The sequence below is a fragment of the Scomber japonicus genome, chromosome 11 (genome assembly GCF_027409825.1).
Source record: "Scomber japonicus isolate fScoJap1 chromosome 11, fScoJap1.pri, whole genome shotgun sequence".
Taxonomy (NCBI): Eukaryota; Metazoa; Chordata; class Actinopteri; order Scombriformes; family Scombridae; genus Scomber; species Scomber japonicus.
In genome coordinates this window covers 28541510-28685688 of record NC_070588.1, presented here as the reverse complement: position 1 = coordinate 28685688, position 144179 = coordinate 28541510, and the positions used below count along the sequence as shown (strand labels likewise).

Genomic DNA, 144179 nt, shown 5'->3' with positions numbered 1-144179 from the left:
CTGTTCATATTCCACACCTTCACAGTTTTTACCCAGTCTAGGAATCTCCTCATTAAAAGTGTCTATACCACAGATGTGTTTAGAAAGCATCAATAGTCAATCTGACTGATCAATAAATGTGATTAAACCTTGATTCATGTTTCAGAGAGCAGAGAGAGTGTATTTTTTAGCTTTTACACCAAAAACAGCTCCTATCACACAATATCATGTCCTATTTTACCTAAGACATGAAAATATAACATAGCAATAATGATGGAAATGTATTTCATGTAAAGTGAAAATGAGCAGAACTTTATGGAAGTGTAAAAATCTTATTATAACTATTAACTATTCATTTCACTAAAACACATGTCAGTAGATACAGCTCAAATCTGACCCAGAAGCCTCAATGGACAAACATTTGTAGCACCTATAAAAAAATATAACATTTAAAATATCTTAATTTTTGTGCATTTTGGGCCACTTTCTGGTAAAGTCATTAAATTTCAGAATAAAAGATATTTTGGGTGTTTTTACAGCTGTCAAATGTAAAAATGGGTCAAAATTGACGCAAACAGTGTGTAAGGGTTAAAAAATGGTGGGCATCTTAACCCCTGGGCCCCGATGATATGTTTTGGCATTTATCCTCACTATGGCTTACCAACATCAGTTGTGGGTCGTACACTAGTGTGAAAATGTAAATATAAATATCTGATCTCCGTCATGGGCGTGGTTTAATCTGAACTGGGTTAGAAAAATAATAGATGCAGCAGGGAAGCCACACCTGTGCTGAATCAGAAGTCTAGATATTACAAGCTCAGCAAACCTGATAGACACCTCATTTCCAAACATCGTAACAGTACTAAAGCAGCACTACTGTGCTTTTTCTACAGATGTGGAATCTGACTTCTGTCTATAGAGTCACTGTTGCATGCAGGTTATTTCGTAGGTCATATATCTCATATTTTGGGAGATTTATAGGATTTTGAAACAATGGGATGAACATAGCCGTCTGATTTTAACTGTCATGACATATTGATAATAATGCTAGATAATAATAACTGCCGCAAAATTAAATTTGTCCACACTGCAGCGCCGGCCTTTATCTACAGGGAAGGTGTGAGTGTTATTGATTGTGAAGGGCAGCTTTTATGCATTATAACTCACAGAGCAGAATCTTATTAGAAGAAGATGATTGACATCAATCAATAACATGAATTATGAAAATGAATGCACTTGCAGATATTTCTCTCTCGCCCATCTCACCGCCTTGTCTTCACATTACAACGGACCGATTTTAATATGAAGCCTGTATCTCAATAAAATCAGCAGGATGCTTAAAAACTAATCAGATCATCTGCTCTGTCGGAGAACATCTGCCGTGAGGATGAACAATTTTCACCAGCCGACGCCTCAAACACAGAGCATAGACCTCGAGCAAGTGCCCCATACAGAGCGGAGTGATGCTAAGGCTATTTGTCCTCTGCTGCAGTGTGTGCTAGTGTGTGCGGTAGTGTGTGCCGGTGTGTGTTTGGTGGTAGTCGTACGCATATGGAAAGAGACTCCAGGGGCCATCCGAGCCTAACTTCCTGTGGGAATAACAGTCACGAAAAGGCGCCACGCAGACATCAGCCAGACGGTTCTGGGTGTGTTTGTTTGTGTCACTGTTACAGAGTAGAAACTGTGGACTGTGGAATTGGGACAAAGCAGCATGCCTGGGTAAAATGGCAAAATCACACCAAAACCAACCTTTTCTTACATGCACACACCCCAAAAAGAAGTTCAATTACTTCGTTAAAACCCTGAGAGAAACTATCCTCCTTTAAAAAACAGCCTTTAAGCATCAAACTCTGCACATTCATCACAGTTCACAGTGATGCTCAAACAGTTTTTTGAGTGGAGCTGCACTTAAAAAAGAAAAAAAAGTCTTTCTTCCACTACCCTATTTTGGTCCAGCTCTATTATCTAACATGAGAGGAAGAGAGAGAGAGAGAGGTGTTGGTGAGGTTATTACAAGCAATCGATGCAGTTCTCTGGATGTAGGGGGCGTGTTCGCTCAGCACCTGCCGTTCTGTCTCTCAAGGCTACCTGCCATCAACGCAAACACTCTACTAAAAATGTTCCGAGGGCGTTAAAACGTTTCTCCGATATTCAGCAGCTCCATCACACATGAAGAAATCGATACAGCGGCCGCAGGAGGGAGAGAATCAGACCGACATGAATATACAGTATGTTATCCTCACGCTCATTAATGAGCAGTCTGAAGCTGTGGTGAGTGTAGATGGTTGAAAGAGGTTGTAAACAGGCAGGTGCTGCGTGCCGTTGGGGAATACACAGATTATATCAATAATGAGAATAATAAGTAATGAGTGCCAAAGGTGGAGCAGAGTTTACAGGAAGGTGAAGTCGCCATGGTTAACTGTGGCGCCGCTCTAGCATTTATTCCACTTCCCTTTCCTCACGTCACTTCCCTTTCCCCCCCTAATCGCCTTATGTTTTTTTCCCCCCTTTCTGTTATCCTTAATGGTCCTTAAGTTCACCTGGTCCATTCAAGCCTTATTTAAAAGACTGCACTCCCTCTCACTCATTTTCTTTCACCTTTACACCCTTCACCTTATTCTTTAGTTTACATCTTATCCTATACACACGTTTAACTGACAATATCATTAACTTTATTGTTAAGACATGGGGGTAATTTGATTTATTGTGTACATTTAATCTTGCATTTGCTTCTTTCAGACTTCGAGACTTCTACTTGTAACTCCGCCAATGCAATTTCTCTGATTAATTGAAGTAAACCTCCTGTTAAGAGGACATAAAGTTTCATGGCTTTCCTTTCCATGCATCCTGACTGATGCCCTTCCTACTTTACACAAGCACTGCACTGCACAGAGATATGTCACTGTCTCTGAGACCTTTGCAAGAGCTTGATTTTCTGCCAGATTTTCCGCCCCAAGTTAAATAAATTAAACTTTGACCATCAAATATGTTGACCTTAAGAAACTGTCTTTAATGGCAATCTGACAAAGAGAAGGTGATATTTTACTGATGCCTAGGCCTGTTACAATAAGGTTTTCGACTTATCGTACAATAAAGTAATTATCAACATTATCATGTCTATATATGGACTTGAACAGTCTGTTTTTACAGAAGAGGAGCACCCACTCTCCAAATCCACCCCCATCCCCCTTACATTATTATACTATTATATCATCATTATATCAGTGGTATAAAATGATCTTCAAATGACAATAATATCGTTTATCGCAATTATTTCTGAGACGATATATCGTCCAACAAAAGTAGTAGTGATGCCAAAAAGAGCATTTGGTTTACCTGCATTGACATTCAGGAGGACACTGACACAAGGTTAATATTGTGCACATTGTGATTCAAATAGCAGGTGGAAATTCGCTGCATTCACTGCGGAGTGTGCGATGAGTATGAGTGTGTGTATTCATTAGTGTCCAGGTTGGTTCTCTCCTGTTATCAGCTCTATACAGAGGTCTAGATGGCACTGACACCCAGGGTCAAGATGAGATGGATCCACTGAGCTGGCCTGCTCCGCCCGGCGACACACAGTTCGATTATTTATGAGGGCCCCACCATTGGTTCAATAATTCATAGGACCCTCGCTCTGCCGTGGGTGAGTCACGGACAGAGCCTTTTACTGAGAGCGGAGGAGAAAGAGAGAGAATGAGGAATGTTTGTGGGGTTGCAAACTCAACAAGAACTTGCCACACCATTACTTTTGGAGGCCTGCTAAATTTAGCACGGCTTCCATGACTCAGGGGAGGAGCCGCACAAGAAGATGAAGAGGGAGTGAGGCAGCTTTTATAGATTCCAGTAAGTAACCCCCGGCAACCTGAAAGCATCTTACTGAAGCAGAGGGTTTCCCTGTGCAAACAAACACAGCAAGCAACACAGAGAAAACAGGCTTCAGTCATGTCATTTGGCCATATTATTAACCACACACACACACACACACACACACACACACACACACAGGAAGCTTAATAGAGTGTGTACAGACATTGAGTTCACATAACGTAGACCTTCCTTTTGTTAGTATCGCTGCAGTATAATGGCTGTTACTGTTAGCTCTCCTGAGGAGGAACAATGCATTGTTGTCGACCCCCTCGGCTAGATGGAAATGTTCACATATTAAAAGGAGGGAGGGGAGGGAACGCTTTAATACAGGATGTCGTAAAAAATGTCCTTTGTCGTATTTATCTGGAGCTTGATTACTTGGCAACCACAGAGGGCATTGTGGGGCACAGAGCCTCTGGATGCACGGTGATCGATAGAGTCATGGGTGGAGGTTGATGGAGGGCACAATGGACAAAAGGGACACAGTGACACACATACAGGAAAGTAGCTACAGGCTCGACACAGTGAACTATATTTAAACCACTAACTGGGTCTTTGTCCTCAGAGAAAGGTCGGCTAGGGTGAACCTGGCGGTTCTGTGCTGTTTAGGTGTTGTTCCACACATCACTCACTGTATAGAAAACAGCATTTTTAATACCTCAAAAGAGCAACATCATGAATATTAACATAATTGATGTTGGCCCAAAAATATAAGTACCAATGTAATTACATCCAAAGTGTATCTAAAACATGTTAAACAGCAGAAAGAAAGAGTATCATTTTTAATGAGATGTAAATGTTTAAAAAAGTAGAAAAAATCTATGGAATAATTGAAAAAAATTGTTTTTTATGTATTGTATACTATGAGTGCTCATTTGAATTACTGCATGTTTGAATATGTCAATTTATTAGGTGACATATTAATCATTTTGTTTACATTAAAACTAAATTACAATCAAAACTCAAATAAAATCAGGAAAGGCTCTCTGATAAAAGCTTTTCTTACTCTTATTTTATTTGAGTTTTAATTTTAAAATGTGGTTAGTCTGTTCTTTCTTTTTCTACACTGAAATGATTTTTACTCAAATTGTTTTTATTTGCTCTCTTTTATAATGCAATGATTTTATGATTTGTGCATTTTGCTGCTTTGTGAAACACTTTGTAACTTGGATTTTGAAAAGTGCTCTAAATAAATAAAGCTTGTTATTATGATTAAATGTTAGAAAATTGTGACAAATATCTGTCACAACATCCCAGTGCCCACTGTCTTCAAAATGGTTGTTTTCTTCAATCAGCAGTTTAAAATCTAAACAGGTTCAGTTTATGGCCACATAAAGAAAGAGAAACGCAGTAAATCACCGTATTTGAAAAGCTTGAAGCAGTAAATGTTTGATATAATATGGAAGCATGAGTAGTTGTGATAAATATAACTTCTGTGCATTTGCTTATTATTTTTTACAGCTGGTTTTACCTGCAGATTTAATAGTATGTGATTGTGTGGTGTATTTCATTTTTATTATGGTTTTATTTTATTGTAACTAAAGACAACGATATAACAATCTATTCTACCAGCTGAAGGATTGGTGGATGATGCTATAATCTCCTACTTACTTATTCTACAGTTTGTTTTGTGGTTATTTTTTCCACTCGAGGTATAAAACAGTCTTTTTACAGTAGGATACATGTGTGAACATTAACATACAGCCACAGAGCTGAAGAGATGGGGAGGCAGCAGGGGAAGTGGCCCACATTCCTCCACAAAAAAACGGATGCTTTATTTTCTCATGAGTCGCATGTGTGTGTGTGTGTGTGTGTGTGTGTGTGTGTGTGCATGTCTGTGTGTGTTTTTGTGTAAGCAACCCACATTCCAGAGCATGTTTGAATACCTCATGCATGCCACTAAGATTTTTTTTAATAATCAATTAATTTAGTTTTTTTCCCCTTTAATTAACCACTTTATTTATAACATATGAGGAAACTAATTAATAAAAATGCTGTTTATAATTTCCCAAATAATCCAAACGTCCATAAAGAGAGGCTGGAACAATTTGATGACAAATGACTTAAAAGGGACAATATGTAAGAATTACGTTTAAAAAAAGTAGTTTAAAACTAAAATTAAGTCTAAAATTATCAACAGAATGTGAATAAATAATAAAATGAGACTGAATGTGATGTTTTAATTTGGTTAATGGGCTACAAATTGCAAACTTTTCGGTGAAGTGGCTAGCTAGTGGTTCGCTAATTCTACACATAGGTTTATATGTGAGGGCAGGACCAACAAGCAAAGAGCTGAAATGTGCGGACACAGCCTGGTCAGGTCCAGCTCCCAATGCTAATAAGGTGCAACACTAGCTAATGTTAGCTTAGAAATGGAGTCCACTAACATCCAACCTTGAGATCGCTTTCTTTCAGGTAAGGACAGATAAGCTATTACTGCTAAGCATGTGAAATAAAGATATATTGCTTGCTTGCGCTGACAGAGTAGGGAGCGTCTCCACTAGTAACACGTAACAGCCACCAGAGTCATTAATGAGACTACATTTCTGAGTCTTACATACTGCACCTTTAAATGACTAATTGATTACCAAAATTGTTGTTATTTTTTAATCAACAAATCTATTAACTAACTAATTTCAGCACTTCTAACATACTCTATATACATCCATGCCAGGACTCATACTTCCTGACACTTTTTAAAGGCTAAACCGTAGCTATGATTAATACTGGAGCTGTGTTCAGCTTCATATTATGATGATGTTCTCTGTTCAGCAACAACCAGTATGCTGTAGTGTATGTATGTTTTTATTGATTGTGCCATACGGTGCACTGGAACAGGTGACCTGCCTGTAAAAGGGGAAATAAGTGGAAAACTAGGCCACATATAACCATTTGTGACGCATTGGCCTCATACATTATTAATTTTCCATCCATCCTTAATAGGTCTGATAGGAAAAAGGAAGCAAGCCCAGGACTCCATTAAACTGATATTTACATGTCAATTGTTTCATAAAGGGAACTGTATGACCTATATTCTCATAGTGTTTGTGAATGGGTAAGTGCATGCACAGTATGTGTGTACACTTACTTCCTCATGAGCTCTATATTAGCTGACTGAAAGCCCCATGTGCAGTAGGGAGTCTGCTATCATAATCAGCGCGCCTGCAGCCGCACAGTCCGCTGAATGAACCCAGCCCTCCTGATGGGGAACCATGAAATCCAATTTTCCTGTCAATCTATCAATCTCCATAGTATGCCATAGAGTCCCTCTCATACTGTAGCTACATCTCATGTTCACCATCTACATGCCTCTCATCAGCCTGTTTTGATTAGTCTCCTCCAGATGATACCACAGATCTAGTTAGTGCAGCGGATACACTGCAAGATTATGCAGCCAGTGGCTAAAATCACTTTCATCATCATTTCAACCACAACTACAAGCTGAACTGGCACCACGGCTGAAATATCACCACAGGGAAATATAAAAAGTGCATTTTTTGGTCTGTGTTAAACTGCACCCTTTCATCTGATAGCGCCAAATAGCAGAGCAGAGTGTCAAGAGGTACCAGCACACATCTGAATAAGTATTAGCCAAACAGGAAATTGCCCGGCTAAACCTGGCACAGCACAAACATGACTGAGTTTCATTCATCTGCGAAATGGACGCCTCTCTTAATATTCAACCATAATTAAACGCCTGAGTAGATACAGTAAACACAGGGTTGTTGACACATCGATGCCTCTGCAGATGGTGCACTAGACTGAACGCTCTCAATCACCAAAACTAGCAAGAAAAAAAGCAGGAGCAATGCTGGATGGAGATTAGCCTCTGAAACACAGAGGAGATCAATGTTATTCCTCTTTTCCAGAGAGGCATCTGCTTGTAAAGGCAGTGCTGTGTGGGAAGCAGAAATAAAAACATTAGCCATCAAAATTCAACTGCGGCAATCTTAACAGCAATGGTAGGAAGCTTAGGTGTACTTCAGAAACATAAGCATTTACACATCAATAGAAGAGTGGGGGGGGGGGGGGGGGGTGTTGCTCAGGCGTATTATAATGTTGAATATTCACACGGTGGATGAGGGCTTTTTTAATCTCAGCAGCAGTTGTTCTCAAGCAGAATGAAGGCAACAGACAAGAGCTGTGAACTGTTGGGAGGCAGTTATTTTGCACAAAGGTCCATTTCTGTATCAAACAACATTATGCAATGAAAGTGACATAACTGAGGGTCCAAGGAAAGAGCGTGGAGCCAACAAGGTCAGTACTCTTGGAATAACAGCATGTGGAAAAGCCATTAGAGGAGACCTTGGGCTATGTCTGGAACAAAAGGTACAGCCACCAATGAAGCTGTTGCCATAAAAAAGGTTGCTCTTAAACATGAGCAGAAAGAAGAGAAGACATTGCGGGGAAAGCAATGGTATACTATTATAGTTTTTTTTTTAAAGTCTGATATGAAAGGGAGCATTTATTTTGTTAAGCAAACAGGTGAAACATTGCATAAGAAAGAAACTTTTTGTATTTCAGAGCATAAAGGAAAAAGCATTTTAAATGATGTAACAGCTTTGTCCGGCAAAAATTCTTAAAGTGGGCTCCACCTTAACTGGAAAGCAATGCAATGTCATCTGATAACACATCACACATCAAATATGTGGAAGCTCGCATTCCTGGTACATTATGTTGTACGAACAGGGTATTACTACTCTTTATCTCCTGATCATCAAGACAATACAAGTTTGGGTGTGATGAGCCTTCATACGTGCAGGTCTTATACTTGGGTACTTATAATGGACTTTATGGATTGTCATCAATTGGTGCCTGGATCAACACATCTTCAACACCAACTCAGACCACTGTTTTTTAAAATATATAATGCCATTTTCGGTCAGACCACCCTGTAAGACAAACCCTAAAACAGACAACTTAACCTATGGAGATAGCTAGATTAGAATTTGATATTTGAGTGTATGATTTCTAAAATGCAGGGAGGTTAAAACTGATTTTCACCTGTATTTTATGTCCCTGCACATGCAAAAAAGATACAACCCCAAAAAGACCTTGATTTTGGATACCAAAAAGTCTACATTTACACCCTGAATAATGTGAGTCAAATGTGATCCATTACACCCAGGTAAGCTGAGGACCCACAAGACCACAACGACTTTAAAAGGTATTAAACAACCCCACAGAGTTTAAATACTTGGAACACCGCACCATAACACCAATCCAGTTGTCCTTGACTTACTGTGTTTTCAAACCTGCCTTGTTTAGTACAATTGGTTTGGTACAATTTGTTTGGGCAGGTCTGTACATACTGTAGCCATCATACCCAGGTATCGGACCAAACCAACAACAGTGGAGACCCTTTGAGAAAGTGGTTCAGTCCCCAACAAATTCAACTGTTATTTTGTGGTGGGAATGCGATTCAAACTCAATCCAACCCAACTACTAGATGTATTCTGCAAGTACTACTTCGGTATTTGAATAAAGGTTGAATGAATGAATGAATGAATACTAGAATGCAGATGAGAGAAATCAGCAGTTGCTAGCAGGTAGCCGGAAAGTGAAATCCAACCTGGATTAATGCAACAAAGTATATTGTATTTTGGCAGAGGAACTTCTTCAGGACCTTCTTCCTGTGTTTACACCCCACACCCAACTAACCAATGAACAGAATGGCATTGGATGGTATGGTGGCTCAGTGGTTAGCACTGTTGCCTCACAGTAAGAAGGTCTTGGGTTCAATACTTGGCTGGGGTCTTTCTGTGTGGAGTTTGCATGACTTTTCTCCAGGTGCTTTCCCCTTTTGTGAAAAACATGTATGTTAGATTAATTATCCTGTCAATGCCTGTGACCAAGGTACCAATATAGAACTGGAGTTGGTCCCCAGGCGCTGCATAGTGGCTGCCCACTGCTCCATGGGTTACATGTAGAGACTGAATCTCAGTGTACAACTGTATGTGGGACAAATAAAGTACCTTTATCTTAATGATGCATTTTGGTTCACTTGATTTTTTCAAGTGAATATAAACCGAAGTTCACCAAGTCATCAACTGATTCGCAACAGAGCAAACAAGAAAAGGTCTGGAAATACCCTCAGTCCTCCTGAATATTCAACAAAAAAATATTCAACAGAAAAAAGGAAGACCTTTCTATTAGCAGAACATTCTCGTAATAGAACAGCACTATTTCCATTTCTGCACCATGGGGAGGGGGGGTATTTTACCAACCAAACCGCTAAAGGCAAAATACATAAAGTACATCAAGAGTCAGAGCAGAGTGTTCAGCCTCATGAAGCAGACAGCGTCCCTCAGGATACTGCTGATCAACTAACCAACCTCTTTACTGAATACAGGCAATGCCGATTCAGCTGCTTTCAGGATAATCCTTCCACCAGTTAAAAATGTGCTCTGACCTGAATCCTAATACTCCAGCTGAAGGTTGTGGACATGAATGTACACACCAACACACAAGCAAAAGCCGTCTTCAGGCTGTCAGGTATGGTAGCACAAAGGTTTTCAGTCTCATTAACATTCTGCAACTGGCTTCACACACATACACACACAGACAGCAATCTCCTCTGAGACGAATATATTTAGTGGGTAAAATGCCACTGCCTCCGCTATATAGATGAAAAACCTGAGAGAACAATACCTCACTGTGTGGGTGATCTGAAAAAGCTGTTTTTTATAGTGTACAACAGACTCTAATGGTTAATTGCTTTAGGTTTAGCCATTTGGTTGGATTCAGTGAATGATTTCTGTTGTCACATGAGTTTTTTTTTTAAAGTGCTGCAGTCTGAATCTGTTGTGTCCATCAGCTAAATTGCTGTTTGGTGGTTCCACAGCTGAGAGCAGTCAGGTAGAGATAAGGCTTTCAGGTGATAAATAGCTTTATTAGTGGTAGCAGAGGTTAAAAATCTCACCAGACCTGTTAAACTGTGAGATCTTAACTGCTTTAAATATCACTCTTGCCAGGTGATTTTCAATATTTGAGTAGATGTCACAAACATACAGTATTTGATATTGAGATGGCAATGCTGGCAATGTATGGAAACATCATTAATCCCGTGGGTATTTGGTTATAAACCAAAGTATCAGACCTGATCATGGTACTAGAGAAAAGGTCAGAGAATTACCAAAGTTATACAATTAATCCTGCTAGGAGCATGAATGTATGTACCAAATTTCATAGTAATCCATCCAATAATTGTTGAGTCCATGGCTGGATCTAACATATGGGCAATCTGGGCAAGTGCCCAGGCGCCCTTGAGGAGAAAGGGGCCCTCAATGATGGGAGAACATTTTTTTATTGTCGGGCTCCACAGCAAAACAACACAAGTCTTTCTCTTGATGTTGATAATTATGGTCGCTGTTAGAAATCTAATATGTCCCAAGTTAAATATGGAGTTACGACAACATGGTTATACGATCAGAATAAAATAAAAATTGTAGCATGAGCTTTGGCATTGCTCAGGGTCCCCTGGCAGTATTAATACAGCCTTGGTTGAATCATATCACTTAAAATCACAGAATGTTAAACACATGATGTCACAAGGATCACCAAAGTTATTAGGATACTTTGTCTTAAAACCATTAATGTCCAATCCAATAGAGATCTTTCATTATGAACCAAAATGGTGGACCGAAAACAATCTCAAGCATGAGTAGACATTGTTATTTGATGTCTTGTTTTATGTCTTAGTGTGGTTATGTGATATCTTGAGGGTATGTGTTTATTTCTGATAGGTCTTTTTATTGAACAAATTCCATTGACTATGTTGAGCTAGCACGTGAAGTGAATCTTGGCATTCAAATAGCTTCTTGAAATAAAGAATTGTTAATATTTTTGCGGTAAAATATCTCCCACATCTGTAAAAACAGCTTCAAAAAATACTCAGGATACAATGTATGACACTCTTTTGTGAACCAAAGGTGTAAATCTGTAACAAATATGAAGACAAGGCATCAAAAACAATTGTAGCCAACAAATAGTCAATATCCATTTCTAAAACATATGGATGGAATTAGGGGAGTGTGATACTAATAAAATCTTTTTGGAAATTTTAAATTGTGAAACCAATAATAGATCACAAAATTGAAATTTACTGAAAATTCAGTTAAGAAACATGCAAATTCAAGATGCTAAAATCCTACAATGCAACTCACTGTCTTGTAAAATTGGCAAAAAATTTCCTACTGCTGTATAAATAATAACATACATCACAGTATATTGCTCAACCTTGTCCAAGCAGTGGTTCACATTAATGTTCCCCTCCTGACTCTGGTCATGCCTGAACAACCAGTACAGTCACTAATGCAGTAACAATAACATGATCCTTCACTGGGCTCCCACTCATTTGTACATATGATCAAACCAGACGCATGCTGGAACCCTTGTCTCTGCAGGTGTTACTAAAACTTTGCCCTGACACTGTTCTTAATGGGGTGTCTGCTCACTTTATCTCCAGCTGTTCCTGATGTTTCCTCTTTAATAGTGTATGTGCGAGTGAATGGGAGTGACAGCAATGGAAGGCTGGGAAGGAGGGAGAATTGTCAGGAATCGTTAGAGCATGTAGTGAAAAGAAAGAAGAGGGAAAAAGAAAGGTGCTGAAAATTGAGAGCAGGGTTATAAATGGTTGTTAGTGAGGAGAGAGGGAAGAAGTAGGATGTGGAGAGAGAGAGCGTGAACACAGCTGGGGTCCTGCATGTAGCTTTACTCATGGTTACACCAGATGATGGGAAGAGAGGTCACGCACTGAGGGAGCTTTTACCGTGCCACAGGCTGTCGGCGAGGTTCCGCTTTTGAAAAACGACTGCGTTGACTGAAAGCTGCTGCTGCTGCTGTTCGCTGAGGTAAGTTTAAGAGACCACCTACTCCATCTTTTGTATGACTTACTAGAAAACCCACCTCTCAAGTCTCTTAACACACAGAACTACAAAGCACAGTTTCCTAGCAGCAACGGAGTTATCCGGAATAGCCTGACATAAAGATTTTCTGGCGTACAGAATCAATATCAAGCGATCTACGTTATAAAACACTGGCGGTCACACTGTATTTGAAACCTGCCTTTTTATTTACCAGCACACTGATCATGAAGCACAATAGCAGGTTTTGTGCTCCTGTATGCTAATGTTATCAGACTAATAAACCTGAATGGATTATGCAGGCTAATCCGGATAATACTATGGGATGAAGGCCACATTAAAGGAGGTTGCACTTCTCACAGAACACACAGACATTAGGAATGAATACTGTAAGCAAGTAAAACACTGAAAATGACATGTAAACTGTTGAAATATTGGGTTTTAAACAATATAATGCTGTCTAGAATACAACAAATGACTTAAACAGCAGAACAGAGAAGATCAGTGGGCCTACTTGGAGGACAGGTCATGTTTATCATCTAATGTTAAGGTTAGGGTTTTTATTTACTGTATTTAGTGATCATATGAGCATATGAAATTCATGCATTCATATGTTAAATTAGATATTTTACACATGAAATGTCTAAAAACAGCATATGTGATTTGATCTGGTGAAAGGCTGCTTGACGTGATGAAGGGCACATGTGTCATTATGTGAATGCAACACATGTGAAATGGTGTTTCACATGTGATACATTAGCATGTGCTTCTTTGTGCAATAGGAGTTGCAATTATCTATGAGTTACAATTCACAATAGGCCCATACAACATCTCTCATTTCATTGTGAGCTAACAACAGTGATGGATGAGTATTGAAACAAGGCTCTGACTGAGCTTCATCTCTATTTGACACTCTAATGATAATAAGAGCGATCCTTTTGTTGCTAGAGGTAGAAAAATTGTGATGGAAAGACTCAGTCAGTGTGATCGGGTTTCACACCAATTAAACAATGCTCGCCATTAAAATGGAAATTCAGTGTGATTATCCAACTATAACAGATTGGTTGTAGTGAAATCCTTATATGTTATGTTTCATTTAGTTTTTGTTGTGCAGCACTGCAGATAAAGGTATATTTTACTATAGGTGTAATATTTTATATAAGCATCAATATGTATTTAGAAAAAAAAACACTACTTATATAGCTCTTATTTTGTAAATGAAATCTATAAAGCTGGAGACAGGAAGAAAAGCACTAATGGAATCTTGTTAAACTTGTCATAAGCTTTTCGATACAATATGTCTTCCCATTCTTCTTCATGATATTTGCCATCTTAGAGTAAAAGAAATCTATGTTGACATGGTTTTCAAGTTACCTTACAGACAGGATACAGTTTTTCTGTTACAATGATATTGTTTGATGAGATTTATTTCTGTGAAGAATTGGTTTGAAGAATATATTATTTTGGTATCAGCTGGCAGTTTTAAATCAATTGAATAATAGTTAATGACTTGATATATATTCTTTGTATTGTTATGTAAATTGTAAACTACTTTATTATTTATTATATATATTTCTTTTTTCATTTTTGATTGAATTGATGATTGATTTCTAACAAATTGTCCAAGGTCCTATCTGCTGATGACACACTGTTTGCATTCACATACAGACCCTGATGAAATAGCTAAAGAACTAATCAAAAAATTAATAAAGCTCCCATATTGTAGAGAGGAAGATTTGTATTTCTTTTTTTGATTATAAAGCACATACTGTGAAAATATCAAAACACTCTGAGTCAACAGAGAAATGTTCACAGCCTGTATTGAGAAAGTGTGCCTTGAAACAAGCCAATAGGACTTCTGTAAGGTTGTGATGTCACATCTATAAGCTCAGCGTTTACCTTAGAGGGGCTGCCTTGTCTTTATAAAATGCCCACAAGTAATTAGTCATTTTAACTTTGTTTTAATTACTTTGTACAGTCTCTTTTATTTTTCTCTCTCACCCTCTCTTTCTTTTCCATTCTTTTAATGTCTTTTCTCCTTCTTTTCTAATTAAATAAGGTATGCATACCATTTTGCATTCAAGCCCCTTCGAGGGTTTTTTGCACCTCTTCATCACATTTTCCTGTTGTTTCTGTCTATATCAATTTGTATCTTTTCATGTGTGCAAACAAATTAACATAAGAAAATCAATGGTAGAGGAGCAGCATGCGCCTGGGAGGGTAGAACAAGCACTATTTCTTTGTTCTTTCTTTTCTTGCATGCCATAGTGAAAGAAAACAAAAGAAAACACAAAGACTTACCTGCCTGCTTACATTTCCTCTATATGGTGCATCAGTCACCTTTTGATATCAAGTTTGTTTCAAGTCTGAATTATTTAAACGCTGTGCTATTATTCCAACAATTATACCAGTCACTTTTTCTAAGTGGTTTCAATATTGTATGTTCAGTATGTTCATTTTATGTTGAGAATTGGATACTTTTATATCTGTTGACATCATCTATATATTAAGCGGTCATATGAGGTAATCAACCCAAAGATTGAGAGACCCTGACTTAGAGATTAGATTTCTTTGTGGTGGAGAATGTGTCTCCATATCCTTCACAGAACTGCGTGTGTGTGTGTGTGTGTGTGTGTGTGTGTGTGCGTGTGTGTGTGTGTGTGTGTGTGTGTGTGTGTGTTCTGAGATCTCTTACAGCCAACCCGCCCTGCCAGCCATGTCAGACTGACAGAGCGTTGATGCTAAGCGCTTATATTAGCATTTTATCAAGTAACCTTGCTGCTTTCCAACCTGCCTCTTAAAAAAACTGTTTTCTTTTCCTCAGTAAAGACAGAATAAATCGCTCTGTAAGACCTAAACTGCACTGCTGGGATACATCACTCACACTCTGAGCAATATTTACGGTGTCCATATTTTTGATGGTGCTGAGTAAAAAGGCATAATTAACCGTTTCCCTCCCAGCAACAGCAGCAGCAGCAGCATTCCTAGGTAGTCTCTCAGAAGCAGTTCATTGTTGCCACAGCTGCGTGATTCTTAATTACTCCACTGGTAATTAGTGGTTGTCCATAATTGGGATAGGGACTCCAGACTGCATCCACCCACAATGCCCTTTGTTGATTGTCCTCTTTGGGAAAAGGGGGAGAATTGGCGATACACACACATACACATACACATAGTCAGAGTCAGTCAGTCATGTTGCCTTCATGTGGCTGTTCATGCAGCTGTTACTGATGTTCTAACAGGACACAAGGGGATGTGTTACAGTTTATCCTGCAGGCAGGACAGAGGAACAAAGGAAGTTCTCAAGAGACAAAAGGGGTTCAAAGTATGAGGGTTAATGCTGACTGACTCTCTAGAACACATTCCAATCCTCATCATTTCATTGTTATTCCCTCAAATTTCCAAACTATAAATCAGCAAATGAGTTGCCATCAACAACCTCGACGCTGGAGACATTTTTCTAGTGCGTCATCTGAGGCAGATATTTAGAATACTCCATTTCATATGAAGGTGTAATCACTGTGCTCTTCGATTCAAGGTGGCGTTCCTCTCATCAAGGCTGAGTGTCTGCTGATTGACGTCAACTGCAAAGTAGAAGGTTTTATTCATCTGGACTTTATCACACTTTGTACTCTTGTAAAATTGTTCATTTCTCTGCATGTAAAATAAAAGCAGACTGACATTTCTGAGAAGTCCAATTATGTGTATTTGAAGAGCCTCAACCTTCCAGGTCGGGGTATATTCAGAAGTGAAAGGCAACTGGATTTGCTTTAGATTCTTAAAGATATTTCACCCCTCATCAAAAAAGCTCCAAAACTAAATCTAAAAATAATGGAAAACAAATCCATCTGCCCGTGACTTTGCCCTTCTGGATATACATGATGTATATTGATTCAATTATTTGATCCAAGACAAGGCTTGCAGCCTTAAAAGACTATGAGTTGTTTAATTTAGTAGTAACAGCTGCTGGAACTAGCTGTACGATATAGTAGGTGGTATACCTGCTTATCCTGTGCAATGTTATGGAGAGCTGCAGCTTAACCCAGCTCAAACACTGAGACAGGTGGGCTACACCTGGACAATAGAGACTCAAGATATTAGTCTCCAGTTCACCCAACCTCCATGTGTTTAACTGTGGGGGGAACCCGGAGCACCTGGGGAATCTATCACAGACTAACCAGCCAACAGGGTTCAAACACAGGACCTTCTTGCTGTGATGTAGCAGGGTTAACCAACTGGTTTAAATCAACATCGAAATAACAATATGAATTTTAAGCATGAAAGCTCATTCTTAACCATGGAAACTGTACTTTGACAAGAAAATATTAACTTAACGTCCACTAACTAGCTTTTACCAAAGCTTTCAACAACATCTTATGGTCTACTGTACCTCAGTGAATGGAGTATGCTCCATTATCATGTTTTTATGTGCCTATATTAGATGATACATGAGCAAATTCTACCTATTAATGAAGATGGTGAGATGTAGATGAAAGCAAACAAGTGAAACTTGGCTTAAGATTGTATAATATGTTAAATGTACACACAATCACTCCTAAATGAGAAGCCAGTGGCTGCAGATTCCACATGGGCCCACAACGTGAGCTCAGGATGCCGGGATTCACAGCTGAACCCTCTGGAGGTGTTGTGGGCCTATCAGCGAAACACTGAGGAAGGAGGGCACCCACTAGACCCAGAGGATTCCATCACTTACTGGACCATCCCATAGAGTCCTGGCAGCATGCCTCAAGTGTGCAACCAATGGATAATAATTTCTAGTCCTACACAATTGATCTAGGATAATCGAATTTATGTCAAAACTCTTCAAATGTGCTAGTATGAAAACTTTTTTTAAATGATTTCATTAGTTACAATTAAATTTTGTATGGAACAACAATCACTACTTGAAACTGTGCCTGCTCAGAATGTAAAATGGCATCACTAATTTGTTTTTGAGAACATTTTCTGGTTTTGGTCCAAAAAACAGCAACAAATCATTATGTGTGTGCCTTTAAATCTGTTTGTTGGACGGAGTCAAGCAAAGACATAAATCTTTATGTGTAGTTAGATGATGCAGAAATCCATATTTACGCCAACGCTGTAGTCATTTTGTGTGGTCATTGTATGCTACTTTGTGCACTGTGCAAAATCATGCTCATAATATATGACCTTAATCCTTTAATGACTACAGTAATTACTATTACTTAGGCTCTGAATAATTGAAAGTCAATGGAATAAAAAAAAAAAACACCTGACCTCAGCCAATAAGTTAATGGAAGGTAATTATACTCTGTCCAGTCAAGCTGATCTTGCTCCAAAACAAAAGCAATACATTACGATGCCTGTTGCATGTAGACACATTAGTATTATAGTGCCCCGGGCCGTTAGCGTGCCTCCCAAGCATATCTGCTGGCTTAGCCTGACAGATCGACCTGTCTCATTAAATCTAGTGCTATTGACTCTTCTATGGCTTGTTGTGCTGTGTGTGTCTGGGCTAACAGGAAGTTCTACAAGTCTGCAGGTCCAGTGCTTGACCTTTTATCACATCAACCCGGTGATTTAATCTATGAAGAGCTTGGATGCGGAACAACAAGACAGCACTAAGGAGGAAAATCTACAGTATGCTGAGTCTCTAAGTTCAACATCAGTCTGTGTCACATTTAGCTACAAAGTGAAAGAAAATGGGCTGAGAGAACTCTGAATCTGCAGAAACATTTTCATCTCATACCTCAGACATGCATTGATTCTCTGTATAAGGCAAGGTCGACAATCGGCCATAGCGGTGATTTCATGCCCAAATTTCCCATTGCAACTATAACCCAAACCCCATCCTCCTATGTAGTTTTTGTAAGTAAAAGTTCTCTAATTTTAATTTTCCTATCCATATAACTGAAATTTAAAAAAAGTTTTAAAAAATGAAAACCAACCTTTGTAAACCGACCCACCATTTGCTACCATTTCCTCCTCAGCAGTTGGCTCCATTAACGCTTCAAAAGTTCAAACTTAACTATTTATAAGTGTAGAGTAAGTAGAGTGGATTAATACATTAATAAAGTAAAACAGGTTGTACCACACAAACTAGTTCTTACACTAGTAGGAAGTAGTTGTGCTCGACATTTACACCTGCTAACTTTAAGCTAGCTGAACCAATTGACAAAGCCAATGTTAGCTTGCTAATGTATGACCATTTAGAGTGAAACGATAAAAGAAAAAATGTAATGATAGTGTCATTTAAAAACAATGTAAACTGGGAAAATTTTAAATTACATTTCACAAAATTACACAACATATCATAAAATACAAAAGAAAATGCTAATAAGGTTAGACTGAATTTATAAACATTGGCAGTTAGTTTAGCTTGATCAGATTCCTTACATGAATAATGCCAAAACAGATTTCTCGTTCATGTATTTGTATGTATAGATAAAACAATATCATACCTGTGTTTACAAAGGATTGGTAGCTAAGTTCATATTTCTTTTTGCCTCTTTTAACTGTTCATTTTGGAAATTATGCTGCAGCTGGTAATGCTAGTTACCTTACTAGTGCTACAATACTACAATGCTTACTATAATGCTAGTGATTTTGTATTGGATTTAGTAGAACTTTTGACTTGCACATTAAGACATTTCTTAAGTTATAATGTTGCAATTGGATTACTGTAGTAGTTCAAAAGTTTGAAAATAGCGTACAAAGAACATAAGATGGATTTTACACACAAATGTAGTGAAGGATTTCACTGTTGCAACCCAATCTAGGTTGTTAAAACCCCACATTCCCAGAAACATGACCGTAATATCCTTGACAGTCGCTACAGGCCTGCTACCAACACCCAAATGTCTCTGATAATAAAATGACATTGCTTGATATGTTCATTTAAAACAACAGGAAGCCAAGAAAAGGCCTTGGTGAAATTCCTCTACACATGATAGAGGAGAAGTAGAACAATCACAATCAGTGTTTGCTTGCAAAATTAATCCATAAATCATGGATTTGATTCCTCTTAATGAGCCAATCACTTCTGCTGAAACACACACACACACACAAACACACACACCCAATATATTATGCAAGCCAAACTGCAAGGCGTTTCTCAAGATGCACTAACACTGTATGTGAGGTCTGGCAGTGCCTTTCTGAAAGCACCCATGACAATTCAAAGGGTTTTCCAGTCATGTGACCCCCATCTTGGAAAAAGACTCCAACTAAGTCAGTTTTCATCAACTATTCATGTGAAGCAAGCCTGTACTCCATTATACAGTATTTTTCATTCCTGGAAAACAAAGAAACTGCTGCTTGTGCAAATAATACTATTTTACGGTATTCATTAACATTATCTGATTGCGGCCTGGATGTAAGCCAGTTTTCCCATCAGCCCTAGAGGCGATTCCAGTCATGGCTTGGTTGCACCTGCTTACTGTAGCCCAGTCATCCCCAAAATGTTGCATTAAGTACTCCCAGGAGTACCCGAGAAACTCCAGGGAGTCCCCAAGGGAAATAAGGAACAACTATACTGTTCTTTCATTTACTAAGTGGCATGACATAGAGAGAACAGAGAGTACAGACAAACAGCTTTCTACTGCCGAATGGATTTACTCTCCCACAGCGAGTACAAATCATATACGCCCACTGAGAGCTTCTCAGCTGGGTTTGATTTGAACAACTCTGTTTGTAGTTTTTTGACATTAATACACACCAAAAACCACAGTTCTAACCTTCCATGTAGGTCTGTCACGATAACTACTTTTATTAGACGATATATTGTCTCCGAAATAATCGTGATAAACAATATTACTGTCATTTGAAAACCAGTCTTAGCTGCTAATACAGAATGTGGCAATATGATAATCAAAAAAGTCATGTCCATGTATCATATGAGAAGTTGATATGTAGACACGATGACGTGGATAATTACGGTATTGTGCGATAAGTCAATTACATGATTACTGTGACAGACCTCCATGTGAGTCTATAGGACCATTTGACACTGAAGACAGTGAGCAGGCTGTCAGTCAGTCCCTGAAGGTGAGGAGAGTTCAACATGACAGCTGTTTCCATCCTTATAGATTCAGGTAATGATGTTAAGTTATTTAGCTGGGATGTCAAGCCTCATCCTATAGCTTTAGTTTTAGAATGGCCTAAACAGACTAAACAATTAAGATTAATTCTGATCAGCATCTGTCTATTTGATTAGTCATCCGTAGAAATCTAATCAATGGCAATTTGGATAATCGAATAATCATTTAAGTCTTTGAAGAGGACAAAAATGACTGACATCTGCAAGTCAAATATCGCAAATTCATTATCTTCCTGGGTTTCACAGAATAGTCCTAACACAAGATGCATTTAGTAGCTATTCTTTAGCTTTCAATTATGTCACATGCTCTTCCTTGGCAGATAGAGTTTGGCCATTGTGTTCAAATGTCCATTCTTTCACTTTAAATACATCTACAGCTACGTAACGGCTTAAAGATTGAGACTGACAGTTCATTCTTCACCGAGGAAACAAAGTCATCTCACCATAAAATCCATTTAGTGGCAAAAAGCAATATATTACAAGGCTATATATATCTCTAATGTATCCCTAACATAATTATATGTATTATTTGTTTGTTTATCAGACGGTACAAGCAATCCTTTATATTGCTGTGAGCATTTGTCCTCTGTCCTCAACTGAATTATTTGAGGTAATCATCAATAATGACTCTATGATGAAAATAAAAAAAACACATCAAGACCACAAGCATTCCCAGCTTAGTTTCCATTATTTAAACATCATCAGCAAAAACATGAATAAACTGTGACAGGTTGTACAGGGATGTGAAAGGAGAGTCTGAATACTGCTACAGACATTTAGATGCATGAGGAGAAAACTGAGGATCACAAACATGCACAAAACCCTTGCAGGTGAACAGAAGCGCTGATTGGTGAAGCTCTACACTGGCTCCATCAACCATCAGCTGTTTTTTTGTTTTTAGAAGCAAATATCATAAGTGTTCTTGTTTGTGTGTTACTTACTCAGAGTTACTTTCAGAGCGCTGTCACCTCCATCACATCACAGAGAAGAAGTCTGCTTTCTGTCTGGACTCAGATTGAGACAGCAGGTTGAAGACTGGCTGCTCCTCACACTGAAGGATCTAATGTGAGTTACACGCCGAGATCCGAGCAGGCTGCACGGCTTCTGAATCTCACACACCGGCCGGTTCTTTTATTTTACCATCCTTCCCTCGTTGCTCTTATGAGGGATTTTACCGGAGGATCCCGGAATCACGACCTCTTTCCTTTGCGGTTTTCTCCTTGGGAACTGTGTTGCCTTCAGGTGCTGCTCGTAAAAATCATTAATCGCAAATTCAGATTTGGGTCGACGATCGTGAAAAACAATAAAATGAAGATGGAAGTCATAGCCTTATGACTTCCATCTTCATTTTATTGTTTTTCACGATTGTTTGCTTCTTTGTTTTTGTTTAATTTATCTATTAAATGTTCAATTTCTGTTTTTCGTTTTGTTTTGCCACTCAATCAAAAAAGCAAGTACTACATTGAGAGGTCTTAGCCAAAGTGCCAAATGTCCTATGACAACACTGAAATGAATAAATTGATGCTTTGGTTATTGTGTGGCCCTGGCTGGTCCAATCTATAATTTGGGTGGAAATCAAGCTTAGACACCTTTTGGGCTGCATCCTCTGGCCTATGAAGAGGATACATTACACCCCTATGTTTGTAAACCAAGTTGATGTTAAAAACAAAAGTGCAGAGAGCTATAACACAAATCGTCCATGTTTATGATAATCCTGTCCATTCTCTCATTACTTTTGCTACTGTGTGTAGAACTGTGTTGTTTGCATAGATTACCCACAGGTTGCTCAGAACCTAACATCAATAAGGAACCTTGAAAATGTTAGCATTTAAATAAAGTTGTGGCATGGTCTCTTTTTTTTTTTTTTTTTTTTTGCTTATAAAGGTAACCCATTAATAACATAGATAGACATAGATTCTAGGTTTGAATGATTTAAAAAATGGAATTGGAAATATTGTGGTAGCCTATAAATGTCTAAATATGAATACAAGAACTTTTCATCACTACTGTTGTGTTTGGACAATGTTAATGTCTTGTAGTGACAGGTAAAGTTTGTCTTGCTCAAAACGTGTTCATATCATGACTTTGGTATTTCCGACAGCACTTGAAGGCAGCGTTAGCCATAGGACAATCGCTCTCACTCTGCTCCTGATTGGCCCAGATGAAAAAAAGCTGGCTGTGGCCACACTCAGCCCATATGTCCCCCTCCTCACCCCCCCTCAAGACTGAAAAGGCATAGAGCCCAGATCATGGCATCGTTCTCTCTTCATCATTCAGCATGAGTCAGGTCATAAATATACTGTACACACCCATAAATACACATCTTATAAGGAGAAGTGGAAATATTGATCAGCCTTTGATAAGAGCTTTTAAAATAAGGGCTGGGGAAGAGAGAAGCATTGATGTTATGTGTCAAGATGGAAAAAATCAAGTGAAGCTTACCAGCAATTTACCCAAATACTCCTCATTATATGAATATCCACATAAAGTACAGTCCACTTGACATTTTTAGCACATTTCTGTCAAACTTGGATTAATCCTGTGACTAAACCATGTGGTAATGATGCAGTATGTTAAACTAAGTCTCTCTGGTCAGATTGAATAAATGATATTTTGAACTCATTTTACTAACAAGGTTCAGCATGCAGATCATTTTAAGAGAAGCTGATTCTATTCTGCTAGTGTAAAGGCTGACATATGGTGCTGCATTAGAGTTACATACATTAGAATAGAAGGTGTTTTGATTATGTGTATGCCTACTTATATTTATATATGTCACATTTTCTATTTATTTAATCTAAGAGATCTCAGATGTACTGTCTTTTATTTAGGCATCATTTACATACGTGCACAGTAACATAAGACCTGAGATGGATTAAGGGGAGTGACTTGCACTCAAGTCAGATTTAAGTCACAAAGACACAGGATTTGAGGCTTGATATGAATTTGTTTTATTTTAGATCAAGGGTAATTTTAGTTGAAGGGCCACATACAGCCCAATTTGATCTCAAGTGGGCTGGATCAGTAAAACCATTACATAACGTGCAATATATATTATAACTTTAATATAATAAACCTCTTCATCTATTTACAAAACAGATGAACAGCTTGAGTGCAATTTCAACAATATTAAGTCAGTTTTTTTCAGATTATTTTGCACAGAAGCTGCTGATTGACAACATTTTGTGCAATCTTCAACATATACATGGTTTAAATATGACCACAATATGTATTCAAAAACCTCTGAAGAAGCAGAAAAACTGGAGCTACTTTTATGTAGGTATCCAGTGGACCGGATTAGACCCCTTGGCAGGCCGGTTCTGGCTGTATGTTTGACACCCTTGCTTTAGATACTGATTTGAATCCCTTGACTTGAGATCTATGTTCTAACCTTGAAATCCCAAAACAATAATAACCAAAGAGGACTGTCATCATTCAGTATTAAGACAAACACTTTTATCTGACTTGCTCTTCACTTCTGAAGACTTGTGACTTGACTTGAGAGCAGCTTCGCCTACTTTTGGCTGAATATAGACTTTCGGGGTTGTCATTTCTTCCACCGCTGCTGACTCACAGCCTTCTATTGTGGCTCGACCACAGCATTGTAAACTTGTGGATAGTTGCTTAGAAACGGTAAGCTTTACCTCCCACGGTCCAAGGGCAACCCCCCTGCCCCCCCCAACTGATATCACCAGAGGATGGCCAGTGTTTACCCCCTGTCCATGGAAACAGACCCATGCTGGTTTCTTTTCACATGGGAAACAGACACAATGAAACAGGATTCCGGTCCGTCTGCAAACCATCTCATCAGTAGATTGTGCTTTCAACTTTAGAGGAGGGTAATGAAAAAAAAAAGCCAAAGAAGTGACCATCCCTTCATTTTTACACTAATACTCTAATTCTTACTCTATATAACCTAGAGGTCAAAGGTCAGCACTGTCCCCCTACTGTTTGTTCAGTGGCACACTTTCCACTCTTCTATTATTTCATATTTTAGATGATTCCTTCCTCTTTTGGCTTCCTCCATCATTCACAGTGCCTCATGTTTTTCCACTATTCATTTATAATACTATAATACCTAGCTGTTGCATTGGCGTCCAAACTTGACCGCTTATACATCCACCTGCACACACACACACACACACACACACACACACACACACACACACACACACACACACACACACACACACACACACGCACACACACACACATACACATCATCTCTTCGTCTGGTTCAAGTTGTGACAAAGTAGTGATAATACGCTTGTGCAGCACCGCCATCCCACTTGTCTTAGATGTTGATCCTTTAATGTTTGAAGGCAGTAGAGCATATGGCCTCAGTAAAGCACAGACAGGCCAGGAATTTAAGGCTTAGGAATCGTTAACAGTTTAAAGAAAGGAAAACAGATTATTTTCGTTGCCACAAGGCACAGGGAGCTCAGAGCAGCCCCGCAGCCTGTAGAGCCTGAAACTATACAGCCAGTAATAGTTACTGCTGTACTTCATTAGTCTCTCATTACCGGACCTTCAGGACCTCCACACTGTGTTTGAACTGTTCTATCAGTAATTATGTTTCCAGCTCAGCTCAGTGATGCTGCTAATTTAGTGTATGAGGCAGTTTGTCAGTCTTGAGATGTGCGAGTTAAACATTAGCAGTAAATAATGCTGTACAAGTTTGCATGACATGTTTATGTCAGTGTTTGGTCAACGGCCAGAAAATATTGAGAAATCATGCAACTCTGTGATGTGTTCTTTATTTTCATACTCCACACACAGTTCAACAGTCAAATTTTCTAATATGAGTGTTTCATGAAGTTTAAAACATGTAGATACAATTTGATTCTAACACAACACAATCTATATGAAGGGTGTAATTTGAAAAATAATGTATATATAATACAATAAATAATAATTTTAATCTATCTATCTATCTATCTATCTTTTCTCCTTTGCTGTTCACAAATGTTATCGATTCTGGAAAAATGACCCTGCACAGTAAATTGTTATTTATGTCCAAAATTGTTATTTATTGTTTTATTATTGTATTATTCAAATTTGTGACATTTAAGGAAATTTAAAAAAAGGAAAAAAAGGAGTTTGGAGTTTCAGCCAAACAGCACCAATTACAGAACATACACGTAGGTAAAAAATTCAACACTGCATGAATCAGGAGTTACAGAAACAAAATTAAAATAAATAATGAGTCAGTGTATGAATATAAATATCACAATATACAAACACACATAAAACAACATACACTGTAATATTAGATGAAAATAGGGAAACAGAACACAAAAAACTGACAGCAGTACATACTTATAAAGAAAAAAACCCTTATATGTAATAATATAGTTTTAGTCATTCATGCAGAACAATAAACTATACACTAATTATATGAGATTTCTGATTTCAAGAAGCAAGAATCACCAATGAACCATGTGACGTCCCTGAAGATGCCCTGTCATTACAGAATCTTGATTGACAGTCGCTGAATCAATCAGATCACTCGTCACTCTATTAGACCAATCACGTCGAGGTAGAGGCTGGGCTTGGTTATCGGATAACAGAAGAGCAGAAAGTTCACAGCTCGTCAAACTCTCAGAATGAATGGTACGGCTTATACCAACTTTGACAACCAAGAACATGTCCTGAAACTGGGAGAGACGTTTGAGAAACACCCTAGAAGCGGCTACCACACAGTGCGATGTAAGTGGACCTTTTTAACACAACGTTATGTTTGACTTTTACTGTCGCTAACAGTTGGCATGCTAGTAGCAGCAGCCAGTCGTTAGCCATGTAACTGTTAGCGTCAGCGTTAGCCGCCTCGTCAAGTCTATTTGTGTTCGCCTGCTGTTGACACGCTTAAGTAACATCGCAATAGTCTGCGTGTCGTGTCGTCTTTATAAATTAATTTACTCCCAAACTATTACAAACCACTAATGCTCAAGCTGTCAACGTTAGCTAGTGGTGGCTATTTTGCAACGTGGACAGCACCGCCATCTGCTGGTGCCGGTAGAGAACTGTAGCAGAGAGGGAGTGAAAAATATCTAAAAATACATTCATGTCACTGCTAAAATTGAGCATGAAATACGTAGATATTTGTATAATGTATATTTTAATATATTTACACCACATTTACTGTCTTTTTTTCGTCCCACAGATGACTTCAAACCAGCCTCCATTGATACAACGTGTGAAGGGGAGCTTGAAGTGGGCAAAGGAGAGCAAGTCACTATTACTTTACCCAATTTAGAGGTATGTATATTATTATTATTATTATTATTATTATCATTATTATTGAATCTGGAAAGTAACTGAATACCTAGTTGTAAATATTATCAGATGAAGTTGAAATATAATTGAATTGATAGCATTGAAATATTTTACTGCAAACACCCTCTGTATATTAAAGTTGCTCAAATGCAATTAGTCATTTTTAGATATAAAATAACTGATACTGGATTTTTGGGGACAATGCCAATAAAAATTCTGATATCGATATGAAAGCCAATAATTGTGTCTCTCTCTGTGTATGTATGTGTGTATCTATATATATATATACATATACATATACATTTTTTGCAGTGATACCTAAAATGTAGTTTTGTAGTAAAACTTGGCCAGGCTTTAATATGAAACTTCAAGTCAAGTTAAAAATATAAACCAGGTTTCTCACATTGGTTTGGTAAGAGTCGGGCCACAAAACTGATCATGAAACTATTCAAATTTGACCACGGGGCTACTTAAGGGAATCAGAAGTGGAGAAGAGAAACGACAGGTTTGCTCAGTATATTATCATTTTCTGTAAAATAACACAAGAATTCAGCATTGATTAAGATATTACATCCTTTTTTTATTTCCATAAAACTTCTAAGCTTCAGACCACCAGAAATCTGTTGATTTTGGGGTTTTCACAAGTTATTGATGAAGTTTATTAAACTGTGTTTTAAGGGTTCAAGTGCTCCAGTAACCGTTTTCAAGGGATCTAAGAGACCGTACATGAAAGAGTGCATCCTCATTGTGAACCATGACACAGGAGAATACAGACTCGAGAAACTCAACAGCAACATAGCTGTCAAGAAGACCAGGTGAGTAGGAAAAAACAGTGGAGAATGTCTGAGGGAGTACAAAAAGTCCAGATGTGAGCCCTCGTTGCATCTTACCACCTTCTCTCTCACCATAGCAGCACATGAATACACCAGGACACACTCATTAAATATACAAGCACAAAGACATTTTAGGTAGAAGGCAGCAAACTACAATATAGAAATTCACTAAAAATGTGTCCAACATTTTAGCAGAAATATTCTAAATGTCTGCCTTTCTCTACATGTGTATTTCCAGGGCCGAGGGGAGCAGCAAGATCCATTCTCGCCTGGAGCAGCAGACCAGTCGCCTGGGCCAGCATGTGAAGACTAGCAGCAGCAGCAGCAGCAGCAGTAACAAAGCCTCAGCTAGCTCCAAAAGTTCTCCTCCCAAAGAAAAGCATCCAGCGTCACCCATGGACGACATCGAGAGAGGTAACATGCGGTCTTCAACATGCATTCATCCCTCATTTTTATTGAGCTGTGAAGTAAATTTATATCTGTATGAGCAGCTTAGATCAGTGATTGTGTGTCTGTGGAGTTTTATTTATGGTAAACACACTTTTTCCAGCAGAAAACGGTACAATACAGTGTCCACTGGGCTCAGCTTCTGGCTCTGTCACATTCTAGCCGCTTTGTCAGTGTCCACCTAATTCATGGAGGAACTTAGTGTCAAGAACTTAAATTGAGTATTTAATACAAGTGTAACACTGCACAAAACCTCCATTTGGGGTTAGGGTCCAGTAATTTATCGGTACAGTAGAAAAACGAAAAAGACAAAGTAAAATTTAGGATTTGATTTAGAAAAATGGAAGTATCCATCAACGGCTCATGGACCAAAACTATCACAGGACAAAGGAAAACAAACTTTCTCTTTCCTCTTAGCTGTTTTATGCTGATTGGTGATCACCAGAAACATGTTCTTACACCGTGTTGTCCAACCATGTCAGGAATCAAATGTATTTATAGTCATTTTGAAATGGCTTGTCCAGCTCTGATCTCTCATTTGTCAATCCAATTGCAGCGAGTGTCGCTGCCATTGGGCCTGGGTAACCAGGGTAACCAGGTTCAGCTAGTTAACATACACCCATGAGTAAGATTTAGCTCTGTGCTACACTGCTAAAACATTGTTAAAAATCGTGCTTTAAACCTCAGAGTAGGTGGATTATTCAATTATTCTGACAGTAGTTGTTTGGGTCATAGAGTATACAGAACATCCTGTACTGAACAGTTAAGGATACAGGATATGATACACCCCTAATAGTTAGATTCATTAATTTGTTACTATGTATACAATACATACACAGCAAAACTATTTTCTTTTGTTTGAAAATAAGTAGCAAGAGGGAGAGAGAAGGAAACAGTTCTGGTGCTGCTAATATATACTCTATATTATGCAGCTATATAGCTGCATAAGTGAATTTGTGCTTGAAGAATGACTCAGATTGAACTGTAACAGAAGCATGACACAGTTGGGTTATCTGACCCTCTGTTTTATCACCACCTGGTATCAAGTGTTTGACAATGTGTGTAATTATTAATCACACATTAGTTGTGTTTTGTGTGCTTCTCTCTGTACAGAGTTGATGGCAGAGGCGAGGGTCATGGACCAAATGAGCAGCGACAGCTCCTCAGACTCCAACAGCTCCTCCTCCTCCAGCAGCGAGGACAGTTCCAGCAGCAGCGACTCTGAAGATGAACGGACGTCCGCGCCGCCTCCGCCCCCGCCCCCGACACACCACAGCATGCCTATCCTCAACACCAGCAGCACCAACAGTCGCCCCCACGAGAGCGGAGGAGGACTTATGAACACACTCAGTGAGTAGAAATCAGCTCCATCTGACAGTTCTAAGAGTTTATGCTTTTCTTGATCTCTTATCATGACCAGCAGTTTGCTCCTGAGTCCTGGATGAGTCCGGCCACGTCCAAATGTGGCACTAGAATGAAAAATAATTTTATGTTTAAAAAGTGACTTTTAAAAATGATAATGTTTATGTGACATCACATTTAAAGTTTGTTTGCTTTTACATCAACAGACTTGAAACATATTGTCAAATTAATGCATCACGATTGTCTTTTTTGTGCAAGTAACAGTGATGTCTTTTGCTTGGTTGCTATAACATACAAACCACAGGAATAAATTAATGACAATAAAAGGCAACTATTTATAGTTAAGAGTATTCAAATTAACATAAAATAATTGTTGTTATTTAAGTCGTTGATTTAATCTGAGAATGTATAAAACTCCAAATAAAATAGTCTGATTATGGAATAATATGTGGACACCCCCTCACTCAGTATGATGATGTCTTGTGTTGCAGAAAGTGACCTCCAGCTGAGTGAATCAGGCAGTGAAAGTGACTAAACATGAGGACATCCTGTCAACATCAGGAGGGGTGGGAGGGGTTCAGTGTGGGGTAACGGACTCGTCAATGTCTCACTTCCTTTTATGTGGAACTGTCTTCTCTACATATCCACAAACATAATTAGTTTCTTCTACGCCAACAACCTTCAAATTTAATATCACCTTTGCTGCATCTTTATTAGCTCTATCATTATTATTATTATTATTATTATTATTATTATTATTACTACCATTATTAGTATGTATGTATGTGAAAGTGATGCCTTAGTTAAGAGAGATGTGGTATGGTTGGTATGACAGAAGCAGAAACTTACTGTCACGTTTCATCTCACTGGATGTAAATTGACTGAGCGTATGAGAGGCAGAATGACGGCAGTGTTCACGTCAACGGATGTCACTGCCCATCTATCTCAAGTCTTAAACCACCACTGCACTTTCTGCATCTCAACTCAGTAACGTTAGAAACGTTAAAGTTGTGTCTTAGGTCAGATGTTGGCGAATAGCTTTAGTTCATTTTTCAGATGAATTCATTTCTGCAGTTTGTGTCTGGAGATGTTAACTTGTCACACCAGGAAATGATTAATTTAAAAAAAATGTTGGATGAGCCAGACTGAAATAACAGTCTCCTGCTTTAGTCTTAGAGAGTTAATGTTATGTTAGCTGTGTAGTATTTTGCTTTGGATAACTGAGACGCAGCTGCTGGACGAGAAAAATGATTTGATTTAAAGCTGCATTTGTTGATTTAATTATATTTAGTAATAATAATAATGACATCCTCACTTTATTGAGTTTTAATGGCAAACTTGTTACGTTAGGAGATCAAATTAACTTATTAGGAATCGGCTTGTACACATCCAGCCGTGATGGAGCAAAATCAGCATTCAACTCATGTTTCACAACCTAATGAATGTAAGTGATGCTCCTTTTTAGCTCTGGTTAGGTCTCCACCAACTCCTGAGAAAAAGATCTAGTTCTTATAGCTGTTAAAGTTTCGACTATGAAGCTTGTTGCTAACCTGTCTGCTAATCGGAGCAGGGCAGGGTGTGTACAGTGGGTTAATGCTGATGAGAGCCAAGAGAGTGAACTAAATGGCAAAGTTACAAGCTGGAAACCAAAACAAGCAAACGCTCCATTGAGCTGATGGGAATTACAGACTGCTGATAATCATTCGATGCATTGTTAACATATAAATATTGATAACTGCATTTCTAAGAATGAAGATGTCTCTTAAACCTTTTGTGTGTCTGATTTCTGGCGAAGTAGTGCACTAGTTCTCAGTTGACTCAGCGAGGGTCATGCTTTGTAGCTTTAAACCTGCAATACTTGAATCAAATTAATTATTTATATTTCAAGAATATATATATACTCGACCAATGGTGAACTGCTTAATATATTTTATATATTTTAAAAGTCAAGTGATCGGAAGTGGAAGTTGGTATGAACTGTGCTGTGTAACGAGCTGGATGCTTTGATACTGCACTTCAATGTGAGTCTTAAAGAACTTCATGTGCCTTTTTTTTTTTTTTTTAAGTTATCTGGCCAGTTGTAACACGAGGCCTTGTTGTTTTGTTACGAGCACCATATCGCAGCTGAGCCGTCTCAGCGTACAGGAAGCTACTGTTTATGTTGGAGCATGTCTTTGGCATACCTGCTGACGGAGAGTGTAAGAGAGCGAGAGAGAGAGAGAGAGAGAGAGAGAGAGAGAGAGACTGAGATAATCAATTGAAGAAGTCAATGTTTAGCCTTATGAGGAGGACGGTGGTTTCAGTGCATCATTTGTAAACTATGCAAGAGTCATTTCTATGTAGTAAAATAAAGATTTTAATTGTTTTGGTGTGCTTTTTTTTGGTATACATTTATTTATTTAAACTTGTAGTCGCCCTCTGGTGGCAGCATTCTTATCCATAAGTAGCTTCAATGCTGATATTAATGTATTGATCCAGTGAGGTAAAGTAAGTGTATGTGCAACAACAATACAAACCAGACAGGAAAAAAGAAGCAGTACACATTAAGTAGAAGAAAAGCATGAATGTAAATATTTACAAGATGCATTATAAATATATTTTGATGATAGTATTAATATGATGCAAAGCTAATTAGTATTTAATTTGAATGTATTTTACATAAAACAAACACAAGAATAGATTTAGTGCCATAAGAGTAATAGGGATAATGAATGAATAAAATTATATACAGTATTATTACATATGAAAATAACACGCTGTCATGATATCTAACATTAATAAAAAAATAAGGTTGTGATTCACATTTCTCATTTATACAATTTTCCAAAAGATTACACAATGGAAATTTTCAGTAGGTTACAAATATAACTTAGAATATATTGTTATATAATAGTTGAATAGTTACACAGACTGGTAGGGTTCCTTCATATTCTGTAAAACAATAATATGCCATCTCAGTTAATATAAGTGAATATTTACTTTCTGAGATCACTTTTTAACACGTCAGAACACTTTTCTCGGACTGAGGAGACTCTTCATGTCACAGCCTGTGAGGCTCTCTGGCAGCTGGCAACAGCTGGATCAACAATGCCAACAAAAAGACACACAAATTAAAAATCCACTCCTGACAAGACATATGAAAATACTTTGCTTGGAACAATAATGACACTTCCTTCTCCCTCTGCTTTGTTTAAATATGTTTTTCATAATTGTCATACTTTATTATCCAGTGGGCCGGTTCTGGCCCGTGAGCCCTATGTTTGACACCCCTGTGTTACATCAAAGCCACTGTAATGTCCATCTTATTTATTCAGCATGTTTCATATTATTCCGATATCATTCATTTTTATTAAGAAGAGACAATCTTGGTGATAACGGTGTGTGTTACTGCCTCTAGGTGGTGCTAAAATCAGACATTCTTCACAGTCTGGTGGAACTGACCTTTTCCACAGTAGCTCTACATTTTGATTCATCTCGTGATCAAGGTAGTTTGTGATGATCCATTAGATATGAAATAACCCCACTGCTGCAGCAGAGGTTCAGAGCAGTTATTTAAAGGTTGTTAGTTGTAGTGTAAAAGGCTTTAGGATGACTGTTCCCTCTTTCGAAGAAGCAAAGTCCACAGCTGAGGTTTGATTTACATGCTGCGTGACAGCAAACAAGCTGCGATTATTATCAGCCTGCACATCAGACAGACTCTCTCTCTCTCTCTCTCTCTCTCTCTCTCTCTCTCTCTCTCTCTCTCTCTCTATTTCTCTCTCTCTCTGTCTATCTGTCTGGAACGATCGCGCTTGTCTGGACCTGAGACGTCGCAGTACACAGTAAAGGATTAATCCGGTTAAAATGCTCAGTAAATCTCTGGTAAACATCGGACTGCGAGTGAACTATCAACAGAACAAAAGGATCCAGAGAGTGACGGCGGGATGGAGTTCAATCAAATATGCAGAAAACCACCGTCGAGACGCATCCTCGACCACCACCACCTCCACCTCCACCATGACACACAACACCAAACTCAAAACTATGGATGACCTGGGAGGACCAAGTTTTATGACTACATTATACTGGCTTTTTGTAAAAGGTTATTTCCAAACGACGCAACAATTGCAAGTAAGTCTGCATAGGGTTAGAAGGTGCAGTCATGTCTTGTGTTTCATTCAACAGTGTTGCACTTAGTCTGCATAGATTGCTCAAGTTCAACTGTGCAGCATAACCTAAAGGATCAGTTCACTAAATAAAACCTGCACACTGTATTTTCTACGTTACTTCTATTAGTTTGGGTTTATGTGCATTGGTTTTGCTGAGCTTGATAATGTGTGCATGCACCAGTTATAAATGATTATGAAATATTAACAAAGTCACCAGGCAAATTATATTAAATAAGTCCATGAACAATAATCAAACTCTGCAGTTATAGATTATTATGAATCATTAATAGGTGATTCATAATAAAAGGTAAGTGGTTGAACATTGCAGGTGTTTTCCTAAAGAATTAGATAAAGCAGATGTTATGGTTGGATAGAAAAGAGAGATCTTTTACAATTTGGCTTTAGTAAATGATTCATTAACCATTAACTAAGCCATAAATGAATACTTATTAACCACCAGTTGATATAAACTCTGCATGGGCAGTAATGAGACAGTTCAGCAGCTGTATTTTCAGTGCAAAGTCAGTGGGAATAGTGCCCCCTCCCAACCACACACACTAAAAATAGGCCAACTGACATTGATAGACTGGATAAAAGGGCAGCAGCTGCAAAACAGGAAGCCATTTATAGCATGCTACTGCAGTGACCCCTCCGTTCAACCACAGTACAACAGAGATCTAATCTTACCTTTAAACTCAAACAAACAACAAACGGCCTGCATCAAAAGTTTTTAGAACAGCGTGTACTGCAGTGCCTGAGGTTAGTGTCCACACTACATGGAAAAATAAGCATCTAAAATTCTGCTTAAGGCACAGTCCTCAGTCCCTCCTGGAACCTTCAAACAGATGTTTCTGCTTGCTTGTTTTACCTGAACAACATGCAATAGAGACATGACAGCAAAGGGAAGTGATTTACACATTGCACTATTTGTCTGAAACTATTGCAGAAATGTGAAACACTGATCAAACATAAATTCAAAATGTTTGGGCAGATAGAGAGAGAGAGAGAGTGAGAGAGAGAGAGAGAGAGAGAGAGAGAGAGAGAGAGAGAGAGAGAGAGAGAAAGAAGGAGGGAGAGAGAGAGAGAGAGAGAGAGAGAGCGATATCACTAAAATCTGCTCAATAATGAAGGTGTAATCACTAAGGAATTATATATCAGTGACACAGTGATGTAAATACTGAGAGAGGTTGAGGTTTGATATGCCACAATGCACTATACTGTATATAGAACCATCAATACAAGATTGAAATGGTTTCAGTATAGATTTATCATATGCTTACTCATTACTCCCATTCTCTTCCATCACTTGTTCAAAAATAATCCAGACATATGTGCAAGGGGACATTAATATATGGTTTGTGAAAGTAACAGGAGATGCACACTTTCTGTGTAAATACTACATAGATCTTATCAGATATCATTTCATTAGCATTACCTGTCTGCCCACATCTTTGCAACCTGTTTGTCTTTCCTGGGGATATGAAAATATTAAGAACTATGGCAAATATGATCAGGCTTTGTTTCCTAAAGGCAAATGATTCTATTGCACTTCAGTGTGTTTATTTTTATGAATTAATTTATGAAAAACACACTAAACATTTGATCATTCTATTCAATCACTTTGGTATGTGGTACCCAAGATATCATGTTGCACCTGAACGTGTGTTTCTTTAACAGGTCAGCTACATTATCTCCACAACATCATAAACCTCAACCCTAACCCTCAATATAACACAACATTCCACATGAGCTGTTTGCACAGTTATTTTGACAATTTCTACAAATAGTGCAAACCATTTTAACGTGCTACTGTACCGAATTAAAGTTGTAGAAATGAAGATAACCTTCATTATAGATGCCTACACAAAAGGCAAATGTGTATGTGTGTGTGTGTGTGTAGTGTCACATCTGGAAGGCCTGATGAGTGCATTATTTTCTGACTCCAGTAGGCAACTGACTAAAATCATTGTTCACATCAACAACCTGATTAATACTCAACTCCAACTTCTCTGCTAGATAGAGCACAGCAAGATCTACGGTCCCCTGTGGAAGTCCACATACGGCCCCCTGGTAGTGGTCAACGTGGCCAGCGCCGAGCTGATAGAGCAGGTGTTGAGGCAGGAGGGGAGGCTACCGGTTCGGACAGACATGCCGCACTGGAGGGGATACAGAGAGCTCAGGAACCTGGCCCACGGACCCCTGACAGAGTGAGTGAAGCCTCCCCTACACATCACTGAAGATAAGATAAGATAAGAACTCTTAGTACTCCCTCATGTGTTATTTAGTGTAGTTACCATAAACCAATAGTCATACAGCACACCTGGGGGCAGGAGTAGCCTACTTTGCTTTCTGTAGCTTTTATTTATGTTTTTATATTATCAATGGATCACATGAGTAATTATATTATGAAGTGCTCATTCGTAACAATGAACCCACTTTTTAAAAAAATGCTTTTTCTGTGATTGTCTCCCTGAATGCCTGAGAAGTGCCAACAGAATTTCATTGTGCAATTGTACAATGACAATAAAGTCTTCTAAGTTTATAGTACCTAAACTTACTCAGCAGTTTACCTCAAGTGTACAGAGCATTTAAGCATTTTTCAGCTCATTGTTTTTATTGTTTTATGTTCATCTCACTTCCAGTTTTGAACCAGTTGTTTTACATTAAAAACAACTAAAAACCCACCATGCACTACCTGCCCAGTACCTAACCACAGACATACAAAGACTAGCTGGTGAAGAAAGTAGAACATTTAGCTGCTAAAGAGGCATAACTTTAGGACAGAAAACAGAGCGACAAGAACTTTGAATATTAGTCTTATAATTCATCAGGTGTACACAAACATGTCTCAAAGTGAATGTTAATGTTGTTCCACATCTGCTCATCAACTTAAAAGCTAATATTTTAGCTTTAAAGATTAAAGCTAAGTCTTTTTGCTTAGCCTACTGTTTAAAGCTAACATATTAGCATATATATTAGCATCTTTTAGCTTATCATTTAAAGCTAAAATATTAGCATCTTTTAGCTTACTGTTTAAAGAAGAGATAAGAGTTAATACAATAAAAGATGCTAATATTACCTTTAAACAGTAAGCTAAAAGATGCTAATATTACCTTTAAACAGTAAGCTAAAAGATGCTAATATTAGCTTTAAACAATAAACTAAAAGATGCTAACACACTTATTCAGCTGCCTCCTAACAGTCATAAAGGACATTATGCAGTTTAAATTTAAAATGCACACACATGTAAACCAGGTTAAAACACATTCAGTACCTTTCAAAAGTTTGGACATATTTTCTCATTCAAGTGAAAGGTGTGCTGTGGCATTGACTCCATACAAGATCTCAATGCCTTTGTAATCCCATGAAGAAAATAATCTGATTTTAAAAAGGAATTCAAGTTGTACTTTATGTGTACAGGGTTCAGAACATGACACATGAGGGGCAGGTGGGGAGGGACAAAGGATCAGTTTTGCCCCTGGGTCACTTTAGCAGTCTAAACATCATCAACAGCTTCATAACAAATTTGGTACAGGCAAAAACATCTGTTCTTCCTCCCAGGTGTTGTACTCTCACCTCAATAAAACCTGAAGAGGCTCGTGACCCATAATTCTCTTTGACTAATAAAAGCTTTCCAATATTCAGTCTTTCCTGTCAGACCTGTTGTGGCAACACATGTCACGGCTGGTGAATGTCAGACAGCACACATTCCATGGCAACAGAGCTGAGAGGCTCAGAGAAATAAGAGCTATCCGGCTTTGACTACACATGCAACATTTGTAACATGAGTACTAACTATTCATTGTTGATATTGGTCTTTTCATAAGATTTTTGATAGTAAGAACAACATAAGAGAATATAGAATACCATCAGTGTTGTCCTTTATGGAAAATAAGTAAAATACAGTAAATACAGTCAACCCATGGTTCCAAAAGCTAAATAATAAAAAAAAATCCAGTGAAATGACCAAATGCAATCCAGTCTTACCCTCACAACTTTAGAACAATTACTCTAACAACTGTATGTGTCATTGTTTGTGTATTAAATCCTCTTTGTAGGATGGGTCCAAAGTGGCAGCGCATCCGCAGCATCCTGAACCCTCGGATGCTGAAGCCCAAACACGTCTCCTCCTACACCAACACCATCAACGAGGTGGTGACAGACTTCATCGACAAAGTGGACCGGCTGAGGCAAACCACCGGCGGAGGAGTTATGGTCAACGACCTGACACCAGAACTCTACAAATTTGCTTTTGAAGGTCAGCAAAATACAGAGTCAAACAAATGAAATATATTTTCATTTTAATCAAACACAAATCTTTTTATTTTAGATACATGAAAACGCCTTGATATGTAAAAAACTATTAGTAAGTATATGCAATGTAATGCTTAAATTACACCTTGACCTCTTTATGCAGGTGGAGCAGAGCACTTGACTGGTATTTGTGGTGCAATACTTTCAGTCAGTGTTATTTACACAGTGTTGACTTTGACACAGTCACTCAGCCTTTTGGCCTTGACAGCTGATTAGATACCATGAGATAAACTGTGGGTTTAATCCTACTAGTACATTAGAGTGTATGACCACACCAGCAAGTGTAGGTTCATTAACCTTTAATCAGGGTCCCTTTCTAAGTTGTAATATATAAGGTTTTGAATGATAGCAAACAGCAGATTAATGTCTATCATTTTCAAATGAGGTGTTCATATTAGCCATAGGGTTAGTCATACAGTGTGTGTGCTCTGAAATGGAGGAAAACCAGAAACCGGTTCTATTAAAAGCACTCCACTTCCCCTAAAAAAACTGAATAGGGCTTTAGTTTTAGTTTTTTATATGTAGCAAAGTGTCTAGTTCAGTTTTAAAGTATTCATTTATTCTTCAGATTGCAGCTCAGAAAGTCAAATCAATACTTCACCTGAATGTTTGCAGGGCCTGGGATAGACCTTCTGGTAATACTCTTTTCAACTAACTTTAAAGTAATTGCTCTTGCACTTATTAATAGATTTAGCACATTTCGGATTCAATATTGATTCAATAGGTAGAACAAAGTTCATAAGATACATGGTATATATCAATGTAATCAATGCATGTATCACATGTACATTTATACTTCACTGACTATATTATTGATGCTTGTTGTAAGTGTGCTGTCTGTTTGCTTTGGGTTGTAGCTTCCACTTGGAAAATGAAATAAAGAATTGGTCACAAAAATGTATTCATCCATTAAGGGATAAAAAAAGAGGTACACACTCTGTTTTGGGTTTTTTTTTGTTCCCAAAATATTCAATAGTTTTTACTTTAAAGCAGTACAGGAGTCACCACCTCTTTCTGTTCTGTGTTTTACATATCTAACGCGTGTCTATAATCATTTAAAATGCAGGAATCTGTTCAGTGTTGTTTGAGACCCGTATGGGCTGCATGAACGAGGAGGTGCCCGAGGAGACCCAGAAGTTCATCTTCTCCGTGGGGGAAATGTTCAGGCTCTCCCCCATCATTGTCCTCTTCCCCAAGTCTGTCTGGCCCAAACTGCCTTTCTGGAAGCAGTTTGTGGCGGTCTGGGATCATCTCTTCAAAGTCGGTGAGCAGCATTAGTTTGAAGCAGTGAATCTGTCGCATGTTTTTACAGGATGCATGCATTTGTTACAGAAAGAACACTTCATCACTAACAGAAAAAGCTGCGTGTGGAATGTGAACTTGGATTTCCACTTAAATGATTCCTGTGATTTTTATATAAACAAAGAAAACTCATGTTTACATTCAGTGTTATTTCCTGAAACAAACTGGGCCAAATCCAATGGAGTGTGCCCGCTAATAGCACCGTGAATTGGTCACAATCTGACCCAGTTTTAAAGTTCTATTCACAGATTTTGTGCTAATGATATACCAATGCAAAAACACCCAAAGGTTCTGCAGCTCAGTACAATCTGCCCTTGTTTTATATTTGACTGAGTGGGCAGAGCAGTTTCTGCACACAGAGAAAGCCTTTGAGTAGAACCCAGCCTTCATGTAGTTTTCTTCTTTGACTTCTCTAGTCTTTCACATGAATAACACAATCTACTGAAATGTCAAATGTCAGAAAACAGCTTTTAATGTGATTCAGGCAGGTCTGAAACGTGTTAGATTAATGTCTGAACTTTACAATAACATTCAGGTGTCACTGAATGTAACATCAGTACAGCGTCACACAGCAGCTGAAATGATTAGTACATCTCCAAACTGAGAAAGAGGCTGTGCACATTTACACACACAGCACAGCAGCAGTAACTTTATTAATAGCTGATTGGTCAGGATATGATGGTAATTAATCTTCTGTGTTCTGTGTTGATGATGAAGAAGTCAGCTGTTATATTGTGAGATTGTTTGTAATAAAGCAGAACATATGGATGAACCCTGAGCTCCATCAGAGCTGTCAGGACATTTAAAGGGTCTAGTTGCCTCAGGAATAAAGGCAAATATACAAACAAGAATAGTTTTTAAAGCCTTTGGGATAATAGTTCCAGAAAACCATTATTATTGATGAAAAAAAGATGCTTTTAGTCCTCCTCCCCACCATCACCACTGTGAGGAATGTGCTCTTGCATGTATATGGAGCAACAGTTGAGCCATCTGCTGCTTCCTATCAAAGCTTATTGTCACAAAAGGTTACTCGAGGCCGGCTTCATGGCCATTTGTCAGGTTCCGTTATCACCTAATATCAAGGACACTACTTTGCCTGTTGAGATGACTCCGTCAAAGGACAAAGTCCATCTCACAGGTCATGCAACCCTTACTGTTCCACATCAATGGCTGTAGCATAGACTGTACTGTATATAAAGGTGGATGTAGGAAGGTGTGATGTCACCCATTGGTTTGCATTGAGTCAAAGTCTGTTCACATGTAGATATGAGTTTACCCTGACCTTAATACCGGCAATGGCATCGGTAGACAGCATTGCCACATAAGACATGGGTGATGTGGTCAATGAGAGGCTAACATTTATCTTATCAGAGTGCTTCACATAAAACATCAAATGCATCAGGACAGAATAGAAGAGCAACACATGGCAATATAAAAATACATTTAAAAGGATTAAACATGTTACATTTGAAATAAAATGAAGCTAAAATAGAACAAGAGATAAAAACAGGAGAAAAAAGTTACAGTGCAGTGTGAGATATTAACCCTAAAATTGTGATTTAATAAAAAAGCACAGAAAAGTCAAAAAGAGAGTTGGAGCTGACATGCAGTCTTCTGGGAGTTTGTTCCAGATATGTGGAGCATAAACCACGAATGCTGCTCCTCCATGTTTAGTTTTGACCCTGGGGATAGAAAGCAGACCTGTCCCAGATGACCTCAGAGGTTTGGATCTTTCAAAACATAAACAGAGAAGTTGAGGCTTTTTGAATGGGAGTCTGGTGGAGCATCTAGTGGCCGTCGGTGGTATTGCACTTTCACAGACTTCCTTATTGGCTTGACCCAACCTGAAGTTGTGGAAGTTGGAGTTTGGTCTGAATAAGACTCCCCACTGTGTGTCTGTTTTGCCATCTCGTGGGCTAAAGTGGTTTCTTGCCCTCGTCTCCCGTCAGTTTTGCATCTGATATGATCAGCTAAACGGATATATTCCTGGAACTTAGGTGCTATTGTGGATTTTGATGTTTATCAGTCTGTATGTGACTGTCAGCTTTTTGCGTCACCTAGCTGAGGAGCTGGTGCAGAAAAAAATTGAGGAGATCCAGGAGAAGGTGGACCTGGACCAGAATGTGGAGGGAGCATACCTCACACACCTGCTGCTCAGTGAAAAGATGACCGTCACTGAGATCCTGGGCAGCATCACTGAGCTCCTGCTGGCAGGGGTGGACACGGTGAGTACATGCTGATGTGTGTGTGTGTGTATGACATGATGGATATGTAATGGTTCAGTGTGAAACAACCTACACTTAAAAACTTTCACTTTTCAATGAAATTTAGCCCATTTTGAACAGATGTCTTTTGACCTCTGAATTAGAGCTCACTGAGAGGGCACAAGCTGAAACATCAAACAACAGAAGATAACTCTGTGAATGCTCTGTTGCAGACCTCCAACACTATCGTATGGTCTCTGTACCATTTGGCAAAGGAGACAGAGATCCAAGAACAGTTATACCAGGAAGTGATAAGTGTTTGCCCCGGAGACAAAGTGCCAACCAGTGATGACATCGCTCGGATGCCATACCTGAAGGCCATCATCAGGGAGACGCTACGGTTAGAGGGTTTCTTTCATTTTTATCAATATATTTCACCAACAGAAACACCTGGTGGCAGATAACCAGGAGCTCGTTTGGTTATGTTGAAGTGGGCAGAACCTGATTATCACCTAAAACATGGAAATCTCACTTTCAGATTAAGGTGTCACTTAGAGGAATAGTTTGTCATCTTGGAAAATATTTAGCTTTTTCTTATTTGCTTTCTTGCTGAAAGTAAGATGAGAAAATTTATAGTCACATATCTGTCTGCTCAATATGTCTGTTGTTTTTCCAACCCAGTTTAGATGAAACCTCGCCCATTTCTGTAATACGGAAGCTTCGATGGCTGTGTTACCATGCAGCTGCGGTCCTGGGAAATAGCTTGTAATCCAGTCAACTACACCAAACCAACATAATGACTGACAGAATTGTAAGACCAATGAGTGATAAGATTGGAGTAACAAGACTGACAGATACTGAATTACATCCCCACAGTTGCTGTCATGCCTCACTGCTTTCCAGAGTTAGGAATTAGCACGTTAGCTAGCTAATTCTGGTCTCATTTGTGGTCTGATGAACAATAAATTCATCAAATTCAGTGTCTCATTTTGCAGAACAAGCGTGAGCACAGTTTCCATGGGAACACAGCTGTCAAGACTTGCGTATTACAGAAGTGAGCATAGTTTCATCTGAACTTCGTTGGAAAAACGATACATGCAGCCAGGAGACAGTTAGCTTAGCATTAACATTAGATGTAGCTTACCTGTCTTATTCCAAAGGTAACACAAACCCACCTACTCACACCAGTAATTAACATTAACACATTTTGTTGTTTAATCCATACAAAAACCAAAATGTAAAGACATCAAATTGTGTTTTTCAAATAAACACAGGCTAAAAGTTTGCTAGCTGAACAGTATTCAGTGTTCTATAGTTACAATAAATAAGTTGCTTTTCAGACAGAAGGCTGTTGTGTTGATGCCTCACTCTGTTCTTTGGTCTCCAGGCTGTATCCAGTGGTGCCAGGAAATGCTCGTCTCACTGTTGAAAATGAGATTGTGGTTGGAGATCATCTCTTCCCCAAAAGGGTGAGACACACATCTGACACTGCTGGCTAAATTCAAGATCAGACATGACAAGTTGCTTCACACAAAAAGATAAAAACAAGAGATGTCTGTAATGCCCTGCCACAATGCATGTCAGTATATACAACTGAAACCTTGAAACCCTAACCCTAACCCTTGATGGTCATTCAACTCACTAAATCAAATGTGGTCTTCCTCTCACAGACGCTCTTCCACCTCTGCCACTACGCCGTCTCCTATGATGAGAATGTTTTCCCCGAGCCTCACACCTTCCTGCCGCAGCGCTGGCTCCGAGGGGCAGAGGAGGAGAAGTTCAGGCAGCACCCATTTGGTTCAGTGCCGTTCGGTTTTGGTATCCGGGCGTGCCTGGGCCGACGGGTGGCTGAGCTGGAGATGTATCTCCTCCTGTCGAGGGTAAGAACATGTCAATGCTGCTATTACCATAACTATATAAAGGAGAAGGAGAAATAAGCAACTTGTTTCTCTGGTCCTAGCCCCATTCTATACTAATCAGTTAACATAAAGATTAATATAGTCAAACTAATCTTCTATCTTTATTCTCTTTATACATCATTTAGCAAATTAGCCACAACCCACAGATAATTATCAACATCTGTGCAGCTCTGGGGAGGTTTTTTTTGTTTTCACGGCACATTTACTGTGTGGTCTGGTCTCAGTGTTTATCACACCATTTTCAGCAGCAGCAGGCAGCTGTTTTGAGCAAACAAGCTCTAATAAACCTACAGTACACTACCTGCCCAGCACCAAACAGCAGACAGACACAGTTGGAGACTAGCTATTGAAGAAGGTGGAGAATTAATCAGCTAAAGAGACTTTTTCTCAGGAGAGGGTGGAACACTACAAACAGAGCTAAAGAGAATAATGGACTTACATTCATATAATGGACACATGCACAACTCAGAATGAAAGCCCAGTGTTGCTCCAACACCTTTTAAAAATAAGATGATTAACAAACATAAAACTGAGGCATAAATATTATTATATATATGAATGTTGTAATGGATTATGTTATGTATAAGAATCTTGGTGCTTTTTGGAGTATACAACTATGCATATATAAGGAAATATGTGTATATATGTGCATTATGTATTATATATATAAATGTTTGTTATGTACATTGGGATCTATTTGAGAGACTCATGCAATAATGGTCGGTGTCTAATGCTAAAGCTAAAGTAGTCACAAAAAAAAATCCCCATCAAAAAGCAATTAATGTAATTTGAAGATATATTTATAAAAGCTAGCAGTTCACAAACAAATACCTGCAAACTGATCAAACCCACATTAGATGATTAGATGAAATGGGTATTCTTGAACATAACAGTATTAATATGAGAATGATTTGCTAATGAAGCCAAAAACATGCCTATCAGTTTTGACCTCTATGACATCACTTGCTCTCTGATAAATGTGAAGAGTGTCAACACTGAGAAGGTTTTTCAATTTCATAAAGATCGGGTGTCAACAAACAAATCCAGCATAAGCAGCAACAGGATGTTACAACAGTTTCATTTTCATGTCAGTTAGGATTTAATCTCACTGGCCCAAACTGTCATCACCTCCTGCCTTCGTTTGCATGAGATGAAACAGCAAAGATTAGGGTGTAGTTTGCTCTGCCAACTAAAAAGTTAAGCTTTATGTACTATTATCTTAATTTTCATCAAATTCACTTTAACTGTTTGTTCAATCAAGTTGAACTTTTTGTACTTCCAGTGAAATGGCACTCTGTGTGATTGAAGCACCAGTATGTGTTTGGGGAATATTATCCTTCTACTAACCTCACTTTGGATTTAATATTTAATTATGTTAACATCACAGTTGTGTCTTTTCTGTACTTTATTTACATCAGTGATCATGGGCTCTTGCAGCATACAAAATAACATATTATAATCATGTGAACTGAGCAAGTTGAACAATGTCCTCTGTTGTCACTCCATGGAAATCTGTTGCTTTTCAGCTACATTCAGAGAGCAGCACTGACCTGTAGTAACAGTCCAAGCTGAGCTCAGAGGTTTGGCTGCTCTGTTTTTTGTTAGTCTTGGCATTTAAGATGAATACAAACCACCAATCAGTCAGTCATCTGACTTTGGACTGAGTCACTTCAGCCAAAAACTACAGTGATAATTCATGTAGCTGGCGAGAAGTTAGTAATCATTAACTGGAATCTGGACTGTGCCCCTCACAGCAGTAAATACCTTGCTCCCAAATATCATTGCATTCATATGTCTCTGTTTTGTTTTTAAGGTGATAAAGCACTATGAGGTGAGGCGGGACCCTGCTGGAACCGAGGTCGAGCCGATCACCAGAACCCTGCTTTGCCCTGCTAAACCCATCAACCTGCAGTTCCTGGACAGAAGAGTGCAGCAGCAGGAGGAGCCGAGAGCAGCAGCAGCAGGGGTTTCTCTCTGAGCTGTATTAGTATTCACACTGCATTACCGTCCTGTCGACAAGCACTTGTTTATAGGGCGTTCACATCATGAGGACTTGGCTGGAATGCTTCAAGACTGTGAGTTAAAACACAAGGTGATCGGAGAAGTATTAACAGCACAGAGTATCATGTAATATGTATAGTATTTTCATGTAAATATCAATACTTAAACCTACAAGGACTGTTCTTTCCTCTGAGGAATTGTTTAGTTTCATGTATTTTCTCTGTTGTTTTCACGGTGGCCTTACAGTAGAAATGATCTGGATCAAAGATGAGAAGGACTGACTGGATCCTTTCTGTGTGGAGTTTGTATGTTTTCCTCATGTTTGTGTGGGATACTCCTGCTGTTGCCCTTACAGGATAAAGCTGCCATTATTTTTATTTTTATTTTTATTTTTTAGGGGTTAACAAATCCCAAGAAAGGGCCTGTCACAATAACTACTTTCATTGGACGATATATTGTCTTAGAAATAATCGCGATAAACAATATTATTGTCATTTTATACCACTGATAAAAAGGTAATATAATAGCATGATAATGCATTGGGATTGGAGAGTGGGCACTATATCAATATATAGATATGATGATGTTGATAACTACGTTATTGTACAATAAATTGATAATGTAATTATTGTGACAGGCCTACCCATGAAAAGACCAAAACCAAACAACGTGTCAGTCCGTCCACACAGACAGTATATAGTTTAATTTAAAAATGTAGTTGTTTAAATCCTGAAACATCTGGTCACTGTAGGATTCACATAGATTTTCACAAAGCAGAAGTAAACAGTTGTTCTTGACTATTTTCAGCAGTATTTTTCTCCAGGGTTCCATCAGTTCACTACTTTGTTCCACACTGGAATATCTCAACAACCATGAGATGGATTATCATAAAATCGGTGCACACATTCATGTTTCTCACAGGATGACTTGTTATTATTCTCATAATCTACTGACTTTTTTCATCTATAACCGTTATCAGAACATAATTTTACAGTGTACGACCAAATACCTGCTAAACTCATGACATTCCCATCAGCCTGAGCAGTAGTTGGTCCTTATTGATAAATGTTAGCATGCTGACACACTAAACATAGATGGTGAAAATGTGAAGATTATTTTTTAACTTTTACAATGTTCAAAAACTGTTTGCATCACCGATTGATGTGCTTTCATTTTTTTCAAGTCACTGAACAATAATGTCTTTACTGAACATGTTAAAAAGCGTAGAAAGTGTTAGAAAGCATTAGCTGGCATTGTAACATGGACATACAAGGTTTTTTATCCTTCAGGCAAAATGTTTGCAGCTATATCAGTGTTTCTTCTATATGCAGACTGTAATGTTAGTTTTTAATGTTTAGAAATATGATTTATTTTACAATAAAAATGTCGAAGCTGTGTTGTTTGTGCAGAATCACATCATGTTTCATACAGTGTCTCAGTGGCTTTATGTAATAAACATTTCAGACTCCATTCAACTGTGAAAGTGATATCCTGGATTTGAATCACGGCCGCAATTCATCTGTCGTCTTTAGTTTGTCTAATAAAGGAAGGAAGTGGTTGTAAGTATGCAGACTGTAAAACTGCTCATTTTTGTGAGTGCTGCTGATAAAAACTGTTCACCGCATGGCAGGAAGGGAATGGAAACTACTGACAGCTGCACACATTTCAAATGAATTGCAGGTGATGCAGTTATTGAAAGAAAAATATTATATCTTTGGAAAAGTATTTTGTTTCCAATCTATCAAGTTTAATTACCAGCAGCGTTATATAGTTTCAGTTTTATTCAGAGCACAAATCATCAGTATAAAATGGTTAATTATGTTTGTGTGTACTAATAGCAAAAACAGTACAATGACAAAAATCTCATTGCTAATACATAAAGAACCACATACCTGTACAATAACTTTACAAATATGAAATTCAGTCTACACATATACACAAAAGTATTCAGAATCTTTACTTAAATAAAAGTACAGTCCAACACAGCAATGTAAAAATACTCCATTAGAAGTAAAAGTCCTGCATGTGAAATATTGGCAGCAATTCTATCACTATTTGGTGGAGCTGTTAACAACTGAAATGTGAGCCTGACTACACACTGCTTTATGGTTTCATCTTTAACAATGTGTTGTATTTTAAAAGCTTGTTATATTATCCATTGTGTCAAATCTGCATCTGAAAGGTAACTCAAGTCTGGTACAAAAAAGACTTTCCTTCTTAAACACAATTCTACAATTCCTATTTTACACTTGTTGGCACTATACATTTGTTTATTTTCTGCTGTTGTCTTTAGTAGACCTATGCTGCTCTCTTGTGGACTGTTATGGTATTACATGAATTTCCAATAATCTAATTTAGGCTAATTGCTTTGTTTACTCCTTTGCAGGGACAGTGCACATTAATAAATATTACTGCAGATGTGTCCCAGATGTTAGTCCCACATGCTGCAGATGTTAGTGTCATCCTAACATGACACGGTGCCATTTGCCGAAGAGAGTTTACACAGAGAGTTTACTGTCTTGCTCTGGGACACTTTTGCCGGACTGAGATACTGATGAGTTGATGACCTCAGACATCATTACTCCTGTTCATTACCATTTAAAGTAACTGCTCTGGTAATGATAAATGCTCAGTTTTTAAAGCATGACAGTGATGATTACAAAACCACTAAATATTACAACATCATGACTTTTGCAATGGGACCCAATTAGATGAAGTCCCTTTTTCCACACAGCTGCATTTATCAGCATGAAGTGATATTTAAGTTTTAAACCTTTTACCACAATCTTTATTTCAGTCCATGAGCACAGAAATCCTCCTCAGTAAGTGTTTTTTACCTGATTCACATCATTAGTGCACGTCACAGTAAGAACAGATTCAACTCAACTCTAGTCAGTTTTAACATTTCCTCCATTCAGAAACATTGCATGCATTTTACATTTTTTAAAGATAGGTTTATTCATATTCTTCTTCCTAATGCTTTGTGAAGCTGTTTGTGTGACACTAATTTTAAACTGACTCTTACCACATGATGAATTGTTGATGTTTGCTTTGATCAGAAAGCATGTGACCCACACTTTGAGGTTATCTGTGATACAAGATGAACTGAATCTGCACATAAATAGTCAGTTTAGTCAAACTTTCTAGCAAAGACAATTAAACAAGACAGATGATGAGTAAACTGTGTGAGTCATTTTTGTGGAGAATGAGAAAGAAAACTTTCCCCGAAGGATACACCTTTATATTTCATAAACTCATTATTAATGAGCTGACTAGTCTTCAACTTGAAACTCATGATTCATGGTTGGCTGTTGCTCAATGTCCTATTCAACGGATTTCCATGTAATTCTGTACAGAAATTCATCTTCCAGCATCAAGACAGCATCACAAATGTTTCAAGTCTGTCTTAAATCAACAGTCAGGACCCAATTGAACACCCCCCCCCCCCCCCACACACACACACACACACACACACCATGGATGCAAATGGCCTTTGCCAACAAAATATGTGACTTGAATGTGAGTTAAAATATGAGCTACAAGGTTTCCACCTGATTGCACCCAATCAAAATAAAATAAAAGTTGTTTGGGACAAATGCAGCCTTCATAAATACATGTGTCCCTATCACTTACACTGAAAGCACATTTTAAGGGGATCTATTAATAGTCGGTAACAGGAGGAATGATTACAGACATCATGGACATTATTCATCATAGAAAAGCTGTTCAACATGTAAACATATCTGAAGAAAATTGTCAGCTGTCACCCACACAGTGAGGCAGTGGGTGTTGCTCATGGTGAATTAAAATAAATTAGCAATGCGCACGGAGTCATCCATCCGAAGAAAAGGGGCAGTTGGGTCGCCACTTCCAGGACTCTGTGCCCCTCCAACCCACATTCACTTGTGAGCTCAACAACGACGCTATTGTACAAGCAGAGAGGCTGATCCTACTCCTACTTCTGCGGGTCCCCACTTCTCAATAATTAACGGATCTCCTTCTGCACGGAAAGTGAGTTTAACTACACACACATCTGACCAATAGTACGGGGTTGAGACATTTTCTGATAATTGGTTGGGGTTCATCTACAGCTCAATGTCTTCAACTACAGCCATTTAGTAAATAAGAAACTTTTTCTTTTTTTTTTTTTTTTAGTTTTTTTCTTTTTTTTTTCAAAGAGGTAAAAGCATTAATCTGGATGATCTCCCTCCCTTGTTTGGGATCTTCCCGCAATAACTTGACGTCTATGGAAGGCCACTGGCGCTCCTGGAGTGACAAGTTCAAGTTTTGTGGTGGAATATTAACTTTAAGTCGGGTTTAAGAGTGCGAATGATTGAGGTTTTACATTCGCCCTCAGGACAGAGCGGAGTGGGACGGACTTGGATGTTAGTCAGGAGCCCCCGATGCAGCACAGAGCCACAATCTCACCAGCAAACATTACAACATGACTAAGGTAAATAGTATATATGCAATGTTTTGATGGAGCAGAAATTATGTTTTATTTTGGTTGCTTTTTTTTAATTATTTGGAATCCACTGTTAAAAGCTGCAGCGAGTGTGGATCAGACGCGTGGAGTAGCGGGAGGATTGTGCGTAAAGTTTCTCCATGTGAAATGTGAAGTTAAAAAAAGAAAAAAGAAGAAGTATATTTCAAGTCAGACTTTAAGCATTATGGTGTCAGGCTTCTACTTGCAGTCAACTCTCTGAACCGCTGCGTTCACTTATTAAGCAGATGAGATGATGCAACAGTATCTCACCGTGGCTCACGGAGCGTTTGGAGTTGTGTGCCATAAGTCGTCTGCAAAAGGAAATGGATTGTAAAGGAAATTGTTAAAAAAATAAATAAAAATTGTTTCACCCAAGATACAAACTTTACTTCAAGCAGTTTTTGCTGGGAGCAGTGATCGGAGAGATAGGCTGTCCAAATTGAGACTAAATTAAAGTTGCCACTCCGGAAAAATAAATAAAAAGTAAATAATTCAGACTCAGAAATGATGTTCAGTAGAAATGTAGGCGAGTATGCTACACTTTCATTTGATGCATCCTTTATTTAACCAAGCAGATGAAAGTCTCTATGGCAAGAGTGACTTAGTCAAGAGAGCAGCATAAACATTCTTACTACAGTAAATACAAACAGAATAAACAGAGGAATACATTTGTCACGCACTGCTCTTACTGCAGCATGGTGCTTAATGTATTTCATTAGTTTTCACTGCAGTGCTGTCAAGAGTTTTCTTTGGTTTTCTCTTTCCGCTTAAGAAAAAGAGCCTCTGAGAGAAGTCTGACAGTGAGGATTACTCACAGCACAAACAAGCAAGGATTCTTTTCAGTGCTGTGTTCACCACAAATGAATTGTGTTGGTTTGGAGGCAGACATGTCTGAGAATGGCATCTCAAAACCTGCCCAAACAAAACAAGAAAGTCAAGTATATGCATTTATACCACTAGAGGGAAGTCAGGAAATATGATTTTGATGTAATTTGAGTGGAACTGTCCTATTAGTGAGTAACTGCAGCAATAATGTCACAGATCCAACTTTTCCTTTGTAACAGATTCTCCTAAACTGAAGGGACCAGCTGAGTACCCATCCAGAGACTGATTGTTTGCATTTGCGATGAATCTGTTGATTATTGTATAAATAAGAGATAAATGGATTAGCTGAAACACTGTAAAAGCTTTAAAAGTCCATCACGAGTTCAAAGAACTTGTTCTTTCAAAGATAATCAGTTTACAGTGAAAGCTACTAAAGCAGCAGAAACTCACATCTGAAAGGCTGAAAACATGTGACATTGTGGCTTGATACATGATCTATAATAATAATCAGTCATCAATTAGTCTTTATCAATCAATTTTTAGTCAACTTCCTACACTAAAACTATTTTTTTTCAGCTCCATGTATGTCAATTTGTAATCTGCAGAGCTCACACATAAATGGATTAAAATCTACATCCTCCCCTCTAAAATGTAGGAAAGTAACAGCGTAAGGTGGCATAAAATTATTAAAATGTAAATGATTAAGTTACTTGTAGCATATCCCACATTATTATAAAAAATAATGTGTTCATTAAAGCAGCCTTAAATCTGTGAAACTTCTATTAACTTGAGAAACTTATGTGTGATTGACTAACAGGAAGTACACACCCGCTACATTCCCACCACTTCATGAGAAAATATTGATCAACGATTGTTAGAGATGGTGTAACTATTGATTGAATCACCAACTTTTAGTTTATATTTGACTGAGGGAAAACAGATTAAACAGTGTAATTATAGATTTTTTGTTAGAGGGGTTATTTGATGGAAGTCTCATGCTGTAGGTTGTTGTTTTAAAAGTGTTGCTGTTGTGTTGTTGTCTCCTCTAGAAACTATGTGGAACCAATTACCCAGTCAGCATCTGCTTCATAGTGGTGAACGAGTTCTGTGAACGCTTCTCCTACTATGGCATGAAAGGTATGCACACTTCCTGTGGTGAAGAAAAGGATTATGTAAAAAGTCCTTGACTCAAAGCAGACTGAGGGATGCTCAGTGCGTAAACTCAGCTGGTTTTAAAAGAGTGTGAGCCAATGAGGGCAATAAAACAGAGAACCTATGACAGAGTGATAAAAGCTATCCCTGTCTTCTTTTTCTCCTCACGGGACCTCACCTCTTTTCTCACGTCTGTGTTACATTGCTTCACACACACACACACACACACACACACACACACACACACACACACACACACACACACACATACACACATCATAAGGATATGGATCGGTGCTTATTTATGACTGGGAGGGAAGCTGATTTCATTCAATGATTTAAAAGATAATCGTGACAAATGTAAAGAGCCATATTGATTTAGCAGATTATCTTAGGGCTGCAACAAATGATTATTGTCAATTTGTCTATTGATTTTTATATACTTATTTTAGGGCTGAGCGATATGGGCAGAATCAAATATCAAGACATTTTTGACCAATATTTTGACAATATTGTAGTGATGTCTATTGGTGCTTTCACAAAATATTTACGCAATGAGATTTTTGATAAATAATCATCAGTAATCATCAGTAAGTGGATAAAGACAGATAATAGAACAGTCTGTTAAACTTAAACTGTTAAAATATTCAAAATCTAAGACGATATCTATAAATTATCATGATATCTATATAATATCAATTTATTGCTGAGTCCTAACTTATCTATATATATTCGATGGTTCAGAATCCTACTTCCAAACATGCAGCCTTCAGAGGACTGAAAAAGAGTGGGCTGAACCCTCACACAGAAAACAAATGGTGCTTTTAACATTAAAACAAGGCCAGGAGGTTCATGTCAATGTATGTTGGGTATAGAAGTATACAGCACATAAGATTAATGGTTATTCTTAAAGGCTTATGTAGCAATAACACAAACTGATGGATTTATCATGAGATTTATCCTGAAGTAATTTTACTATTGGATAAATCATCGTATCCCACCCAGTATGACAGTAACTTTGTTCCAATTCTTCATTTTCATGGCTTGTAGACGCCTTGTTCATCAAATTCAGCCTGACATATTTGGTATTGTCGAACACTTTGGGATCTCACTCTACAATAAATCTGAGCAGTGTTTGGCTGCACTGATTAAATTCTGAACCACTGACTCACTGACAGGACAGTGACTCACTCAACACATTCATCAGGTAAATACAACATGACCAGCACACTACAAAGCATGGATTACTGAAGGCTGCAAAGGATATACTCACTTCAGCCTCTATTTCTCAGTCACATTTGGAGACTTAAGGAGACAGACCTTGTTGATGTGTTATGATGAGGAATTCAGCCACTGAGCCGGGTTACAGCTCTTGCTTGTGTGTCCGTCCACAGCGGTGCTGACGCTTTACTTCCTAACCTATCTGCACTGGGACAAGGACCTCTCCACCGCTGTCTACCATGCCTTTAGCAGCCTCTGCTACTTCACACCCATACTGGGAGCTCTCATTGCTGACTCCTGGCTCGGAAAATTCAAGTGAGTCCTCCATCCCCAATAATGCATTAAAGGGTCAGCTCACCAGAATGTCAAACCATGCAAATAGTTTCGATGTCATATGCAGAAGCTTTTAGATATCTCAGTCTCTGAGATTACTGCCTCCACTCTGATAAAGATGGTCAATTTGATTTCATGTTTAAAAACTCATCAGCAATTTGCTGGCTTTAGAGAAATAAAATTAAATTTTAGCGACTAAAAACGTACCACATGTCACCATAACTACTTTTGTCTCAGAAACAATTGCAATAAACCGTATTATTGTCATTTGAAGATCATTTTATACCCCTGATATAATGATAATAGCATAATAATGTAAGGGGTGCGGGGGCTGGGATTGGAGAATTGCAGTATGTCAGTCCTCTAACCTGGGAGCATGAATCACTCTGACAACATGCAGGTCTTCCATAATAATACAGATAGCAGCTGTATGTGCATAATCACAGTTTGCTCCCAACAGGACTATCATCTACTTGTCCATCGTGTATGTCATCGGCCATGTGGTCAAGTCGGTCGGAGCCATTCCCTTGGTGGGAGACAGCAACATGCACATGTGAGTTATCAGGAGCTGATCCAGTCATTTTGACCAGGACCAGTCACAGAACAGAGCTGTTAATGTAAAAACAAAGAGGTCTTTATCATTGGTGTGTGTGCGTTAGAAGTCCACAAATGAGTTAGGTAGGCCTGTTAATCAAGATGAATTACTCAATATATCAGAGATCTGGAACCTCTCCTACTAACACTTATGTTCTCAATGAATTGTTTATTAGAAGAAATGTCCATCACAAGTTCTCACATCTGAGTCTCAAATTGCTTATTTTGTCCAACCAACAATATGAAACCCAAAGTTGTTCAATTTACAGTGATATAGAACAGAAAAAGGAAATGCATTGTCATAATTTAAGAAACAGGAACAAACAAATGTTTGGTGTTTCTGCTTGAAGAATGACACGAATACTCATTTTTTTTTTAAAAAGGTTCAGCTCTGTATTAGTTCTTTGTAAGTCAACAGTTGTGTCCCATTCCAGAGAACGCCCGATGAAAAAATCACAATATCTTAATTTTCTGTTGATGGATTCATTAATGAATAGATAGATAGTTCCAGTACTAAAGTTAATACATACTGTATATCTATGTGTCCATTAGCATTGTCAGCAATTCATTTTGCCTGTATGTGCCTGTATATGCAGCGCTCTGTCCATGGTGGGTTTGATACTCATTGCCTTCGGCACTGGAGGAATCAAGCCCTGTGTGGCGGCATTTGGAGGAGACCAGTTTGATGAGGAGAATGTAAGTCACCACACTTCCTCTTTAGGTTGAAGAAGCTTTGCAGATTGTACTGTTCGTACTGTCTTTAAAGGACACAATGAGACAACGTATCTGTGAAAGTAGTCGGTATTATGAGTGTAAATGAGTCTTTCATAAATTGGGCCGCCAAGGGGTCACCAATGACAAATACATTGTTAATTGAAGTATATCTATTAATAGAAACAGATAGGCTTTATACTGCAGTTCAGTTTAGTGCCTACATAGACTTATTAGCTTTACAGAGTTCCTCCAGGCCTTCGGCAATAAAAACTGAACGTTATGGGAATCTTACCAGATAGAGCTTTAAATGTTTAAGGAGTAAATCATTGTATTAGTGCTAGTTTTGACAATAAAATTACAATAATAAATTTTTTTTTAATTTTGATATCAACATTGAATTCAAGGTTTCAGTATTCATAGGACTGAAATCACAGAAAAATATAAAATCTAGTCAACATCTCTGTACGTTAGCCTCTGTTAGCTAAGTTTTGTTTTTATGGCACGTTTAGCGTTTGGTTGAGTTTTAGCGCATCTCATCAAGTTGTTGCAATCAGTCAGTTTCAATGGGTTTCTGCCTTATTGTAACCAAAATTGTCAAAGTAGCTCAATTAGAGACTTAAAGACCGTGTAAAGTGAATTCAAACATTTTCTTCTAAACACATTAAATAAGTCATAAATGTATTTCTAAAAAAGGTGTAAAAAGCATTTCCAACCATTTAGATTTGAATTGTGGAGCTAGGCTTCACAAACTGTGTTTCAAGATTTCTGTGTTCAGGATTTAGTGGTGATTAGCATAAACTGGCCCCTGCTGCTGTAGAGGTATAAATACATTCAGCACACTCTACTACTACTACAGTCTACAGTTAGCTGAGCTAGCTTCCAAGCTAGCCGCTGAGCTAGCAGCAGAAAGCGCTCAGACCTAGCGTCCATGTTTATGGTAGAGGTGGTGACTTTGATTGACATGAGACACTTGGTAGGGGGCGGGGTTTCAGCGAACTCGGCGGGCACTCCCACAGCATTTGGGAGCAGAGATAGAGACTGAGTTTTACACAACTTTGAAGCCTAATTTCATATACTTGGCGATTTTTTTAATCATTCAAATTTGGCAGGGTGGTTAACAACACACTTTTCTGTGGTATGTCAAACTCAGAACAAATATTTATTCTTACTTTACACAGACTTTAAGGTTGGTTACACAAACTCTAAAGGTCTAGCATTGTATGGTGTCCAATAAATTCAGCTCGAACAGTGATAACAGTGTTTAGATAGCAAAATACATGTACACAAAAAAAGAGTTTCTCCTGATTATTTGATTTATCTCCTCCAGGTTAGTGAGAGACAGAAATTCTTCTCCATTTTCTACATGTCAATCAATGCTGGGAGCCTCTTGTCTACCGTGATTACACCCATGCTGAGAGGTGAGATTACACAGTCACATAATAAACACACACATGCTGTATAGATTGACTGTTTGAATGACATTGCTGTGTTGATGCTGATAACACTAGATTTGCTCTTGCAGCTGATGTGCAGTGTTTCGGTGGTGACTGCTACGCTCTGGCCTTCGGGGTTCCTGCAGCTTTGATGATCGTGGCTTTAGGTGAGAGTCTGTCCGCCTCCAGCATCATTCAGTCACATGCAATAATTCATGCAGTAGTTAAACTTTGGACAGTGGGTTGTATTACACTCTCTAGATCCTGAGTAATATAGGGTTAGGCAGAAAACTAAAAAAATATTGACAATGAAAGGAAATATAATTGTCTTTTTTTTTTTTACACAAATGCATACAAATTGCAACACGAACAAAACCAACACGTGTTTTAAAACTACAAATCTAGTTAATTATTGGTCTTACTATACTTGACCACACAATCCCAACTCAAGGTCCACTTAGTTTTTTTTAAACTTTTTTATTTACTTACCACTTAGCCTTTTCTGGAACTTTCAGCCATATTCCACTCTCTTCATCAGTGGATAGAATTTGCTCAGATGTCAATGATGTGCATGTTAGTTGTTTCTGAGCATCTGTCAACAGATCCATCTCCATGACAACCTAGCAGATTAGACTATGTTTGAATGTGTATATATACATATATATAGAAACATATATATTGTGTGTGTGTGTATTGTGCGTATTATATATAATGTATAAATACATTTGACTAACTTCATTACTTAGATTGAAAGCCCTGCTAAAAGCTAGTAAGTGGACCTTGAGTTAAGATTGTTTAATCAAGCTATTTTAAACTTGAATTCATAAAAATAAATGTCAAAAATATGAATTAAAAAAGTGTCTTATAAAACATTTCTATACTTGAATTCATACTCACATATCTGTCAACTTATATGTCAGTATATGCTGTATGTAGATAAATCAGTATCGGCCAGTAATATTGGCTCTGTTGACATGTCAGTCTGGCTGAACTACTTTCCATTTTGTGCTGACAACGTCTTGATCAAAGCCCCAGCTGACATTTGCCAGAGCTTCTCAGTGGTCAGGAGCACATTAATTCATTTCACATGAGAAACATCTGTTACTAAAGAGCAAAATTAAACCCCAAACAAAGTAAAAAATGTACTGTTTACATTTCAATATCATTTAAAGCATTTCCAGATTAAGTAGCAAATTTCCGAGTTTACTGCTACTCCACGCTGCGATCTGCATGCTGCAAGCACGTTGTAAGTCCAGCTTTGACAGGCTCGGCTTCCTGTTGATCAAGGCCAGTACACATACGTCCTGACAGTCAGTTGTCTCTGCCCCTGAATTTCCATCCCCCTGATCCATATGGGATTCATGCTTGGCTGACCACTCACTGCGAAAACAAACTATGAAACCCAGGGAGGGCAGACAAAGTTCTGGTGTACTGGCAAATCGGGGAGGCTTGGCGTTTTCACATGTACAATTTATTACTCTCAAGCACTTCATAGATCTTTGTAACAAGACAAAAACATCCTTAAATGGTAAACTACTCTATCAGATTCTTTTGTCTGTATCTCAGGTCTGTTTGTACTTCTGATACCAGAAGAGTAGAGCGATTGCTTGTGCAACAGTTGAGCCATTTCCAGCATAAACTGTTTTCTTTACTCCTCTGAGTACAGTCTAACTCTTCATATGTCTTGTGCAGTTGTGTTCATTTCTGGCAGCGGCCTGTATAAGAGAAGTCCTCCTCAGGGAAACATCTTGTTGAAAGTCTGTAACTGCATTGGGGTGAGTCATCTTCCAGGTCTACCCAGTTATAACAGAGGATTTATGAATGCAAACAGATTGATCCGCTTCTATTTCAAACAGAGAATCATTTGGTGCTGTAATAAAGGCATGAATCCACCCATTGCTGCTGTGAGTGTCTAAGCAGCTGACTTTCCAATTTTCCTTCCTGTTGCCTATGATTCACAGTTTGCCATCAAAAATCGCTGGAGGAGATCGAAGAATGAGGCTGAGAGGAAGCACTGGTTGGACTGGGCGGAGGAGAAGTACTCGGTAATGACAGGACTATTTGTTCGTCCTTGCGTTTCGGGATTGCACTTTTCAAATATTCAAAAGAGCGTGATTTATTGCATAAATAATCCATCCAGTCTGTGTGTGCTTGTGTGTCAACAGAAACGTCTGATCCAGGAAATTAAAATGGTTCTGCGGGTTTTGGTGCTCTACATCCCCCTGCCGATGTTCTGGGCTCTGTTTGATCAGCAGGTACATTTAATATGTATCCCAAGATAATGCATCATCCACAGTTGCTACAGTTGGTATACAAACAATAAATATAGTCAATAGTTGATCCTCTTCAAGTCTCTAAAAACTATTCAAATTAAACTCATAAGTAGACCTGCCACAATAATCATTGACTTATGGTATAATAACGTACTTATCAACATCATCATATGTATATATGGACTTATCATATGATACATGATCTTGATAATTGTTTTTTACCTCAGTATTGCCACACTTCACATTAGCAGCTAAGAGGCTATTCATGTCACATTGGTTAAACAAGTAGTGTCCTCCATTCCTCACTGTGTACGTCCTGAGTGGAGACTGTAGAAGAATTAAAGGTAAATAACTCTGTCCCCAACCATAATGACAGGCTGTGTTTTTACACAAGTGTAGCACCCACTCTCCAATCCCCACCCCCGCCCCCCTTACATTATTATGCTATTATATCATCATTATATCAGTGGTATAAAATGATCTTCGAATGACAATAATATTGTTTATCGCGATTATTTCTGAGACAATATATCGTCCAATAAAAGTAGTTATCATGACAGGCCTACCTCATAGGTTTGCGAGTTACTGTTGCTTCACTTTAAAGTGTCACAATCAAAAAAAGGTTGGTAATTACTCAAGTAGAAAAATGATATCACATATTCAAATGTCAATTCAAATTTCACCGCTGTACAAACATACTGCATTACAATACAAACCTCAAACTGAAACGGAGCTGAAACAGTTCACATGTGAATTCATCAGTCGCATAACAAAAAAAATTAAACTGCATAATCGATTGAAGGGTTCTGTCATTTTTCATGCAAATACGCCAAACATGAACTAGTTCCAGCTTCTGAAATGTATGTTCCTTTTGTCAAATATGATTTGGACTGTTGGTCCCATATAAAACAAGTAAACTGAATATGTCACCTCAGGATCTGGGGAACTATAATGGGCTTTTTTTTGTTATTTATTGCTAGTTGTAGCTCTACCAATCTCAAATTTCAAAACTTCAAAACTTAAATAACGTGCTTACAATGATTCATTGTGCCATAATTGGATTTTTCTTAGATGTTCCCGTTATCAGTTGTGAGTAGCTCCGTCATGCTTGTTGTATCAATATGGGATAATATTCATCACAAGTCCATGTGCTGGAAATGTTTAAAGTTCACACCTCTAGCGGTATGTGGCTGATGACGTTGTAATGTTCCTGACATAGGGGTTTACGTCTACTTTACTTTGTTGTTTTAGTATGTGGTGTGCAGCTGGAACATGGCCAAAGTGGTCTGCAATGTAAATGAATAGAAATAAGTGCTCATGAACTTGAATTTGACTTCTACTTCAATTTCATTCCTCCTGGACTCATTTAAAAACGGCCAAACAAATTCAAGTCTTCTGTGTGGAAGGCAGGTCAAACGTTGACCAGTTCTTTGTTTGAGTCATCTCCAGGAAAAGCAAATAAGTCTGCTGTGGTTAAAGGGTTATTTTTCTTAATCTAACAGTGAAGCCGTTGCCTTGACATGTATGACAGTCAGTGTTTTGTTTTATTGCAGGGTTCACGTTGGACACTCCAAGCCATCGGGATGAACATGTCTTTTGTAAGACTTTCTTTACATGACATAACAAATTCAGAAGATCTAACAGCTGATAACATCTTTTAGTGCACTTCGATATCAGTGGATAGGTTATGATATTCATCAGAATGCATAAACTATCCTGTAAAACACTCCCTTTTATTAGGGGTGTTTGGATTTACAATGTGTCGTTTTATTCCAGTAAATTATATTCTTTACAACCTTGACAAATTATCATCACATTTAACTGGAATTCATTGGACACAATGTTCAATTTATGAAGTTAAAGTTTAAATGGCTGACTTGTTAATATGAAATCATCTTGTTTTATTACAGGGAGGGTCTTTCGTCGTTCAACCTGACCAGATTCAGGTAAGTGTAGCTCCTCCCGAGTCCCGCCATCACTGGGATCTATTTTTATGAAAAATAACTGCTATTAAGTATAAGATTTGAAGAAAACAGTGATAACCTGATTTATGAAAATAATAAAAGAGGAGAATAGATTCATTATTTTCTATATCTCCATATTGTAGAGTGCAGTATTGCCCTTATATTACCATTACATCATCAGCTTTCCTCACTGTGCAATGATTCAACTAATAATTCATTTTTGAAGTTTAGAGAGCGCCATACTGACTGTTTCTCTGTTTCCACTCTTTATGCAAATCATAACACAACCTTTTTTTTCTTTTTTGCACATGGTTCCACAAGTGTAGGGAGACACTGCACTTTGTCCATTAAATGTTAGTGGTTGCCTTAGCCATAAGGTTTAGGATCAGTGTTGGCGTGGACGCCCATGTGACTTAGGGGTTAAGATGCTGACCTCAAATTACAACATGCCCAGTTTGGGTCTGACTGCAGACCTTTGTAGCATCCCTCTCTCCTTGTTTCCTGTCTTCTCTCTACTGATGATGTCTAATAAGTGCCTAAAATACTCCAAAAGTTAACTTTAAAGATACATTCTCTTTTTATGCAGAGTCGTACCCGCACATTCGTAACTCATATTAACATGTGCTCAATAATATGAAATGATATTTGAAAACCCTCAAACATCCTTAAAGTTGAAGTTAAACCCTCTAATCTCCATAAAAACTTGAATTTCAATGTTCTGGAGTACAGACACAAAACAACAGACATTGTGTCACTTCTGTATTTATTATTTTTATGGAACACATACCACTTAACTATAAACATGCATTTTTCCTGTTTCTGGCATAAATGACACACTTGGGTTCACATCAGTGCACAAAGCACTAAAAACGACTGATTGACTTGTTTAGTGATGTTGCCATTTTTACACTTTTACAGCTGCCATCCTGCCAACTCTTTTACTGAATCAGAATCTCTGTCACTCTCTTTATTTGTGTACAACTTTAACCTTTATCATTTTATGAGTTTTCGAGAGCTTTTATAGAGTCATTTAAAGGTGAGTTTCTCCCCCTCCCCGCTGTCTAGATGCTGAATGCGCTGCTGATTCTTGTTTTCGTACCCATCTTTGACCTCATCATATATCCGCTCGTTGCCCTTTGTGGAATCAACGTCACGTGAGTAGACGCCTGTTGTTTTGGATACTACTGTCTTTATTGCAGTCATGAACATCTTAGGAGCCTCTTAAAGTAGAAAATTAGCCATGTGAGCTCCCATTTATAGACTAGGCATATATTTCAGGAACATACAATGCAAATGATTGAAGAGGATGTCTGTGCACACACACACACACACACACACACACACACACACACACACACACACACACACACACACACACACACACACACACACACACACACACACACACACACGCTGTACACAGTTTGTTTTTTTTGCGTTCTGCAAAATAATGAAAGTTTGATCATGAATAAAGATTTCAGCACTCATTTCCCATGACAGAGGAACTTAAACTACTCCCTGAAGTATGAATGTGGTATCAGTTGGTTCCACAAACACTAACAGCGCTATAATTACTCTTTTTTTGTTTTTGTTTTTTTAGAGGATAGTTGGCTGTAAAGGACATATTTACAGCAGATGGTATTATATAAAAACAAGTGATGAGGCAATCTCTTATCAGACAGGACATCAGTGAGGATCAGCTGATGTGGAAATGTATGATTCATGCAGTGATAAAGCCTGATGTGTAGAACAGTAAACACACACTCTGCTCATCATCATGAAGTGTCTAAATGTGTTGACTATCTATCACACACTGACTCTCTCTGCTTTCCAGACCTCTGAGGAAAATGGCTGCAGGGATGATTTTTGCAGCGCTGGCCTTTGGAGCGGCCACACTGGTGGAGCTGAGCGTCATTGTACGTATGAGCAAGGATCATGAATCTGGCCTTTTCTTAGAATAACAGTCACTAACCAAAACCCTTAATAATATACACACATACAGTAGGATTAGCTGCATGCAGCCAGAAAACAAAAGAATGCCTAAACACAGACTGACTTAAATATAAGAGTTCCCATGCATCCTTTAAATCCTGAAATTCATTAATGCAGCTTTCCACTCAAATTTAATTGAATTGCATTGTCTTTGTTGTCATTGAGGTCAATACAACGAAATTTTAAAATATCTCCCTCCTCAGTCACTCACACACATCTCACACTTTAGTAAAGTTATAAAAAAGTTAAATAGATAAATACATAAATAAAAAACTTGTCATTTAAAGTGCATAGGATAATAATGTATAAAGTGCATTTAGCGATTGCACACAGACTGTGTGGAATCAGTCACATGGAAACCAAAATGTCTAAGACAATATTGAACTGTCCTTACAGTTAGGTTAATATACTGTATAAACTTTCACAAACGGCAACATTGACAAGTGTGTTCAGTGCTAAGCATGCTAACATGACTTAAGATGATACATAAAGTAAACATTATACCTGCTCAACATCAGCATGTTAGCATTTCCATAGTGAGCATGTTAGCATGTTGATATTAGCAGAATTTATGGTCAGACTTTATATTTTGTATAATACTTTAGACCTAAAAACTTAACAAACTGCCTGTCAGCCTCAGCTGTACATTGTGTAAATGGCTAATTAGCAAACCTTAGCACGCTAACATGACTAAGATGATAAATAAAATAAATATTACACTTTCTTAACATTGATACCTTAGCATTTTCATAGTGAGCATGTTAGCATGTTGATATTAGCATTTAGCTCACAGTGTCACTGTGCCTTTGAGCCTCACAGTGCTGCAAGCATAGTTGTAGACTTTTTAAGCTTCATGTGCCACTTTAAATCTATTCTAGTATTATCATCTGGGCCAAAATTATCTCCATATATCATATAAATAGTAATATCTGTTATAAGACGCAATTGTTTACGATGCTATCATAGTGAGCATTTTAGCATGTTGAATGTTTAAGTCAATATAATGAATATCATCCTATTTTAATGCTCTGACCATCTCAGAATGAACCACAAATATTAACATATGTCTTCAAGTCTCTGAAAATATCTTGGAAAATAATTACTTGCTAGCTTCTGTGATATTTATGACTGTAGTGCTCTAATGTCCCTCTCTGTTTTCTAGAAAACAGTGGTGAGTCCTGCACCTGCCGGGAAGTGTCTCCTGCAGGTATTCAACCTGGTAGAAGGTGATGTCACTCTGCAGTTCCCTAGCGGCACACCGTTCCCACAGCCCATCCAATACCGCACGGTAACCACAACTTTTTGTTTTTACTATTTAAGCAACCCAGTGAGGATAAAATCATCTTGAAATGTTGAGTTATATAGTGGTTATGGTAAAAAATGAATAACAAATGAGAAGAAACAATTCAGCGTTTGTGCTCTCAAGGTCCGACTGACACAGAAAACAATGTGATGCAGGAAAGATACTCCAACTGAAATATTAGCTGTGCTGACTGTCATGAAAAAATTTAAAATTTGTGTCCATTTTGTGACTATTTCACAAAGACAAGGCAGTTTTTTCCCCCCAAATTCATATTCATAAAGTGGGTTTTATTTTTTTCTTTCTGCATTCCAAACACAAGTCAGGATTGTAGACTCTAAAGGTCTGTAAGTGTGTCTGTGTGTGTGTGTGTGTGTGTGTGTGTGTGTGTGTGTGTGTGTGTTTGTGTGTGTGTGTGTGTGTGTATTTGCCCTGTGATGGGCTGGTTTATCAATCCCTTCATTCAATAATATCAACCAAAAACAGGAAATTCATCACTGACATTAAAAAATATATTTTGCAGGATTGTCTCCTCTCCTATGTGAGACAACAGAAAAGTGACAAAACATATAAATGAGATCTGTATTAAAATATGGAGAGAACAAACAGGGATCAACAAATACAAATAAGATGTACAACTATAAGCTTTTAATGTATAATATCACAAAAACAAGCACAGCATTTACACAAAAGTCTGATTTTATGGAAATATACTGTAGGCTCATAACAGCACGTTTGTGTTTAAAGCTTGTTTCATTGGTCAGTTCTTACTGTGTGTATTTGCATTTTAACCCACTACTAACTGAACCTTCATTACCTCATTTGTGAGAATCTGAACATTCGTTAACCCTTTCTCTGCTGGTCTGTCATTGTTAGGATCCTCCTAATTATGTAACCATTCCGCTGGAGGGGTCCAGCAAGGAAATGCATATTACAGTCATCCACAATGAAGAAACATCTGTGTGTAAACAGATGTTTAAGCAAGAGGAGGCCTACAGTCTCATCTTATACAACCAGACTACAGGAATTCAGTGCAAACTGGTGAGTGTGAAAGAAGTACACACAATGTACACACAATGACTGAGTAAGTGGTATAAGTCTGTAAAAGTAAAGTCTGTGCTACAAACTGTGCTTTGAAATTAAGGTAACAGCATGAATGAATTAGAATAGAATGAATATTTCACTTAAATGAGTTGCTGTGTTCATTTATAATGCAGGTACCCGACAACATAAAGAAAAGTGGAGATGGGAATCCATTTCTGAGGTAAAATATCTTCATTTAATTCAAGGATTCATGTTCATATTTGTTCAAGTCTGTAGATAGTATTCCTGTGAAAGATGGGGTCGCTATCATAAAAACAACAACAAACAAGCAAAGAAAGTGTACAGAATGCAAATGTGTCCCTTTTGGTAAATGAGTTTTTCTCAAAGGAAAACACAGGACAAGTGATTTACAGAGCAGATATATGTATGAAGAATTAAAACTTGCCATTTCATTTCAGTTGTTAAAGATGAGGGACAGAATTCACAGTACTCATTCTGCATAAGTTAAATTTGATATGAACTTTCAGCAGTCTCAGTTACACAAATCCACTGGCTATGTTCTAAAGTTGAAGTAGACTAATTATATGCACATTATATATGTCATGTTCAAGGCTATGAAAAATGTGGCATCAATGAAAATAGTAGCAATGCCTGCACACAAGTCAAAACATTTTAAACTGATCTCAGTAGAATGGAAACGTTATCCAATCTGATTAAATGTTGTGGCTTGGAGGGAAGTGTTCAGGCATTACTACTATGCTCTAATGTTATCATCTTCCTGGCATTTTAGCTTTATTTGACAGTTTAAGAGAGTGACGAGAAACTTGGGAAGACAACAAAGGTCCTTGGTCAGATCAAGCCGCAGTCATTTCTGTAATTAGACTGCTACATCTGGCTGCAGCTGAATTTAAGACAGGTTGAGGACTCTGCATTTTGTCCCCCATCACCTCTCTTCATGGCCAAAATGAAGGAATGATTACAGCATAATCATACACCATAATCTAGCAAAACCCACTAGCAAAGTGTAAAAATGGGTGTTGGCTGGGATCGGTGACTTCCTGGACTCCCTGCTGGTTGCCTGGCAACTGTTCTAAGCCAATAATTTCAGTCATTTGACACATACTGCAAGTAGTGATTTTTATATTTTGGTTTTTGTATGGATTTAACAAACAAAGACATTAGTTAATTAGTGAGGTTTAGAGGTAAATAGACAGTGCCAGGCTAGCTGTTTCTGTTTTCCTCTGGTATCAATCTTCTCATCTGACTCTCAGCAAGAAAAAGAAGCTACTTTTCTACATGCTTTCCAAATGTCAATTCCTTCAAGAAAGAAAGGGGGAACTTATCCTTTAAAATGTAGGTCAGCTAATCAGTTTAGTTTGCTCACGAGTTTTTCTAATTGTAATTTTACAGGTTCCTCAACACACAGCCGGAGGCAATAAACATTACTGTTGCAGATGAGACTTTCCACGCCATCAGCGGTTATAGCATGACTCCTAACAAGACTGTGCCATATGGAGAGTGAGTAGGACTCGGGGGATGGGGTGCTTAAATGAAGCCACTTCCTGAGCTGCTGTCTCGCTAGCTTCTGTAACTCAATACAATCTGTCCTTTGAACATTTCTCTCATTTGTCTCTCTGAAAAAGTGAAAGGTGATCCTGGGGTTGACTGCTCCTATTCTAAGATTAATAATCTCCAAATGAATGATAATGAATGATGTGTGAACAAGGAACTGTTTGCTAACCAGTTAGATATATGAACATAAAAGTTGACGCATTCACAGCTTGTTCTAAAAAAACTATAACACATTTTTTTTTAGCACTTTTAAGTCAAGAGGCATATAACATATAGCTTTTCTTTTTGATGCCATCCCTGTTTAGACAAATTGAATGAACCATGTCTGGATATGTTTTGCATCACAAAAAACAATGTCAGTGTAACTTTGAATGAGGTTTTCTCCAAAGTTCTGCTTTCACTTTGGCTTTCTGTCGTGAGAAAAAAATTTTTTTTTTCATCACACAACCAACTGCAAACACCTCAGGAGGTGGTGGAGACCAAAATAAGGGACTCAAAACGTTTTTTGTTTTTTGGATACCACCACTGTCTAGACAAATTGAATGAACTATGAGACACACTATTGAGTAAAGGTATGCTCCAAGTCTGGATATTTGGTTATTTGCATCACACACAAAAAAATGCAACATTGAATGAGGTTTTCTCTATAGTACTGCTTTCACTTCAGCTTTTTAGTATGAAGGAATTATTCTTTTTCAAAACACAACCAACTGCAGTCACCTCCCTCTTCCCCCACCCAAGATATTTGTTTTTTTTAACCACAAGATCTGTGACAATGAAGAAAAAGCATGTCTACATATGCAAAAATACAGTGTTTAATTCAATATAACTAAAGTAACTTTGAGGTGCAACATGAATCCACTGGATCAACAGATTTGTAAAATCAGAAGCCAAAGTTTTAACATTTATAGCTCATCTAGTGTAGTCAGTAGCAACCACTTGATACTCTCATTCAAACAAAGCAGATCTTTGACCTTTGAAAATATTTAGACTTACAAAGAGAGGAGCAGCTGCTTTTTTAGCTCAAATATCTGCTAATCTGTTACATTATGAAGCTCAGCTGAAACATTATGTAGGTCTGCTGTACAAGTGTCAGTGAAAATGTGAAAATGGCAGTGGGCAGTATTAAAAAATATGTGGAGACATAATGGAGATTGCTAATGTTGATGCTAATTTAGACTAGAATACCTCAATACTGTAATTGATTAACACATAGCAAGTAGTAGAACAATACAAATATTAACTTAAAGCTTTAATGTGCAGTATTTGAAAATGGCTCCCAGTGGTAATATTAAAAAGGACATTGTGGCCGACAGTAATAGAGTTGTGAAGTAGGAGGAGGTGCTGCTTCTGTTTAGGGTGATACCAATACCAATGCAAGTACCCTTAAAGTGATACTGATACCAATTGAGTACTTCTATGTTGTTGAGAAGTGTGATTCCAGAACCTGGATCCCACCTCACAACTCTTGTTGCTTTAAGTAAAACCCAACAATGTAGCCTAAATTACGTAATGAATTGATTACAGTCAGATCACTTCAATCCAAATGCCTTTTATTCTTCTGTAATTCCTCTCATACGTCATGTACTTTCTGCCTCCTGCTAGATACCATGAGGTCAGCTGCAGCATGGATTCAAAGAAGTGCTCAGTTCTTGACCTGGGCCTGTTGGATTTTGGAGCTGTCTACACTGTCATACTCACAGAGGTCAGGATGCTTGCGATACTGATTTTATACAGACATTTAACTGGTTATCCATCCTGACGGAACCGTCTGCTTGTGTTTTTTTGTCCAGGAAAATGGTAAAATTGAGCCTCACAAGATGGTGGATGTGAAAGCCAACAACATAAACATTGCTTGGCAGATTCCTCAGTACATCCTGATAACTATGGGGGAGGTCATGTTCTCTATTACAGGCCTGGAGTTCTCCTACTCACAGGTTTGTCATGATACACCCTAAATTATCAGTGGGGCAATGGCTCTGGATTGAATGTATTTTGTACTTCGGTATTATTGTCTGCTGTATGGCAATCCATAGTTTCAACCCATAGTACAGAAGCTTTAGTCAGCTTGGATTCATAGCACTGATAAGAGATACAAATTCAACAGATGGAAGACTTTTTAGTGACTTATGAGGCAAAAAAATTGAAGTAGAAGATTGCAACTTCCTTCTAACAGTCTTCTAGCACTATGATATGTTGTACAATGATCCTGGATCATTGCTAAGCTGGTTTCAAAGGCACGTTGAATGTTTTTTTGAAGTATCAAAACCCTCTCTAGAAACCTGTCAAACCACTTTTGCTGTGTGTCACTTCTTTTTGCCCACTTCTGAGTCTGGTTCTGCCTGAGGTTTCTTCCTGTTAAAAGGGAGTTTTTTCTCGCCACTGTTGCTCATGTGGGAATGTTGGGTCTCTTTAAAGTTAAAACCTGAAGAGTTCGGTTTAGAACCTGCTCTATGTGTAAAGTGCCTTGAGATAACTTTGTTGTGATTTGGCGCTATACAAATAAAGATTGATTGATTGAGATTGATTGATTAATCAGCGTGTCACAGATATTCCCACTTCCCCCAAAATGGAGTAAATACAAAGCTGCAGTTTGTCAAGAGTAAACAGCTAACCATGCTAATGCTAAAGATAGAACCACATTAAGGAAGATGAGTATTTGCTCCAATCTGATGGGGAAATGTGAATATTTTTAACCTATTGAACTTGTACAAACAGGAAGAAGTTGTTATTGACATTTTGACTCTTTTTATGCAATTAACCTGGTTCCTCGAATCCATTGAAATCTTTGTCAATCCAAGTTGACTATAGCTGCTTTCCGAAGAGAAAACTCCATGGGTTGGTTACATGGGTTGAATGTTTGACACTTCAGACATATCCAACTTAAAATAATATTTGCTTGAGCTTGGGGCTGCTTGTCATCTCATTACTTGACTAACAGTGAATGTCTTTTCCCCTCCAGGCTCCAGCCAACATGAAGTCAGTCCTACAAGCTGGCTGGCTGCTCACTGTTGCATTTGGGAACATCATAGTGCTGATTGTGGCAGAGGGGGCTGGACTGGAACAGGTAGGCTTAAATGTTGTGGGAAACTTAAAAGGGAGACTTAAAAATACCTCTTCCGAAATACAAGGAAGACGGGGGATAGACATCAAGCTCCAGGAACAACTTTAAACTTTGAAGCCAATTTGATGTAGTGGCCTAACTATGTACCTACAATGTTATGTGACGCCATTGGGCCCAAGAAGACTTTTAGGCCCAATAGACTTACAATCTGAAAGTGACATCTGTATATCAGTGGATAGAATTTAATTTGCGCCTTGTTTCACAGATTTTGATCTATTTGGTCGTTTTGACATTTTGAAAATCTAGAAGAGCCGCATGATTGACTTGTACAGATCCAGTTACAGTGGATTATTTGGTCACCCTGTAAAAAGGCCCCTGTAATTTCATTAGAATTTGCTAAATGTCATCATTCAATGCAGTGACCATCACAAACGAAATTCTATCCACCTCAATTGTATTATGATGGAGGCAATGTAGAAACCTCAAACTCAGACATGAACAAATGAAACCAAAACTACCTGCATGCTCATAAGCACGATCATGTTTTGAGTATTTTATTCTATAAAAAGAATTTAATTTTAATATTTAATATTGTTTCTTGATAAAACTTACATACCTACAGCTGTAACCTTTCATTTTCACATGTTACAAGCTATATTTTTGCAGAAAATCTCAACACTAAATTCAATCCTCCTGCACCTTGTAGTCATGTATACTAACCTGTATCTGTTGTTCCAGTGGAAAGAGTTCGTGCTGTTTGCTGGCCTGCTATTAGGCGTCTGCATCATCTTCTCCATCATGGCCCACTTCTACACTTATGTTGACCCCGAGGAGGTAGACAAAATCTACCTGAACGATTCAGGGAAGGAGGAAAATGACGATGACAACAAGAAGGAAAAAACAAATGACATACAGTTGAAAAAACGGGTGAAGAGCACCAAACTGTAACTGTGCCACTCGTTGTAGCTGTAGCTGATTTTTAATTTTGCTAAAAAAGATGGAAGTATTGAATGTATTAGACAAAGACACACCAGGAGAAGGTTCCTTGTTTTAATTCAGACTCTTTTTTTCTTTTCATGTTTTGGTTTTGAGGTACTTTTTTGTGAGAAAATGAACCAATTTTCTTGGTTTGAAGTTCAGTATTTGTTTGCCATTAATATCTTTTGCCAAATCTTTCTGATCACTCCAGTATATTCTAAAATCAAGACCAACAAGGAAAGAGAAGTCTTTTCTGAATGAGACTGAATACTGTTAATACATGAAATACTGAAGCAAAATACTATGTGATTTCCCACACCTTGATCAACAAATAGTGTTATTGCAGATGAATGTCAAATATGATATATATATATTTGTTGAATATTAACTCCATGTCAAAATGTTATATTTTCTATGATAATAACATATATTGATTTTGACAGAACCCTTTGGAGAAAGGGTTCAGTTTACTTTGTGTCAATGACAATAATACTAAGGGACCATAGTTACTGGTGGTTTGGCATTTGATAGGCCATTACTAGAAATCTGAAGATAACATTACTGCTAGCTGTTTCCCAAAGTGCACCATATGTTTTTTTGATTGCTGACCTACCATTAAGAAAGCTACAAGAACATGAAAAATCAGCGTTGTTTATTGGAGAAATATGTAACACTTACAGCAAGTATTTAAAATGGCAATCCAAATACAAAAAATTGGGCAGTATTATCTCTCCTGTCTCCTCCTTCCCAGGCTCAAAGCTCTCGTGAGAATCTGCCTCAATTGATCCAGTTTGCTTGCTTCTGTGGCTGCAGCACAGTGTGTTCGTGTGCTAATGTTTCACATCTGGCAACCTTGGGTGTCGAAACGGGCGTCAACCTGATCTCACAGAAATATGTGAAATGACTTCGACCTGCTCTTAACACTGTATTACGTGGTGGTGGCACATGATGCGTTAAAATCACTCGCCAGCACCATGATCAGGTTGAATGGGCAGTTGGCAGAATTTCAATTTACTATGTTTCCTTAATTGATCAAATATCATGTCATTTTATGAGTTAGAACAGTAAATATACCACATATTGGTTCTTTAATACATCAAGATGATCATTTGTTTACCTTCATTTTTTTGTGAGCTACACTTCTGTAAAAACACAAACTGCCATTATGGGCCGGGATGGAGTTATTTGGTGGGAACTAAATACATCTAAATGGAAAACAGTCAGCAATATTGTAAAGCACTGTATGTGATTTGTAGTTTGTGCTCCAATACATGCAAAACCACTTTAAACTGTATCATCCTGAAAAGTCATAAAATACTTGTTGAACACTTTATTCAGGGAAATGTGTAAATGATGCTGCTCCCTGTAAAGTTAACTGTAAATAGACTATTGTGATGCTGAAACGTGTTTTTGTGCTGTTGGAAATTTGAATGAACATTTAAAATATGCTTTGTTGTCAGTTTTCTGATTCACATCACTGGAACAATTTTGCACTGCAGTATATTGTGTTTGAAGTGTAAATATCTGTGCCCTGCTCTTGTCAGGACGCTAGTAATTAGCAGAGACATTATTAATGAAAATATTGCATTTGTTATTTTTGTACATGAGCATCATTCCCTTTTCTCATAGTGTGTGTAACTTGTGGTGGCAGATTGTATTTAAACAGACCTGCTTCATTCATTGCTCCTTACCCAGTTGCCATCAATCACTGGGCCATTACACTCAGCCCTCGTTGCCTGTTAAATGACAATTCTCATCAATAAATGACAGAGGGAACATTATGCTGAAAATAAATGCTCATATCCCATGAATATTATCTTGAATTATTTGGCGTATTAGCATACAAAATTGATTTAAGTGGTCATTTTTCTTGCTGCGGGGAGCACCAAACAGGATTAGTATGTGCAGGACAAACAAAACAAGGAAACGTTAGAGCCCACTCGATGGCGTCACTCGTCGCATTAAAGTTTGTTTTGGTTTGTGACTTCTCGCATTTGGGGTTAATCTCTGGAAGACCTTGACAGATGAGAGGAGAGAAAGAGAGAATAAAAAAGTAGGGTGAAATGCTTCATTAATCTTCATCTTTCCTGCCCTCGCTTTTTTAAAATGACACTGAAGCAACAGCAGTAGCTGGGAGGATGGGGATTTTTCTTTTCACAGCTCTAAATTACAGCGAGACATCCAGAGGAGACGAGCTAAGACAGGCACATCCTGACATTTTCACGCTGTGCCATTACTAGTCAGTCAGGAGCATTATTGGATATTCAGGTCTGTGAATATTAAAGCTGGAGTGTTGTGGTGGACCTGTGTCTTCCTCCATGTCTTTCCAATAGAAGTTCAGTGACACGGGCGATGACATCAGGATGCACCAGGCAGTCAAGCAGGTCATTAGTGGTTATTGTTGTGTGTATTGATTCCCGACTGTCCTCTGAGTCCTGTGTGTTCCCATCACCGCGGTCACATGGTCTACTGTGAGTTAAACCAGGGCTACATTCATGTTTCCCCTGGTGGACTCTGACAGCAGATGTACGCTCTGTTCTTGGAGCTGCAGCACAGACATCATGAGTTTGGCTCACACAGTTCCTGGAGGATTTAACCTCCGGATCTTTCGGGGTCAGGCCCATTGTGTCTGGTGTGTCCTCTTGCTGATAGAGCACAGGTATGAGATAAGGCCCAAAGGGAGAAAAGACAGGTGCAGAATAATTAACAGGGTCACTGTTAATCCGGACTTGTCCGCTAGAATCCCGCTTGACTGGACGGGTGTCCTTTGGGTCGTTGGTCAGTTTAAGGTGCTGGACGCTCTTTTGTCTTTGAGTGCAGGCCTTCACTGCCAGATTCACATACTGCATGTTCTCATTATGGGATGCTACTCCTTCCTGCAGAGACAAGAAGGACAAAGGTTAGAGAGGTTTAAAGAGTTCAAAAAGCAACAGCTGCCAAGTCAACAATCAGTTACTTACCACTGTGTGTTGACTTCCTTTTATATCTAAATGTCAATACACATCTGGAGTTAGGAGGGAGAGGGTCTAAAGAGGCTGCTGTCTGAATAACACAGTTGTCAAGTTCAACTTCAGGCCTTTCATAAAAATGTAAATTATGATGCATCTGTGAATAGTGTGTAGAATGTGAAAATGTATGACTTTAGTGACCCCAAGTGGTAGTATTAACATAAACCGACAGCACCAATTTTTACTGGGATTGACTGATTGGCTACTGAATATTTTGGGGTACCCTCTGTACTTTCAGTAATGTCTGTCTTCACAAGCTGAGGTCTAATATACTCAGCATGGCCCTGCAGAACCTCCATTACAGCTTATTTTCAGCTGCTGCAGAAAGGCCACAGTAAAAAAAGACTCAAATAATTTTCTAAATAATTCAAACTGTCTGATTTATAGCTGGTCTGTTAACTCAAGAGTAGCAAGAAAAGCTTCTAAAATATAGATTTTAGGGAAAAAAAGGGGTCCTTGGCTTCTCTTTTTGTAGGTAATTTAGTCTCTCATTAAAATCTGTTTCTACACTGCAGCTCATACTGTGACTATACAGTAAATGCCCGCAGTATAAATACACAGAGAAAGAAGCATGTGTCTGTTTCATTCGTCTTACAGTGTGTTTGTTTTTTTTACGCATGAAATATTAAAAGAATGTCACAATCAATGCTTTGTGTGCAGCAAAAAAAAAAAACCCCGAAAGGGACAATAAACTATATCTTATCTTATCTCAGATATGCTTCACGCCAATTCAGTTTCGCAATGGAGGACTTGTGCCAAACTAAAAAACAGTTAACTGAATGTAGTGTACACTCATGGCTGGAGCTACCATATAGGCAATCTGGGCAAATGCCTAGGGGCCCTTAAGCAGAAAGGGGTCCTCAATGATGGGAGAGAAAAAAATCAGTGTGGTTTTTTGTTGTTGTTGAGCTTTATAAAAATATGACACAAGGCTTGACCCATTCTCTTGATATTGATAATTATTGTCACTGTCAGAAACCTGGTACGTCCAAAACAAAATATGATCATATGATTATCCAATCAGACAACAATACAAGTTGTTTAGGGGACATAAGCTACAGTGTCTAGGGGGCCCTAGAGGTATTAATGCAGCCTTGTGTACACTGATGGTCACAAGACAAGCGCTGAAGACCATCATGCATTGTGCAATCAGAAAAAAGGCAGATTTAGTGAAGGCCTACAATATGGATGAATATCTATACTGAGTCCTGTCAAAGATGACAATTCACAACCTTGTGACTTTTGGGGCAGAAAAAGAGAGACTGACTTGCACACACACAAGTGAACATTGTACAAAGATAGGCAGAGCTACACATATCAAAAGACACACCAATGTCTACTGTTATTTTCCACAACCCCAGCATGCTCATCACCTCATTCTCCATTTATCATACTCTACTCCCACACTATCCCTGATCTCCTGCATTCTCAATTCTCACACCACATATCCTGTTCTTTAGCTGAATCTCTCCACATACACTCTGCCTCGAACTTTTTCACAGAAAATTACTGTTGCAACTTGACCTCTACCATACCATATATACAAATTACCATAATATTCAATCCGTTAATATGGTCAAGAGTACTCATTTGGACCTAATTTCAGCTTAATATAGCGCCCGACCGACATTTTGGTTAGCCAATATTGATCACAGATAGGTCAATATCGGCTATAATATCAGTATCAGCATATATATTGTCTGATATTTTTTTTTCCTTAATTCAAGTCTAATATATACGTACATGGGTTTTTTTGTTATATATGTTTTTGTTATTTATTTAATTGTAGTTAGTTTAGTTAGTTATAGTTATTTATCGTTATTAAATTCCCAGTGAAGTTTACTGTTCCAGTGCACTGATATCATCTTCTACAATAAAGTTTATTGTCAAATGGTAAAATATACTTTCATTACATATCTTTGTACAAGTGTTTTTAAGACCTCATTACAAAAAAATGACATATATATAAAATGATCCTGTGATATATCCTTAATATCGGTATGAGCATCAGATCTTTAAATAGTAAGAAATGAAGAGTGAACGCATATACAGTAGATGCAACCTTTGTGTTTTCCATTATCATTATGAACTGAGACTACTTGTCTTTGTTATTGTGTTCAGGATTATTACTTGGTGGCTGAGTGGAAGGTATCCACACAAGCAAAGGTTAACAATTCTAATCAGTGAGCTACTCATTTAAGCGCATAATTAAAAAATCAGAGGATTAATTTGCTACCTCGGTGGGGTTGAGCCACTCGTCAGCGTTGTCATCACTCGACGCGCTTTTAAGGGCGCAGACGACAGCTTTGGTCACCGCTTCGTTAACTCTCGCCACGTCATCCCCTTCCTGTGTGGGAATAAAAAAAAAAGTCAGGCAAACATAAAGGATGAACGCTATCAAGATAATTACACTGAATGACAAAGACAGTCTGGACATATGCTGCAGACACAGTTTGTTGTGTCTGTAACCTTGTAGTGGAAGCTGGAGAAGGGGACCTGCTCTCTAAATAAACAGTTGTCTGGTAGCAGGAGGGGGGAGCTTTTTTTTTTGTCATGCCACGCGTGCTCACTCATCATAATGATTGAGAATCTTTTACTGTCAGGTCTGTTCATTACTCAAAGATGAGAAGGGGAGAGGGGAGGGGGGAGGGGGGCTTCATCCAGGATTAAACAGAGTAGGGTCCTTGTCTGGAGCAAAGAAGAGAATATGTGCGCCTCATCTTTAAATGCCAAATTTGTCATCGTGTTTACATTATGTCAAGTTTTTAGCTGAAGAGTTCAAGGTGAGGAAGAGGGAACGGCTAGATGCTTACCAGTTCAATCCAGGAGTTAACGCTCACTGTGATGGGATCCACTGATTCCACATAGTGCCACCAATGTTTGGGAACATAAAGCACCTGAGCAGAGAAGATAATAAAAAAAGTCCTTAATTCTGATACTGTGTAACTTTAGAGAATACATAATTATAGTGATCATCCACTAGATGGCAGCATACACCTTCCGCCTCCTACAGACAGTCAGCACATCATCCATTCATTAAGTGACTTCATAAAAATGGGCGAGCCTTATCGATTGGTCCTGATTCATTCATGACCCGTGCTCTAAGCAGACATGAAGAATGATCTGTCCTGTGATAGGTGGAGGTGGAACTATCTCACAGGGAGGTTATTGTGGACATAGAGTAGTATCTGTATAGACAGCTGTAGTGTTTCACTGAATGGTAAAAAGAATCTAAGCATAAAAGTCTACTTGTAGTTTTCAACTGTAGATAAACCAGTAAGACAAAATAAGCCACAGCATTGACTGTCAGGGTTCAAGGTGAGATCTCACACCAAAGGCCAGTGCCTCATTCTTCTTTTTTTAGAACCTTTTTATCATTATTTTCTCCTGCATGCATTCGTCTCAAATTGTTCTTTGAAACTTGTTTTTGTTCATTTTCTTTACGTTGTTGTCATCTGTACTTGTTCTGTCTTATTATCAGCTACGATCACCTGTATGAAAGCTGCTGTATAAATAAAGTTTGATTGATTGATTGATTGATTGATTGATTGATGGATATGTGGATGACTGAGTTATTGAAGTTAGAAGGTTGATGATTTGACATGAGTGTGGATCCGAATTTCATTTGATTGAATTAATCATTATTAGCATATGATCATTGTCTTCTTCATCTATATATACATTAACTTGTGACACTATGGGTGGATGGATGGTATTATAGAAATGTTTTTGATGATAATGCACTTTTGTATTCGGGAGATGGTTGGGTGAATTGAAGTCATACATATGTCTTGTTCACTTCTCTCACTTTATGTGGAAATACTTTCAAAAATCCTTGGTAACTATTGTCACGGCAACAAGTCCAAACCTGTAAAATGCATCTTATTGACAGTTAGTTAGATCATGAGCAGGATGTTTTCGGCTGAAATCCATACATATGGTTTCCTCAGAGATATAATGAAGTTGTGTAGTGTAATATACAAAAATATAAACACTAATAAAGTTTTAACACTAAAAAAGAAGCAATTGAAATTCTCAGAACACATGGCATTTAATTTGACATTAAAATGGGAACACTAAGACTTGTTTACACAGTCAAAGCTGCTTTTTCAGACATTTTAATGAGGCTTCATTTTCAAATCAGCCTTATAATTATGGAGACATCGTAGGGCACCATGTGGAACTAAATAACACCACTAATAATGCAGCAACCCAACACACACAACATTTAAGTCCATGGATCTATTGCCCCAGTGCATGCTGGGAGGAATGAAATGACAGCTGATCATGGTTTCAACTCTCTGCTCATTTTGCCTTCAATTCTAAATAAAAGCAAACTATTATTTAAGATACCTACATCCAGAGTTAATAAATCAGTCTTTAGCTAATTGTTGAATTAACAGGATCATTTTAGCATGATAACAGCATGTAAGCCTGGATTAGTTGGGCCATGTGTGAAGAACAGGGCAAAGATTATAGTCATGTTATCAAATATAAGAAGGGAGATTTTTGTGTTTAGATTCCTTTCACTATATTCAGCCCCTAAAGGTCAAGGAAGAAAATCTGTGATATATTTACATGAAATAAAACCAGCCAAATGACCTGCTGTGGTATCAGTAGTAATCCTCACACAGTGCTCTACATCCAGTTTCCAGAGGTACCTGACAGCTGGGTCTGACAATGCTCATGGGAGATGAGGAGGGGTATTTAGCACGCTGCTGGAGCTCTGACACACGCAGACAGTGAAAAAGAGACAGATGGCTAATTGCTTTGTCACCGTTTTCACTCTTGAAAAACAAAACAATGCAGCTGGAATCTGAAATGAGGCCAAGAAGGGCGAATACATTTAGAAAGACTTTTTCAGTGAGCAGAAAACTCTCTGAAAATGAGTGCATCATGACACCTCAATGATAACTTCACACGCTCCTAAAGCAGATGATAGGAACCTGCCTGATCTGTCAGTTGATCTACTGACCTCGACTCAACCCTGTAGCTTTACTCCAGAGCAGACACCCAGAGTGATGACGCGGTCAGCTTACTTAACCGTCTGCTTCCGCTCCGTATAAAACCTCCAGCTTGTTGAAGGTGACGCGGTTAAACGGAGGCGGGGGCCAGATTTGAAATTGGAACACAAGTCACGACCGTCGCCTCGCTTTTCACCTTTATGGAGGACATCACGACACATAAATCTCACTGCTGAGTCCACTTTTTACATGTTCGGAGCTTAAGGAGGCAGAACGTTGTGTTTTATGGTTATTGCCTCTGTGTCACAAGCAGTTCATTGCATAAATGTGGAACTACTGTGTTGCATAACAGTCAATCGCTCAAAATGTCTAAAAATAGTGTTAGTCAAATATTTGATATGATTTGAAAAATATGCAGCCTCACACTTCAATACAACTAGTTAACTTAGAGCAAACAGTGTAGAAGGTTTCAATGTTTTTCTTTCTTCAGTCTAAATGAGCATGCAGGCTGTTTTTCTGGTTTGAGCTGTCCTTTGGTTTTTAATTGTATTCTTATAGATTTTAGAGTTTCATTGTCATAGGATAAAACAGTGTCCTCATTAATACATAGTGCATGTATCTGCAATCAAATGACATTGTTCTAACACCTCATTTGGTCATCAACTTTAATGGTTCAAAGGTGTGTTTTTAAAAAAATCTTTTGTCAAAAAAATCAGCAATTTCCTGAGTGATGGAGAGATAGTTTGCCTAGGGGAAAAACCTTAATTTAATGTCTCTGTGACTGTCACATTGGCTTTGACCTCCTTTAGGATTAGAGCAGCAACAATTAGCTCCTTAATCGTTTAGTTGACAGGTATTAAATTAATTGATCTATTTTGATAACTGATAAATTGCGTGAAGTGATTTTATTTTATGAAAGAAATAATCAAATTCTCTAATTCCAGCTTCTAAAACGTGAATATTTTCTGGTATATTCAGTCTTCTATGTAAACTGAATATCTTTGCGTTGTGGACTGTTGATCAAGACAAAATAACTTTATAGAATAAATATAAATACATTTATAGAAGGGAAATGGTGACTGACATGTTTCATCATTTTCTGACATTTCATAGACCAAACAACTAATTGATTACACAAGTAAAAAGTCAACAGATTAAATGGATAATGAAAATAATAAGTATAATACAAATAGTTACAATAGATTAAGCCAACAACATGATCACTGGGTATTTCAGAATATTGTGTCCTGGGTTCTCACCTGTCCTGGCTGCAGAGTGACCGTGTGGGCTCTGGCTTTTTGGAAATCAGGGAACTTCCTCAGGTCTGGATGCAGGATGTCCACCTGACTGAAGATACTGGACTCCTCATAGGGGATTCTTGTTGGGTAGAGTTTGGATGTGTCCTCTGGAGGGAAAAGATGCCAGCGCTTCCTGCAGACAGGAAGCATCCTAGTTAGATATAGGCCTGTCACAATAATTATCAACTTATCATACAATAACGTAATTATCAACATCATCATGTCTATATATTGACTTATCATATGATATGGACATGATGGTAAATAACTCTGTCCCCAACCATAATGGCAGCCTGTGCAGCACTGACTCTCCAATCCCCCCTTGCTTTATCATGCTATTATATCATCATTATATCAGTGGTATAAAATGATCTTCAAATGACAATAATATCGTTTATCACGATTATTTCTGAGACAATATATCGTCCAAAAAAACTAGTTATCGTGATAAGCCTAGTTAGTTAGATATTATTTCAATAAGATCAAAACACTATCAAACACTACTATGTACAGTGACATCAGTTACCTATAGAGGAACCTGTCATTTCATTCTAGTCCAAGATCACAGCTGTAAACAAAACTCTTACTGCACATGTGGAAATCATGTGGATGATCAATCAATCAAGAGGACAGAAGAATGTCTTATTATGGATCAATTATTTGTCATGATATATGATACATAGGAGAAGATCAAAGTTGACAGGCCCAAACACAAATCTATAAAAGTGAAAGCATCCGGTCCTCTCTAACCTGAAACTATGACATTGCAATATTAAGTACTTTGTGTGTCTGTGCTGTTCTAGCTCTCTATTCATCTGACCCGCCGCTGTCACAAATGTCACTCTATCAGTCAGCTCTGCTGTGTTTTCATGGATCAGCAGTGTCAAAGAACTGCTCGAGCTGGATTATATTCCATTTGAGATCAATACTAAATAAAAGAGACCCGAGACCCAATTACAAGCAGTCAGATGAAAGCGGCTGATCTCTGGGGAGAACAGTAGACTGAGATAAGATACAAAAAGACCTTTTCTCTTTTGTTTCCTGACTCTCAGTTCCCTCTCTCTCTCTCTCTCTCTCCTACCTGAGCTATGCGACAAATTAAGCGGGGCCAGGCGACAGATCACGCTCTCTGTCAGCAGTCACCGTACCCTGCACCTTTCATTTGCAAAAGTCGTAGGTGGTTAAACAGGAAGAAAACTTCCACACTCTTGTGCTGAAATACAACAACTCTTGTATATAATCCTGAACTTTCTTTCTGTGTCAGTTTTAGTTTCCTCTCTCTAATCCAGAGGCCTATACATACTGTATGACAGAACAATGTCACTTTTTAATTTGACTCATCTCGGTGGATATATCTTTATTGTATCACACAGTTTATGTATTGTTGCCAAAACTTATCATTCTGCCATTAATCTGCATTCTAAACAGATCTGTAGTTCAAAATTTGATCTAGACACTATTTATGAGGAGATTCTTAAACCGGGTCAAAATTGACCCACAACATACTGCGAGGGTGTACAATATGAACAGTGTGTAAGGGTTAAATAAATCTAAAGCAACTTCTCTTTCAAGAAACACTGACAGTTACTGTAAGTAAAACAGAAAATGCAGAAGACACATTTAATTGCTGCAACAAAAAGTAGATCCAGTAAAAGTGATTCATGGTGCAGCTTGTGGAGAAGAAAAGAACATATGTGAAATGGTAAAAGATAAATAACAACAATACATTTATATGAACAATGAATGAAAACTAGGATAGTCCGACCCTAGTTTGCCTGCACAGTCTCCTACAAACTGCCACATTTTTGCTGCAGTAGTTCTGGGTAAAGTAGTGGAGAGTATGAAACGAGTTAACATTTTACACTGCTGTTACTGTTGTGTACCTTATACCCGTCACAAAAAATTACAACATTCATTTATGAACATTAACCACTTAATCAGTTTACATAGATTACAGAGAGACTGTAACTACAGCGTTATCAACACAAATATCTTAAGTACTTACTCGTAATGATAATCGTCTAGGAGATGAGTACCACATCTTGTTTAAATGTTAGTATGTCAGTATAATTAATAGCGGGAAATGGTAATTGCCAAAGTGCTATTTAAACCCTCCACTCTGGCTCCAGTTAATTTGTTCATATAATTTAGATAAGCCACAAGTGAATGCAAATGAGGGGGGGCCTTCTTGAAAAATGTTTTAGTTTTTCTTCATGTAATTTATGTTGCTGCTGTGAACCATCATTTTGGCCATTATTGTATTCCATTTGAAAGTGGAAATGTAATTATTTAGTTCCACTTCTCAGTTTATAAAAGGAAGTGTTTTCTGCTTCAGTCAGTATATGGGGTCACAAAATCTACATTTCTTTAGCAGGAATCTACATGGGTTTTTTTTTTGAGAAATAATTTTTTATCTGGTTAGGGAGAATTAGGGAGTGAAGAAATTCTGATATTGATATATTTTTTTACATACAGAATATATCCATAAACACACATTTTTGGAGTGATCCCTTAAAATGTGGTTATCAAACATTTGTGACATTTGTAATGGAGGATATGATATTTTACGGTTCAACAATAAACTTGTTTGGATAATATTACATCAGTGCACTGAAACAGTAAAACTACAAGTCAATATAATGTAAATGTATCATCCTTACCGTCCTTGCACCTGCAGCACCAGATTACAGCCGTAAGAGTCCAGGTGACATGGAGTGTTGGCCCCCTTTGTACCAATCCATAAGGTGCTCTCTCTCCCATTACGCTCCTTAAAACCGAACTCAGACCACTTTACATCCTGCACCACACAAACACACACACCAACATCAAGAACATTTACCCACCTGAAATGTGAAAACATAAATAACAGTCAGATTTTTACATTTCGAAGCCTTGTCCCTGGTAATGACACGAAACGGAGACAAGACTCACATTTTCACAACTGCCATAATTCTGCTGTAAGCTCAGAGACATACCCCCCCTCACCTCGTCAGCTTCTTTGAGAGGGCCTATTATGGGTAACCAGTGAATGCTTCTGTGTAGAAAAACCCCAGCAACAGTATTTGTCATCTTTCAAGAGAAATCGGCCTGTCAATCATGTCCTGCCTGAGCACAAAGGTGTAGCAATCACGCCAGCATCCTGAATAATGAAGTCATTACTATGTATGCAGGCAGCTGTAAATGACAGACTGGTCAATCTAGCCTTCAGGCAGTCCTTTACACAGCACCATTTATCCTGTAAAAAAGCCCACGTCTGCCTGTCTCAAAGACATGAATGTCAGCAGGTAATAATTGCGCGGGGAAGCCCAATAAAAATTTATCACGGAAATAAAAATGAAATGAATGTGTTGCAGTGGCTGGAGAAAAGGATGGCACTTTTATGTCTTTACCTATCGGAGGAACAAGAATAGCAGCTTATATAAAGCTGTTACGGCAAAAGCTGAACATTTTAATTGAAAAATAGGAAAAAAATAGAAGAGTAAAAATTAGCATTTTGGGAAAAAAGAGACTAGAGAGGAATATTTTGGGTCTTTCAATATGCAATTTTTTCATTCAATATGCAATTTTTTGACAAGATGATGCTCTTGCAATTAGATTAGAAGGTAATGGGTATTTTTTAAAGAAAATGTAGTATTCATAACATTGCTTTGTTTGCTTGGACTGTAGGTGCTGATGTCATACTTTTAGAAGGATTTTTCTTTCACTAGTTTTAATATGGCATTATACCTGCTTAACCAGTTGGTCATTCATTTATATGCAAAACAGGCTCATTATTTGAAGCTTAACACATAAAACTAGATCTAACAAAACAAGAAATGAAACTAAATCTGTGATGTGTGTTTGCTGCCTCAGCCTGACCTCACTGCGAAGAGTTGTTCAAGATAACATGATTTAATATGAGTGCATTGCTTGAAATAAATAGATCCAGGTTCTGGGTAAAGGGAGAAAATGATTTACCATGAGGTACATAACTATGCTTGGTTTGATCTGTTTAGTATCCCCAATATTCATCAAGCTCTATTTGATCAGAAATACACTATTTTAACAGACAGAATAGCTTAACACACACTACAATCACTGGTATGTTGCAAAAAAACTACTTACCTAAGTTGTAATGTCATTACAAAATTTGAGGTGTCAATTACATTATGTGCTCAAACATGTCTGTTGGTTTTCATTTGGGCCAACTGGCCTATTATCTTAACACTTACATATTGTTGAGGGTCAAATTTGACCCATTCTTACATTTGGAAGCTGTAAAATCACTTTACACACATTTCTTTTATCTAGACTGTTCCTCGTGTGACCAACAAAATACATCTTTTTTTATTTTTGTGCAGCTGATACACATTTTTATATATATGCAAATGTACAAGTTTAACCTATGTTCATTTTTAAAAAACTAAACATTCAAACATGTTGTTGTATTCATCATATTCTATAAAATCCACCTGGATCATAAACTAGTGATTATGAATGTTTCTTTTTCCATAAGATGAATCAAACAGAAGGATTAATCAAACCTTTATTAATGATTGATGGGGAATTTATGAAGACTAATTATGAGTAATTACCTCAAACATGGAAGGCTGGTCTTGAAACAGCATGGCAATGTACTTGTAGTCAGCATAGGCCCAGTACTCTGAGTAGGGGTAGGCAGAGAAAGACCCAACGTGGGCCCCAGTCTGACCCCGGGTCCAGCTGAGAAATTGCGCCAGCTTGGCCTCCACATAGGAGCACTGGGTTTCAAACAGAGGAGCTGTGAGAATGGGAAAAGAAACAACAAAAGCAGAGTAATCATTGGCAAATTGTGATAAAGTTTCAGCAAAACAATTCAGTTGATGCACGCTAAAAGAAATGCAACTCACATAACCAGAATCACAGCTCTATGCATCATCACAGAGGCGTGCAATTTTGTTTTACTCGCTTTTATGAGAAAAATAAATCTCCGTTGTAATGATTTACTCTTGGTTTTTTGTTTTAGTAAACAAAGTGCGTCTACGCTTGAGTGATAGCATTTATAATCCATCATGAGCAATGCGCTCTTGTCAGCTGTAGCAGCTGAAAAAAAAGATGATTTAGAAATCTAATTAGCCAGCTTTTATCAGAGGACACGCTCTCTGTTATTCATCACAGAAGGAGTCATTACTGTAGCTGTTAGAGCCACATGGAGGGCAATGTACACCAGATGCTAAAAAGACAAAAAGCTCCTGAGGTTCTTCTTATGTGACGTTTTAAAATCAGATCATTAAACAACCTCCGATACTTCATCTGGTTCTACTAACAGTGTAACCTGCAAATCAACACTCGTCAGAGGATATAATACACAAGACTGCAGGCAATTATTAGGTTATTTCCCTTCAAAGCTCTATGCATGGATATTATAAGATACACAAAAAACAGGAAAGGTATATGTTCACACCATATACACTCACTGACCACTTTATTAGGAACACCTGTGCAATCTTATTCAATCCAATACAACCGCTCTGCTTTAAATTCTACATTAATGAAGCTTATACATTTTAAGTCTTTGTTGACATTGCCAAGAAGGTAATAATTCTACTTCATGTTTATTATTGAGGTCATAGTGGGTGTATTAGGGTGCTATATATTGAATGGTCTCCTTAATATTTTGTCCACTCCACTCCGCGAAATATTAGGAACACCAGTCAGTATAATGAACCTCAGTACACTAACACTGCTTAGTACGAGCTCAGTAATAAACATGATCCCTTTTTTAACAATGTTGACAAAAACTGAAAATGTATATACTTCAAAAAAGTAGAATTTAGATTGAATTAGATTGCACAGGTGTAACTAATGATGTATATCAGATGTAAATACATTGCATTTCAGAGGACAGATAAAACAAATGGTCCAAGAGAGAATGTCTCCATGGGATCTACTGACATGTCAGCTTAGATCCCAATAACCACTATGAGTCTGCCTCTATTTATGAGGTAATTTCCTTTTCATCATTGTCTGGGCCCTTCAGTTATGGATGTTTCTTCTTCAAAATGTGTATGCAACATATCTTTTTAGTAATGCATAAATGCAATTAAATATCATATATGTATTGTCAACATTATTAGCTATTTTTAATTATTTAAAAATCTTTTTAGTACTTTCAGAACAGCCTGGCTCTGTTTTGCTTGGCATGTAGCATGAATTGGATCTTTTTGGGTCACATTCAGTCTGCTTTCATTTTGCAAGTTCAATCTAGGTGATTTATCACACAACCTATATCTGTTGGAATTAATCTTCTTCTCTCCTACCATATGTCTGCTCTTTTTTCCCAAGTCTGAATCGCACAAGTCTGTCACCAAGGCAGCCAGACAGGTGCTCTGCAGTCCAGCGGAGAACGGGCCAGCCACAGGTCATATTCAGGAAGACTGCTGGCTGCTGCAAATCATGCACAATCCTCTGAGTCTCTTCCGGAGTGAAGGGTTTAACGGAGGCTGCGGTGGTGGCCATGACCTGTAGTGTACAAAGACAGCAAGTTGGAAAACACATGATGAAGATATACATGAATATAATGGTGAACAAGACTTTTATATATGTTTAAGCTTGCTGAAAAACAGCTGTTATCATGTGCCTCTCTACAGTACTTGCTCCTTCTTAAGGGTTTTGTCATTCAACAACAGTGTGCACCCATTTTCAGTATAAATTAAATAAAACAAAACCTAAACATGGCCACAATTGTATGTCAATCAGGAGCCTGATTTCCAACCACGTTTGTGCCTGTAGCATAAACAGTCATGTCATTCTGTCAGGGAAGTAATCTATCAGAACTTATGACAGATACTTACAGAATGAGCCATCTAAAGCACTAATAATACACTTAATAGTAAAACCATAATAATCCTCCATTCTTCTTCAAAGGTGCAAAATTGAGTTGTTGTAGCTGTTTTTTGATACAAAGTTAACTTCTCTTTAAGAATACTTGTGTTAAAAGTTGCCCACTTTGGTAGTCCCCCCCCCCCCCCCCATTTTCCTTTTTTGATAGTATTAGTGATTAGCTGTGACAGACGTTTTCCACCCGTAAACATAAGCTAGTCATAGCACTTTTGTTTCACTTATTGTCCGGATAACATTCAGAATGAATGGGAGCCGCCTTTAAACAAAATTATATTCACTATTCACTCACGACTGATAAGATTAGCGTTGTTGTTGTTTCAGCTAACAATAAGATGTTTAACTTCGTTCAGGTGAGCGTTATCTTCGCTATCAGTGGTCCACTCCACCGTCAATGATAACAGGAAAGATGACGTTAGCTAGGTTAACGTACTTAGCGGGTCCCTGAAAAAAAAAACAGGGGACTCACCTTTCTCTACACGTGCAGTGGAAGTTTGAGCGGAAGTAAACAAACCTCACATGACATTGTACGGTTTCTATTTACACCTAAAACTCCTCCCTGTGAAACTACTCCATTGTGGCTCTGCGGTCGTAGCAACAGCCCCGCTCAAGCGAACGCGCCAGACGAGCCAAAATGGCAGCCGACTGAGGACAGTTTCCAAATTTCAAACGATATCCTCGGCGCATGCGCAGTAAACTCCGCTGACTAAAACAGAGGCTATCGGGGGTGTTTTTGTTTCGGAGCTCGACAGCATCCCAGGGAACAGCTCATTTCACGCTGCCGCACACCCAATTAAAGGAGGAATTTAAACTGAACTGACCCATTGAAAGCTGCTATGGGTGCCGTTTCGAGCACCGAGGCCGAAAGGGAGCCGCTTCTCGTCCCCTCTCTCGCGGAGACAAACAGTCCGCCGGTAAACAGCAGAGTGTACGGGAGAAGATGGCTGGTTCTGACTCTGTTTTCTCTGCTGGCACTAATGCAGGGGATGGTGTGGAACTTCTGGGGTCCTATCCAGAATTCGGCTGCTCACGCTTTCGGCTTCACCAAGTCCGATATAGCAGTTCTGGTGCTGTGGGGTCCAGTGGGTTTCGTTCCCTGGCTGCTGTTTATGTGGTTAATGGATAAAAAAGGTGAGTTGTTTTTATCTGGTACACAGTGTCCTCTCTCAGTGTTGTGATGTTTTGACTTCTCGTTTGACTCGTTACCAACCTTAAAGCCTTAGTAGACACATGACATGTTGTTCTTTTTTCATGGTTAACCTCTCAGAAAAAAGTTTAGTGCAGTTACTTGATTCAAATCCTACACATGATAGTCTAATCTGCATACAGACAGTACGCTTAGTGCTGATGTCCGGTGTCACTCAGTGTTGTGTTTAATCTTCTGATGCTGTGGCCTGATTAGAAATTCGAGGTACTTTGACACTGAGAGGTTTTACCCTGGTCACATAGCCTATTTTTGGAGCTGCCAACAACAATGGCGACTCTATAGAATTAGGTCTGGTACTGTGTCAATATTTAATGAAGAACATTTGAACTAGCTCAAGTAACAATAGAACCAGCAACACTTGAATAGCTCCCAAATGTCTAATTTCCTACAATAAAAAAGGGCACCTGAATCCTCCCAAATGAAAAATGATACCATTATCCAATTTGTCTTCAACTTAGTCAGCTGATACTATTATGTAGTTTGAAAAATGTGTTTGCCTTCAATGGGGATGCAATGAATGATTATGTCATTATATGTTAATATGTCAGTTTTCATTTAATTTAGCCTATAAACAGTTAAAATGCCCATCACAATTTCCCGGAGCCCAGGGTGATATCATCAAAAGACTTGTTTTCTCAAACCAGAAGTTAAAAAAAAAGAAAACCAAAAATTGATTACTAAGGGAGGAAACATAGACAAAAGTCACATTTTGACTGTTGGGAACAATAAATATTTGGCATTTTACTTAAATTACTTCATTGTTTATCAGAATAGTTGACAGTGTTCTGTTAATTGACAGATATGAATTAAGATATTAATTGAATTCAGTGCACATGTATTCTTTTAAAGAGTGATACAAGTCATCTTTTGTGGATTTCACATTTTTAGATGACAGTAAAATAATATAAATGTACTGCTGTCACTTTTGAATGAGATATCAGTCAATGCACAAGGGTGTTCCTGTGACGTGTGATCATCGTCAGAGATGGAACCATGTGAGAGTTTTCAAAAGTGCTGATGCAGCAGAAGCAACTCTTGGAGAGCTGTTGAGACTTCTCTCTTTCAAGAAACATCAGATTCACAATGGCCTTGAAACAACACGACATTTTGTTAAGTGCCTCTTTAGCGATGGTGAGGCACCCTGAAGGCCATCTCTTGAGTCAGACGACACTTCACCTAACCAGTTCCTCTGCATCACCTGACTGACTTGTAGAAGTCAATGCCCCGACAAGACTGTCAGGTGACCAAAAACAGTAACAACACAGTAACAAGATCTCAGTAACCAGGCAGCAGACGAAATGAAGTTCATAAGGGAAACTTGCCACAAAATTACATAACTCATCTTGTGATACTGATTCATCAGATTCATCAGTTACTGATTCTGGCAGTTTTATTTGTCTAATTTAAACATCACATCAGCTGCTCAGTGGTAGAAACAGAACACTAACAAATATGTACAATCTTAATAAAATAATCCACCTGTAGATTCTCCTCCAGAATGATTGTAAAAATAATGCTCAACTTTACGGTGGCAGCTGGTAGCAAGTCTGTGTCACTGAGTCATATACTGAGTTAGCACAGCTCATTCAGCATTCACAGATTGCCAGGGTGTGACCTTGTTTAAAAACCTATGTGAAGGTCTGTGACAGGCCTTAACTGTTGTCCATAGATACACAACACACACAACACAAAACAATGCACACTCCAGAATTCCCCCTCCCCAAAAGTGCAAACTGTTGGTAATCAACAGTGGAGTAGTTGCCATCCAATAGAGGCTACAGTCTTGAGATCAAGTCATGAGTGATGCTGTCATATAATAGTATGTAGGTCATGGTGTACTGAGTTTATATATGCAGATGTTGTAAAATAATAGAGAGAGGGCTTACCTACACATTTAAGTGTCAGGTTGTAAAGCTTGAAAGACGTATTTGTAGAAGCTGGCCTTCTCTGAAATCTAGGTTACTTTCTTTTCCAGCATGTTTATGCACACAAGGAATTTGACTCTGGTTTCTAGTGGCTCTCAATGTACAGAAGAATGTTGAGAAAGGTAGACACGATTATACATCCAAGACAACAAAACAGCAGAAAAATAAGTCAACATTAACATATAATTAACCTATATGCAGGTGTCAGTAAATGCACATAATAATACAGTATCTCTGTAGCAACATTATTATGACGTTTGTCTTCACATGATTACAGTATGATGAACCGGTTTGACAATGTTCTCACCTGATTAGTGAAAAATTCAAATGTGAAAGCAATACATTAATTTGGGTTTAATGTGTCAATCCAGAATTGAATTGACAGGTACAAATGTGCTTCTTGACCCTTTTGAGGTCTCTACTGCCTCAGGCCTTTTAAAAGGGGAATATTCAAGGTATTTAACAATCTGTCAAAAGCCCTCTCTTCAAACAGAGTAAAGGTTTCTGGCACAACTTCACTTCTACTACTTCCAAGGTGCACAGAGAATGGGGAAATGTCTAAAAAGGTCAAAGCTCCAGCAATAGTTGTAGTACACAGAACAACTTTATGATTAGACCAATGCGTTTCGGCCTGCGGTCTTCATCAGGTTCATCTAGGCTAAATGTGACATATTTTCCTATATGGGAAAAAATTGTATCGCATCGCATCGCATCGCATCGCATCGCATCGCATCGTATCGCATCGTATTGCATCGTATTGCATCGTATCGCATCGTATCATCTTGTTTCGTAATGCATTGGCCTCATGATAAAGTTGTTTTGTATACCACGAGTGTTGCTGGAGCTTTGACCTTAAAAGCCCTCTTTTTCAAATGACTACCTACACAGAGGCCTTTGTTTTTGGAACCTAAATGAAGCAGAACCAATTCCCTATTCTCTCTTTATAGTGCTATGATAAACTACAGTGATAGGCAGCATTATCATGTAACTGTCATCTTCTCCAGATCAAATAAACACTAAGACTTTAGTCTTGAGTAGACTTGAGTTTAAAAGTTGTTGATTTTCTTTACAGAAAACTAACATCGACAAAGTCTCTGTTGAGACTTGTCAATACAGCAGAACATTACACACACACACACACACGTATGGACAAATGATTAAATCCATGCCCACTTGACATCTAAAGATTGCAGTTTGACAAACTTCTAACATGCGCCATAATGCAGTATTGGCTTTCTGTGACCTTTATATTCCATCAGGGATCAGTAAAGTCCAATTCCAACCCAGCACTGTTTCAACCGGTGTCAATATATCGATCTGCACTCCATCATGATAACTATAGTCTGTTAGTCGAGGCTTCAGCAAAGGACAACGCACATGTGGGGGGAAAAAATGGAACAGGGAAGTTGAGAGAGTTTCCTTAAATGGATGTCATGTGTGTGAAACTGAGAATAGACACTTCTAAGTTGAAAGAGAAACGCTTTGTCTGGTACTATACTGCTGTCTCAGGCGTCATTAAATAATGAACTTTGGATTCCTCTGGTCTGTTTTAGAGCAGTTGGGGTGATTAGTGGTGACACAGATGCTTTGGAATGATTAGCCAATCAGTGGAAAATGAACCTGCCATAATTATGATCAGCTCAGCATTTCAGTAATTTATTAAGCAAAAAATGGCAAATATTAAATGCCATATTTTTCTGTATCGTACAGAATTGTAATTTAAATCTCTTTAGGTTTTTGAGAACAAGCATTTTGAGCTCCAAGTAACATTTTTCACTATTTTGTCACATTTATAGGCGACACATGAATATAGAATGACTGCTCTATTTGGGAAGTAATATAATAACCTTTGATAGAATTCCACTATCTTGGGCCAGTGACCTCAACCACGCTCAGTCACCCATCATCGTCTGCTATCTTTTCACTCTTCAACTTTTGCAAACCATATCTTGTGTCTTCCAGGTTTGCGGGCCTCCCTCCTCCTCTCAGCGTTCTTCATGCTGCTAGGAGCTGCTCTGCGGAGCATCCCACTGTCGGACCAGCCTCTCAGACGATGGTAAGACTTCCTCTGTAAACATGGTAGCAGATGGTTTTGGCGGGGGGAGACCGATGATGTCCTTGCTGAAAGGGATTGTTGGAAAGGAGGCAAAGACTTGACTCGTGATCTTCGAGCAGTCAGGAGCCTTTCATAATTTCCATAATTTAATTTGATTTAAATTTAAAACAAATCTCTTTAACCCACCACCACCACCACCTCAGCCAATTCAGGACCAGCTATGTACATCAGGTTATGATTCAAAAGAACTCAAAGCAAAAGTTAGGCCTTCTCTTTGTCTGAGGTTTAAAGAAGTTTAATGAAAACACATTAATTCAACTTGAATTAAGTATTGTATCAAATATACATAAAATGCTGCTTTTGTAACTTAAAAAAAAATTGGTGCATATCACAAAGCGTATGCTGATACCGATATATCTGTGATAGGCCAATAATATTGGCTGACTGATATATCGGTCTAGCTCTAGTCACAAACATGATGAAATAAAAAAGCCTACCATTACATCTGGATGAATATCAGCACAGCCTAATGCAACATGCAGTAGTGACTACTATTTTGGCTAATAAGGTGTTCTGTTGTATACGGCCGCACTGATTTGCAGGTCCTGTTCCTGGTATAGACCTCTACCTTGCATGGTCAGACAGGGTTTGGCTGCCAGAGAGCAGAATTCTGACAGGCAGCTCAATACTGTATTGTTCCTTTACTTCTTTTTTTGTGTCCTTGCTGCCAGTTTCCTCTCTTATCAGGCAGCCCTTTGACAGGCCGTCACTGGAAAACATAAAAGAATCCTATTATTCTTAGTTTCTTTTTCAGTTTTACTCACAAGCTCAGTGTTCCTCTTTTAGAAGGTGTGAAAGCTCAGAGAAGGTCATTTCAATTATAATACGTTTTTTAAAAATGTCATGTCATCGAGTGGTAATCTGTCTAATGATTCCTAATGGGCTCCACAATGAGGCGGTATATTATAAAATATCAATACAGGGAGATTTCCATACAGTGAGTCACGTATCACTTTCACTCCATGGATTTGAGGTCTTTTTTTAAAAAAAAAATCCTTTTGGCTTTGAAAAAGCACATGAATCAATGTTATTTTTCAATCTCTTTCTCTGTGTGTCTTATGAGGCTGGAATAAGAGAGCTATTAGTGGAGTGAACAGCTAATGTTACAGTTATATAGGCCAAATGTAAGAAAAATAAAAAGCTTCCGTTGAAGTGTTTTTAAACAGGGAAAGAATCACGATTTCCTTGTGACGGTGCCTAAATTGAGAAAGAGTATTTACAATTTGCCGTGAAATGTCAGGACTTGGATCTTGGATTTGTTGTGTCTCTCTGTGGTTTTAATGTCCTGTATTGGAGTGTCTCTCACAGCCCACTAAAAGCTTTTATGATATCTTTCTAGAACTTTAAGTCAAGAGCAAAGCTGTCACATTAGTCCATTTCTACATGTGCACACCAACATGTAGACTGAACGTGTTTGGTACATGTGCAGACTTCTTATCTTGGACTGTTGACTTGTATTGATCACCGTGTTACATAACATAATGTTATACTGCTAGTGTTTTACAGTGGCAACATTTACAGGCCATGTAAGGCATCAACTTTCCAAAACATTTCTATCATAGCCTTTATTTAAACAGCAAGAGCTATTGAGAACAAGCTCTCTTTTACAAGGACGCCCTGAGTAAATATAAAACAATAAAAAGCACATGAAAATTACAGATTAAACAGGCCAAAGACCTCAGCTAAGATATAACATCAATCCAAAGAAAACAAATACAGTCACACTCTTCTACATCAGTCAAAGAGATTTAGATTGATTAAAAGGGATTAGCTTGTCTTATTTTCCAAGCGGATTGTTCCACTTGTGTGGAGCATAGTATTTAAAAGCCAGTTTTCCCAATCTCAGTATTAACATGGAGATTTTAAAGGACCAAATAGGCTTGGGCCCTAGTGTGGTGTGAAAATGATCTAAAGTTAAAAAGATGTGTGAGATACCTGCCAAGAAGTGCTTTGTAAATGAATAGAATGCAGTACCGTTCTCTTTTTGCTGCCAACGACTGCCACTCAACTTTCTGACATAGTATACAACCATGAGCTCTAAAGCCATCCCCAGTTATGAACCTGAGGGTAGAATGATAGACTGCATCAAGAGGTTTAACAGTGGAGCCAGGAAAGTGCATATAAATTATATCTCTGTAGTCCATAAGGGATAAAAAAGTTTGATGGAACAGTTTGCTGCCCTCCTTCATGTAAAGCTAGGACGTAGGCTGTCTTCCAAAAGTCAGGGATTCTTCGTGTTGCAACAGTCAGTGGGATTAAAAGTATGAGTTAAGCATTCAACTAGCAGTGGAGCTGCTAAAAATAAAAGCCTTGGGTCTAACTGATGAGCCTCATTGGACCTGTACGATCAATAGAACAAAGAGCATTAAAGATATCAATATTCGTAAAAGGCTTCAATGAAAAGGTCTGCCTAATCAGAGACGGTGGGAGAATATCTGCCATTTTTAAATTAATAACCTTATGATGAAATGTTAATTGAAAGCATCACATATTTTCTTTCCAACTGAAATAGAGGTTCAACCTTTAATCAGTTTCATTGGGTAAGGATTATGTGATAATCATTCAGCCAATGGTTTAATGATTTAGAATGATTTAACCACAGTGGACAAACTATTAATGTCTAATTGTTTTATCATTTATTGTGTGACCCCCTTTTAAATAATACTCCATATTAAGAAAGGATAGTCAAAATTGATGCAGCTTAGGTTAAGATATGCTGACTTTTAGTTAAAAAATGTTGGATCCTACACTCCAACTCAATTGTGTCTTTTTTTTTTTTGTTAGATCGTTCCTGCCTGGTAAAGAGCTGTGATTAAAAGTTTTAAAAGCAGCCTTTCCATTAAAAACGTGTAGTCTTCTTGCCTGGCCTGAGATAACCCTCAGGTTGGGCAGGGGATGTTCAGATTTAACAAAGCTCCTCCAGCAGGCAGCATTATACCATTACTCATAGATCATTTATGTAAGTGCTGCTTTGTCATGCCTGATTCTACATTATAGTGCTCGGAGCCAATAAGCTTTATCCTTATGACATCCAGTAAGATCTTCAGAAAGCTTTAAAAAAGTAACTTTGGTCTTCCAACTTGAAGCTAGTTCAGGTCAGTGAAGGCTATCACACCTCCTCCACTTCACATTCATTGGATGTTTTTATGCAAATCTTGTATGAGTTGCATCCTTTTAACATAGCTGCTGACAAGTGCTTTTACTGTAAAGAGGAAACCGATTCAGATAGGAATTGGCCTGCGAAGAAATAAGAAATCTCTTCCTCTGCTTATATCACATACACCCAAGAGAGAAGTGTTTGCGGTTTAAACTGACAAACTCACATCTTGGCCTTACTCTTTAAGACCAAAAAGCAGTAAGTCTAATATCCAGCCCTGCAACTAGGATATCAGATCGGTGTCTCAAGATAAAAAAAGCCCACAAAGTTCTAGAGGTTAGAGTTTCTTGCCAGTTTCCCATTAGATGACGGGAACAGCGCTTCACAGCCGTGACCTTCCGCTCTTTAATTTCGGTATTTAGAGTGGAAAAGAAGATAGCGTGGTGAAAGGAAGGATGACTGCATCTTGAATCACACAGCAAATGTTAGTTCTGACACAGTTGAGCCTAAATTTGCATATCAAATGTAACAGGTCACAACTCTTCAAGCCTCATTTGAGTGGATGTCATGGATTATGACAGTGAAGGGCAGGCTGATGGAGTCATGTAGTGCACTGAATCGCCAGTAGGTGTCACTCTTGGCTTTGCAGTAGTGGAGAGGAGATCAAGCTGTGTCAGACTGTGAGAGCTTTTGTTCAGTTTGCTGCTGTGCTGCCTCTTATAGAATAAATAGGACATTTTTTTTCATTCCAGCAATAAGGGCATGTATGATTATTACGATTATTACTCACAATAGTCACGTCTAGACAGATTTTTGGAGTGTGTGGAGTTCAAGGGCGCTTGTGGGGGCCATCAAACGCAACATTTGAGTTTCCTGCTTTTATGAACAGGAGAAGAGTGGCGACGGTTATCCAGGTAGAAACAGTGAAGCCCCCCACCAACTCCACCAACCCCACCAACCCCCTGCAGATCTGTGTTTGTTCCACACGCTGTTTCATGTTTGATAAGCGATTGAGTCTTTTATAATATCCTCTTGAGGAAGTAAACCACCTCTTTGTTGTTAGTTTTTAAGATCCTTAATCTGAAATCAAAGGCAATGGTGAACTTGTGAGCAGTGAAACTTCCTCTCCTTTACATCCAGGATCCCGTGTGTTGCTCTTGAAGTCACGTTGAAAACAGGACCTGAGTCGGAACGTCTTTGTTTTGAGAAGTTCAGATAAGGAGAGGAAAAGCTCTGTTGCCTCCGCAGTCACTGATTAGACCTCGCTGTGATTACGCCTGCTCTCAAATCAAAAGACTTCAACTTTTTACCCTTCTCATTCTCTTCTATTTTCATGCATTCACTATTTCTCTTCGCCCTTTCAATTTCTTTCCCCTCGCCTAACAACAGGCCAGCTGTGTGATTAGTAAGTGTCTATCGGTTAGATCTCAGACTCTGTCTGATTGGCCATCAGAACACATTTTGGGTCCTTCAGCACGCCGTCTTGTTACTTTGATGATCGCTCTGGTGCCATTTTCAAGACAGAACTGGCCTTTGTTTTAATGGCAGAATCTGATCTGTCAGGTCTGGCAGACCAGAAGCAAGCGGGATGATTTTCATTTTTTGTCTCCTTCTCGATCAGATACAGCCTGACGGGGTTCATCAATACTGATTAACTCAATCATCTCCTATTGAGGAAAAAGCTGCCCCCCTTTTTTTCCCTGTCACAGCACGGCTGCCTCCACCACTCATTCTCATGTTAATCACCATCCATCCTCATCACCTGTCACATTAAAGCCAATTTTCTGAGTCCCATCCATCCATAAAGACAGTGAAGCTGGGTTCAATACTTTTTAGCTACCTACTGAACTTCGTCTGTGACACAAACTATGAAAAGCTGATGGCTGGCTGTGAATGCTTGATAACATTCTTGATCTTGTTAATTTATTCAGATATATACCCCCTTTGTTTCATTATAATTTGGTCATTTTTACGCAAGATTTTACTTCAGCTGTGTGTGTGTGTGTGTGTGTGTGTGTGTGTGTGTGTGTGTGTGTGTGTGTGTGTGTGTGTGTGTGTGTGTGTGTGTGTGTGTGTGTGTGTGTGTGTTCAGATCAGCTTAAATAGTGATACACTTTGTGTTTAAACCACTGCAGGAACATGTTTTGGTAGATTCCTGCAAATGTTGATCTCATCTGATATATGACACAGTCGTGACCAGATGTGGGACTTCAGCTGCCAGTAGTTGCAGGGACACTGCAAAGGACTGGAGAACGCCTTCATAAGCTCATATAACAACCGTATCATTATTTTTTTGAACATTTTCCATTGTTTAGAACTCTAGAGAATTTTAACTTTTCAGGATGTGTGAAAACTCTGTAAATCCATTTAGAATACACTGTGTTGGATCAACCAGAGGTTTGCTGAGCCTCAATTCAGTGTATTTATCCAGCTGAAAATGAACACATAAAGACACATGGTAATGACGCATTTGTTATACATCTGTGATGGGAAACTGACAGGAAGAGGAATAAAACATAAGCTGCGATTGTCTACGAGGAGGAAAGTAACAATCCGATGCTCAGACAGTCAAAGTTCCAGTCTCACTTGTGCTCCTTCAGACTGAGCTGTGCAAGACAGATGTACTCTGAAATATCCCCTGATGCCACCAGACCCCCTCACCGCACCCCCCACCCCTCCCTCCAGAACTGTCTGACTGAGACAGCCAGCCGCCTGAGACAGCGCACGGCTGATTGATTGTCTGTGAGCTCAGTAAAGACACCATTCATTCAGAGCGGTTGCGAGATAGCTCAGCAGGGAGGAAAAGGAGAAGGAAGAGGAGAGAGAGAGGGGAAAGGGGCAGGGGGAGGAGGAGGGGGGGTGAGATGGGGATCTCGGGCTAATTCTGAGTTCATGGTATTCAAAAATATTCAGTATGTTTGCGTTCGGATTGTGAAATTGACAGCTGAGGCTCCCTGTTGATCCTGAATCAACATACATGAGTGCAGTCTGGAGGGAGAAAAGTGGAAGTTTGTGAGTTTAATGAAGTTCAAAATCTAATCAAACCAATTTTGATAAAATATAGCTCTTATTAGATTAGTAAAATGAATATGCAATATATATAATATTCCAGAACATAGGGTTAGGGTTAGGGGTTAGGGGTTAGGGTTAATGTTCTGGAATAACATGATTTATTAGACTGTTTCAAGACTTACTGAAACCTGTGGTAAAACGTGGCTGTCATGTTTAATGTCCATTATTGTCTTGAATCATTTAAAAAGTTCCCCTGTTTGTTTATGATAAGTACATTTAAATAAGGTACAATACTACTGATGTAATACTTAGAACGATATGAAATATGATGCTACAAATACTACTACTTAAAAAAAAAAAGTTAAATGTCTAAACACTTAACACGCTTTGACCACATTAATTAGAGTCTAATCTTTCCATACTATCAAGACACTTTAATCAGCACCAAACAAGAATGAATGTTTAAAAAACGGCAACATCTTCATGTTATACTTACATAACGCAGACTGTATGTTTACTCAGTGTGTGCTTCCACTTCCCTGTCCTCTAACTCTTTTTAACTTTGCTGTGCATTGCCTCTGGGGCTCACAGATAGACGGGTCCTGGCAGAATACAGAGTGCTGTGGTCAGTGACAGATTGATGGGAGAATAACTTGTTCGCTCTCTATCTTCTTCCCACATCTCAGACCTGTTAACATGGCAGCCTACACACACCGGCACCTTGTAAAATACTCAGCAGCTTTTTTTTATTCATCCCACTCCGTCTTTTTTTTTTTTTTTTTTTTTTACATCCGTCTGAGTCGTAGGTTTCATACACGTTATTGCTCAATTAACTGCAAGAGCTTTCATTGGGGTTCTATTGCAGGCAGTCTACAACCCAGTATCCTGTTTCTATTAAATCTGGATATGACATTTACATGGAACACAGAATTTATTTATCTCTATGTATGCATGATTCAAACATTATTAAGATCCCTGTTCTGGTCATTTGTATCAGTGCAGGCAGATCTTTAACTCTGTCATTTTTGTACAGACTGCAGTTGAACATGAACTCGGTACCTAGTCACTGCTGCATTTACCACTCTGCTATTTTCCTTCTTCGTCTCATCACCAGTGATGGAAGACGAGAGAGCGACAGTCAATATCATTTATCCTACACATTACTGGTGTCACACTGTCATCATCATTTCAGCATGTACTGTACCAGTCAAAAGTTTGGACACGCTTTCTCATTCGAGTGAATGAAGAAGGTGTGTCCAGCCGGTGCTGTAGATCATCATCATTATATCATTTATCATGATATTTTTTAGTCTTATTGACTGACTGTGGGATCCAAGTCGTCATTCACACTTGGAAGACATTAAGGTTATTTTAGGATTATTGTTTTTGTCCGTTTTTCATCTCAGTCATTAGCTTGTGACTGTCTCAAAGTACTCTATTCTGTCCTGTCACGTTCTGCTCAGCCCTAGCTACAGTGCTATGCATCCTGTAGGGATCTCATTTCTCTCAGACGTGTGGGAAGCTTCAGATAGCAGACTGGTCCTCCTGCTGTACTGTGTCTTCTCATTAGACACACAGATTATTACAAATCCATCACAAGTCCAGCGTCCCCCTGATAGTCATTATGAAGACAAATGAAGACTCAAAATCACCTTATGTGACCTGTTAGGGTTGGGTATCATTTCAAATGTTGTGCGAAAATGATACCTGAGATTTTGTACAAAAGCCTAAATGACACAGAGTGTTAACTATTCAGTTTTCAAGATCACTGCAAGTGCACTCAATGCAGACTTAACCTTTTTGATACAGACTAAACTTTGTTTCAAAAATGTAAAGTAGCTGAGTTGAGAAAACTGCATTTGCAACATCTGAAAATGATGATGCCAGGTACTCATGGTATCTAAGTTTGTCTGGCTAGCTGAAGTCAGACTTCAGTTAGCCAGACAAACTCAGATACCATAAGTGCCTGACCTCATCACTCACATATACTAATTTAATTATTTCTTTTACATCACATTTAAATTAGTCCTTATGCTATGGCAAATTATTTCATTGCATTAATCCCAAGATTAAGTGCAGTACAGTTAATGCCTATTGTCCCACCATTTTCTTACAATATGGTGTTTCTAGTTGTTTTTGGTTTGATTTGCTTGTTTTTATTGACATTTTTAAGAATTTGCTTTCCTGCTTTTTCTGCTACAGGTTAATTCACGGAGGTCAGTTCCTAAACGGTTTAGCCGGCCCAACCATAATGAGCGCCGGCCCCTTCCTTTCCACCACGTGGTTTGCTCCCGACCAGAGGGCCACCGCCACCGCCGTGGCCTCGCTCTTCTCCTACCTGGGAGGCGCTGCTTCGTTTGTGGTCGGACCTCTAGTCGTCCCAGCCCCCAACAACACCCAGGCAGCAACCTTGATGGCAGCGTCGGTTTCCAACAGCTTGATCAGAGACAGGATCCAGCTGGTTATGTATGCAGGTACTTACAGCGGGCGGGAAACTCTTGAGGGCATGGAGGATCGATAGCACATCATTTCAACAACATGTCAGCCCCGTCAAGGGACACAAATACAATCAGGCGAAGGGGATCCAAGAATTTTGCACACCAACACCAAATTATAATCTTCATAAACGCCCCCCCTGAAAAATAGATTGCTGGGACTGTTATGCTTAACTGATTCAGAAAATTAAAAGCACGTTAAAAGAGAGAAACAAGCATGCTGTAATAGATTGGGGCTGCAGCTTTTGTTTAACCTAAGGGACAAAGCAGAAGTCTTTCATCAACCAGAAGTTTTGGGGGTCATTCAAAGACACCGACTGCCTGCCAAATGATAGATCAATGTCAGCTGAATGCACCTCTAGCAGGGAGTAACAGGCAGCTGCTGCTTGATCAATCCTTATCTGATGTAAAGAAAGGGACATGTGGCCATGACTACACTATGACCCAACTGGGAAAATGTGTTGGTTTCACAAGAGAGAGACTGGATATTAACTATTACTATGCAAAAATTGCACGATTCTGTGACAGAATGTCAGAACGGTCCGATCTACCTCAACTATGAAAATGACATTTCTTTTATCTGTGTCACTGTGCTCCGGCAGAATTGGCTGCAATTGCAGTGCTTTTTGTGGCAGTCCTGCTCTACTTCCCGTCACGCCCGCCGATGCCTCCAAGTGTGGCCGCCGCGAGCCAGAGACTCAGTTACAGGAGCAGCATCTGCAGACTTCTGAGGTGCAACCACACACACACACACACACACACATATACTTATACGCATACAGTATACAAGCACACAAAGTCATTTGAAAGACCAATACCACCTTCTGTTGAAACCGTTCTTTCACTACAGTATTCAGTATGCTCAGCTCGATCTGTCCTTGATTCGGCTCAGGTGTGGACAAGTGAAGCAAGCGAGTCTGCATTTAAAGTTTATTTCAGACGCTGTTGTGTTTTATGACATCACATTTTTTTACACAACCTTTAATGCGCTCTAACCACTGTGTCTACAAATCCATCATGTCTACAGTAGCTACTTACTTGGTTATGCATTGTGTGCTTCCTGTCTTAGAAAGGGAAAGTGACAGAATCTTGAATTAGATATAGAATTTTAATGAAGGGGCCTGCCACTCACCATCTGCTTAGGTTGTTATCATAGAAACCCCGGTCTTCCCTCTAGATTAATTACTAAGCTATAATACGCTGGTTGCTATCGAAAAAAACATCATCCTCTGCATCTTTACCATCGAGGTCAATATATTCTCAAGACACAGCAGACGCATGTGGTTAGAAAGGAGAGAGGTGGTTTGTTATGACAAGGTACTGACTGTAAGTATTAGCAGAATGCGTTTTATTGATGTTCCATCATCTTCGTCTTTTCCCCCTCACTGGGAAATACATAAAGGAAGAGGTAAGAGGAACTATATCTCTGCAACATCTCATCCACACTTTTAAACCAAAGCAGTATTTATCCTTGGGGCAACGAAGAAACAACATCGCCTGAGGAGCGAGTGCTATGCCTTTCGCCTGGCTTGTAAAGGAATGAGGCTCATGGCTGTGGCCAGGGATTAAAGGACTGGAGAAAGGAGAAAGCTGGGCGACCGCAGCCGGGGAGTTGGCCTATAGGTTTGTTGGCTACAGTAAGAAATAGCTTCACTACAGCGCCAGGCTTTCCGCAGGCCTCTGACCAGCACAAACACAGGCTTAACTCCCCTGTAAGAGCTCCCTACGGTAGATGACAGGGACCAAGCTGATATCAACCTAATGCATAGTTTTGGACAGATGTACTTATACACACACATACACAAACACACAGGCCAACTTAACTAGGCCATCCAGCTGAACGGGTTTCTGTGCCACTTGCGATAGGCAGCCTTCCAGTGACCTGTTTGGGCAGCATGTTGTATCTCGGTCCAGCAGCATCAAGCCTTAGAATTCCCCTGCAGGGACTGGACGCAGTGCACGAAAACTGACTTTTTTGTGTGCACATGTGCTCAATATCAAAGTGCTGAGAATAAGTGTCTGTAATTGACTGGAAATCTTTTTTTTCTTCAAGCATTTATCTCTTCTTTTTATCCGTACATTACTTTCTAGTTCTTAAAATTCATCACCAGTCACAGACAGACTGATAACTTTTAGGGATCTGATCTGTCTTTTTCTCTTCCAAAATCTTAACATTGGTGATTTGCCAATATTGATTCCCAATTTAATACCAGTGCTGTCTTTTTACTAAATCTAAAATAGCACACCATGAGAAACGCACTGGGATCGCTTTTATGTAACTAAAGACTGAATTGAAAGCCTGCCATAACTTAAATTTAACAGAAATACAGAGTTTCGTAGTGACAGTGATGAAGAAACTGTATTTAACGTGTATCGGTCATGCCTGGATGATGCCCTATCCACTTAATAAGGTCACTACTATTGAGCCCGATGACAATCTGGGGGGGGGGGGGGGGGGTTGATCGATGCACCTCCAGCAAAGCTGACAAAACGGTTTGTGGCGTCCGCAATGACAGCAGGTGGCAGCCAGCTAGTCAGTTAGTCAGCCTTATAACTATCCATTGATGTGTCAGTTCATCCATTAGTATGTCAGGGCCTGAGCACTGGTTAATGATCTTCAGCTTGATGAGCGCTCCCAGCTGTTCACATCTGCTTCCACAGCAGCAGTCTAATTAGAAAGCCTGAACGTCTCTGCACGAGGTGTAAAGTTATCATTGTGTTTTAATCACAGTGTGAGGGAGTACTAAACAGCCCCAAAGCTGGAGTATTGATGATTCCCCCCTCCTCCCCAGTCATACTCTCTTTAGCTCTGAAAGCTGTCAGCCTGACGCATTGATCTCCAGCTGGGTCTGCCAAGGACAAATGGCACTTAGCTGATGACGCTGCCAGCTTTGAGACTTTCTTCGGAAATATTTCATCACCAGCAGGAAGAGAAGGAGGGGAAAAAATGTCCCTTGCCTTACCCCAATCGCTAGTGTCTGCTTTTACATTTGGTTATCTAAATAAGAACCCATATGGGGGGGAGGGAGGTGCATGACTATTGATTTCCTGCCATTGTGGCAAGGTTAATGAAAGGGTGCTGGGTAGAAAAGCAAGAGAAGGGTGCTCTGTCACACAGGGCTTTTATGACTCTCTCCAAGGCCAAGTAGCTTCATACTGCATAGGACAAGTCACGCCTGCAGCAGAGAGACAGGCTTGTTTGTTTTTTCTGCAGTGTCAAAGCATTCTGCGAATAAAGAGATTCATTGTGCAAAGTGCACCAGTGTCCGGACAGGGGAAGGGTGTGCATATGTTTATAACAAGAAAGCTTTTTGCTGTACAGGTTATGCATCATGGGACAAGTTCTTCCCATAGTTTGCAGCTCAAAGACCGACTTGAAGTATGTGTGTGAACTTTATCTGTCTGTGTGTTGAGCATTTGAAGCCTTAGGAGGGATGTGGGAGGGCCCGCAAAGTGCTCTCCAGATGTCCCCATGCGATACTGCTCAGGATGCTGCCTGCATTATAATGAACAAAGTGGAGAGGGAATAAATGCAGGAGCTTAACAATGTCCATAAACAAAAAAAAAAAAGAAAAAAAGAGGAGATCAGGAAAAACAAAACAATCTATGAATCTGCTGCCTGCTCTGCCAACTCTTCCTCATTTGTCAGACACCCGGTGATTCTAATCACATTGTTAGAGTTGAGAAGGTGGCACTGATTTAAATCAGCACGCCACCTCATTGGGCGAAGGTGATTAGCGTGGGTGTTCCAAGTGATTGTAATTGGGTTGAATGTGATTGGAGGGGTGCCATATACCCTAGAGAGCTCTGCATGTGTATACTGGGTGTACATACATAACTAGGCATAGAACATATGATGATATAAGTAGATAAAAGCAGACCATTCGTCTAAGACCCTAAGGCACAACATCTGTAGCCTAGCACGTCTTCTGAACATACATCGAGCGAGCGAGCGAACTGTAGTAGACGGAGTGCGGAAAGTTGACTTATGAGTGATGTCGCAGCGTGAGAAAGGGATGACATTTTCGTTTTTGTTTATGGCTCTGCTTATGATTTCACCTTCTGCAAATGAGTAAGTTATTTATTCATAACTAACAGAGCTTTCTTTAGTCTTAATCATTTCATCAGCTTAAATGATTGACATTTGTGATTTGTACACTGTCATATTTTATATAGGCTTACAATTCTTCATCTCTCTTCATGCATGTTGTGCCGACTGGAAGTGAAACGGAAATGTCAAGGATGTCAGCTTTGAAGTTTACCAATGAAAATGGGTTGGGTGTGGAGCAAGTATGAAAAACTTGACAAGGGTCTCGTAGGTCTCGTAGATCTACATGATACACCGACTTTACTACACAACATGCTTCCCTGACCCCTAACCCTAACCCTAATCCTGACCCTCAGTACTCATGTCTAAACCGAATCGAAGTGGGTGTGTCATCTAGTGAAGTGCTTGTGTTGTGTAGAAAATACAAATCCGCAAAAAATTGGCAGAAATGGGGGCAGGGCAAACATTGTCTTAAACAAGCAACATAGGCTTAGCCTGTTCACTGATTCACAGAGCAGGTAATGACGTCTTCATCGGGAAAAACTGAAACAATCTGATATTCGCTTGTTGACATTGCGTCCAATTAATGGTGCATTCAAACCCAAATGCAAAGCAAGTTTTTTATGCGGTGCATTCACACAAATTCAATGAAAGGTGCGAATTGGTGTTTCATTACCTTAGAATGAGACCTTTATATCTACATAGTGAGCAGGTCCTCTTCCACGGAGGATGCCAAGTTGCACAGCTGTGCTTCTACAGTAGCCCAGAAGGGACAAAGCAAACACTGTCTTTAGAGAGGGTCGTTCACGTCTTTCATGAGTTTTGCGGGGGCTATAAGGTTCTCCTACACACTTTGAAGGGGAGGTAGGATAGCGTTCAGTTCTGCAACCTCACCACTAGATGCCACTAACTCCTACACACTGGTCATTTATCTAACAGAAATGGCAAGCATTAAGTTGTTTCAACTCGTGAGAACTTGCTGCCTTTAACTTTGTGATTTCATTTTAAATTAAATGTCTGGTTTCAGAAATTGTGACAAATATTTTTCACAATTTTGTTAAGTTTGACATCTCTGGGCAATTGAATCGGAAGTAACTGGACTTATATGTCTATGAAGACGTTTCGCCTCTTATCCAAGGGGCTTCATCAGTTCTTGTGTGTCTGACCAGTTTGGGCTAGTGTTAGTACCTGGTGGAGAAATCCAGGTATTTAACCTCTGTGGAAGGGTTCACAAAAGGCCTCTTGTGTCAGGTGGTCGTCAGTGCTCCAGGGTGTAGCTCAGGTAATGCTCCATTCGACAGCCGTTGGAGTCATGTGAGGCCACTAGTGAATGACAGTCGTCAGAGTGGTTGGAGTCACATGAAGCCAATTGTGAATGGCCGTTGTTTTTGGAGGCTACGTTTTTTACTCTCCTGGGTAGGGATGAAAGGGCGGCATTGCAGATGGGGGATGTGTGTGTCGCAGAGCCCCTTCTCTATTAAGAGATGGTTTTTCCATCTCTACATAGATAGCTTCTTTCACTCCTCTTTCAAACCATCTGTCCTCCCTTTCCAAGATCTTTACATTGCTGTCCTCAAAGCAATGTGCCTTTTCCTTTAGGTGTAAATAGACAGCTAACACTGGAACTGACGAGTTAGCCCTTCTGTGTTGGTTAAGTTTTACAGACTAAATTATACATCTTTTAGTAAAAAGGAAAAATCAGTTATTTAATGCAGACTTTTAATGCTTTTCATATCATGTCGACCCCTATTTGCTGTCTCTCCGCACTTTCAGGAGTGCCTTCCCTTAGATATGACCCAAGGACCATGGGATGAATACTAGACTGCAGCAATTGTCACTAGGATTGGCTCATTTGTCTACTAAAAAAAAATTGACATCACAATCATTTGAAGGATGCTGCAATCTCATAAAAATTCTGAACACTTATGCATAAACATTTTCAACGATCGTTATTCTACTACAAGGTCAAAAACAGACAGCAGACTTATGTTTTAAACATTAATCTAAAACGGACAACAAAAACTCATTCTGTTATTTCATTGTACATTATGATGTGATACCAAACGTCAGACTTCTGACTGTTTACTGTAAGCAGAGCTGTCAAACTGCAAGACAGCTTTTAAGCAGAGATCTACCGATAGAAAAGAACCTAAACAATTTCACTCATTTTAAATGTGTGTTTTGGACAGCCTTGAACAGCAAATTCAGCAGCAGTAGAAACTGTAATTGTGACTATAGCACCAGTTGTAGTGCCAGTTGTAGCAGTAATATAATACAAATACTGAGAGAGTTACAGTAGCAGTCATAATAGTGCCAGTTCCAGCTTTTCAATCTTTTGATCCAGTTGCATTATTTCTTTTCGCTGATCAGTATATTTGGCAATCTAGCCAATGAATGAATCAGTACCCAAACACAGCCTAGAATAGACTTTTAAATCCACAGTTTAGGATAGCACTGTTTGGTTTAAGGTGCATTTTGCCCTCTGATACCTCTCAGCTTTATTCCAGCACTCTGCCCACTGTGCTCAGGTAGCTGCTTATCTCTCTGTCACTACACTCTCCACGAGGATAGATCTGTTGCCGTGACAGGAGCAGTGAGATGAGCCAGAGCTGTGTGTGTACGTGTAAAGTGACAGCAGACTGTAGGCTAGTAAAAAAGCCCTGGAGCTAGTGCTGCCAGTGCTGGTGGGATGCAGGTTGTACTTGGAGGAGGCCTCATGCATTCATGTAAATAGTGACATTTTCTTGTTGAATAGAAACTGTGAAACCTTTGATGACCCTCGATTTAAATTAAAATCTCAACTGTGTACAAGCAGTCTTTAGATGCACATGTATAAATATTAAAATATTGGCCTTTTTTGTTATAATGACTTAAACAGCAGATGTGACAGTATTGTACCTTTTTGACTTGAATGATGGAGAGCAGGATGCCTCATTAAATTCATGAGAGATCTGCCTATTCGATACTTGAGTTTTAGCAAACTGCTGCATGTTAAATGGAAGAAACTTGCAAACTATAGTATGTATTTGTCTCCATGAAAACTGATAAGCCTAAATGAGATGTATACGGTAGATCTTTTTAAGGTACCAGTATACTTCACCAGAGGTCCTTGTTGAATAGCTGAACGGCTTCGGAGACCCCCTCTTCCTTTCCAGCGTCTGAGTTGCAGGGACTGCATCTGACCATTTTTGTAACTGTCCAAAACCGATAATCGACATTCAGTGCTTGAACTTGTGTCTCAAGCTCTCTTTTCACTCTTCGCACTACTACTTGGTTCACTTTTCACATTTACAACTGAACGCAACGCTATGAATGCCTTCCAGGAGAGACTGAAAACGTGCGCTGTTATATCCATATTTTATTTTAACATTATTCGACTGTGCCATCCAGTGTGGCCGTTTAGAAACAGCAATAAACAGTATTGCCTCCTGATGTGGTTGGACAACACATCGTATGCATAACTCAGCCCTTACCCAGAAGTTATTTTAATTTTAATAGGCTGTAATTAAGGAACATACACAGGTGGTTGTACTTAATAAATAAATCAGATGATTACAAAATAACAACATACTCTCTTTGTACAGAATCTTATGTCCAGCACATTATTTAGGACACAAGCACAAATTATGCATCTAATCTTGTGTAGTCACATCTTGTTGGAGAACTCATCCATATTCATATTTTGGACAAGAGCCAGTACAGAAACATCTTAGTTTGTGAGTGCAATCTCGAGACTAAAATGTGTTGTTGTCTTTTTTCTTTTACCTTTTAGCAACCTACGGTTCGTGATGATAGCGCTTGCCTATGCAGTACCCACAGGAGTGATTGCCGGCTGGTCGGGAGTTCTCGATATGGTCCTTACCCCAGCCAAAGTCAGCCAGGTAGGCCGCAAACACACACACACACACACACACACACACACACACACACACACACACACACACACACACACACACATAACTGTTGTCACATAAATTTTGTCAGTGGAAGGAAGCTTTTCAGTAAAACAAAGCCACAATATTGAATATAATGACTACTGGTGAGTATTTTTTCTGTGCACATTTTGCCTAAAATTGCTTGTCTAAGAAGCCACTTCAAATACCAATCCATCAAAAAGACACAAATCTTAGTCAGTACTGCTACTTTGACTGGCCTTCGTGAAAATATGCAGACTTGATCACCACTTATTCTGCCCAACATATTTCATCCTGGTTACCCCTTTTTATGGGTAATTTGCAACCGCGTATGAATAGAGGCTCATCTTGTATCTGCATAAAAATAAACCAACACGAGTAGCTCACCAATCTGTTTGCCAGCTTTGATTTCCTCCTATTTTGAAAACCTCAACTGTTCTAGCAATTTGCATGGGTTTTCACAGATGAACAATGGGATGAATGGCTGGTAAGGTTTCTCTTCAGTCTCATGGTTGCATTTTGGAACATCCAAAGCATTTCCAGTTTCTCAATGTGGATATATACGATGACCTGGATGAGTGAAAATCCTTACAGATATCTGAAACACTTCGTAGAAACTCCTTATACCTTCAGGGAAAATGAAGTATGAAGTATGTTATTCCACAGGTGATCGCTTTATCAGCGATGTACAGAAAGCATTAACTGTGTTTTAAAGCAGAGCTGAAACAGTGGTGAGGTAAATCTAACCCCAAGGCTCCTCCAGAAAGCTGAATCTTTCTGCAATAGTTTATTACCTCGCTCTTGTCCTCTTGTGAATACACTTCAAAGTAAAAAAAAAAAAAAAGCCCCATATCAGATAAAAACAGTCATATTTCTAAGAACCATCAAGTAAGGAGAAAATTATCATTCACCTACACTCTTTTCTCTCGCTTTCCTCGCTTTCTCTTTTCCACTTATTGAGCCTAATCAGAAGTTCTGTCCATCTTTTGTGAAGGGGCCAATCAACAGTAGTTCAACATTTTCATGTCTGCTCATCATCTTCAATCTGACGTGGACAAATTGATAAAGACAAGTTTGGCTGGGGCTGTCAGTGTGACACGGGTTAGAGGAGAAAAATGGCTCCAAAGCTCCACAGTTTGTATCTTAGAGCTCTCGACGCAGCGGCGCGCCAGAAGACAAAGGCAGGATGTTTTCAAGGTTATCATCAGACTGAGATCACACACAGGAGAGAGGAGAATGAGACACTTCCCGTCACAACTCTGTCTTTTTACTTGTGTCAAGAGGTAGCAGGTAGCATACCAAATTTTTGTTAGATTTTATTTGTTCTTAGATTTTTTTTTCTCTCTCTCTTCCACATTTCTTTTTATCCAGGCTAGTTAAGAAGATGGCAGTGAAGTAAGGTGTGTTACAGGATATCCCTCTGGGTACAAAACTTCAAAATGTGTGAAAAAGCATAGTGATGCTTCTAAACATGATGAGGAGAATACAACTGAAAATGTTTGAAACTTAACTTTGTTCTTCAGATGTGGAGATATTTGATCTTAAAGTCAGGTTGAACTGAGGAAAAGCAAATACTTTTTTTTTGCATAGTTCACAATGCATCCACGGGTCCAAATCGTGGCTTTAACTCATCCTGCCTTCCTATTTGCTGTAAGCATTGTTGATTCTGTTACATTAAAAAAATAAGTAAATCAGCTCTGAAAGAAGTTGTTTCGGGATGTGAAATGAGAATTTCACACAAGCACAAGATGTGATGTATGTAGACTATTTTCCTCCTTCGGCCTCCAAAGTCCAATGCTTTTGCAATATGAAAACAATTTTGCCTTTGCTCTGTTTCCTTGGTCTTTTATTATCCTTCTCTCATCACTGTAAAATGTTACTGAGTCTGACTGTATCTCTGGTAATTTAAAATATGCAGCAAGCGCCTAAGGCCAAGGTACAGTGCATTGATAGCAAGAGAGCAATTTCATACTTTCTATTAATTTCCTCATGCTTTCCAATAATGTGTTCATTTCGGTGCAGATGGGTGGTTGCTAGCAGGTGTATAAACAAATAGATGTGTCTACCTTGCTACTTCTTTTTTTTGCTTATAATTGCTACATTGTATTGCCGCCAGTGCCACTGTGTGTGTGTGTGTGTGTGTGTGTGTGTGTGTGTGTGGGGTGTAACTCCTGGTTGAAAGAGCAGGGTAAGTAATAAGCAGTATGCAGATCAGATGCTTCCAAATGGGCAGAATGCAGGTATACTCATTTTGCACCTAAGTGCACCACTTACACTGTTGCATTCCCTTCATTTGTGCTCACAGAACACATCTGGATGCAATGTAATGCCCTCCACCTACATGCTAACTCAGGTCTGGTGCTGCATGCATTCCAAATGATGACCTCCTGTATCGCAGATGTCAAATGCAGTTGTTGGTTCTCTGAAGTACTTGTAGTTAACAACTTTGTTCTACATTTGCTTCAGGCAGCCATTTTTCCTTTATTTTTTATCCTTTGTCTGTTTCATATTTTCTACCCTCCCTCGATTTTTGTCAGCATTTTTCCATCAGATGTTTCTTCAGGGTTTTTAAGAAGAAAAAGAAAGATGTTTCTGTCATCCGTTTTCTCAGCTAGCCATGCAGTCTGATAGAAAGGTGATCGTGGCAGCTGTGAGGCAGCGGGGGCGGTTGTCATCAGATGAAACAAGATTGAGAGAGAAGATTGGATTGGGGGAAAAAAACTTGTACCCAGTCCCTAGGAGAGGGTCCTATTTCACCTGTGGTAGAAAGACTTCCTGGTTTATATCATGATGTCAAAAGAAACACGACCTGCAGATGATTTAAAAAAAAAAAAAAAAAAAGTTCCAACACCAAGCCAGCTCTCTGGTAAGCAGGTGTCATGCTGAGAGGAGTTTCTACCTGAAATGTACCAGGGGTGTTTAACTTGCAGGGGTTGATTCAGTAAGTGACAGACAGAGGGGCAGAGACACGCACTGGCTGGCAAATGGCACAGCAGGAGGTCGTGTGGTGATCTGATGGAAGCTAGCTCAGGAAACTTAGCAGGGGTTGAGGTGATGCTGAAACTGAATGAGGGTCATTACATTTTAGGCTTTTATAGGGTATATGGGCATTCAGTTCCAAGCAGTTTTTATGTTTGTGGCTTTATAAATGCCACTTATGCATGAACAGGACTGGCATTTTTATGTTTAATTTGTTTTTAATTTTCAGCAACCATTAAACACCACTGACTTGCTTCTGTCTTGATTTTGACCACAAGTGAACACTGCTATAAAGAGAACCAAGGGCAGTATAGGGCACAGGTCCAGACACCTTTGGGGAACGCTTGTTCACTTCACGTAGACATGGTGAAGGATTGACCTTGTCTGATTGGGGAAACTAGAGATCCTCCACCTCCCACCCCTGAAGCCAGGGTCCTCCAGCTTCCCTGGGCAGTAATCAGGGTCGGGTGAAAAAAATCGATTTATATAAGTGTCTCTATTCAGCTCTAGTTGTGCAGGTATCTCACTGCTCAGCCTCCCTAGGAAAGTGTATGCCACTGTGTTGGAAAGGAAGATACAGTCAATTGTCAAACATAAGATGCAGGAGGAGCTATGTGGAATTTATCTTGACCGTGGCTTGTTCTAGCTATTTGTACTCTGAGGAAGTGAACAATGTCTTTGACTTTGTCCCCCTGAGAATATGGGTGCTACAAGTCATCTAACCCTTACATAACAGGGACTTCTTTGTGGCTGATGGAGTCCACAAGAGTTATACCCATTTGACAAATCTATATTTGATTTTCATGTAAAGAAATAGAGTTGGCCCCTTCAAGTCCGAGGCCACGGTTCCACTGAGTTGGAAGGGAATTGTGAAGGAATTCAAGTATCGGTATTGTCCACAAGTGAGGATAAAATGGAGTGTGGAGTTGACAGGCAGGGTGGGGTGACGTCAGCAGGAATGAAAGCATTGTACTGGACCATTGTGGTCAAGAGGTGAGCTGAGCCTGAAGGCTGCTGCGACCCAGCCCCGGATGAGCGCCAGAAAATGGATGAATGGGATTTTTATTGTAAAGAATCTCTTGAACAAGTTGATGACCAGAGAGTGCGGGTACGTTACTTTTTGCAGATGATTTAGTTTTGTTTGTGGCATCTTCAAGTCTAAGGACAGGGTACTCTGCTTGGTAGATTTCCCCCTTTTGGATTACGTTGAAAGACTTCACCACTCCCCAGTATGAGTGCTTCTCAGCAAGCATGTAGCAACCATTACAAGAACTGCTTCATTTCCATATTGACTTCAACCCCGAGACCCAATGGTTTCTGCTTGGAAAAGATATAAAAACAGCAGAATTGGGCAGTTTGTCTTTTTTCTTTGACAGAAGCACGTCTCAGTGGTTTTTCATTGCCAGCCTTGTTTCAGTTTTATGTTTGAGATTATGTATTCTCAAATGCAATCTGTCTGTTTTTCTTGTAGTTACACAATTTTACTGCATGCTCTCCAGTGTAGGAAGTACAAGTCGGGGTCAGACAAGGACAAGAGCCTTTCAAACAGAGGAGGATGATGAAAGTTTAAGTGGACAGACTGATGCTAAGGTGTGGTATTCTTGAGTTGGATCTCATTTGGAATTGGAATAGTACACAGCCTTGTAAAAGCAATGCACTCCTGTTGCTTAATGCCTGCTGTGTGAGCTCCGTGTGCTGGAAATGTGCGAGACCTGCACAGGAGGATTGAGCATGGAGCTTAGCATCACCATAATGAGTAAGACTCAGGAAACTGGTGCCTTACTGTGCTCATCAGTCATACGTAATTGCTCCCTTAGTGGAAAGTAGCCATTTAGAATTCAGAGAAGTAGAGGACTGATCTTCTTCTTTAGGTTGATTACTGTTTTTTATATATATATTTTATTCCCTTAAAAAATCTCTTGTGTAGTTCTGGAGCAGTGTATAACTTCATCAGAATGCATGTTCTGCCTTCAGATACAGTTGAACACTTCCTTGCTATTTAAGATTGTTTGGTGGATTTTCTGGGATTACATGAAGTGAATTGGTGTAGGAATACCATGTCAAACTAAAGCTAAGGATAAGGTCTTTTGATTATTGGCTTAAAAATGGCTTATAAGGAGAGCTGGAGAGAGAGAATTAAGGAAAACAAACACATTAACGTGTCAAGAGCCTGGATTCCTGGCTCTCCTTACCCTAACAGCAGCTTATTGACACAATCGCAATATAGCAGACATGATTAAGCTTCAAATCTGGCCTCTTTTTAGGGTTCCAAGGCACTAAGAATACTGCAGTCAATTAACTCTCCACCCGCACATGAAACATAGTAATTTGCATCTCAGAATTGAAATGGCTTGGCACGCAATTTGTGTTTTTAGCTTCTTAAAATTGGTGTGCAAACGAATGTGACATTATATGCCTTAGAAACCTTTTGGATTGGTGCTGCTCTGTCTACGTAGATAATAAGCAGCAGTTATAGGTGGCACAGGGTTGTGGGTGTTTAGAATGATTGTGAATCAAATATTTTTGATGTCTCTATAACAGCAGAAGCACATATATTCGTCATTTGCCAGTGGGTTTGCCGTTCGCCTCACCGTGCTGCCCCAGATCACACAAATAAGAGATGGGTGCCTTTCCAATGAGTTTTTAGCGTGGCACAGAAGGAGGAGTGTCACTTAGATCAAATATAATGAAATTTGAGCATTCATCACTTTCTAAGCCAAAATAAGTTTTACATTTAATAATCTTGATAGTCCACTTTTCTTCATTATAGAATTTCTTGACAGGTCAGTGCAGAGTATGATTAAGCAAAAAGCACCACATCCTACTTTAGATTCTGCTCCCTTTCTGTCCCATCTTCCATCTGGTTGGATTTGGTTGAATGTGAGTTATTGCCTCTGGGAGATTGATGGGAACCAAACACCTTATTTGGCACTCGGAGACGTTCTTTGCCTGGGTGCCACACACTGATTGGTTTTGTGTGTGTGTGTACAGGCGCGTGCACACGTGCTACACCTCACCTGATTCTGCTGCTGTCCCCTGCCCAAAATGTCCTTTCTTCTGACTTTAAGGCCATGAGTAAGTGTTAGCCTACATCAATGTAAATAAGAAAGGACAGCAGTCTTGCGGCTGCACACACACAAACACACAAACGCACATAACTGTTTTTTTCCCCCTTCAGCAAATGCTGCTTTGCAATTTACCAGACAGTGACTGACAGACATTGGCAGACCTAAGATGCTTACTGCCTGCTCTCTGTCTAGCTCTGTACTCACAGTCACAGCCTGCATGTTGAACACCGAATAACTTTCTCTCTTCTTTTCTCTTCTCTTCTCTTCTCTCTCATCTCTAACTCACAGGTGGATGCAGGATGGATTGGTTTCTGGTCAACTGTCGGTGGATGTGTGTTCGGAGTGGCAATGGCCAGGTAAGCTTTAACTTTACTTTTTCTTTTTTTTTCTTTTTTAAATGTGACTGTCTCATCCTGTGACCACTGATGTGTCTTTAAGGTCAACTTTAAGAACATAAAGGTAATACGAATGCAGTGCTGTCCGTGCCTAATTCTAGTCCGCTGAATAGCTGCCCTGCTCTCTGATTTCCTGAGCGTTTAACTGAAAAAGGAAATGGCAATTCAGTCTGATTATCTGACTAATGCCTCTCAGCTCAGTGAAAACTTGATGGAGCCGGTGAGGCATCAAATTAGAAAATAAGCATTTACTGTAACCCCTCATTTACATTTGCAGACCTTCTTTGCAGCTGAATCTGGCATTTTCCACATGTAATCCTCCAAGCAGTGTTGTCTCCAAGATAGTCAGACAAGTGACCTCAGTCAGCTTAGGAAAAGCAGTGAAAAGTGTTCATGTCATTTCACTTAACTACTTCAGCTCCAGAACATTAAAAACATACTTTGCAGGTAGAACTATTATTTGTTAAAGCAAGCTATATTAAATGTATTATACATACACAGGGGTCCAAAAGTCTTTTTTAATGCGATGTCAGTATTTCAGGTATACTATTTCTTTCAGTTAAATCACATTCAGGTATATTATCACATTTCTGACACCAATATTCCTCTGTACATTATTGATGCTGTTTCTATTTTTGCTATCCACTTGCTGCTGTAACTGTAAGTTTCCCCATCGTGGGACTAATAGGGATTATCTTATCTTTTTTATACTATCTATAATCTCTAATATTTCCATGTAAATCTGGAAATAATCAAAGTTTGAGGATTCAGGAAAAATGTAAAAACACAAGAAGTCATGAGAAATATTTAAGCATATTTGTGGCATTGACCAGCTTAACTCCCCTGTATACCTTCCATTGAAGCATGCATTCAGATGACACTTGGTGGATTGGATCTACTTATCCGAGGCTCATTCAAGTAATTAGCAGCCAGTGTTCACCTGTTATTAATATGGCTATAGTCAAGTTTCCAGTAGATCATTGTTTACTAAGTACTATTGTGATAGTAGGAATCCTGGCTAGACTGAAGCCTCTAAGTGGGCAGAGCATGGAACCCTAAATGCTTTGAGTGAAAAGTTGAATCTTTGAAAGATGTACATGAATTTCATATGATCTTATATGTGTTTGGTTTGTACAAAACCCATTTATTCATGATCTTACAATGTTCCAAAGATCTTCTTGTGATGTCACACAGCATCATCGGCTTTCTCTGTCTTCAGGTGCCCCCTTAAATGTTCAGTGGGGTTGAGGTCAGGTGCCTGTGGAGGAAAGTCCGTGACAATCAGGACTCCTTGGTCTTCTTTGTCTTTAAGTAGTTCTTGCAAAGTTTTGAAGTCGGGATCATTATCCTGTTGCAGTATGAATCCTTCTCCACAAAGACGCAAACCGGAGGGTACAACATATCTCTAAAGAATGGAGTGTTACTTCTTCTTGGTCACGGTGTATTCAGAGTCTATTCAGTGCAGGTGTCCAACTCAACAGCCCCAGACTTGAATATTCCCACCGCCATGTTTCACTGTCAGTTTGATACACTGCAGGATCATTCTCTCTGCTGTTCATCTTCTTACATACACCCTTCTGTTACTGCTATAAATCTCAAACTAGGATTCATCACTAAATAGGATTTTTTTCTCCCAGTCATCCACTGTGAAATGCTGGTATTTCTCAGCCTACCCCAAGCGTTTGGCCTTGTTTCCCCTCTTGAGAAATGGTTCAGAAACTCCTACTTATTTTCTGAGTCCATTACAGCACAGCCTTCTTTTGAAAGTACTTTTGCTGATTAGAGTCTTGCATTCTTTATTCAGAAAATGTTGTATCTGTGATAAAGTTGCTTTTCTATCTCTCCAGAAACGAAGCTTGATGTATTGATCTTCTGATGGTGTGATAACTTTCCTGCCCTGATTGTGCTTTGGATACTACTGATCCAGTTTCTGTTAAGAGGTTTTATATTACAGTGCACTGCCCCCTTAGAAACCTTTAGTCTACCTATGATTTGACGTTGAGAAAGCTGCTCTTCGCTTAGAATAACAATTTGACTGCTGACACTTTCACTTAGTTCTAATGCAATGTTTCCTTGTATCACAATGCTACTTTGTAATCAATGATCATGAAAAACTTGAGGTTCTGCCATATTAATAACAAAAGAACAATGGCTGCAAGTTGAGGTTCTTGAACGAGCCTCAAATCCACTTGAGTGACATCTGAATACTTCAATGGAACGTATACAACTCAATGAATCTGACCTTTTTGACAAAATTGCTGATATTTGCAACTTGAATACTAGCAGGAACTTGGTTGACACTGTGTTGACAATCTGTTGCAGAAGAAATACAATTCTAGCATTACATAACACAGAAAATGTCCTTTAACCTGTAAAGTGCATCAATTTGTGTTGTGTTCAATAGCCTTGGCTGGGCCTCTGGAACCTGACAAACAAGATTAGAAACTAATAGCTTTGAATTTTCCTCTTGGTGAAACAGCTCTGGTCACTTGGTAGTCAAACAATCTGCACTTCAGTCTATCCCCCTGACGCTCGGCCAGCCGTATTGTTTATGTCATTATTAAGAACTAATAAATCTTATTTAAATAACGATGGAGGGTTGACTTGAGGTAAAGGAGGAAGTCTCTCCCCTTGCTCCCCTTATCTCATCTACTTTCTTTTAATATATGATCTCAATGCAGCGACACCATGATAGAGTGAGGGGAATGCTAATGCAACCGTCACTTCACCTCCATTGATGGATAGGGAGCCACACCGTGAAGACAAAGTGTGGAGTCTGCAAAAGCAAGGGATTCATTCCCAGCTCTGACGGATATATGTTTATCGCAGGCGGAGGCCCAATCAGCACTTCCAGGCAGGCCCAGTGTTTTCTTAAGGTTGTAATCAGGGAAATGAGCCCATAACTCCCACTGTTAATCAATGAAGCTGTTTGCAGCACGAGATGAAAGTGTATGTAAACAGAGCTGTTGAATTATTGGTGTTGATTACGTAGACTCTGAGTCACTGGAGGGATTGATTAGTCTCTCTTTGTTGCAACAGTTGATAGTTAAATAAAATTCAGTTTTGCCGACTGGTTGCACATCATTTGCTCTATTTGCAATTATTGTTATGTGCCAATGTGGTTTGCGTGGACATCTCTGGGGTTCTTTTGCCCTGAAAATAACCAGGCCCGCTGTCCATTCGACAAGAATGGTAGAAACAGTCATTTATTGCATCCAGTGCATTTGCCAAAGTACACAGAGGTGACATTTATTGGATAGAGCTTTAATGTGTCATTAAAGGGGATTCAAACGCTAACAGTGTGGGCTTTATAAGCTTGATGAGCTGTTGGCTGTCAGGAGTCAACATTTGGCTCTTATTCATGAAGCTGTACAGTCTAGGGTGATTTCCTATAGTTGGTAAAGATTATGTTAACTTTCTCAGCCACTCTTAGAGAAGAAATTTGTTAACAACAGGGCCAGGACTCACATTAGCTCTGTAGCTGGGATTTTAATGGCTTTGCTCTTATCTGCCAACATAAATTGGAAGAAAACAATAAACCAAACATATACACTATGAATGTTACCTTAGTGAGATTTAATGAGTGAGTCATCTTGGAGTAATTAAGGGAGTTGATTCACAAAGTATTCAGAAAGCCACTTTTTAACATTACTAGCCAATATAATTATTTCAAAAAATGATCAATGATAAATGAACGATTTGTGGCTGCTGTTCTTGGAACATGGACCACAAGCAGCAGACACACTTATCAATTGTCTTCAGGCATCGAGATGACGTCTATTGTGATGTGAGCCTCTATCTGAAGGCTGTTGGGGTGGCTTAACTGGAAACCGGTTTTAGAACAGCAGATAGATACTTTAATAACTTCAATTTTGTCTTTCTTTTCCCTTTAAACTAAATTCTGCCACTTTCCTTCTCTTTTATTTATCCACTGCTACAATATACCATCAATAGAAACATTCCCTAGAAATCTTATAATGTCTCTTCCACTAGCAGCTCTTAAGGCTGGTTGTTCACTTAGAGAACCGGCTGCATCGTGAACATAATTGTTCATGTACTTTCCTATGTACTTTTCGCATTACTGGAGGATTCCACTTGAGGGGGCAACACAAAGCTACCATGGAACTTCCGAATATACATAATGTAAAATCTGCCAAAAAAAACATGCAGAAGACGAAGCACGATGTCAAAAAGAAACGTGGTAACACTCAAGGAGGTTACTACTGTGTTTATTCAAGCATATTTGTCATTTTGCAGTAGCAATGACACATCGTAAAGGTGCGGGTAATTGTGGACTACAAAACTTTCCACCATTGTTGTCGCCGCTCATGTGCCTGCTGACCCCCGACCCTGTGATTGTCCTAACAATTCATGTGTGTATTGCATCATGCGGAAGCATCACATTCACTTTTTTGAGGATGTGCACAATCAACCCTCCAAATGGACACAGGATGCTTGAGGCAGCCATCATGAATTTGCGAATGCGTAGAAAAAGCAATTATATCTCTGGCCTAAGATGTTAATGCCGAGATGTGACTTATTACACGCCTCTAGCTGTCCCACTCCATCTAGCCAGCACAGTACCACGTTGACGCTGAGCACAGTTTGCCACAGGGGGCTCCAAGATATCCCCTTTCAAAATGCTTTTTGTGCTGCAGGTGTCTGCGTTGCATATTATCAGTGGCAATACTCCTGCAGAAAAACTACATTTCTTGGGGGAATTACCACTTGCCAAAAAAACACTGGCTGCCTGCAAACATCTCATTGCTTGCGTCTTGCCGGTGGATAGCTGAATGGCTCGATGCAGCGGGTTCAATTAGTGGCGGATGCTCCGAGGTGCAGCACCCATCATGGAAACATTTGACAAACAATCTGGCAGCTGTTTAATTGTGTGGCCCAAACAGAAACTGATTGGATGACAGTGGCATACTGCACTTTTTTTTTTTTTTTTTTCACCGACTGAGGAGGTTGGGTAGAATAACTAACAAGCGTCTCTCATTATCTTCCCATTACAAACCCCGGGCAAAGAGGAGGGAGAGGGAGAGGGAGAGGCGGGGTGGGGGGGGGGGGGGGGTAGTGGCAGAAAACAGAACCTGGTTATTCCTTCTTCACATCACTAAAGTCTGAGCCTGACAATACTCCAGGTTAATGAGATGAGATGGAGAAAACACAAATGAGTATCAGCTACTGCCTGATTTGTTTCGCCGGCAAACAGGGACAATCTGCGACTGCATACTGGTCATCATATTATACCGTCTACATCTATTTAGTTTATTTACTGCAGGTCTCTCACTAAAAACCTAGACAGGCCCCAAATAATAATGTCATACTCATGATGATATTTCATCATTCCCTACAGGCACTGGGGGAGCAGAAAAATGGTATCAGATTCTATGTGACTTAAATGATGCTATCTTTATGCTCAATAAATCCTGTTAGAGGAGTGTAAAAGATAGGCTTTTAATTCTGACATTACCTCATGAGATGACACGACCCTCTTTACTCACTGAGTGTAACCGAGCTCTGAATTACATTACTGGAGATGCACAAACCTTAACAGCAAAGTGTTGTTGTTTTTTTTTGTACTGTCAACGAATGCCATGAAAAGACCAAAACCAACAATGAATTTCTTGTAATTCTTTGTATTACTGTGTCTCTCTGCAGCAGTCAACCACAAGGTTGTTGGTTTTCTGCTAAGTGAGTAAATCTGGATGCTGTAGTTTTCACATGATTTGATCTGAAGGCGTGTTTCTACGTTTGTGCCCCTTTGCTTCCAGTCAAGAACAATTGTACAAAAGCAACAGCGTGCAAGGATATTTTAGACAGTATTCTTTCAACTTTGTGGCAACAATTTGGCAAAGGAAACCAAATAAATGGTTTTCTTACTCCATTGTGGAATAGTTTGATTGGCCTGCACATAGTCCCTACCTCAACTACCATCCAACACTTTTTGAGATGATGCCAGACCTTATTACCCAACAACAGTGTAATGCTCTTGTGGCTGAAAAGGAGTTCAATCTCTGCAGCCAGGTGCCAACAACTGCTTGAAAGCCTGAAACCAGAAGAGTGAAGACTGTTGTGGCAGCTGGTGAATGCACATGGGTTTGAAATCATCAATCAAAAGTCACATACGGCTGTAATCTTGTTTTATTCACATACTTTGTTCATGGGTCTACATACTTTTGAGTATATAGTGTATTTTCTAATGATATATTTGTATTGCTATTGGTTGTCAGTGGTTTTCCCACATCTAAACTCCACTCAATTGCAATAGTTTAATTCAAACCGTGTCACACCTAACTTATCTTGCCAATCAGTGACCAGGCTCTTTATCAGTGGACTCAGCGACCATCGGAGGTTGAGTGTGGGAAATAAGCTACTTATGGCTTTTCTGCCTAGAGTATCAGATTGGAATTGATACAGGGGGAGCAGGCTTTGATCCTCTCAGCAAAGAAATGAGGGTTAGGCTGGGTAGCAGGCTAAGGATTTCCTCCATTTCTGGCAACCAGGGACGGTTGAAGGGTTGTGGATGAGAGCCAGTCAGTGGCAGATGGGTGATACAGATTTGAGGGGTATAGCTGTGTGCAGAGAAATCTGACTTCTCTTGTGTAGCTGAAAAGCGCTCAGCCCTCTGATTAGACTGCCTTTTCCAATGTTACCAGCCCATTCTTATAACGGTATTACAATCGTTTTAGATCTGTTTAACATAAGAAACTGACAAAACTCATCATGCTATGGCCCATAGCCTGCTCAGGATTCTTTAACAGTAATCTGGAGTCCAAAGGTAGAAATGGAGGATGTAACCGGAGCATGGAGGTAATGTGTTGAGGTTGTGAATGACAGCTTTTGAAATCCCAGCAGACATCTAAAAAATGCCACCCCGGAACATTCTGAGCAGAGATGTTCTCATTATCTGTCCAAAGGATAATTTCACTCATCGCCTGGCCCTCAGCATACTGACAGAATTTCAAAACCTAGCTGAACTAATCAGCCATTTCTAACTCTTCTTTTTATAAGTCTCACATAAAGTTCATTGTCAAGTCAGCTCTCCTTTTTTTTCAAGCATCTTGTCTTTGAGCAACAAAAATAAAAGTCATTAGTGTTTGTCTTTTGCTACAGGCATCTGTAGCTTCATGTAATCTTTTTACAAGCATACATGTGGATACCCAGGGGAGAGGAGAGAAGTTAATGAACTGTGAGGGTTTTTAGAAAGGGCTACAAAGAGAAACCGCAGATCTCAAGAGGGTTGGGGAATGGCCCGATGGCTCGTCTTCCACAATATATTACAATGCACATCTCGAGTCTGCCTGACTAGCGGGTGAGACAAATTGAATCAACTCTGGAAGTAGTGTCTGCTCTTGTAATGACAAGCACAACTGACGCACTCAGAAAAGAAGTGGGAGAAGGAAATGATCTTAGCTTTTCTCTAAAACAATGCATGTCACGAGTAATAGAGTATGACACGCAGAGGAAGCAGACGTGGAGAAATCGTGTAGCTGCTTGTTGTGTTTATGAAGGATGCCTGTCACTCACTTATGAGATCTTGTCTGCTTTTTGTCCTGGTGTTATTTTTCAGATCGGTATCTTGAATATATTGTGCTTTGCCCCCCCACCATCTCCTAGGTTTGCAGACTCCATCCGGGGGATGCTGAAGCTGATCCTGGTGCTGATGCTGGCAGGTGCTTCGCTGGCTTCTACCTGGTTTACACTCACCTGTCTGAGCAGAGTCACTCACCTCCCCTCCACTGCAGGTGGGTCCACACGAACATCACAGTCAAGGTTGACACTGACACAACTCTGATACAACCCAGAGCTGTTCAGTGCACTCACTCAGATATATTTTCTAAATGTATGACAATCCACATAAACACAGTACAACTTTGATAAGTACCAAAGCACAGATGTGTTTTATATGTATTACAGTACTGCGTACAACACATTGGATTGGAAATGTAGGAACAGTGTAGGAATTGTTGCTCTTTTGTACATGGTTGCCCAGTTTTGGGGGAATTTTCATCTAAACAAACACAGTTCACATTATAGTTCTCATCAAAATGCAATTGTGTATCCTTGAGGTTTCAAAAATGAGTAAATTGGGATTTCTTCCACAACACGTTTGGAAACCTAAATTTTTAAATGTTTATTCTCCATTTTGAGACATGCAAGATACAAACAAAACTTGGACCTGCTCATCAAAAGTCCATTAGTGGTCAAAAACTCCTATAAAGCACCTTTTTATAAGTTGTTGAAAACTCTTCGCAGTCAAATCTGAAGTCATCAGTAGACACTTTCTATCTTCCCTGGAGACAGTTTCACTTCCTGCTTGTTTCGGGCCATTTTGCCATCAGTCTGGTCCTTTAGAAACAAAACACGTGTACAGCTAGATTGAGGTCACCTCGTGCGCTCGAGAACATTCCAGTGTAAACACATTGTATGGAAGTAAATACCCTTAAAGCTGAAAGTCATCTCTTTAATAATGTAGTTACACTTTCATGTGTTGGAAGACTGAGCCAAAGCTATTTTAAAAAGTCTCTTTTTCTAAATACTTGCATATTCTGTACATATTCAGCAGGACTGATCCATCAATAGACCTCAGTGATAAAGCCATTAGGGACATTAGTGGACCTATGTGCATTTTTCTAAGCCAAACCAATAAGCGTACCAGTGTGTTGTTCAAAGCCACTGATTCTAGCCATCGTCATCCATCATCATTCCCCAGGCCCTGGCACTGCTCTCTCCCTGTTATCCCTGACACTGGCAGCGTACAGCAGCCGGGTTTCCAACCTTGTTCATCCACCTGGCATATCATACGAGAGGATGGTGTGATGCTGCAGCTACATCTGCCAAAACCCCTCATTAAACCACTGTGGGATGGTCAATAGTACACACACAGATCAGTGTAATCTGCTGTAGGGTTCTGCAAGCAGAGTGAGCAGATTCAGTTTACAAAGGAATTTTGAAATCATTTGTATTGAGGTTGTAAGTGGGGTCTGTTGGCAGGATTTAGACTGGAAGCAGCCCTGCGTTCAAACTTTGAGGACTGTGTTTGTACTGTAGTTGTAACAGATGTATGTGTTTAAGGCTTATCAACGCCAAAACGCAGGACTACGGTTTGTACTGACAGGATTTGACATCACTGTCTTCATCTTGCAACCGGCGCACAGCGGATGGCGGGCGTGACGCATGTGTCTTTGTTAATTTCAGACCGACGCAGTTGTCATTTTCTTGCCCTGCGCCCACGTTGTCTAAATAGCAAATGCACTTGCACCAGTCTGTGCGCCCATGGGTGTGTTGATCTAAAAATCAGGTGTGGTCAGATGGCGTTGGTGGCGCATTGCTATTTTAAGGCAGAGGAAAGCAATTGCTCCACTGACCAAAAAAAACTGGTCTGAAGTCACTGGCGCATATTTCACTGTTATTTTAAGGGTGCATTATGAAGAATTTAATAGGTGGGTGCACAACGAGTGTACACTCTCGAGTTGTTGGTGTTTTTGTGAAGAATGGATCTCAGAACCACGTCTGCTTCTGAAGGAAAGCTGCTCCGCTGCCACTTAGTGATTTTATCAACAAGAAAAGCATCTGAACATTTGTGGTTAAAACATCTGTACTAATCTGTTTATGAATATGGGTGATTCTTGCAGATTCTGTTATCCACAGCTGTTCATACTGTAGAACTGATGTGTTGATAAATCGTCAGCCTTAGAGATGCTGCACAGAGCGCAATGACATTACACAAACAACTGAACGACACATCGGGTTTAACAGCTCATCAGCCAACTCATGTTTATTCTTGAAACACATTGCTTGGCAAATGCACACCAAAGTGACAGCGCTCCTGGCTTTTAAACAGAATGACACTCAGACTGGTTTACAACATGTTACGCCCAAAACACACCTATGACTTAAGTCGAACCCATGTCCACTTTGAACCTCCAGTGTACCAAGGACAGTCTAAAAAAACATGGATTCAGCCAGGCAGGATCTCCTACGTCACAAATCTAAAGAAACAATCATTTATAAAGATAATCACACGCTGTCTACCTCCTTGGGTTTTCCCTAGTAGTTGATTCCAATCTGCACAGAAGGCTAGAAACCTGTTGAGTCAGTCATACTGCTGTTTAGCCAAGTTTCTGTCAGGAGGAAAAACACAACAGGTCCTCGTCTCCGGATGAACACTCAGTCTCAGTCGGCTCGAATTGATTTTGTTATCAAGTGAGTGAACGTTGACCAAAAATAACAATAGAATGGCTGTCCTGGTCATGTTAGGTTTTAGCTTGACTAACAGACTGGACCTGCTTCCATACACACCACTTCCTCTTGCCTCTGAGCTGTTGTAAGTCTCCTACAACAGTCCACTGCTTGTGTATGGGGGGGTTAAGGAGCTGCTGTCTGCTGATTGGCACTTTAATGCTGCGTTCCATTTACTTTGGAAGTTGGAAGTCCGAGCTGGGAATGATGTCATACCCGAGTTTGAAGTGTTCCAGTTCAAGAAATCAGAAAATTGGTTCTAGCCAGCATACAAACAGTGTAGCCACATGTCCAAAGATAGAAGCTGGGCAGTGCTGTGGGAGTGATTGGTATAATGAGACACAAATAGTCAAAACTGCTAATAAACAGGATATTACTACAACATACTGTTGATTTGCAAGGCATCCGTCTTTGATTTTGAGGTTGGGTCTGGTGAGGTTTTCAGACCTTCTAAGTTGGAAACCCGCCTTCAGGGGTCGTTCCAGTTGAATTTTCTGACTGGGAACTCTGAAATTCCAACTTGTGAGTATAAATGGAATGCACCATACGCTCTGGTAGAAGTGAAGTTGATGAGAATATACAGAAGTTTCACTGGGCTGTACCTTCTTGTCCTAGTAGCACTGGTCATGTCACATTAATATAAGAGTGCCTTTCAGTCTTTACACCATAAGCCAGAGAAGCTGCTGCACACCATCATGAATATATTTGCATATTCATAGATTCTGTAATTATAAATGAGGGAGGAGTAGATGTCATGTTATGGATTTTAAAGTGCTAATTATACTTTTTTTTTTTTTTGCAGAAAAGCATATCCCACACACATTACTGTTCTAAGCACAGTATCTTTATAGAACTTATTACATGTCTGGAGAGGATATTTAAGTGTTTTATATATCAACGCTTCATTAAAGCTGAATAAAGACAAGAAGGGGAGAAGGCTGCCTGTGATGGCTGCATGAGTGGCGACTGGGTTCGCCGTCACAGGCGGGCAGTTAGGCGAGGGGCCTTCAGAGGCACTGTGATTAAAGGGACGGGCAGGCTAATCGGGGGCTCATTTGGACCAATCTGCTGTGATAAGGAAGATGGAGGGTGTCGTGATGCTCCAGAGGTGATGGCTTAATCTCTCCACACATCCACTCTAATACACATTCACACTTTTTACATTAGGACCCAGCCAAAGGACTGTTAGCAGAGACTAGATCCTGAGCTGGCCACACACACACACACACACACACAGAGTTGACTATAACACATGTGCGTAGAAGCAACACAACTATATTACACCACACTCTGACCTCCACAAGGTTCACACAGGGAAATAAATTGAGCCGGAAAATAACATCTTGATTTGAAAATTAAAAAATGCACTATTTCAGAATTAAACTTTTTTTAAAAATGGAATCAAGAGGTGCACTCAAATGAAACCAGCAGCAGCCAGCAGAGACATGAACATTTTTGTCATGCTCGAGGAGCAAATGAGACGAGCTGTTTATGCGTGGACATCTGTGCGTGTCGGCTAAAGAATAATTTATTTGATTTTTTAATATTCTGTAGAATCCATGAAATGAGTTGCATCTTAATGTCAAGTGTGTGAGTTGACTAAAAAAAAAAAAAGCGACGTATTAGGAAGAAAAAATTGAAACTCAAACTGAATTATCAACAGAATATTGAAAAATGTAATGTAGATAGGTGATACTGAGTGGTGTTCTCATGACTTATCTTGTTTACTTTTTATATACTATACTATACTATACTATACTATACTATACTTATACTATACTATACTTATACTATACTATACTATACTATACTATACTATACTATACTATACTTATACTATACTATACTATACTATACTATACTATACTATACTATACTATACTTTATACTTGAGGCGAGTGTACTTATACACTCGCCTCCATTTCTCTCCACTGCTGTCAATTCCATCAGCGTTATTAGACTGCTTGTTTTATAAAGCCTTGAATAACAGGACGATAAGTTTGCTTACATGCTGTGTGTATGTAAAGCGTTTCCCTGGATATTGATTTCTTCAACAGAACAAGAAGTGAGACTATAGAGAGGCCAGGCTGGTCTGATTATTACAGTTGTAAGATGAATTTTTGAATCTCTTTTTGTAGTGGCACCGCAAGGGGAAACTATCGACTGATCTGACAGCAGCAGATCAATCTCCTCAACAAAATGGCTTTTCACAGTGTTCCTGAGTTTATTAACTGTTTAATAATTTCTTATGCAAAACACAGGAGATGAGGATGGGCGATATAACATTTATAAGAGTGACGTTAGAAGGCTAAAGAAGCCATTTCTCTCTTTTGGCATGTTTTACTTTGTGCTGCTGAACTTCATCTGATGCATTCAGGCAAAATGTTATGTAATGTTGTGTGGTAGACATGCACATCTGGAACAAAAAAGCAGGTGCTGGACCAAAGAACTAAATCTGTAAAGGCAGAATAAAGTCTTCACACGGCAGGTATAATTTAATAAGGTATCAAGAGTAACGTTTCAAGCCTGTTGCTCTTCTTCAGACTAAAAAAAAGAATGTATAGTCGCCATCTTTAATAGATCTCTCTGTCTCTGAGGGATCAAAGACATTATCTGTGAGTCGTCAAACATGTCAACCTATATGACTACAGTATCTTCTTTACTTTTACAGTTTCTGATTCAGATTCAGAAACTTTATTGTCAAAAATATATAGCATAAATAACTCCTAATAAATGTTATGAGTGCATATAAAGTGGCATAGTGGGTATGTAAGAGTACACTGTTGTTTCATTTTTGGTTTAAAATGCTTATGGCAGTGGGAATGAAGGAGTTCCAGTGAGTCTTTTAACATTTTTTAAATTACAAAAGGCCTTCATGGAAAACAACATGTTTCTATCTTTCTATTTCAACTGAAAGTCAAGTGTCATATTGACACTAGTATAGAAAAAGGACTCCCAGTTTATCACCTGCAGCGTCAAACTGATCCGTCCTGATGTGGGCTCATGTAATGAGGAATGTGATATCTATATATACACAAAGGAAATAAGCCAGGAACACACATTTTAAAAAGACAAACTTTTAAAAATGCTACTAATCATGTGATACTGCAGGTGAAAAGCATGCTGGACTCCTCGGAGATGTGACATGTTGTTTTTGTTGTAAAATAGCCATTTTCCACCCACACACTGACACTATTTTGGTTTTGTTTGGAGTAAATTGCTACCTTAAGGGGTGGCATTCAAAATGAAATGTTTCAGGACGAGGGTTCGTCATAAATCTCTGCGCCGCGAAGAACAAATGATACAGTAGAAAGCCGTGGAAGGCGGCATAAATCACTAGCGCTGTTCCATAAACTTGTCTAACGTGCTGCAGTTATAAAGAGCTGCTCAGATGGGATTTGATACGCCATTACATCAAAGTTTCCAATTAAAATCTAACTTGTTGTTGTTCCACTCTTCTTTTTTCACAGCCATCCTGTACACTTCCTGCATCCTGGTGGGCATTTTTATCAACAGCAGCGTGCCAATATTCTTTGAGCTCTTCATCGAGACTGTGTACCCGGTCCCTGAAGGCATCACTTGCGGGGTGGTCACCTTCCTGGGCAACCTGGTCACCGGCCTGCTCCTCTTCTTCCTCACATTCTACTGTACAGGTAAGACTATCCGTAATGCTGTAGTTCAGAATATAATTGCCTTTATTCATTCATTTTGTATAGCGATTTGTCATGAGGCTAATTTGAATGGTTCCCTTACATTTCGTATTATTGGCCATGAAAAAAGTTTGAACCCACTGAAGTTTTCGCTCAGTTCAGAGGCCGCCGCCCCCCCCCCCCCACACACACACAGCTTTCTCCACTGGCCCCATTGTTTTCAAAATCCATTCCGAACGCCCCGAAGATGCCTCTGACAAAAGGTGAGAGGCAGGAAAATTAGGTTCCGACTCAACTGACACATTCAGCACAAAGAAAGGAAAAAAACCTCCCATTGTAATTTAGCCGATTTATCTCGGGAGTCGGCAGCCTAGCAGAGTTTGATATAATAATTTGGGCCCACAGCAGAGAGGACAGCGTGTCATCTGCTTCTTCCTCTGCTTCTGCCGTTTTCACAGGAGAAAGCCAAATCATAAGTAAACCGAGCTCAGTCATCCATGTAAGAGCCTGTGTGTGCGCGTGTGTGTGTGTGTATGTGTGTGTGTGTTTTGCTTCATGACTCCAGCTCCACTGTGATCTTTGCCCACCTGTCTACAATTTGCAGTTTGGCCACATCGCCGCACCAATCAGTGGATGACGAATCCATCTCTGAAAAACACTCCTTCTACTGTGTTTGTTTGAATAAATAAGAGATATATATTTTCAAGCCCTCATAAATATTCATGATGTCCAGCCTCCTCTTCTTGCCAAGTCTTTCCAATCACTACTAGGCGAGTGGCAGCTGCTGCCTGACAACTGTATTTTTGATCCCACCTTCTGCGTTGTCTTGCCAGCGCAGGTGAATGTGATTCTCGTTTGACCAGAAACAGCAGTGAGGTCTGGAGGATCTTGGCAACGGATGGAAATTAGCACCGGCCACTGGCCAGATGTTGATGAATTTGTTCAACCTAGCAGCAGTCGATAGCGTGTGTGTGACTGTGATGTTACTGCCTGTGCAGCTGTGCTCATAACATGAACCATTGTGCGGTTGTTTGCGGCACATGTGTGTAAATTTGGTCAGCAAAAATAAGATATATGAGATTGATCAGCTGGTCACTGGGCATGGCCAATCAGCTGAAAAATGGTCATTTTCTATTGGTGGTCGATCAATCGGTGCATTTCTACAAGCCACAGCTTTATTGTGCGTACTAAACATTTAATGGCTGTTACTGACCATGAAGCCTCCAGAGGCCACAAAGAGGTGACCCGTATCATATGAATAAAGTGTGTGTGTGTGTGTGTGTGTGTGTGTGTGTGTGTGCGCGTGCATGCGAAAATTAGTTACACATAAAAGTGAAAAAAAGAGGGAGCGTGCTACTCAAAAAAGTCATAATTATTCTTGCATAATGAAATCTTAATTTTTCAAGAAAGAAGTCAGAAAAGTCACTTTAAATTTTTTTTTAACTTGTTACATTATTCCATTTCATCAGATTTGTTAAAGGCACAGAAAACAGTTGACTTCTATTTGAACTAGTTGAGAGTTGAACCTGGAGGTGTTGAAGTGTTGAGTGAACCTGTTGAATTTAGGATCACACATTCTCACAGTAAAAAAAGAACAGAAGTTTAAGAGACAACTCAAACAAAGATGAAGTCGTGAGTGTGATCCAGATGACAAGCGACGCATTTTAAATCCTCTCAACCGCTCGCGTGTCAATCTGATGATAAATCATAGATTAGACAGCCTTACACCAGGTGTAGACAGACGGAGATGGAGGTAGATGGAGCATCTGTGGGCACACATACGCACACACACACACACACACAAACACACCACACAAGAGAAGAACTCATAAAGAATACATGATGTGTCCTCTGCTCTGCACTTTTCTCTGCGGTCCTGAGTGATAGACTTCTGGCTGGTGTTGAAGGTGTCTGAATCTGTTGCATGTGAGGATGCGTGTGTGTGAGAGAGTGTGTGTGGGCGAGCTGAAGGGCGTCAGATGTGCTGAGATGGATCCTGACAACTCTCCCTGCGACAGCTGGGGAGAAGATCAAGCTGAGCTGATGGAGGCTTTTGCTGCCATCTTCTTCACTTCCTACACTGAAGTGGTGTAATAGAATATGATGCACTCCAGCTATCTCTTTCTCTCTCTCTCTCTCTCTCTTTCTCTTTCTCTCTCCACACCGCTGCAGGCATGCCTTTCTTTGTACATGTGACCTCACAGATGAGTACCTTAGTGGTAGACTGCTGCCAGTCATCTCCTAGCACAAATTGTCAGTCAGGGTGACAAGTTGCTGAAGTCTACTGTTTCTGCCACGTCGGCACTTAACCGCCCACTGTCTGCAGGTGTGTTACAGTAAATCAATGTAATGTGGCTCTCATCATATAAGATCCAGTATCCCCCTGGATTTGGTTTTCATAATAACGAGATGTATTTAAGGATATAAGCCGGTTTAATCAATATTTTTCTTGTTGTCAGCAAATCCTGTGAAGAGATTAAAACCCACATTGTGTTTGTGTGTCTCTATCAATGCTTTCTGACAGGGAGTCAGGTGTCTGTGCTGTACGCCTGATGGAACAGTATGCTTCTATGTTAATCAATACAGTCTACACTTTAGTACTGGCTCATGTGTCACGCTATGTAATGATGTTTTTTTTTTGCAAACAATTGTCAAACAGCAGACTGTTGTTGGGAATACAGATTAATACACATTCTGTGCTCCAGTGAGTCTTGACAATGACAGATTGTTGATTTGTGGACGTTAAGAAAACTATAGAATATCTCCAATATTATCTTTTTAATGGTTGTCTTTTCCAGGCCTTTCCAGGCAGCTACCAATAATGATATCAGCATGACTTCTATTATCAGCTGATATCACTGTGTTTGTGTTTGCCAGTAAGTGAGAGGAGATTACAGTACAGAACTGAGTGTAGATATGTTTGAGTTTTTCTAGAAACAATAACTTTGTATTCATTAAATGTAAAATTTCTCATTTAGTACATCTGTGATATTCTTTAATTTTCTGCACTATATGATGGGTCTGTAAATGTTCTAATTCCACTTTTACTTGCTTGTTTTGGGTTAAAAGCCATCATGCAGAATATATATAGTTTCAAATGATACATTATTGTTATTTTATCTACTATAGTGGAAGATGAAAGATAGCAGGTCATCCACTTGCTCATACAGCCTCTCTAGACTGAATTAAAAAAAAAAGTCCATGTTTCTTGTCTTGTTTAGAAATCAGCTGCATTCAGTTCTCCTCCCGCAAAGATTAATTTGATTATTATGTAAATCCCCCCTTGGAAGGATTCTAGTGGGCCATCTCATTACTCTAATTTCCTCTCTGTGGTCCCATAATGGACGTGGCAAAATAATATGCAGACTCGGAAAAAAAAAAAAAAACTTGATAAATTCTGCAAGAGGCTCATCTTTTGAAAGCCCTTTCACCTCCAGATATTGAAAATTGGACGCCCAGGCCCTTTACAGATTTCCATCTAGTTACAGTTTACAGTTCATTTTCGGGGTTTTCCTTTTGGCTGCCCACCGCCTCATTATGCATTCTGAATTAGTCTCCGTTTCCCTGTGAGCGAGAGAGGCATTTATGAATTTACCTCCTTGTCCATTTTAATATCCATGATGGGAGGTCGGTTGTGATTCAGTGACTCCTAACTGGCCTCTTGACTCTGAGGATTTTAAAAAACAACAACACAACAACAAAGTCTCTGAACCATGTGACTGGGAAACATGAATGGAGGCTCTGGGCTATATATTTGCGCTTGCACCCCCCCCCCCCGATTCGATTTCATCTGCTGTGCGTTTGTGTCATTTAGCATCGGTGCAGCGGGTGGAATATAAAGCAGCAGAGAGGTATTGTGGAGCCTCAAAAGTTTAGTGGGGGAAGGGAGGGTGGTGCTGAGTTTCCCGCTCAGTTGTGAGTCGCATAGTGGGAAGCAGGAATTATTCAGCACAGAGAAATAATTGCTGCTTCTTTTAGTTCCAAACTTTTTTTTCCGCCTTTTCTGCTAAACTTTGCATGTACGTCTGAAGTGAAAACGCTTCTGCAGACTTACTTTCTTACTTTTTTAAACAGCCCCATATAAACTGTGGAGGTGTTTTTAAAAAAACATATCTTTGTAGAGCTCAGTCAGGGGAAAAACAGCATTTGCTGTTTTCTTTGGTTTGTGTTTTTTCGGAAGAGTTTTAAATCACGAGTGAGCAGCAACATTGACAGAGTAAATGAACTCTGGATGAAATCTGTTTACACACATATGAAACAAACACACACATAGGCAGCCATTAAGTAGAATGTGGCTACTATAGGTGTGTTACCAACCAAGGACCATGTGGCTGCAGGCTTTCAGTAGGGTTAGGGTTGGGGTTGGGGTTGGGGCACACCAGGCTTGACCCATCAACTGATCTCAGTCTTCAGACACTTGATTGGTCAAATCATGTGTGCTCTTGATTGGTCGGAACAAAAACCAGCAGGCACATGGCCCTTTATGGAATAGTTCGGACATGCCTGGTCTACAGTTAATACCCCCACACGCTTCACAATAAGGAAGCGGTCACTTCACGATGGATGATCTCGTCTATGGATCTTCAGGTGTGACCTCAGTCCTCTCCGCAGCCGTAAAGGAGACACCGAACCGCATTAATTACGACGCTGCATTGACCTCAATTAAGACTGATTAAGGCCATAAGAGGCCTGTCAGCCCACGTGTCTGTCTTTATCTTGTGGCGACGATCTGCTGACGGAGGCAGCTACAGTAATAGGCTGTTAATATGATGAACGGTCCGATGTTCACGCTGATGTCCTCTGAATGTGTTTGCACTGTCAAAGAGACCCAGCTATAGCTCATGGCAGTGGTGATCTATTGGATTGTTGGTTTTGGCTGATGTTCAATAGTTACAGTTGAGATTTTGGAATCAGGAAAATGTTTCCTACAGTTCCAATAGATTTAAAGAGAAGATTAAGGCAATGCGTCCAAAAATCCACAGCTGGAAAACATCTGTATTTATTTTAAAATGTCTAGCTCTGTCAATGACTTCTGGTACATGCAAAATTGGACATTTATTTCTGTCAAGAGAAAAGTTCAAATTAAAAGACAATGTTCACATACTACAATGTATAGCATTTACAGCCATATCTTTCATCATGTCCCTCTGTCCTCATTTACCTCTCTACTTAAACTTAGTAATAAAGACATTAAAAGGCGCCAAAAAACCGTTAAAAATCTTGTCTAGGTCTAAAGATGAAGACCCACTGAATGAGATGCAAAGTTTGACTCTGTTTTTTTTCTTTTGGTCGTGAGCCAATTTGTTTGCAGGCGACAACAGGACTGATCAACAGCTATAAGAAGAGAGGAAACATTTTAACTTCATGCAAATGAGCACCAAATTCCACTGGAGGCTCTGCAGTGATTTACATAGAAGCTGTCAACGAAAAAGTGATGCAGTGGTGCAGGTTTCACTCCCTATGTGGAGGAAGAAATCATCATTATTATAGTTTCCATGATCACCTGTTGTAGCCTATGTGCCTCCAAGATTACACACAAAACCAAAGTGCTTCTCAGAGCAAAATGGTGTAAATTGTTGTAGAATGTTGTTCTGCCACTTATTTACACAATGTTTGCCAACAGTCGAGCTCCTCGCTAGCTGGCTGGCTTCCATCCACAGAGGCGGGAAGTGGCACAGGATATTTGTTCACTTCCAATTGGCCTTCACAGTAAAGATAATGTGCAGCACCAGCTTCCACCAGCTGGAATAAACTATACAAGTCTGCAAGGTTTAGTCACAGATTTACAATGAAACATATACTTTAGTTTAGATTGCAACACATGAAAAGTCTAATCATGTGATAATTAGAAAGCTGTTTTACACAAGTCAGATTTTAGATTGATCCTCCAAATTTGGTCTTTTAGTGGTTGCCATGGCACCACCATCAGGACCACTGTACCAATAGGGAAGAGGGAGGAAAAGGAGGAAAGAAGGGTATAGCTGACAGCCTGCTGGACCTTTCGACTCAATAAAATGTCTTCTTCAGCTACTTAATTAGTTATCAGTTATATAAATACCTTAATAAAATGTGATAACAATACATATAAAGATCTAACCATCAAATTAATTAAAACAAGAAAACATAGATGGAAACACAGATAAAATAAATAAACAGAGTGCAGGGAATGAAAATATTCTAGCGATTTAGTTTTTAAGTGTTTCATAGTCAGCTGTAGTGCTCAGCCCAGAGTTGACATCAGGAGTGTGTGGCTCCTCGCTGCGTCACAGGAAAACTTTACCAGCCCGCAACACGGTGCACGCCACATAAACCTGTCCTTCAACGGCGCTCATTAAAAATCTCATAAACAACTTTAAAGCGAAACCTGTGATCTGAGGAGCCTCCAGAATCAGAGCTATAAGTAACTCCTCTCTCTTCTCCTTCCTTTTATCTCATCTGCTCTAATCTACTCTACTTTCTCCCCCTCCCCACCACCTCCCTCACTTCTCTCCTCCTTCTTTGTTTCCCCCCTTCACCATTAACTTACCACCCAGACTAAACTTTTAGTGCATCACTCCCCAAAACTTTGCTCCAGCTCCGTCCTTTGAGATCAGAGCGAATGAGCTGCTTCTCCGTTTTGACCATATCACCTGATTGAATTACTCTACAATTACCCAGCTCTGCATTAGCATTCATTTAAAAGTCTGGAGGCCTGAACACACACGCACACTTACACACACACACAGAGGCAGACTGTGTGTCTCCAACTTTAATCGGACGACTCTTTGTCATGCGTATATATGTGCGAAAGTGAGGCAGAAACTCGATGGAGAAGACGGCGGTTCAGATAAACACAACTCCATTAACCTGCCTCCATGCCAGGTCTCCTGCTGTCCGGCTCACACACTCCTGATTAATGAGGCTGCTTCAGGAGTCTCGACACCTCGCCGCAAACACCCTCACCCAATCCCTCACCTCCCTTCTCCACCTCCACCATTTATCCTTTGCTTTCATCTCCACACCTCTAACCCCTACATTCTTTCTCCTCACGGAAGAGAGATTAAACACCACCCCCCCCCCCAAAAAAAGTCCTAATTTATCACCAGAGAGGCCGCGCCACGCAGTCCGAGCACCGGTCTCTTCAGGCATTGATCGGTTGCTCTCTTCAGGCCAGGGCAGCTGATTGACGACGTTATGAAAAAGCCAGTCGATTGGATTGGAATGGAAGCGGAGGCGGACTGAGTTGAGACATTGTGCTGGCGGGTGCCCTCAGGTCCCCGCGTCATGTTATGACCTGACTTCTCTATATTTAGTCTGGCTCATTATCAGGACCCGAGCAGCTGCCTGCTGCCACCACATCCTCCCTCTTGGCTGAGAGGCTGGTTTTAGATTCTGCTTAGCATCTCTCTCTTGTCCAAAACACTTGTGTGTGGTAGAGTGCATTTGGAAGAATTGGTTTATCGATTTTGGTGTTTTGCTCAGACGTGATTCTAGTGTCAGGGTGTGGCCGCACCCTCGTCTGAGGTGAATCTGAGATGCCGAACAACGTGAAGAGCTTTTTTTTGTCTTGTGTGCTGATGAATTAGGATGCCGACGGTTCAGCGCCATCGCGGACTCCCCATCTGCCCTCCGGATTCAGCATTATTGCAGACAGCCAGAGCACCTCTCCTGTGGTTAATGGAGCTTGAACAGAGAAAATAGAACACCTCATTCTGCGCCATGTTTAGGTTCAAGTGTAGGTCAATGATAATGGGGAACACTGCCAATATCATTGAATTATTCAGAATCATTATGAAAGACAGCTCTCATAAGAAGGCTGTTCTTATTTCCTATATGTTATGTGTAGAAGTCTTTATTGATTAGCCATAATACTCATACATTATTCAGAGGCAGTAACTCTCTGTAGGTTTATGGGTGTATGTAGATGAATTTTTCATTGTGAAGGAACATGTGGTCATATATCATGGGCTGTATCTTGCTACAGAGAGATTTGAGAACGTCGTCTTTTCCAGTCCTCTCCCAGTATCACCTTTTTTTCTAAGTTACAGTATTTGCAACAGTTAATTTGATCTTCTGTGTGTATTTTTTGTTTTGTTCTTTCACAAACTAAAGTGTAAAAGAAGCTGAATGTTCAGTACATGACCAAAACCTTGTGGACAATGATGTTGGACAATGATATCTGGCTCACAGTTGGCATTCCGGTTCACCCCAAAGGTGTTTGATGGGGTTGAGGTTAGGCTTCTTTGCTGGACAGTCAAGTTCTTCCACACCAAACTGTGGGAAACCATTTCTTTATGGAGTATTGTCATGTTGAAACAGGATAGGGGTCTTCCCAAAACCACTGCCACTAATTTGGACAATTACATTCATCCGAAATAACATTGTATGTTGTTGCATTTAGATTCCACTTCATGGGAACTGAAGGCACTAGGCCAAACCACAAAAACCAAACCACAATGAAAACTACAGAGTAGACAGAGGCATCTATATACTATTAGCAGTATAGTTTTGTTTTATATGGAAGGCATGAGGAAAACATGAGAAAACAAGGTTGGAAAAAAAAAGAAGAACAACTATATCATTAATTAAGTTCAGATTTAAAGCATTACTTCACATCTAACTTCAGAACATCTCTCTTTCTCTCTCTCTCTCCTTTCTACAGATCTGTCATGGTTGAACTGGTGTCTAACCGGCTCCTGCCTCTTCAGCCTGGTCCTCATCCTCTTCTTCAGGGAGTCCTACGACCGCCTCTACCTGGACGTCTTTGTCTCCGTGTGACGTCAAAAACAACCTAAACTAAAAAAGGACCGAATAATCTATTCTTGCACAAAGGAGAGGAGAAAAGGGAGACAATGTGGAAAGCCCACAATCTTTTATTGACATATAAGATTTTAGGATGTAAATGTGTATATTGGTGACAGTGGTGATTCATTGCTGTCATATGGCTGCCGAGAAGAAGCAAGAAGCGACCATGTTTACTCTTTATACTGACTCGAGGCCATATGACTAACACATCATTACCTGTTTTTATATGTCAGTCTATGTTTGTATGTAAACAGACTTTTGTGAACGGTTAATGATTTCTCTTTAACCAGACACAGCATGGCAGACTGTTAATCGTCGTTGTTTACAGATGTAATATTTAAAGATGTTCTCAGTGTCGCCCCTGTGTGGCTGCTTGGTGCACTTCCCCTGATTGTCTTTAAAAATGATGGGACGCTGTCCCAAAGCTGGAAGACGAGCTGACTCCGGAGCAGCATTAAGCGTCGGTCACTAAAAAGGAAGTAATGCGCGATAATGGGACGGCTCCGTCAGCCAATCAGCAGGCCTGGCTGTGCTGAGTCGGGGCTCATCTTTGGACATTTTATCACTATTTCATCAAGATGAATATTATGCAAGAACAGAAGTTACCTACGGGATTGATGATTGGAGGTCAGCCAAAGGCGTGGGCTGGGCTTGGACGAACCTGCGCTTTATTTCGCCAATGAACTATTGATGTGGAAAACTCCTGTGATCTTTTACACGTTGACATTTCAGAGGTTCTATTAGCTTATTTATGGTTAATAATGTCAATTTCTTGGAGATTTATTGTTTATTGTTTGCGTGTTTGTTGTTGTTGTTGTTTTTTAAATCTAATGATTAGTTTTTACAGTTTTTAATATTTCAGTTGTTCTCAGCAGCCTGCCAGTATTTATTGGAACTTTCTCAACACTAACACCAATAACACAGTTTTCACTGAAGCAGGATGTTTTGATGACGACTGAGACGGCAGCCGAGACACACCGAGGGAGATTACATTATTATACAGACATGAGGATGACGTCATGTTGTAAATTGCCAAGCTGCTCCTCTCCAAAGCACCAGCAGGTGTCTCTGCGTCGACTCAAAGTCTACTGACATAAAACCTTAAGGGAAAAAGAAGGAAGTAGCTTTTATTTTGTACATGTTTTCTGAACTTTTTAACTGATAAAAACCTGAGCTGTGACAGATCTGGAAGGACATAACCACAAAGAAACACATCGAGGCAAATGAAAAACATCTGTCACATGCAAAGTGTTTCTGTAACTTTGCCCGTGACCTCTCCTCGTGTCTTCGTCTTGCACAGCAGCTATATGAAATATGAATTGCTTTAACGTGTTTTCCTCTGGGCTTCGAGGATCCTCTGTAATGTGGTGCTTGTGGGTTTTCTTTTCTTTTTTTTTAACTCTCCTTGTACAGAAAGGTTTGTCTTTTACCTTTTTGACGTGTTGCCTTAATTGCCCGGTGCGGTGCGTTCAGCCTCTCTCTCTCTCTCTCTCTCTGTCTCTCTCTCTGTCTCTCTCTCTCTCCCACACTGTGACTATAGCGTGTACATATACTGTTAAAGGTCACGTTCTTCACAGCACATACTCTACGGTTTTCCCAGGTTTTGGGTTATAAATGTCCTTGTTCTGTGAAAAACGAAAAAAAAAAATAGAAGAAATGTGACTGTCTGATATTTCCAGCACCTTATTAAAATGAACATTTTAAGAATAACGCCGCTGTTTGTCTTCTTTCTGCTGACAGGATAATAAGCTTCTCAAACTACTACCTCTCTGTCTTTATTTATTTTTTAGCTGTTTGACATTATCGATCTGTGATGTCCAGCGCATCCCAGAGTTCAATTTGTATTTCTGCTCCTGTGCTCACTTCCCTTCAACCTGTCTCTCAGTGATCTTTTCATAAGGGGACATTCATTTTTAGAAAGGGATGGAAATATTGCCCCTTACAGTGCAGTTCCTGAGTGTTTGGACACCTTCTTGGCTCTGAGCTCCGGTACATTGGATCTGAGATGAAACAGCGGCGTTGAAGTGCTGACTCTCAGCTTTAATTCGAAGGTGGTTACGCCCACGTCAGATGGACTCTGTAAAAAATTGCAACCCTCTCAGTCTCTTGAGGGTAAAATGAGCCTTGTGTCCTCCACTTTTCACCCAGTTTTAGATGTTGAACACCTCAAACACTCATAAAAGTCTTTTCTCATCCAGTGCACAAGAGAAGATGTTTCTCTCCAAAATAGGTACAGGCTGCACTCTAGTTAACTAGTTTGCTTCCATTATCACAGCCAGGCTCAAAGCTCAGCCTGTCTAGTGGTCTATTATTTGCTTTCAGTGGAGACTACAGTCTGTGAAGACATTAGTGTCTGTGCCTGGCTGAGATGAACCCCCGTCTGAATGACTACTGAAGTGCAGAAAGAGGCTCGAGCTGTTATTGCGTTATTAATGACTTAGTTGAAACATTTTCTGCTGGTTTCAGCCACATCAACATAAAAGGACTGTGTGTAGTTTGGTGTGTGTGAGGTTGGATTTGTTTAAAGGGGCCTCCCAGTGATTTACTGCAGTGTTGCACTTTTTTAAAGTCTCAAGCAACACGCTGATATTTATCTTGGAGTGTAGTCCCTGTTGTGGGTTAAGCTCTAAAAACAGTAGATGCTACAGAAGTCTTCAAAACTGAAACATTCATCATGATATCGGAATTGGAATTTTGCTTTAAAGCTACTTGGAGTAGTGCCTCATATTTATCAATCAATCCATCAAACTTGATTTAGTATTCATACAGATTCATGTAGCCGACTGACAAGCTGATAATAAAACTGAACAAACAAACAAATTACAAAGAAAAAAAGAAAAAAACTGAGACGCTGAAGGGAAAATAATGATAAAAATGTTTAGGGAGTGTTGTGGCACACTGCATAGACACAGTGTCCCTGGTTCAATTCCAGTAAGGGACCTTTGCTGCACCCCCCCCCCCCCCCCCCCCCTTTACTGTCGGCCTCTCTGCCAGCTTCAAAAGTGAAATGAATGAGAGAATAAAAATAAAAATAAGAGAGAATAAGAGAAAAGTTGGAGTTTAAAACTGGGTTAAAATAGATTAAAAAGACAAAACAAATGTAAGATGAAATCAAAGAAGTTAAAAGATAAAGGTAACTAAAAGATAAAAACTAAAAACTGTGAAATGATAATAATAATAAAATAACATTGAGTAGAACAAAATGTTAAGACATCACAACAAATAAAAAGAATATAAACCATTCTTAATCAAAAGCCAGGCTGAACAGGCTGGTTTTGAGTTAACTTTTAGACTCAACATCTGCCTGTCTGTAAAGGAAAATTCTAACATTATGAAATGTATATTTACTTAATTTACCATCACTGGCCTGTTCACAAACATCATAAACATTTAACAACCTCAGATTTAGCATCTGTCTGTGGATGTGAGATTGACATCAGGGTCTTTTTGTTTGCACTGGGATTTCAGAGTGCACCTTTAAGGAGCAGATAGCATCACGCTCTGGTGGGGCCTGAACTCATTTGCAGAATTTTTTTGGCAGCATTGTAACATTCTCGCACACATCATCCCAACACAGGATAAGAAGAAACTCTCTGAGGACACCTGTATTCTAAGAAATCTCATTTTCTTACTTCCTCCTGCTCCTTTCTTTGGATATGAGTCGGGGTGAATACATATGACCTCACTGTTTTTAAACCCATCCATTAAATCCTTGCATGTATACCCCGCCCCCTACCCCCCTACCCCCCCTACCCTCCTTCTCCTTCTCCTCCTCGGTGGCCCAGCTGGGGATGAGCTCATGCTCTGCTGCTGGCGAGAACCAAAGTCTCTTGGGTGAGCCTGCATGCAACAGACTGTTAAAGTCTTCAGTCTGGTTCCAATTAGTATCAGTGGATGTGTGAACGCAAAGATGCTGAGATTGACTTCATCTGCTCTGTAATATCATATATTCTGTTTATGATACTCTGATCTGCTGCCATGCAAGCTACTAGCAGCTCCGTCCTGACTTTTGTCCGGATTAAAATTCACAAATGACACGAAAAATCACTGCGGGAGATTAATTTGGCTTCAAATAAAATCAGATTGGTTTTAGGTTGAGTGCGTCTCAGATTATTGCACGATATTTATAAACCGAGCCTGCGGAAATGTAAAATTAATCCACTGTTGGTTTATGATGATCTGCTGGGTTTTTAGAGGAGCTGTCATACGCATTCATCCCAAATCCTGCAAAGGAATGAAAAGTGTTTTGTTTCGGCTTTCCGGTTTTATTGACAGTCGCTTTATTGACACACTTTCATCCCTTTTCCTCCTCTCATCCAGCCGCTGTCCTCCTCATGTTCTCTGTGCTCTGTCACAAAGCCAACATTTAAGAAATATAATGCAGAAAATAACATCAGATTCTCCACATAAATCTGCCAAACAAGTAAACAAGGTTATTAATTGATATGTTTTATCATGGGTGTGTTTGTTTGTGTGCTTGTGATGGGAACGCTGTCCAAGAAACTGTCCCGAGGAGCTTCCAGTGGTCGCCAGCCAAACACACTAGTCTTAAAAAGAAACTTCTTAATGAATTTGGAAAGGTTGCAGTGACCTAACAGATGTTGCTGTGGTGTTATTAGAGATTTTCACCCTGAAGGATACATTTAAAAAAAGAAACCACTAAAAATGATAAATAGACATTGTGTCATGGATGCTCCCTCCACATAGTGCTTCCTAGTGTTTCAACTTAACCTTATCTCTTACACATCATGTTGTTTGCATTGCCTCATTCTGTGATTCTTGAGCCTCAGGATCAGGGGCGGATTTAGGAGGTGAAAAAATCAGGGGCTAAGTCTAGAGCATCCAGACCTGGGGGCGATTTTGTACATGTGTAGAATTGAATATTATTGCATTGTATGGGTCAGTGACAAATAACAGTTAGCAAGATGAGCAATTCAGAAATAAGTAAAAAACTAGTTTTAAAAGCAGCATCAGGTTTGTTAAAATGTACATTTAGTATTTTTGTTGGTTTTATGTCATTTGAAATGACATTTGCACCATTTTGTTTACCAAAAGTAGGACTGAATGCTCCTGAAAATGTCAAATGGTGTAACCACAAAAGAATACAATGTATTTAAGAGGACTTATTCAAATAATGACTTCATTTAAAACATGTAAATGTTTCCTGATCTCCATGATTCTCCAGATGAAATGTAATATTTAGAACAATTGTATTCCATTAACTTTATTTAATATAAAAAGTTATAATGTAAGATCATGCCAAACTAGTTGATATGGTGTTTTATTGTGAATTTGATGACTAGTGTCTCCAGCTTCACTACATTGAACTTTTGCCTGCCTCCACCTGGAGTGCTAGTGGATTCCCGCTGGTGTCAACCTCCAGCTGTTGCACTACTCATTCCCCCTAGCTGCTCCAAGAGAGAGAGACCCCAGACTTCCCCCTTCAACATACATTACATTATTTGCAATAAAACACTTGAAACCTCCTGTCTCTACTGTGTCCTGCACATGGGTTCCAAAGTCCACCCCTAACACATTGTCATTCTGTAACAATAACTGTATATTAAGCCTTAAATGTTGATTTATTCCATATCAAATTAAGCTGCAGAAACAGAAAACTCATTCAAAAATGATTCGAATACTTGAAGGATGAACCAATCAGATTTTCAGTTGAACCCAGTCGCCCCCTCACGCGGATTGTCCCGCCCTCTCAGTCAAAACATAGTATTATCATTAAAAAAAATAAAAATATATAAATATTTAAAAAAATTTTTTTATATATATTGTTTTCAGTCTTTGATTTGTTCAAAACAACCCAGAACTCGGAAAAAAAAATCCACTAACTTGTTTAAACCAAAATGAACAGTTGTGCAAATGCAAATTCCGAGTTTGTCCTTAACTTGAACCCATCACACATTTTACATCCCGCCGCAAGGAGAAGACAAAACAAACGAGGAAGAACAGATTTTCAAGCGCAAGCTAGCAGCTGTATTTTCATTCAGGATGGACATTTGTAAATGGCTGAAAAAGCCACAAACTACACCGCCGGCCTCTTTGCAGTCTGGCAGCAGGAGCACCGGAGAAACCTACGAGCACCTGTCTAGGCCAAGTACGTCGAAGGAGCAGCGGGAACTTCAGCCGTGCAGCAAGGAGAGTAAACCGCCCGCGCCGCTGCTCACAACCTCTGAGCTGGGTTCACCGGGAACAGAGAGCCCGCCATCGCACTCGCAGCAGCAGTGTGGTTTACCAGAGGACCTCAGAGTTGACATCCAGCTGGCATTTGAGAATGACCTCAGTCGGAAATTCAAAGATGAATGGAAGGAGATGCTGTAAAGACTCTACTGAAAAACTCTACTGAAGGTAAGAGTTATTTTATCATTTGTATTGTTGCTACTGTTTGTGTTTGTTAGCAATGTGGTTATTGATCATATGTTGTTAGATCAGCACGTCTGATCTGTGGAGTTTGATTTTATGTTGCTTTGGCTTGTTTCTTGATTCTGATTGGCTTGTGCGGCTGTTTCTTAATGGTCGGGTTACAATGAGCATTGTGTTAAAGCTGGTACTATATTTAC

At 39.3% G+C, this 144179-nt stretch overlaps 5 protein-coding genes across 5 annotated transcripts; 4 read left to right on the top strand and 1 right to left on the bottom strand.

Moving 5' to 3' along the window:
* Nucleotides 1-26365: 26365 nt before the first annotated feature.
* Nucleotides 26366-30273, top strand: eaf2 (ELL associated factor 2). The gene is made up of 6 exons (XM_053329183.1): nt 26366-26499; nt 26954-27048; nt 27745-27881; nt 28138-28313; nt 29460-29696; nt 30200-30273. The coding sequence occupies exons 1-6, from the start codon at nt 26397-26399 to the stop codon at nt 30241-30243; spliced, it is 792 nt and encodes a 263-aa protein (XP_053185158.1). The 5' UTR covers nt 26366-26396; the 3' UTR covers nt 30244-30273.
* Nucleotides 30274-33350: 3077 nt separating this feature from the next.
* On the top strand, nt 33351-46991 carry LOC128368386 (sterol 26-hydroxylase, mitochondrial). Its single transcript, XM_053329179.1, has 9 exons — nt 33351-33818; nt 35873-36063; nt 37915-38114; nt 39237-39434; nt 41534-41697; nt 41910-42076; nt 43064-43145; nt 43347-43556; nt 45409-46991. Exons 1-9 carry the CDS (start codon nt 33552-33554, stop codon nt 45571-45573), a joined length of 1644 nt encoding a protein of 547 aa, XP_053185154.1. The 5' UTR covers nt 33351-33551; the 3' UTR covers nt 45574-46991.
* A 2471-nt stretch (nt 46992-49462) lies between these two features.
* On the top strand, nt 49463-71159 carry slc15a2 (solute carrier family 15 member 2). Its single transcript, XM_053329184.1, has 23 exons — nt 49463-49607; nt 49954-50049; nt 51957-52044; nt 53454-53595; nt 54074-54166; nt 54804-54903; nt 56249-56339; nt 56444-56521; nt 58047-58129; nt 58316-58399; nt 58520-58609; nt 60181-60225; nt 60538-60573; nt 61657-61745; nt 62426-62507; nt 63746-63871; nt 64760-64924; nt 65101-65147; nt 66338-66445; nt 68105-68204; nt 68293-68436; nt 69462-69566; nt 70302-71159. The coding sequence occupies exons 2-23, from the start codon at nt 50041-50043 to the stop codon at nt 70509-70511; spliced, it is 2115 nt and encodes a 704-aa protein (XP_053185159.1). The 5' UTR covers nt 49463-49607; nt 49954-50040; the 3' UTR covers nt 70512-71159.
* Nucleotides 71160-71283: 124 nt separating this feature from the next.
* hspbap1 (hspb associated protein 1) lies at nt 71284-86288 on the bottom strand. Its single transcript, XM_053329182.1, has 7 exons — nt 86090-86288; nt 84386-84570; nt 82472-82608; nt 79773-79944; nt 76363-76446; nt 75786-75896; nt 71284-73417 (listed from the first exon to the last, which is right to left on the bottom strand). Exons 1-7 carry the CDS (start codon nt 86286-86288, stop codon nt 72821-72823), a joined length of 1485 nt encoding a protein of 494 aa, XP_053185157.1. The 3' UTR covers nt 71284-72820.
* Nucleotides 86289-87419: 1131 nt separating this feature from the next.
* slc49a4 (solute carrier family 49 member 4) lies at nt 87420-139130 on the top strand. The gene is made up of 9 exons (XM_053329181.1): nt 87420-87800; nt 91764-91857; nt 100229-100500; nt 101124-101253; nt 108342-108450; nt 114819-114886; nt 122549-122676; nt 128644-128826; nt 137465-139130. The coding sequence occupies exons 1-9, from the start codon at nt 87506-87508 to the stop codon at nt 137578-137580; spliced, it is 1395 nt and encodes a 464-aa protein (XP_053185156.1). The 5' UTR covers nt 87420-87505; the 3' UTR covers nt 137581-139130.
* Nucleotides 139131-144179: the final 5049 nt, after the last annotated feature.

Bases quoted from the DNA above. Each gene is read 5' to 3' on its own strand.
- eaf2 (XM_053329183.1), top strand. From the start codon at position 26,397: ATGAATGGTACGGCTTATACCAACTTTGACAACCAAGAACATGTCCTG. The intron at 26,500-26,953 runs GTAAGTGGACCT...TTCGTCCCACAG, and splicing joins CGGCTACCACACAGTGCGAT to ATGACTTCAAACCAGCCTCC. The intron at 27,882-28,137 runs GTGAGTAGGAAA...GTGTATTTCCAG, and splicing joins ATAGCTGTCAAGAAGACCAG to GGCCGAGGGGAGCAGCAAGA.
- LOC128368386 (XM_053329179.1), top strand. From the start codon at position 33,552: ATGCTCAGTAAATCTCTGGTAAACATCGGACTGCGAGTGAACTATCAA. The intron at 33,819-35,872 runs GTAAGTCTGCAT...CTTCTCTGCTAG, and splicing joins AAACGACGCAACAATTGCAA to ATAGAGCACAGCAAGATCTA. The intron at 43,557-45,408 runs GTAAGAACATGT...TTTGTTTTTAAG, and splicing joins TGTATCTCCTCCTGTCGAGG to GTGATAAAGCACTATGAGGT.
- slc15a2 (XM_053329184.1), top strand. The intron at 53,596-54,073 runs GTGAGTCCTCCA...TGCTCCCAACAG, and splicing joins TCCTGGCTCGGAAAATTCAA to GACTATCATCTACTTGTCCA. The intron at 65,148-66,337 runs GTAAAATATCTT...GTAATTTTACAG, and splicing joins GATGGGAATCCATTTCTGAG to GTTCCTCAACACACAGCCGG.
- hspbap1 (XM_053329182.1), bottom strand. From the start codon at position 86,288: ATGGCCACCACCGCAGCCTCCGTTAAACCCTTCACTCCGGAAGAGACT. The intron at 84,571-86,089 runs GTAGGAGAGAAG...CCATTCTCACAG, and splicing joins GAAAAAAGAGCAGACATATG to CTCCTCTGTTTGAAACCCAG. The intron at 73,418-75,785 runs GTAGCAAATTAA...TTGTCTCTGCAG, and splicing joins AGTGGCTCAACCCCACCGAG to GAAGGAGTAGCATCCCATAA.
- slc49a4 (XM_053329181.1), top strand. From the start codon at position 87,506: ATGGGTGCCGTTTCGAGCACCGAGGCCGAAAGGGAGCCGCTTCTCGTC. The intron at 87,801-91,763 runs GTGAGTTGTTTT...TGTGTCTTCCAG, and splicing joins GTGGTTAATGGATAAAAAAG to GTTTGCGGGCCTCCCTCCTC. The intron at 122,677-128,643 runs GTGGGTCCACAC...CTTTTTTCACAG, and splicing joins TCACCTCCCCTCCACTGCAG to CCATCCTGTACACTTCCTGC.